This window comes from Sarcophilus harrisii, chromosome 2 (assembly GCF_902635505.1).
Source record: "Sarcophilus harrisii chromosome 2, mSarHar1.11, whole genome shotgun sequence".
In the NCBI taxonomy this organism is placed as follows: domain Eukaryota; kingdom Metazoa; phylum Chordata; class Mammalia; order Dasyuromorphia; family Dasyuridae; genus Sarcophilus; species Sarcophilus harrisii.
In genome coordinates, this window is record NC_045427.1 from 249735426 (window position 1) to 249861399 (window position 125974).

General features: G+C 34.8%; 4 protein-coding genes and 9 non-coding genes across 19 annotated transcripts; 3 read left to right on the forward strand and 10 right to left on the reverse strand.

The window, feature by feature from the left end:
* Positions 1-12359: 12359 nt before the first annotated feature.
* On the reverse strand, positions 12360-12866 carry LOC100931898 (ribonuclease 8). Its single transcript, XM_031949280.1, has one exon. The coding sequence runs from the start codon at positions 12864-12866 to the stop codon at positions 12360-12362; it is 507 nt and encodes a 168-aa protein (XP_031805140.1).
* An 18749-nt stretch (positions 12867-31615) lies between these two features.
* Positions 31616-32779, reverse strand: LOC100932160 (epididymal secretory protein E3-beta). The gene has a single exon (XM_031951999.1). The coding sequence runs from the start codon at positions 32759-32761 to the stop codon at positions 32321-32323; it is 441 nt and encodes a 146-aa protein (XP_031807859.1). The 5' UTR covers positions 32762-32779; the 3' UTR covers positions 31616-32320.
* A 24442-nt stretch (positions 32780-57221) lies between these two features.
* LOC100930933 (ribonuclease 4) lies at positions 57222-84757 on the reverse strand. Of its 5 annotated transcripts, none has more exons than XM_031952003.1 (3): positions 84676-84757; positions 58631-58685; positions 57222-57908 (listed from the first exon to the last, which is right to left on the reverse strand). In XM_031952003.1, exon 3 carries the CDS (start codon positions 57894-57896, stop codon positions 57468-57470), a length of 429 nt encoding a protein of 142 aa, XP_031807863.1. In that variant the 5' UTR covers positions 57897-57908; positions 58631-58685; positions 84676-84757; the 3' UTR covers positions 57222-57467. The 5 variants fall into 5 exon arrangements, with proteins under 5 accessions (XP_031807863.1, XP_023351120.1, XP_023351121.1 ...); XM_023495352.2 differs by lacking the exon at positions 84676-84757 and adding an exon at positions 68385-68470; XM_023495353.2 differs by lacking the exon at positions 84676-84757 and adding an exon at positions 68366-68425.
* ANG (angiogenin) lies at positions 63680-84756 on the reverse strand. 3 transcript variants are annotated; one of them, XM_031952001.1, is made up of 2 exons: positions 84676-84756; positions 63680-64933 (listed from the first exon to the last, which is right to left on the reverse strand). In XM_031952001.1, exon 2 carries the CDS (start codon positions 64902-64904, stop codon positions 64452-64454), a length of 453 nt encoding a protein of 150 aa, XP_031807861.1. In that variant the 5' UTR covers positions 64905-64933; positions 84676-84756; the 3' UTR covers positions 63680-64451. The 3 variants fall into 3 exon arrangements, with proteins under 3 accessions (XP_031807861.1, XP_023351118.1, XP_023351119.1); XM_023495350.2 differs by lacking the exon at positions 84676-84756 and adding an exon at positions 68385-68469; XM_023495351.2 differs by lacking the exon at positions 84676-84756 and adding an exon at positions 68366-68426.
* A 935-nt stretch (positions 84758-85692) lies between the features above and the next one.
* TRNAP-UGG lies at positions 85693-85764 on the reverse strand. The gene has a single exon. It is a non-coding gene; the product is annotated as a tRNA-Pro (tRNA).
* A 1531-nt stretch (positions 85765-87295) lies between these two features.
* On the forward strand, positions 87296-87385 carry TRNAY-GUA. Its single transcript is given in 2 exon segments — positions 87296-87332; positions 87350-87385. It is a non-coding gene; the product is annotated as a tRNA-Tyr (tRNA).
* A 1113-nt stretch (positions 87386-88498) lies between these two features.
* TRNAY-GUA lies at positions 88499-88588 on the reverse strand. The gene is given in 2 exon segments: positions 88499-88534; positions 88552-88588. It is a non-coding gene; the product is annotated as a tRNA-Tyr (tRNA).
* A 13021-nt stretch (positions 88589-101609) lies between these two features.
* Positions 101610-101682, reverse strand: TRNAT-UGU. Its single transcript has one exon. It is a non-coding gene; the product is annotated as a tRNA-Thr (tRNA).
* Positions 101683-102558: 876 nt separating this feature from the next.
* On the reverse strand, positions 102559-102630 carry TRNAP-CGG. Its single transcript has one exon. It is a non-coding gene; the product is annotated as a tRNA-Pro (tRNA).
* Positions 102631-107806: 5176 nt separating this feature from the next.
* Positions 107807-107888, reverse strand: TRNAL-AAG. Its single transcript has one exon. It is a non-coding gene; the product is annotated as a tRNA-Leu (tRNA).
* Positions 107889-108976: 1088 nt separating this feature from the next.
* On the forward strand, positions 108977-109048 carry TRNAP-AGG. Its single transcript has one exon. It is a non-coding gene; the product is annotated as a tRNA-Pro (tRNA).
* Positions 109049-116879: 7831 nt separating this feature from the next.
* On the reverse strand, positions 116880-116951 carry TRNAP-UGG. The gene has a single exon. It is a non-coding gene; the product is annotated as a tRNA-Pro (tRNA).
* Positions 116952-121091: 4140 nt separating this feature from the next.
* On the forward strand, positions 121092-121173 carry TRNAL-AAG. The gene has a single exon. It is a non-coding gene; the product is annotated as a tRNA-Leu (tRNA).
* The last annotated feature ends 4801 nt before the right edge of the window (positions 121174-125974 follow it).

Here is a 125974-nt window from a genome sequence, read left to right on the forward strand (position 1 = left end):
CTCTTATTTTCCCCTATTGCTCACTTTCTGACTTCCTTTCCTTTGATGGCAGTTTCCTTGGGTGATGAATGTCAAAGTACAAGGGAATAGATAATTTATCACCACTGATTTCTGCTGCAAGTTATTTCAGGAGTATAGAACTGGCCCCAGATAGATTCTAGGCTCTTTCAGTCTTAGAGGAGCACCATATAGACAGATGCTCACTTGTTTCTTTTGCCCCTTTTCCTTTTGTTCCTCATTTTTCTAACCCAGATGCAGAGCTGCCTTTAGGGGTTTAGATGGCCATAGCACTGGGAGGTGTTCCCTCCCTTCCATGTGTATGGAAGAGGAAAGTTGGGTTGGAGTCTAGAACTGAGTTCTGATACAAGCATTAATATGTATCCTGTCTCAATTCCCTCTTTGCCTCTATTTGGGTCAGTGTACAGAACACTGTGACCAATTATTGCAACTGAATAAGTTTTTGTATTTTGGAATTTGGATCTCCAAGGCCCTTGGAGGAGGTCCTCCAAGCACACGGTATTGAGTTCTGTTACAATTTGTAATCATGTGTCCCAGTCTTTGTTTCCCCTCTTACTCTTTTGCAAAGTGTTTGTGGGGGGGAGGAGGGGACTACAAAATACTGTCATATGGCTATGAGAACAGGACCAAATTCCTGCAATATTTAGTTTGGATCTCCAAGACCTTGAGAGGAGAAAATAGGTCTGAAGTGTGGAAATGAGTTCTTTTGCAGTCCCATGGACCAGCTTATTTAGTTCCTGCTGATGATGAACAGTGGACAGTTTGGGAGAAGGTCACATCTTGAGATATATCTCCAGAGCTTGACTTAGGGGTTATGGATTATTACCCATCTCCACTGTTAAATCATCAGATTTTTGCCTTTTGGTGAGATGGATTCTTGGTGTCCTAGACTGTGGAAGAGACTAAAATTACTTTATCTCTGGTGCAAAATTCCTGTTTTGGAGAGATTTGAGAGGTTATAAGAATTGGAGAAAATGTCTAATCCTCCATTTTGTTGATCATGTGACCTGGAAGTCTAAGCATATATATTTTTATTTAAGATTTTTATAACTGAAGGTATTATCCTTTCTTTGTGAATGTAAATAAATTAATATTATTTACTATTTATTTGCACATATATATGTATATGTGAATATATATAAATTTGTAAACTCTTTTATGCCTTTAGAATTCTGCTTTTCTCCAACCTAGGATAATGTTTCAAAATGCTTTGAATAAGGATATTGGGGGAGGGAGGCATTTGGGATTAAATGACTTGCCCAGGGTCACATAGTTAGGGTGTCTGAAGTCATATCTGAACTCAGGTACTCCTGACCCTAGGATTGGTGATCTATCCACTTACTATCTAGCTATACTGAAAGGGATATGTATTTAGATGGTAAACAAGACTCAATAGAACCTATGCAAATTTGTCCCAATTCTCTAATTTTTGTTTATGTCCCAAACATTTGAGAAGATCTTTCCCTATTTCTAAAATTATGATATTTAGGATGATTTGGGCCCAAGTCAAGTGGGTGGTTTTTTTAAAGCACTCTCATTCTTACAAATAATAAGTTTCTGTATCATAAACAAAAAAGAAAAAAAAAAAAGATGCCTCCAGTCATTGCCCTAAAATCCCCAGGAACTAGAAAACTGAAATGCCCTGAGTATTTTTGTGTGTATGTATGCACGCATGCATGCACACACACATAAAAAGAGAAAACCGGGGCACCATTATTAAGATTGGGAACAGTGCCCACCTCTAGTTGCTGATATTTTCCTGCCCTACTTTCTTCATATTAAAGAATCTGAAATCATATTTCTTTACATTTAAATCAGAGATTTTTGATAGATTTCAGGTGGTCTGTAAACTTGAATAGGGAAAAAAAATCTTATTTTTCACCAACTTCTAAATGAAATTGAGCGTTTCTTCTAATAGTAAATGTAGACTATAAACAATATTTCATCAGGTGGTCAATAGGCTTCATCAAACTGCCAAAAAAAAAATCTCTCTCTTTCTGTCTCTGTCTCTTTCTCTCAACACACATACACACACACACACACACACACACACATGAACACAAACACACACACTTATAAAAATTAAGAATCCCTTCCTAAATAGATGGTAGAAAGGTATGTTTCGTACACTAATCCTCCTGAGATCTCTGGAATTTGCCAACGTATTCCTAGTTTACCTGATTTGAGACCAAACTGAACAATGTACCATCTTATCTACAGTCTTCTAGAGCCCTCTACTGGCCACAAGAAATATCTTTTAATAAGTCTTAGGATATATTTCCTGGCTTGTCTCTTTCTTTCTTTGATAAAGTGGTTAGTTTATCTCAAAATCATGCATTTTAAAGAGCATTTGTTGTAAATTTAAGATTGAACAGTAATACAAATAAGAGCATCTGATCAATTACTCTTTTCAATTATTTTATGTGAACCCCAAAAGTAATGGTGGCTCATTTAGTGGAAGATACTAATTTATAGCTTATCAAACATGTATTATCTTCCTCCACTTCCCAGCCCCCTGTAATACAATCCAAACTAACTTAACCTCATATTTATAGAAGTAAAGTGAACTTATTGGTTTGAATTGCATTGAATCTGAGTAGAGTTATTTTTGGGAATTGCTTTCATTTTCTGTTGCTATGATCTTGTGTGTGTTTTTGAGTCTCTCTAGGGAATGCTGGCTTAGCTAGCCCCAGTATCAGTAGTATCAGTTTGGGCAATCAGTGGAAGGACTTTCCTTTCTTTCTTTTTTTAATAAAGCTTTTTATTTTCAAAGCATATGCATAGATAATTTGACAATGTTGACCCTTGCATAGCCTTATGTTTCAGATTTTCTCCTCCTTCCCCCCACCTCCTCCCTTACATGGCAAGCAATCCAATATATGTAAAGAATGTTAAAATATATATTAAATCCAATGTGTATAAACATATTTATGCAATTCTCTTCCTGCACAAAAAAAATCAGATCCAAAAAAAAAAAAAAAAGAAAGAAAGAAAGCAAATAAGTAAGAAAACAAAATGCAAGTAAACAACAACAGAAAGAGTAAAAATGTTGTTATGATCCACATTCAGTCCTCTGGGTGTAGATGGCTCTGTTCATCACAAGATCATTGGAACTGACATCAATCATCTTATTGTTGAAAAGAGTCACATTCATCAGAATTGATTGTCGTATAATATTGATGTTGCTGTGTACAATGATTTCCTGACTCTGCTCATTTCACTTAGCATCAATTCATGTAAGTCTCTTCAGGCCTCCCTGAAATCATCCTGTTGGTCATTTCTTACAGAATAATAATATTCCATAACATTCATATAGTATAACTCATTCAGCCAGTCTCCAACTGATGGACATACACTCAGTTTCCAGTTTCTTGCCACTATGAAAAGAGTTGCCAACAAGCATTTTTGCACATGTGGGTTCCTTTGCAGTAGAAGGACTTTTCTGGAATCTTTATGAGTTTTCATCAAAACGAATTGCCATAGAAAAAAGCCAAAAAAAAAAAAAAAAGAAAGAAAAGAAAAGAAAAGAGAACCAAAAAAAAACAAGGAAGTATCCACATTGGAAAGGGATCCTAATCCCAGTGACAGAGTGAGGTTCTTATAGGTCATAAGCACTCAAATTTCATAAACTTTTGGTGGATCCATTTTCATCAGCATATCAATTTGGAGTCAAGGAGGCCAGGAACTTGCCATATCTTAATGGTGTTTTCCCTCTGGTTAACTGTGAGTTCTGTTAGGGAACTTGTCTTTCCCTTTGTTGCTAAAATCCCCCTTTGTTTAAAAGCCCTTATGAATTTAGTCCACTGTTAGCCCCTGCCCTCATCATTTGATGACAGATTCCACCACCACCACATCCCTATTATCTTTATATAAAATATAAAAATTCCATCTTAACATTTAGAGCTTTTAAAAATTTGACTCTAAACTACACTTCCAGACATTTCATGTCATTACCTTTATTATATACAATGGTAATAGTGGTGGGCTAATCTATGGAAATCTAAGGTGTAGAAATATATATATCTTTCTTAATTCCAGTATAGGAAGCTGTGGGACATTCTGGGTCTGGATATATATAACTAAAGAGTTGCAAATAAGTAATGACAAAGTTTTATAATTGGCTGAGGAGTCACAAGAACTAAGGACTCAATTTGTTTAGAAATATATTCAACTCAACAGTTATATGAATAGAACAGAATGAAGGAAAGAGGAATATAAGAGGGAAGGATTAGTCATAAGCAACATAAACCTTAAGCTTGGAGAGGGGGTGATGAGAAAAAGATTAAAAAGAATAAAAAATGAGTAGTAATTTAGAGTTAGAAAAGTTTAAGAGAACAGAATAGATAGAAATGAACAATTACCAGTACTGTGATTGTGAATGCAATGAACTTATCCACAAAAATAAATGATTAAGGTGGAAGAATTGATTGGAAAGCAAAATCCAATAATATGTTGTTTACAAGGTGCACATCTGAAACAAAGTCTCAAGAAGTTAAAATAGGGATCAGAGTAAAATCTATTATATCTCTGCTGATGTCTCTTTCTTTGTCAGTCTCTCTGTGGCTGTGGCTCTCTGTGGCTATGGCACTCTCTCTTTCTCTCTCTCTCTCTCTCATACACACACACACACACACACACATACACACACACACACACTCAGAGTCAACAATTATTATTTCAGACAAGACAAAACAAAAAATAGACTTAATTTAAAAAATAAGAGGGAAATTATATTTTGTTGAAAGTTAACTAAGACAATGAATTGATTTTTTCTCTTTTCTTGATCTCATTTATTTGCTTGTTCATTTATTTATTTTTTATTAAATAAATTTCATTTTCATTTCAAAACATACACATAGATAATTTTCAACATTCACCCTTGCAAAATTTGTGTTCCAATTTTTCAGACAACAAGTAATACAATACATGTTAAATAAGTGCAATTCTTCTATACATATTTCCACAATTATCATGCTGCACACACAAAAAAAAATCAAATCAAAAAGGGAAAAATGAGAAAGAAAACAAAATGCAAGCAAACAACAATAAAAACTGAGTGATCCACACTCAGTTCTCACAATCCTCTATCTGGATGCAGATCTTCATCAAAGGTCATTGGAACTGACCTCAATCATCCCATTGTTTAAAAGAACCATGTCCATCAGAATTCATCATCACATAATCTTGCTATTGCCATGTACTGGCACTTCACTTAGCATCAGTTCATGTAAGTCTCTCCAGACTCTCTGAAATCATCCTGGTGATCATTTCTTATAGAACAATCATATTCCACAACACTCATATACCATAACTTATTCAGCCATTCTCCAATTGATGGGCATCCACTCAGTTTCCAGTTTCTTGCCACTACAAAAAGGGCTGCCACAAACATTTTTGTATGTGTGAGTCCCTTTCCCTCCTGTATGATATCTTTGGAATACAAGCCCAATATAAACACTGCTAGATCAAAGAGTACACACACAGTTTGATAGCCCTTTGAGCATAGTTCCAAATTGCTCTCCAGAATGGTTGAATCAGTTCACAATTCCATCAACAATGTATTAGTGTCTCAGTTTTCCCCACATCCCCTCCAACATTCATCATTATCTTTTCCTGTCATCTTAGCCAATCTTGAGATGTGTGTAGTATTACCTTAAAGTTGTCTTAATTTACATTTCTCTGATCAATAGTGATTTAGAGCATATTTTCACATAACTAGAAATGGTTTCAATTTCTCCATCTGAAAATTGTCTGTTCATATCCTTTAACCATTTACCAATTGAAGAATGGCATGAATTCTTATAAATTTGAGTCAATTCTCTATAATTTTAGAAATGAGGCCTTTATCAGAACCCTTGAATGCAAAACTTTTTCCCAATTTATTGCCTACCTTCTAATCTTGTCTGCATTGGTTTGTTCTTATAAAAACTTTTTAACTTGATATAATCAAAATTTATCCATTTTGCATTCAATAATATATTCCAATTCTTCTTTGGCCACAAATTCTTTCCTTCTCCACAGATCTGAGAGGTAAACTATCTATTGTTCTTCTAATTTGCTTATAATATCACTCTTTATGCCTAAATCATGAACCCATTTTGACCTATCTTAGTATAGAGTATTAGATATGGGTCAAAACCTAGTTTCTGCCATATTAATTTTCACTTTGTGAGTTCTTATGCCAAAAGCTGGAGTCTTTGGATTTGTTAAAGACTAGATTACTATAGTCATTGACTATTTTATTCTGTGAATCTATTTCACTGATTGACTATTCTATTTCTTAGTCAGTACCAAATGGTTTTGATCACTGCTACTTTATAATACAGTTTTAGATCTGTACAGATAGGCCATCTTCATTTGCATTTTTTCATTAATTTCCTTGAAATTCTTAACCTTTTGTTTTTCCAGATGAACTTTATTGTTATTTTTTCTAGCTCTGTAAAATAGTTTCTTGGGAGTTTGATTGGTATGGCACTGAATAAGTACATTAATTTATGTAGTATTATCATTTATATTATATTTATTATATCTCTGCCTATCCATGAACACTTGATATTCTTCCAATTGATTGGATCTTTATTTGTGTGGATAGTGTTTTGTTGTTGTGTTCATATAGTTCCTGACTTTGCCTTGACAGATAGATTCCCAAATACTTTATATTATCTATATTAATTTAAATGGAATTTCTCTTCATATCTCTTGCTGCTGGATTTCATAGGTAATACATAAAAATGCTGATGATTTATGTGGATTTATTTTGCATATGCAAATTTGCTAAAGTTGTGAATTGTTTCTTGCAGTTTTTAGTTACCTTCATACCATCTGCAAAAAGTGATAATTTAGTTTCCTTTAATCTGTAATTCCTTTAATCTCTTTTTCTTCTCTTATTGTTAAAGCTAACATAATTTAATATTGAATAGTATGGTGATAGTGGGCAACCTTGTTTCACCCCTGATCTTTTTGGGAATGGTTCTATTTTATCCCCATTACAAATGATGGTTGCTGATGGTTTTAAATAGATGCTACTGATCATTATAGGGAAAATGACATTATTTCTATATTTCCTAGTGTTTTTAATAGAAATAGGTGTTGAATTTTGCCAAAAGTTTTTTCTGCATCTATTGAGGTGATCATATGATTTTTTCTAATTTAGTTATTGATATAGTCAATTATGCTAATAGTTTTCCTAATACTGATCCAGCCCTTCATTCTTAGTATAAATCTTACTTTGGTCATAGTATATTATCCTGGGGATAACTTGCTGTAATCTTCTTGCTAATATTTCATTTAAGATTTTTGCATCAATATTCATTAGGGAAATTGGTCTATAATTTCCTTTCTCTATTTTGACCCTACCTGGTTTAGATAATAGTAGCATAAATGTGTCATAAAAGGAAGTTGGTAGGACTCCTTCTTTCCCTATTTTTTTTTAACTAGTTTGCATAGATTGGAATTGATTGTTCTTTAAATGTTTGATAGAATTCACATGTAAATCCAACTGGCCCTGGTGATTTTTCCTTAGGAGTTGATTAATAGCTTGTTCAATTTCTTTTTTTCTAAAATGGGACTATTTAAGTAATTTATTTCCTCTTCTATTAATCTGGCCAATCTATATTTTTGTAAGTATTCCTCCATTTCACTTAGATTATCAAATTTATTGCCACATACTTGGGCAAAATAACTTCTAATTTTTGCTCTAATTTTCTCTTTCTTGCTGGAAAGTCCTCCCTTTTCATTTTTGATACTAACAATTTGATTTTCTTCTTTCCTTTCTCTAATCAAATTAAAGATTTGTTTATTTTGTTGTTTTTTTCATAAAATCAACTCTTAGTTTTGTTTATTAATTCAATAGTTATCTTGCTTTCAGTTTTATTGATCTCCCCTTTTACTTTCAGAATTTCAAATTTGTTATTTAATTGAAGGGTTTTAATTTGTTCTTTTTCTAGCTTTTTTTAGTTGCATGACCAATTCATTGATCTCTTTCTCTATTTTATGCAAGTTAGCATCTAGAGAACCACTAAGAACTGCTTTGGCTGCATCCCATAAATTTTGATTTGTTGTCTCATTTTTGTCATTCTCTTAGATGAAATTATTGATTGTATCTATGATTTGTTGTTCATCCGTTCATTCTTTAGGATTGGATTATTTAGTTTCCAATTAATTTTTGGTCTATTTTCCCCTGGCCTTTTATTGCATGTAATTTTTATTGCATCATGAGCTGAAAAAAAAATGCATTTACTATTTCTAACTTCCTGCATTTGATTTTGAGGTTTTTATGTCCTAATACATGGTCGATTTTTGTATAGGCTCCATGTACTGCTGAGAAAGAATTATATTTCTTTCTTTTTCCATTCAAATTTCTTTAAAAATGTCCCATATCCAACTTTTCTAGAATTTTATTTACCTACTTAACTTCTTTTTTATTTATTTTGTGGTTTGACTTATCTAATTCTGAGAGAGCAAGATTGAGATCCCCCACTAGCATAGTTTTGCTGTCTAATTCTTCTTGCAGCTTTCTTAACTTCTCCTCTAGGAATTTGGATACTAAACCACTTGGTGCATATATGTTTAGTATTGATATTACTTCATTATCTATGGCATCCTTTAGCAAGATGTAGTTTCTTTTTTCATCTTTTTAATTAGATCTATTTTTTTGCTTTTGTTTGATCTGAGATCAAAATCACTACCCTGCTTTTTTTTTTTTTTTTTTTTTTTTTGCTTCAGCTGAAACATAATAGCTTCTGCTCCAGCCTTTTACTTTACACTGAATGTATTGCTTTACTTTAAATGTGTTTCTTATAAATAACATATCGCAGGATTCTGGCTTTTAATCCAGTCTGCTATCTGCTTTTGTTTTATGAGAGAGTTCATCCCATTCATATTCACAGTTAAAATGACTAATTCTGTATTTCCCACCATCTTGTTTTTCCCAAGTTATACTTTTCTCTTTCCTTTCTTTTTTTCCCCTTCTCAGTATTTTGCTTCTGACTACCACCTCCCTCAAACAGCCGTCCCCTTTTACAGCCCTTCCCTCTTTCTATACTTTTCCCCTTCTATTTTTGTTCTCCCTTCTATTAGCCTCCCCCTTTCCTTTTCCCTTTCCCTCCTACTTCCCTATAGTGTGAGATAAGTTTCTCTATGAAGCTAAATATGTCTGATATTCTCTCTTTGAGCCAAATCTGATGAGAGTAAGATTCACTCAATATTCATCCCTTTCCCTCTTTTCCCTCAATTGTAATAGGTCTTTTTGCTTCTTCATGAGATGTAATTTACCCCATTTTAGCTCCATTTTCCTCTTCTTCCAGTATAATCCCCTTTCCTTCTCTAGTTTCTTTTTTATATCATCACAAAAAAATCAAATTATTTCAGCACCCTCTAAGTATGCCTATAACAGAGATACAGCCTCCAGAGTTAAATGTATCATCTTCCCATATAGGAATGTAAGCTTTTGAACTTTTAAAAGAAAGTTATTTTTTTTTCTTTTTTCTTTTTTTTTACCTTTTTATCCTTCTCTTGAGTTCTGTATTTGAAGATCAGATTTTCTGTTCAGTTCATGTCTTTTCATCAGAAATAAATATAATTCACCTATTTTATTGAATGTCCATCTTTTCCCCTGAAAGATAATTCTTAATTTTGTTGAATAGTTGATTCTTGGTTACAATCCAAGTTCCTTTCCCTTTCAGAATATCAGGTTCCAAATCCTTTGATCCTTTAAAATAGAAGTTGCTAGGTCCTGGGTAATCCTAATTGTGGCTCCTTGATATTTGAATTGTTTCTTTCTAACTGCTTGCAGTATTTTTCCTTGATTTGATAATTCTGAAATTTAATTATAATGTTCCTTGGAGTTTTTGTTTTGAAGTCTTTCTAACCACACAACAAAACATGGATGTTTCATATGGAGGTAGACTTTACTACACCATTTTTCTTTCAATATAGAATACCAGACATAAAAGGTTTTTTCTGTACTTTGTTACAAGTCTTCACAAGGAAAAGATCATTCATTGATACATAAAGGAAAGTATCTTTATGGGGCATATGGGCTTCTGAATGGAAGCCATCTCCCACAGTTACTTAGTATACAGAAAATAAAGTCATACTAGAGCAAGTATTGGTCTTGGAGGCAGTTAGCTACTTTCTATTCTCCTGGTATGCATTACACGCAAAGTCAGAGGCAGGATGAATTGCTTTTGTCTTTTGGTTGGAGTCAAGAAAGAGAAAATACAGTAATCCAGTGGTATCCTTTTCTGCAATCACACTCTAATATATCTGTAGATTAATTTGCTGCCTTCCCCAGATAGACTACAAGATTTTACTTTTGCAATTGTGTTTCCAAAATCCTAACATAATATCTGGTACATAGTAAGTAAGTACAAGTAAGTGCTTATTGACTGACTGATTGCTTGATGATTGCAAACTTTCTCATTCTTCTAATTAAGGTATGGTATTAGCATGTATATGGGTAATCTCTGCTTCTTAAACATTTTGTCTTCCAAATAGTGGAGTTATTTGGTCCTCTCAATTATCTCTCTATCTAAGAAATAGCCCTTCCATAATGTCATGTTATCTGGATTCTGAATCCATAATGGTTGTCACCAATTTCTTTCACCTTGGCTTCAGGGTCATGACACTCTTAAAACTTCCCTTTGAGAAAACTCCCAACTAATTGGAAAGAGACATTACCTATCTCCTATTCCTTATCTCTTACTCTTTCCTTACTCAGACCTTTTTCTTCCCTATTAAAACACCAATGTCCCAGATTCTTTTCTCTTTTCGTTGCTTTTGCTATAATGAGTAAGAAAAGATATAACCTGGCACAATGGATAGAACACTAGATAGAAAGATCTGGTATCAAATTCCCTCACTGACACACTGACTATGTGACCCTAGGTAAGTCACTTAACTTTATCATGAACTAGGCAATTTTCTAAGCCTAAAAATTGAAGAAAAGGTGAAGTAGAGGCAATTCCCTATTGATAAAGGGAGTTCCCTATACTGGGAATTAGTTCCCTATGCTAATGAAATCATAGTTCAAATTATCCCTTTGCTGGTATTAGAAAATTCACCACAGTTGTATGAAAAAAGGCATTTATTGAAACCAGCACAAGATACCTGACTTAGTCCAGCTCTTGCAGTATACCTTGCAGAAGATAAACCTCTTTCCTACTTTCATCTGTGGCATATTAAGTCAGGAAAGACATTAATTTCTTCCATTCTCAGAATTAGATAAGAATACAGCTGGATATATTCTACATAGATTGTAGACAGAAAAGCAATTTTAGAAATATTTTCTCCACACTACATATAAAAATAATTTTAACATTCAATTTTGAGTTCTAGGTTCTATCCCTTCCTTCCTCCCCCTTTTTCCTTCTTGAAACAGTAAGTAATCTGATAAATGCTATACATGTACAATCATTTAAACTTATTTCTGTGCTAGTCATTTTGTCAAAGAAAACTAGAGAAAGAGACAAAGAGAGAAGAAAAAATAGAGAGAGAAAGAGAAAAATAGTTTTCTTTAAGCCATATTCAGATGCCATCAGTTTTTTCTATGGAGATGGATGACATTTTTCATCATGAGTCCTTTGCAGTTGTTTGAATCATTGTCTTGCTGAGAATAGCTAAGTCATTCATAGTAGTTCATCATACAGTATTACTGTTACTGTGTACATTGTTGTCCTGGTTCTGCTCACTTCACTATACATCAGTTCATGCAAATTTTTCCAGGTTTATAAAAGCAATTATTGAGCAATTACTAGGTGCCATTCACTGAGCATAAAAGTATAAGCAAAAAAATGATCCTTGCCCCCAAGGAGCCTATATTTTAAAAAGTCAAAACTATAATACAGGAAATATAAGGGAATAGTACCCAGAGTCAGAATACCCAGAGGTGGAAAAAGACATTGTTGGAGGATGAGGAAAGGAGTGTAAGCAGTATAATGAAGAAATGATAAGAAGCTAGAATAAAAGGATACTTATCTATCTCCTCCCTTTCTTTCTACCTGGATCTAAGATATTAAGTAAGACAGATAAGATAAAGAAATAGTGGGGGGGGGGGGGAAAGACTATTTCATTCTACATCATTGCTAGGGTAGGCAATAAGGAAGGTCAATTTCACCAAAGAGTATCAGGTTAAAGAGTAATAAGGGAGTCCCATTCCTAGATAAAGCCATCCAGAAAGATAAGTTGAGTTTCATTAAAGAAAAAAAAAACCTTTTTCAGAAGAAATTCTTATAAGTTAATGAGAAAGACAGGATTCCAGAGATTTGGAGAGGAACAAAGACGAGAACAGATTTCCATAGAGCATCTTGAGGCAAAAGGGCAAAATAGTGGGAGGGTAGAAATCAAGAAGATAGAATCAATATGGGGCCTGAGTTTGAAGTGGTGCTGTCCAAATGCACTGGAAGCAACTCACTTCTACTATGATCTGCTGGCAAGGGAGGATTGCAGGCAATAATAAAGTATGCCATTTCAGAAGTGCCACGGTAACGACAGTCGGGATAATGACCACTGGTCAATTCACAGTTGGTGACAGGAATGGTTGATGTACTTTTATGACAGTTTTTGTATGTTGGATTCTTGCAGGTGATACTGGTTGTAAAACAAATCTTGATGATATTCTCAAGCATGTAATTCAGAAATGTGTTGAAGGACTTACACTGATGGGTGTGCTTGTTGATTTGTCTCATTTCATTGTTGCAATATATATTGTCACTGGAGGCTTTGGTCTTGGGATACTGCACATGTTGTTTATTGAACCACTGAGCAGGAGTGAAACCAGAGGGAAGTGCTGCAGTGACCAGAAACATAGTCATCCAAAATCCCAGCCGCAACACTTGAAGAGTCCCCATCAGTGTGATTATCTCTCCTATATAGGGTTAGTAAAGAGAAGAAAGAAAATGAGAAAGAGGTAACAAAATACCCACCTGCCCTCCCAGCCTATTTGCTATGTGACTCTCAAAGTATTATATCATTGTCTTCTATGATCCCTGTGTCCCCATCCAGTTACTTGATCATCAGTTTGACTACTCTATATGCAAAGTATCATATGAGGCAATGTGGAAAGAATTAATAGGAGAAAGACGACAAGATTATAGGGAAATTATTTCAAGGTAGAAATAGGGCATCACTTAAAATGAGATCATAGATCCCAATAATTTAAATTCCAGAGCTGTTTAAAAGTGAGGCCCTTCAGAAATTGGAAACTGAGTAGATGCCCATCAATTGGAGAATGGCTGAATAAATTGTGGTATATGAATATTATGGAATATTATTGTTTGGCAAGAAATGACCAACAGGATGATTTCAGAAAGGCCTGGAGAGACTTACATGAACTGATGCTGAGTGAAATGAGCAGGACCAGGAGATCATTATATACTTCAACACCAATACTATATGATGATCAGTTCTGATGGACCTAGCCGTCTTCAGCAATGAGATGAACCAAATCAGTTCCAAAGGAGCAGTAATGAATTGAACCAGCTACACCCAGTGAAAGAACTCTGGGAGATGACTAAGAACCATTACATAGAATTCCCAATCCCTATATTTTTGTCCATCTGCATTTTTTATTTCCTTCACAGGCTAATTGTACAATATTTCAGAGTCTGATCCTTTGTGTACAGCAAAATAACAGTTTGGACATGTATACTTATTTTGTATTTAATTTATACTTTAACATATTTAACATGTATTGGTTATCCTGCCATCTAGGGGAAGGGGTAGGGAGGAGGGGAAAAATTGCAACAAAAGGTTTGGCAATTGTCAATGCTGTAAAATTACCCATGCATATAATTTGTAAATAAAAAGCTATTAATTAAAAAAATAAAAAAATAAAAGTGAGGCCCTTTCTGTATACTGATGTCAAAGGTTTTGATTGACATTAGTTGGATTCCATCAACCACCTCAGGTTCTCCTAACATGGAGACAGAATAAACAATTCTAGGTAGATCATATCTGGAATATTATGTTCAATTCTGGATTCCTTAGCTTAAGAAGTACAATAACAAGAAGATCCAAAGTGGGGCAGCCATGATTGTGTAGAGTAATAAGTTCATGTCACATTGAATAAAGGAACTAGAGGTATATAGCTTAGAGGAGAGAAGTCTCCTAGGATCAAAAATATATAAAAAAAAGGGACCTCAGAAAGGGTCATCTGGCCATCTCCTAGGTCAAGGGACAGGACAACTGTGTTCAGTATTTCAAGATTTTTAATGTGGAAGAGATATTAAACTTTGGATACAAAGGGCAAAACAAATAAAAATGAATAGAAGTTGAAAATAAACAAATTTAGCCTCAATAACAGCAGCAATTAGAGTTATTTAAAAGTCATATGGACTGCCTCATAAAATAATTGTCTACTTCTAATTGAAGATTATCAAGCAAAGACTGGATGACACTTGTTTTATATATATATATATTAAATTAGGACCTTCTTTGTTGGTATAAATTGGAATAGTTGACTCAGAAGCTTTTTCCAACTCTAAAATTAATTATCTGATATCTCCAAACATAGAAATGGACACAAAAGTTTGTTTTCTACTGTCATAAAAATAAAATACCACCTGTATTTTTACCCATGAACTATCATTTTCTATGAACTTTTGTGCTTGATTTTTTGAATCCAACAGTTGGCTTCATATTTCTCTCCATATTCCCTCCATATTCTTCTTCATATTCCTTGCACTTATTTTCCAATGTGCCAAGATCTCCTTGGATGATAATTATTTTAATCAATATAATTCATGGTCTCTTCTAGGATTGGTAATCTAATATTTCAAATTTAATAAGCATATCACTGTTTTTCATCTTCACCTCCCTTGCTGCTTTCCCTGACCTTCTTCAAGGTTTGTTTCAAACCCTATCTTCTACAAGAGGCCTTTCCCAGGCATCTCCTTCTCATCCCCAATATGCCACTGCTAGTACTCTCACTCTGAGATTGCCTTCCATTCATGCTGGAATGTACATGCTTGTTTTCATATTGTCTCTCTCAACTCAAATTTTGGAACAGCAGAAATAACAAAAGATCAGGATGAGACATTTTTCTGGTGTAGGAAAATTAAGAGATTAGCAGTAGAAGTCTATATTGGAGTAGGGGTCTATCTAGAGGCCACACATTCTGTGCTGACCACAGAAGCATCAGCAGTTTGGGGAGCTCTCAGCTCAGAGATGGTAAGAGGTTTAGAAAATTATTATCAAGAAATTACAGAGAACTATTTGCTGGTATTGGGTGTAGCTGGTGCTGATTGGCAACTCTATTCACTAGAGTTGAACATACACTTCTGGGTAGCAGTTGCAGAGGGGAAAGGAACTCTGGTAGTCAATCACAAGTTAGTAAGAATCCTCCCAGTTTCAAAACAAAGAGAACTGCTAGTGCTTGCAGTAACAAGGCACCAAGGGCCCTTCTTTGGTAAAGACTAGAGTATGAAACAGGAGAGTAGTGATCATGCTTCCCTCAAAATCACATCCTGGAAGTACCAAAACCTTGCAGACCCACAGGACTAGTTTTGAAAGCAGTAGAACAAAAATGCTTCAAGGTTCCCCATCCTAGGTGAGTAGAACCCAATTTTAACATAAAGTTCAAAGTCAAGAAATATGTTAAGAAAATAATCAAATAACAAAAGAAAAATTTGAATATAAAAAACTACTACAGAAGCAGGGGTAAACATAACTCAGAAACATAAAACTCAGAAGAACATAAACATAACTCAAAACATAAACTCAGAAGAACACAACAATGGGAAAACAAAAATAGAAAACAAAAGAAAACAAAATCTCAAAGAAATATGCTAATTGAACCCAAACTCAATAAGACTTTTCGAAAAAACTAAAGAGGTGAGTAATAGAGGAAAAAATGAGAAAACAAAGGAGGAGGATGCAAGTAAATTATGAAAAGAGAATTAATAGCTTAAAGAACACATAAAGTGCAAATGGAAAAAAATGTAAAAGAATTTGTTGAAGAATAGTAGAATAGGGCAAGTGTAACTAATGACTCCATGAGACATCAAGAAACAATTTTTTTAAAAGTCAAAAGAAGGAAAAAATAAGAATGTGAAATATATCAACAGAAAAATAACTGACCTGGAAAACAGCTCAAGAAAAGATAATTAAAGAATTATTGGACTACCTGAATAATAAAAAAAAAGAGCCTGGACATCATATTTTAAGAAATGGTCAAAGAAAACTGTCCTGGTATTTTAGATCCAGAGGGCAAAGTAGAAATTGAAATAATCCATTGATCAGCTCCTGAAAGAGATCCCCAAATGAACACTCCCAGGAATATTATAGCCAAATTCCAGGGTTCCTGGGTCAAGGAGAAAATATTGCAAGCAGCCAGAAAGAAACAATACAAATGTGTGGAGCCACAGTCAGGATCAAATAGGATATAGTGTTTTCCATGTTAAAGAAGTGGAGGCCTTGTATTGTTATGCCACAGTTCTCTTTTATTGTCCTGACTCAGTTTCCCTAATTATCCTGACTCAGTTTTCCTAATTGTTCTGCTTAGTCCTGCAAAACTACCCTTCCCTCTTTATCAGAATATTTGATAAGGATAAAAGATCTTATGTTTTAGAATATCAGAATGCCTCTCCCCCTCCCAAGCTATCAGAACATCAGATAATGTCTTATCAAGATGTCTCTCTCCATCTCCGGGGTGTCTCTCCCCATTATGTCATCCCATCTCCGGTGGCTTACCCCACCCTGTCAGAGTCCCATTCCCACTGTCATCACCCTGACTCCACTCCTGCCTCAGTCTACCCCCTAAGTCTGAGCCATGTGTATATATATATATATATATGTGTGTGTGTGTGTGTGTGTGTGTGTGTGTGATTGAGAACTCACATTGTTTGCTGGATTCTTGGAGACGATAGTCTCATTCAGCCCTGGGACCAAACTATGGATCCATTTGGTCCAGTAAATCTCTCCCTTTTAAATAAATTATTAAATACTCTCTAATCTCTATCTTGCCTCAGTTTCTCCGGCATTACAGTACTATGATATTCTGGAAGATAAAGAAACTAGGATTATAGCCAAGAAAAACCCACCCAGAAAAAATGAGTATAATCCTTCAAAGGGAAAAAGATATTTAATGAAATAAAAGACTTTCAAGCATTTCTGATGAAATTACCAAAGCTGAATAGAAAATTTGATATTCAAACAGAAAATAAGAAAGTAACAAAAAGATAAACATTCACTAAAGTTAATTTACACTCCTATATGGGAAGATGATATATGTAACTCCTAAGAATTTTATAATTATTAAGGGAGTTAACAGGAGTTTACATGGACAGAGAACATAGGTATAAGTTGATTATATTAGAATGATCTCCAAAAAAAAAAGCATCAATGGATAAGAAAGAGGGGTACACCAGGAGAAGGGGAAAGGGAACAGGGGTAAAAATTTCTCTCATGTAGAAGAGGCACACAAGGAAGAGCTTTTACAACAGTAGGGGAAATGGGTATGTGTGTGTCAATTCTTGAACTTCATTCTTATCCAATAGGGAAATAGGAGAGGGAGGAGAATAAAGAAAAAGGAGTATAGGGATAATAAAAGGAAGGGTAGATTAAGGGAAGCAATAGTTGGAAGCAAAATAGATTTTTGAAGAGGGACAGGAGAGAAAGACAGAGATAGATACAAAAGGACACACAGAGAGAGACAGAGAGCCTGAGAGAAAGAGAAGAGAGAGGGGAAAGAGGGAGAAAGAAAAGTTCAGATACCCCTAATTAAAAGAAGAGGGAAGGGGGAAGTAGGATTTAAATGCACAAAAAAGGAAAAAAATGACACTGCACAAAGAAATTGCACACAAATAGGACAATTTTGAAAATAATAAATTTGTAAAATGTGTAAAATTTTGAAAGTATGAATTTTCTATATATTTTTTAAAAATGGTGTGGAATGCAGATGTATAGCTTCATATAGAATGAAATGTCCTGATGTATATGTGGTAATGTTTTCTCTCTGTCTCTCTGTCTTTGTCTCTCAATGTATAATATAATAAGTTCAGAATAAGCAAAAATAGAAATAAAAATAGTTCAAGGGATAATTGAGTGATTACAGACACAGAATCTCCAGAAAGATATTCATGGAAAGGCAATAATGGAAGGAGGAAGTAGCAGATCCTTCCATAAGAAGAATCTCTAGTAGCAGAAATGAGAGTCAGTTGTGGACTCAGAAAGCTAGCCAAGACAGCCAAGAGCCATGCTTCTAAACAGAGCTGTCCATGAGAGCCTGGCTGAGCAACTATATAATATTTCTAAAAGAAGGAATTTTGTGAGGAATCCATAAGGAAAGAAGAGAACAGGTCTAATTACAGCATCCTCAAAAAAGAAATCAACAGATGACATCTTGATTGTTGACTCATACAAAGAACATATAAAAAAAAAATAAATACAATAGTAGCCATTAAACACAAAAACTCATGAGATACAGTTAAGAGTTCCTTGAAGGAAAATGTCTATGAATATTTATGTTAGCAAAAAGTTTTAAATATCAAGGAATTGGTGATATAATTTAATTTATAATATATATATATATATATATATTATGTGATAATATATAATATAATTTAAAAGATTTGTATTTGAAAAGGAAATATTTTACATGATTGTACATATAATATCTGTATCAGCTTGCTTACCAGATCAGGAAGTGGAGAGTCAGAAGAGAAAAATAGAATTTGGAACTGAAAACTTAAAAAAAAGATCACCAACAAATTTTAAAATTTGTAATTACATGTAATTAAATAAAATATTATTTAAAAAAAATAAAAGACATGTTTTTTAAAAAGGACTGGATGATTTTTTTTTTTTTTTACTTGAATCCTTCTACTAATAATTATCATTAGCAAGGCTGCAGTCCCACTTAAATCCATTGGGGGAATGCTCTTTTCACCCAGAGATCTTTGTTGGCAATGCCCACTAGACTTCTTGGCAACTTCTTGAAATCTAAATGATACTAAATAAATATGCCAAATTTTGCTCAACAGAGTATTAAAAGATGGTGCCTGAGCACATCTGACAGAAACCATATCCCAAACCTCTCCAAAATGATAGACCCTACTGGAAATTATGATTTGCTAGTATATTCTTTTTTAAAATAATATTTTATTTTTCCAAGGATTTGCTAACATAGTTGCAATATTTATTTTTGTAAAACTTAGTGTTCCAAATTTTTCTTCCTCCTTTCCTCTTTCCATCTCCCCAATTTAGCAAGCAATATAGAACCTCTACTTATCATAATGATGCATCATCATGGAATTTGAAGGAAAATGGTATTAAGCAACAGCAAAGTAACAGGAGCAAAGTAACCTAGAACCACCTGTGTTTTAGTGTTTTGGTAATAAGTGTGCCCTATAATTCTCACAGCTAGCTCTGGAACAATAATAACAGCACAGTCCTGGAAATAGACCATATTTACTTTCCTTGGAACAGCTAGGTAATTACAAAGAAGCTGACTACCAGAAAGTTGGCAATGAGATAATTAGTTCTTTAGCACTGGCAAGTCAAGAAGGAAGGAAAAAAGACAAAATCCTCATCATTCCTGTGAAATCCACTTCTCCCTCTACAATCAAAGTGACAGAATGGTGAGAAAGAGAATGGTTATTAAGAATTACAGAGTTCAGATAATGTATAAAATTCAATTAAAATGTTAGTACTGTAAATATGAGATAATTGTCTAAGTAGGAAGTATTTTCTTCCTACCTTTTCCCTTCCGATAGAAAGACTACTTTACACAAGAGCCAAAAACGAAATTATTTCTCAGAAATATGAAAATGGGATAGAATTGAAGCCCTGGGAGTTAGGTTTCTCTATAAAGAGGACCAGCAACCCCAAATCTAGCATGTAGGTAACAGATCCTGTCTAGCAACCTGTCCAGCAACTTATTCATTGCTATCTATTGTGTGAAAAATGAAATCAAGACAAAAGAAAGTTGCTGCAAAAGAAAAGGTGATCAAGGTGGTGGAAGCAAAATCCCTGAATATCTTCCAGAATCTAACAGCTCAAATAATCAACAAATACATCAAAACTAGAGACAATAAAATATTAACACATAGAGAGAAGACAATGGGAAACAACTCCATGATAATGTTACTTTTCTAAACTGAAGTAATAATGTAGGAATGATTCAAAACTCACTACCACAACCCACCTCTTTCCTGCCTCAGATTCACATCCTGAAAAACCATGCCAAGCCTATTTTTGTAGGGTAAATACGATTCCTATCATTCCCCCCATGGCATTTAGCTAGTCTAACTATTCAACCCCTTCCCCCAGGAGCAACATACTCACTTAACCCTGTCAAGGAAGGTAAATAACAGCAGAAGACCCAGCAACAGATCCAATCCTTGAGTAGAAAAGGTTTCAATTTAAAATTCAGCTTTAGTTGGTTGAATGGAGTTTTTAATATGATCAAAAAAGAAACCAATCAAATGTTCTCCGTTGCTCAAACTAAAGTAAACTGTGAAATTCTCTGAGTTTGGTGGTTACAACAGGAAAAAAAATTAGAGAAGTTGTGGTTACAAGGGGAACAGAAAATGCAGTCACACGATTTGGTAATACTTTAGCAGAAAGTCAACAGGGAGACTTTGGCAATAAGTCCTTAACTACTGCTGGGGCAGGGCCAGGGAGTGAGGAAAATCATAAACAAAATCTGATATTAAGGCAAATAAGTCAAGCAAAAGAGTGCTAAAAGGCTAGCTCACAAAGTCAAAGGATAAGAAACATTCCTTAGAAGAAAAAAGGAGATTCCCAAATGAAGAAGAAAATGAGAAATGTGGAAGAGAGAGAGAGAGAGAGAGAGAGAGAGAGAGAGAGAGAGAGAGAGAGAGAGAGAGAGAGAGAGAGAGAGAGAGAGAGAGAGAGAAAGAAAGAGAGAGAGAGAAAGACAGAGAGAGAGAAAGACAGACACAGAGAAAAACAGAGAGAGAGAGAAAGACAGACAGAGAGAGAGAGAGGAGGAAGAAGAAGAAGAAGGAAGAGGAGGAGGAGGAGAAAGAGGAGGAGAACGAGGAGGAGGATGAAGAGGAAGAGGAGGAAGGGAGGGAGAGAAGGAAAAAGGGAAGAAAGGAGAGAGGGAGGAGGGAGGAATGAAGGAAGCCTATGTAATCTAAAATAAAATGGATAAGCAAAACTAAGGGCAGGGATCATATACAGATTTAACAGAGGAAGGAAAAAATAAATATAAAACACTTAAAACTTTCTAGGTTTTAAAGGGTTTTAAAAGCCAAACTGGATCTTTTATTATTATCATTATTCAGTCCTAGAGGTGATAGGGAGCCACTTGATAAGTGTGAGGTGGAGAGGAATGAGAAATTCAGATCTTTACTTAGGAAAATCATTCTTGTAGCTGAATGGAAGGTGGGCTGGAATGGGAAGAATCTTGAGAAAAGGAATTCAACCAGAAAACTATTTTCACCATATAGTTGTAAGGTAATGAAAGCCTCTAAGAAGGTGGCAGTTGTGTTAGAAAAGAGGTAATATAGATAAGAGATGCTATAAGGATATAATTGACAAAAATTAGCCATAAATTGGATATGGAAGAGAGATGGGGAGAGAAAAGGGAAATGAGAAAGAGAAAGGAAGAAAGAGACTGAAAGATAGAGGAAGTTGAGAGGGATACTTTGTTGTAAATCTGGGAAATGGGGAGGATAGTGATATCCTTGACAATATTAGGAAAGTTCATAAAAAGGGAGTGTTGGGGGGATTATAAGAGTTCTGTTTTAAATATGCTGTTAAGATATTTGTGAGACATCCAGTTTGAGGTGTTTAATAGGCAGTTATAAATGTGAGACTAGAAGTTAAGAGAGAGGTTAGAGCTAGATATATTGACCTGAAAATCACTTGCACTGAAATAACAATTGAATTCATGGGATTCACACAACTTCTCTGCTTTTTGCTATGCCAACCACAAGGCCCAGAGAATTTCAAAATTCATTTTAGTTTGGAAAATGGGAATGCTTGGTTGGCTTCTTTTTGGCCATATTAAACACTTCATTTGAACAACTGAAGCTGCACTTTAAATTCATCACTTTCCTACCCAAGAATTGGATCTGTTGCTGAGTCCCCCATTTAGTCATTTACCTTCCTCAATGGGTATAGGTGAGTGTTTTGCTCCTGATGAAGGGGATGAACAGTTAGAATAGCTAAATGCCATGGTGGAAAATGATAGAAACCATATAAATCCTCCAAAAGGAGATAACCCACCAAGATATTACATAAGAAGAAAAGAAAACGGCCCAAGACAGAACCCAGGGAGCCACCTACAGTAAGCAAATATGACCTGAATGGAGATCAACCAAATGGAATTGAAAAGAAAAAGTCAGACAAGTATAAGAGAGAAGTGTTATGAAAATTAAAAAAGAAAATTACTATCAAGAAGGTGGCAATCGGCTGTCTTAAAAACTTAAAAATGGTTGAGAAAGATAAGGATAGAGAATAAACTTAATTGTTTCATCACACCAAATCAATACTGAAGAGGAAGGCAAGGAGGGAGTTAAATAAGCATTTTTATAGTAATTACTACATGCCTCTCATTTTATTGTTGCAAAGACTTCTTCCAATTAGCTGTTTCTTTTCTAATTCTAATTGTATGGATTTTGTTTTCATAAAAACTTTTAATTTTATATAATCAAAGAAAGTATAAATATAAAATGGCTAGCAAACTTTGCAAATATTTTTATGTCTAAACAAACTTTTAATATTAGTTTCCCAATTTACTATACTGCTAGTGATGTTATTATGGAATTCTGTCCTAATCATTGTATTATTGCATCTATGATTATTGTAAGCTTAGCATTCCTTTTTTCATGAGAAAAAAATTGTCTTATATCCTATTTATACAAATACATTCAATATCTTTTAAATCCCCCTCCATTTAAGGAACACCGTATACTATCAAGCCACAACTATTACTATAATTTGCAACTTTCTTCCAGGAGCTGGGATTGAGGCAATATGATAATGAATAGGAAAATGAGAAATCTACTTTACATTCTAAGTCAAGTTTATCCAAACTGAACTTGAGTTAATGCAAAGGCTCGGTAAATAACAAGTAGTGATAACAAGTCAGTCACTAGATCTATGGGCCCTGGCTAATGGGTGCCTCTACCTTCTATGCCACATAGAAATGGGGAACTATGTTCCAGAAAAATGAAGTAACTCCTCCATAGTCTACTACTGGATCCAGGACTAGAAACTGTCTATTGGTAATGATTTCAGTGTCCTCTCCATGTACCATACACTCCACCATGCTGCCTCCTACTCATTTAAGGCACAAAGATTTTCCATAGAAATATTCATTGAAAGAGTGTTCCAAATCACTATTAATCAGAGAAATGCAAATTAAGACAACTCTGAGATACCACTACACACCTGTCAAATTGGCTAAGATGACAGGAAAAAATAATGATGATTGTTGGAGGGGATGCGGGAAAACTGGGACATTGATGCATTGTTGGTGGAGTTGTGAACGAATCCAACCATTTTGGAGAGTAGTTTGGAACTATGCTCAAAAAGTTATCAAACTGTGCATACCCTTTGATCCAGCAGTGTTACTACTGAGCTCATATCCCAAAGAGATCATAAAGAAGGGAAAGGGACCTGTATGTGCCAAAATGTTTGTGGCAGCCCTGTTTGTAGTGGCTAGAAACTGGAAACTGAATGGATGTCCATCAGTTGGAGAATGGCTGAATAAATTGTGGTATATGAATGTCATGGAATATTATTGTTCTGTAAGAAATGACCAGCAGGATGAATACAGAGAGGCTTGGAGAGACTTACATGAACTGATGCTAAGTGAAATGAGCAGAACCAAGAGATCATTATATACTTCAACAACAATACTGTATGAGGATGTATTCTGATGGAAGTAAATTTCTTTGACAAAGAGAAGATCTAACTCAGTTTTAATTGATCAATGATGGACAGAACCAGCTACACTCAAAGAAAGAACACTGGGAAATGAATGTAAACTGTTTGCATTTTTGTTTTTCTTCCCAGGTTATTTTTACCTTCTGAATCCAATTCTCCCTGTGCAACAAGAGAACTGTTCGGTTCTGCACACATATATTATATCTAGGATATACTGTGACATATTTAACATGTATAGGACTGTTTGCCATCTGGGGGAGGGGGTGGAGGGAGGGAGGGGAAAAATCGGAACAGAAGTGAGTACAAGGAATAATGTAAAAAAATTACCCTGGCATGGGTTCTGTCAATAAAAAGTTATAATTATTAAAAAAAAAAGAAATATTCATTGAATTGTATATTTGTATAACCACTTGTGAAGTTATTTTTAAGCTCCCAAATAGGTGGTTCTTTTATTTCAGCTAAATACATACTTTTATCTTACTTCCTCTTCTTATCTCATAACTATGTTTAACTTTTAACCAGGTGTATTAGTATATATGACTCATATAGAGTAGATTCACTCTTATGGTTCACTCAAAGCTATATCTGACTGCCAAGAAATGTTTATTATTAATTCATTTTTTCTAATTATAGTGACAAAGGCACATATCCCCTGTGAAAGGATCAGTAATTATTCTTTTAGCAAAAAAAAAAAAAGAAAGAAAGAAAGAAAGAAAGAAAACCTTAATCTTCCTATAGATTTCTGAAAGAATAAATAGTTGCATTATTATTCTCATTCTACATATGAAGAAACTAAAAAAATTAAACTAACACACTTTCTCAGTGCCCCACTACCACCTTTTTCTTTTAAATTTAGTTTTCTGAATGCAATCAAATATCTCAACTTAATTTCTTCAGAGTTTTTCTTTTGTGCATATGAAGCTGCTGGTCTATCCTGACCAAAGACATTGTCTCTCCCTTAATTACATGAAATATAGTTAGTACTTTTACCTCAATAGGCTTCCTCAAGCCAACAAATATATATATTTTTGTATGTTTTTATTTTATTTTAATTTATTATATATTACATTTATTTGTTTTCAATAGTATTTTATTTTCCAAATGCATATAGTTTTCAATAGTTTTTGTAATATTTTGTATTCCAAATCTTTCTCCTTTCTTCCCTCCTCCCCAAGATAGCAAATAATCTGACATAGGTTAAATATGTTCAGAAATATACGTATTTTAGAATCAAGTCCAGGATTGCTAAGTGGTACTATAGATAGAACAACTGACCCTGGAGTCAGAAGGACCTGATTTCAAATCTGATCTCAGACACTTACAAGCTGTATAATGCTGGGCATGTCATTTAACCTGATTTCCTAAAAATAAAAATAACAACAACAAAACAGAATCAAACCCCAATTTACCACATAAATACTTAAGGAGAGCACAAAGCCTAGGAGGAACACAACATGGACAAACTTCTCAAGTTCCATCCACCTAAACTTTGGTAAAGAGATTTGTATATAGAAGAATCTAGTCTACTGACTTCTTATGACCAGGCTAACCCTTGTAAAGTCAGGGCTAGCTCCATGAAGGCCTCAGGGTCAGCCAGAGTCAGGACAAGCAAAAGTCCTTGGTCTTTAGGGGAAGAAGTAAAGGAGATGGACGAAACTGCCACAAGCTCTCCACCAACCTCCCTTCTCCTGGTCCTCCTGCAAAGTCAGTCTGGCTTGTCTCACTCCATCCCCTAATCCCTTCTACGATTATCTGTATACACCAAAAGATCAAGCCAGCAGGGAATTGTGAGAAGGGCCATTTTTCCAAACATATGCTAATAGAGTTATTGTCCAATAGGTAATTAGCCTTAAGTGCTTGATTGTCTGATTCTAATGCACTTATTCAGAGTTTCAGCCCTTTTCAAGCCCTAATATTTCTTTATAGCTATGGTGGTATATTGTAGAAAAGTTGAATCCAGACATTTCTGATTCTCTCAAAGATGCAAAAATTGAAAACAATTATTGAAAAGTTTCTGCTGCAACATTGAAAAACAGTTAAAGCTAAAAAAAAAAAAAAAAAAAGTAACAACCTGATAAATGCTTTAATGTTACATTTTGAAGCAAAAAAAAGTTTGGTTCTCTGTTCCTGCTGATTCCCAGCAGATTGGAAATAGTCTTGCTTTCTTATTTTGCTGTCAAGGGAGAAATGTGTAAATTGGAATAGTGATGAATAGAATCCTGTTTAAACTGTTAAGAAAAAGAAAAGAAGAAATGAAAAAAAAAAAAAAAAACCAGAAGTCAAGCAAACAAGAGAAACTAGGATGCAAATAAAGGAAAGGAACACAAGAAAATGATCTCAGGTGGTACAGGAAATATCTCATCAGGACAGAGGAAATGACCCTCAGAAATGGTATTTAAAATTGCCATGCTTTGCTGACCTAAGGTAAACAGGGGAAATGTTATTAAATCTATTTCCATACTTTTTCTTATACCTTCCCATTTCTCCATCTTGAGGAAATTGAGACTCTTTGCTTATATTTAATAAATTCACATTTGACATCAAATTTTCCTTTAAATAATTGCTTTAATTTCTAATACTTAAAAATATAATAAAAAACATGAGCCTACATAACAACAGCTGTTGTTGTACTTTAGATGAAGTCCTTAAATATTTAGATGAAAGGAAGAGAGTAATGGGGAAGGCTATCCTTTCTGAAGACAAGGGGCATCTTACCTATTTGAATTAGGCTTAGGGTTCAGAGACATCAAGGTGAAATAGGGGCCTTATATAATTACAAAGTTGGCAAAGAATTTTAAACACACACACACACACACACACCAAGATACCCTCAATTTGAAATAGTGAGCTAATAATAACCATAAAAATTTTCCTTTCCATTTTTGTCATCACAGTTGACATTTGGAAGATCTGGTATAAAAGTAAAACATAACCATAAGAGGAGAATGGGAGTGAGTTTCTTGGGGGGAAAAAAGATATATCTTTAAAGAGGAATGACCAGCTAAGAAAATTATTCATAACAAGAGCAGATTATTCAGTCTTCTAGACATTTTCAAATATGTCATGTGACTTAGATCATTGTTGACAGTTTATTCTGTCTTGCTTACTATGTGTGTATATGTGCATATGTATATTTTTGTGTATATATACAAGAATACAAGATACTGATACTAAGCCACCATTACATGTGAAAACTTTTCTTTAGAAGTGGTGGTAATATGCCCTGAGTCACTGACATACCACATCATCCTTCTGACTGCATCTATAAAAAGTTTCGATATGATCTCCTTAATTGAATATTATATTCCCCTAGTCCTTAACAATTAAATACTTATCTTTCTTCCATTTAGCTGCAACTTCTTTGTCTTATGATTTCATTTATATAGTGATAAATATCTGCATGGCAATGTGGTTTAATTCTTCTAAAAATATCCATCATTGGACAAAAATCACCATCCCTTTTTGCATATGAAGAAACTGAGACAAAAGTGATTAAGCAACTTTCCCATGAACACACTAATAGAGAAACTTGGGACCTGGATTCAATTTCAAATATTCAAATTCCAAATTCCATGCTCTTACCATTATATCATGGTTAAAGTTTCAAAAAAGGTAGCACCTCAAAATCCTTAAACTCAAGTTGATTATACTTTGATGGTATTCCTGACTTCAGGATGTTATATTTCAATTCTAGGCTGATTACAGAAAAATTCTATTTCAAATAGCAAGAATATTGTTTAGACATGAGTATCAACTATGTTCTTTCTACAAACAGGTTTCTGGTATTTAATATTTAAGGTATGTGTAATTATCGTAAACTGAATTATTCTGGTAAAGATAGTAGATTCAATCTTACATAGAATAATTTGTTTTACTCTATTCTGCAGTCACAAAGGATACCTTTATATAAACAGTGACAAAGCAAAAAGTGAGAAAACATCTCAGGAAATTTATCTATGCTAGTGAAAAAAAACTTTAAACTTCATGTGTAACTTCCTACATAGACCTATGGAAAGGAAATGATGGAGAATTTGTCTTTAACCTTGGATGTTACTACTTTGTCCAATGCCTAGCACTTAATAAATATGAATTAATTGATTGATTGATTGAATGGTGTATAATCTCTCTATCTGTGATGCAAGTAAACAGAAATGTAAGTTTTGGCTCCAAAATCTTTCCTTTACCAAGCTGTTGACTATTGTCTTTCTTGTATCACTCTTCTTTCCCCCAATTTTTCCTCTAATTCTCTTCTTTGATTTTTTAAATCTTTTTTGAGCTCTTCCAAGAATTCTTTCTTTGGGTCTGAGACAAATTTACATTTTTTTTTGTTTGAGGTTTTGGATGTAACTGTCTTGATTTTGTTATCTTCTGAGTTTGTATTTTGATCTTTTCTGTCACCATAGAAACTTTCTATGGTCAAATCCTTTTTTATCATTTGTTCGTTTTTCCAGTCTATTTTTTTTTTACTTTTAAGTTTATATTAAAATTAGGTTCTACTTCCAGGGTGGAGGGGGATATTATAAACCAAAAAGCTACTGTTAAAGAAAACATATCTGATATATAAGTAAAACAGGTAGAGTGAAGGTGAGAGGATAGCCCTGCTAAGTTCCAGTTGATGACACTAAAAAATCTGGAATTGTGGTGAAGATTCCCCCCCAAAAAATAAATTAAAATTAGAAGGCACTAAGAGAGGTAAAAAAAAAATTATGTGGTGTTCAGCAATTAAAATGTTTATTCAAATTTAAGATATGCTTTATGGCAAAGAAACTAAACTTGCAAAAGAAAAGTGAATAGAAATGGAAAGACTTAGCTAGAAAAGTACTAAGGATGGGAGATTTTAATATCCCATTAATGAATATTTAAAGAAGCAAAAATATGAATGATAAAAAAGATATAGTATTGAACAGAGTATTGACAAAACTTTATTTTATAGAAAGATAAAGAAAACTAAATGGGAAAAGAAGAATTTTTTTTCAAATATAGCAGAACATGCTAAAAATGTATTTTACTATACTACAGAAAGAAATTCCACATAAATTCCAGAGAGCAAAAACAAACATTACATGGGCAAATCATAACACAATAGAATATTGCTGAGCTGGGGAAAAATATGAGCAAAACTTTTGGAATCAGAGAATGTAAGTTCAAATCTTAACTACTTTCTTCCTATGTGACTGACTTTTATTTTTCTTGGCCTCAATTTCTACATCTCTAAATTAATGCAATTGAACTCTCTAAGGTCCCAACCAGAACTAAATTCTACATTCAAAAGTACAATCCACTTCCTTATCAGGTAGTAAGTACCCATCACTAGAGATCATCAAATAAAGATTATATGAAAACTTATCCTAGGTAGTATAGAGGGGATTTTTATCCTAGGTAGAGGTTCAAATTGCTGATTGATCCCTAATATACCTGTCAGTTTTGGTATTCTGTAAGTCTACATTTCTGTGTTTTGTTCTTATACCCTTCAAATATGATATCATCTTGCCTTTTGCAAAAATCTGATAATTCTGTTATTTAGTGTGAACAAATAGAAACAAACAACATTTTCTTAAGCAAAATAATGAAATAGTTAAAATTTCTCTTTGTCATCTTCCCTTTGAGTTCCCTACCATCAGCACACAGGACATTTATGATGCTCCCTATTTTAACAATAATGGCTTTCATTTCTATAATGCTTAAAGATTTTCATAGTACTTTCTATCCAACAATCCTAAGAAGAATGTTGAATCAAGGATCTCATGAATCCAACATTTCTTTCTTTCTTTCTTCTTCTTTCTCTGTCCATCAAAACTTGGCTGTACATGGGGCTAAGATTTTTAAACATCCTGATTACAATGTCCATATGAGATAGTGATTTGTTCTAACATGCATCTAGAATGCTATTATTAATGTGTCAACCATCTAATGACCATTATTTCTTTAACTTCAATATTTCAAAAAGGTTCATGATTTGACTGGTGTGAACATTCCATATACTGATGCAGATCCCAATTCTTCCAGCTTAGTAGACAGTACAGCGAGGTCTCAATTATTTGCTATAATGAATGTTGTAAAGTAGTTGTATGTATTTGAATTTATGCTATTCAAATTTCAATTATAAAAAAAATTGTAATTGGTTCTACTACAAAAACAGTGCTAATTCAAATAATGCAACCCCTTCACAGAATATTTGCCCTAATTGTGATTTAGTTCTTTATCATGGGATCACAGATTTAGATTTGGAAATTAACTTAAAGACTATCAAATCCAATTCCTTCATTTTACAGATTAGGAAACTGAAATGGAGATCCTCCCATCTGGTGAGTATTTCAGGCAAGATTTACACCCAGATATTTCTGACTCCACGTCCATCAATCTTGCCATCTCACCATAGTCAGAATTTATCACTTGGTAGCCATCTGACTTATAATTAGCCCCTTCAAAGCTATCTAAGCTGATCCTTTTTTATCAACAACTTGTTCTTCATCAGGTATATTCTTGATTGTTTCCAATTTAGTAAAATAACTCAGAGTTTGCCTTGTGATAGTAGCGTTCTACACTGCTCGGGTCAGCTCGATGCCTCAATAAGACATCAGAATTAGGTTAGCCTTTTAATGGAAATTCACAATGAACTAGTGCATTGAAAAGGCAAATATCCCCTTGAGGACCTATGAAAATAACAGGTGGGTGGAAAGATATTTCGGGCTTTGGAGACTTTGGACAGTCCTTGAAAACAATCACCTAGTCTCCTTGCCTTGAGTCTTTAGCAAGCTATTTTACTTTTACTATGCTGGGTTTTATTGTGTACATGTATAAATGAAAAAATTGGTCCAAATGAATTTTAAAACCTTTTCTATGACTATGACTATAAAGGAAGTTACTAAATCTCAAATTTTTGTTATATTTTATTGATGGTTGAGCTGAGGTACCAAATTGGTGCTGTGCACCACAAGTAGAATCCCAGCATGTACATTCAAGACTCGGAATGGCACTTGTATAGTACTTCTGTCCAGTTTAAATAGTCTTGAAAGTTTGACAGGAAAACTTAGTCCAAATCTTTTATCCTTTCATAAACAAAGACATCAAAAAAAAAAAAAAAAAAAAAAAAAAAGATTTGCAACAGCATAGAACAAGTCAGTGTTGCTAGTTAATTCCATCAATACTTGTTGATGGACTTTCATTGTCTCTTGAAAACAAAAGTCCTTAGCCTTCCTTCTGGCTTTTATTGACCTTTCTTGCTTTGTCTCATACTGCTTCACTTCTCCCTTATATAGGTTGCAATAAAAAGTGTGTTACTTTTGATATTTCCAAATATATCCTACAATGTCCTGCTTCTGTAACTTTGCTCATACTATTTACTAAAGATGGAATGACATCAACCTCCTTGGTTCTGCTCTACCCTCTCCAACCATCACCTCTCCTCATTTCCATTCATAGGCATCTAACACATCCTTCAAAACATGTTTCAAATGTCTTCTCCTCCATGAAAATTCCTCTTATTCCTACAGCTAGTTATATCTCTTAAATGATAGCAGTTTATATGCCTCTTATAAAGGAATATTATAATTATATTTTTTTCTATATACATGTCCCATCTCCTATTCTCATGAGATTATAGGATGATAGATTAAAAAGCTGAAAGGGTCCTTAGAAATAATCTGGTCCCATCCAGGAAATAAAGTCCCAAATAGAGTACTGACTTGACACAGCTTGAAAAATTCTAGAGGTGGAGTTGGTGGAGAAATCAGAAGATATTTAGTCCAACTCCTCATTTTACAGAGAAAGAAACCGAAGTTAAGAGAGACTAAGTGAATTGCTAGTACATGATCTGGGATTCAAATCCAGACTATAAAATAGCTCTTTACACTATCCTACATAGCTTTGATTGTAAGCATACAACCCAAATTCATATAAACACATGCACATCCTCAAGCCTTGAAGAACATTTTATTCAGTGAAAGAAGACACTGGGAAAGTCAATTTGGAGAAAAATTATCTTCTTTTCCTAATCATTTTGCCTTCTCCTCCAACCATCCTAAGACCTCTCCATCCTTTGTATCTCACAGGGAGAAAGATTTGATTAGAATTTGCTGCATCCTTTTCCTTTATGAAGCTCTCTACCCTATACCACCTTTATCAGGCCAAAGACCCAAGAAATGAATATCTTCCTTTCTCATATCTGCTATCCTTGTTCTTATTGCTTAGCTTTTCAATCCTCACAGACTTCAGCAACTGTGGGGAAGGGAGAAATGGGGGGATGGGACAGGAATAGGTTCTAGGATGGGATGGTATAGTGATTCAGATTCTTTCCATTGTTGGGAAATAAACTACTAACTTCAGCAAATTTATTCAGTATTCAATCCTTCAGGGCTGGGCAGGAAGACATAGGCTCAGGTGGCCAATAACCCTTATTAGCCAAAAATCTTCTGCTTGTGGTATAATTAGAGATAGTCCCCTAATTGGAAATTTTTTTCTTCACTTTGGTGTCCTCCAGGCTCACAGGGAATCCATTCAAGCCACAATGGAGCTCTATATAGCTATAGCTTCTGATGTCCCTGTAGCCCTGACCAGACTTCAACAGTTCACAGGTAAGGATTTTAAAGGGTTTCTTGCTCCATACCCTCACATTTTCATAACGATCTAACCCATCCCTGTAGCATATATCTTCTATCTGGCTCCAAATAGCATAGATGAAGATATGGGAGGCTTTGCCCTTTAGAAATTCCATGGTACCCATAAGACCATCACAGCTCAGCTGGCTGAAATCCAGGCCCAGACTGAGATGGTGTTGCTTCATGAATTCCTGCCAGGCTAGATCTTCAGAGGATCCAGGAAACACCCACAAAGGAAGCAGAATCAACAAGACAGGGCCTGTGCCCTTCAGAACAGACGCCATCTTATCCACCAAGTACACCTGCAATATTTCAAAAGTAAGAGAATCAGACAGCAGACCAAGATTATCTCTTGGGAAATCATTCCACTGAACTCTTCCTAACCTTCTGTCAGTGCCTTTCTCATATTCCTAACCAGTGTCTATAATTACTCTCCCCTTCAATGATAATGTCTTAATGTATTGAGGGTATTATTATGCTTACTCCTACCACCCTTAGCTGAATAGGTATCCCATGTCACCACACATGCATGTATATGCACACACACGCACACGCACACATACCTTCCAAAATTGTGTTTGCCCATAAAGCACAGAATAGGAAAGGACTGACAGTTTTGTATGGTGTAGAGAAAGAGAAGAGAAGGAGGAGCATACAAGTTTTTTAGAAGGAAAAAACAAGAAATGATAAAATGTAGGTGCTGAGGATTCTCTCTCAGTGCCTGCTCTTCTACTTTACAAGTAATAAATGAGAAGTGGAATGGTTGGACTCCCATATAGCCTAAACCCAATTAATAAGCTAAACACACCAGTGAATAGTCAGAAGGAAGAATCAAATATCCCTTTGACCAATGAAGTAATAGGAGAGGAAAAGCTGTGAGTGATGAGATGTTCAAGTCCCGAGTCACTGCCCAACACAATACTGATCCATTGAAAGATTTGGTCATAAAGTAAACCATCTGGAAGATGCCTACTAACACTCTAGAAGAGCATAGGAGAAGTAGGTCTGAATCTAGTACTCAAGCTGTATTCCTGGAACTCCTTAATTTGACATTTGCCTATAGCTTGTTTAGAACTATCTTGATGCCAACCCCATCAAGCTATGGAAGCTATGAATGAACCATCTGTGCAGAAGATATTTTAATGAAGCTAATTATATTCTTTTGCTTCTATGGTTGTGGGTAAATAACTTCATATGATTTAATCATGTTGAAGTGCTTCTACTGAAAAACAGAATAAAGAACCAAAGTCTCAAAAAAATAAAGAACCAAAGTTTGTTGGTAGATTGGGGCATGAACCACAAGAGTTTAATTACATCAGTAGATACGCCTCTAAACTACAAAGAGGAATTTTACCACTTGCAAAATGAGCAGCACAAGAAGACTGAGATAACCATCTCTCTAATAGCACAATAACTTAATGATTACTTAACAGTATTTTATGGTTTGGGGTGAAGGACATAGCCTGTATAAACAGGAGACTACCAGAACCTGCTCCTTATTATTAAACAAAATCCGACAATAAGAAACAATACCCTTACAGTTGCTCAAAAAATATGATTTCATGGAAGTATAAACTTTAAAATACTCTGTATAATGTTATCTAATGCTCAATGAAATTAGTATAAGTCTGAAAGCGCAGTAATATTATCTTCATTTAATAGATGAGAAAAAAACTGAACTTCTTCAAAGGGCATAGCAGTTAAGTGACAGAAACACAGAATATAAGATCTGGAAAAACCTTAAATTAAATTACCTAATCCAACCCATCTCTTAAAGAGGAGAAATTGAGGTTCAAAGACATTAAGGGTTTTGTTCAAAGTGACATAACTGTATGGCTAATGATAAGACTTGAATTTGAACCCACATTCAGGAAACTGGAACTGGAACTCAAGGTATCAAAATTCTGGCCTTTAGCCTACTGCACTACATTTTCTCTTTTGAAAGATTATTTTAGAAAATGAAAAGTTTATTTGGTCAGAGAGAAGGCTTAGATGGACTGAAAATAATGTAAATCTTATCAAAGTCGTAAAAGTGATGGAAGTCAATCTTTGGAACCACACACTCATCTTTTTATTTCTTCCCTCTCTTTATTGTATCATGCACACACATCAGTCACCCAACACTCTGCTCCCTTGCTTTTTCTTCTCTCATAATAATCAAAAACTTCTAAGTTGAAGTCAAGATGGCAGAGAGGTAGGAAACAGAGCATCAAGCTTCCACCACAAAAAAAAAAAAAAAAACACCAAGTCAAATCCTGATAGGAAAATTCAAGAAAAAGATCACAGAAAATCATTTTTCCATCCCAAGTCAGCATTGGGAAACAGACAATTGTGCAAACACTGAAAATAAGATCAGTCCAAGAGCATATTATACTCAGAATACTTCAGCACTCAGAAAGAGGCTGTGAAGTGGGTCAAGGGAAAATTCCAGATTCATAATGGAACACCACTAGACACAGTTTAGAAGCCAGCAGCATCAGAAATGGCTCAAACACACAAAAAGAGCAAAATCTGAGTTCCAGCATGTAGCCTAGAATACAGAGGAATAACCAGGTCAAAAATCCCAGACCAAAGGCAAGTCTACAATTCTATCACTCTTAGAAAAAAAAAAGAAAGAAAGAAAGAAAAGAAAGAACTTTCCAGCTAATTGATGTAGGGCTAAATGAGGAGCATTCTACTGTGGCTCAGACTCAAGATCCAGTTTGAAGAGCTCAGATAATGTGAGGATAAGAGGGGATGGGAAGTCAAAAATCAGATTTTATCCTGGATCAGACTACTTTGAGAGCATTTAAAGCTTGAATGTCTCCAGACAGTCCCTGAGATCATGGAATAATCAAAAGAAAGTTCATAAGAAAGTACACACCAGCAGATCTTTCTTTCAGAAGTAAATAAAGCCCAGGTCTAACATTAGGTTTGAAATTAGAAAGTAGTTGGAAAAATAAACAAATGTAAAAGAAATCCACTATAAAGAGATACTGTGGTGGCAAAAAAAAAATTCAAAACAGTAATGCAAAAGAAGATAATGACTTCAAAATAGCTACAAGCAAATCTTCAACAACAACAACAAAAGCAGAGTTTAGGTACAAAGGAATTCCTGGAAGAAGAGAGAATTTGGGAAGATAATTGAATAGTTAGAAGATTCTGAGGTCCTTGGATTTCTCCCACAAACAAGACAAAATAGCATCTCAGAGCAAATATAGAAAAATAAATAAGAATTGGGGCAAAACAGTGGTTCTCCTGGTGTCCTTTATCAGCAGATATCAATCTTCCCTGTCTTAGATGATGTCTTCTGGATTCCCCATATCTGAAAGATGAAAATTTCTGTGTCTGTGGCCAAGGCTGATAAGGGACACCAGGCCCAGCCATTCTGCAGTGACAAGACCTTGGGAGAAAAAGAACCAGCATACATTTAGTGAGTACAGAAGCAGTGAAGGAGGGATGCTTCTAGATGTTGGCATTTATAGAGGGCAGAGTGCTGGTTTCAAGATCCAGGCCAGAGGAGAAAATTAAAGGAGAACCTGAGGCCAGAGGTACTATTCCCCCAAATCTCAGGACTAGAGGTAATTACACCAACAATATGCTATAAATTTTTTAATGAGTTGGCAAAGGAGAAAAAAAATCCAATCATAAAAGTTAACTATGAAAATAGGGAAATCAGGGTTCATCTTCAAAGGAGGATACTGATGTTATGGGCCACAACTCTGTACTTGAAACAAGGTGTTAAGTCAGTGGAATTGATAATACAATGGCTATCTAGTTTAGCAAAATGATTATTAGTTCTCTAGTTCAATATGGTTGATTTAATCTCACAACAAATAATGGTTCCCTCGCGATATAATGATTGGTTTATACTCAGTATACTACATATAAGCTGGGGCAAACTCAGCCAGACAGATTCACTCCATCTCATACCACCATGGTGGCTGGCCTGTCCTCCTGCATTTCCTCCACTGAGATCAAGCTAACCAAGGCCCAGGCAAGGAAATAATAAAGAATTTGGACTTTAATACCTTGCTATTCTCATGGTGATTGCTCTACTGAAACAAAGGCTGGTCCCAAGAACTCCAGAAAACTAATCAGAACATTATATACTGAAACAAATAAACAAAAAAACCAACTCTCCTTCTTCAAAGAATAATGTTAAATAGTCACCTGATCAACAAGAATACATATAAAAATTCAAAAAATATTTTAAAAATCAAATAAGATAAATTTAAGAAAAAAATTTAAAAATAACTAATCCAAGAAAAGCAAGAAGATTATGAAAAGAAATTCAATCAACTAGAAAAAAAGATCCAAAATCTTAAAGAAGAAAATGATTTCTTGCCAGCAAAATTATAAGAGACCAAGAAATAGCAAAACAAAAATACCAAAAAAATGAAAAAATAGAAGAGAATGCAAGACATAAAAAAAAAAAAAAACTGATCTGGAAAACAAAACAAGAAAAGAAAATATGAGAATAATCAGACTCCCTGAAAACTATGATAAAAAAACTTGATCCAATAAAAAAATAATTAAAGAAAATTGTTCTGAAGTGTTAAAACAAAAGGGGAAAATAGAAATGGAAAATATCTACCAATCACCACTTGAAAAATATCATTTGAGGAAAACTTACAAGAACATCACAGCCAAATTCCCAAACCCCCAAATCAAGGAGAAAATATTATGAGCCACCAGAAGAAAAAAATTCAAATGCTGCAGAGCCCCACTTAGATTTATGCAAGATCTAGCAGTGGCTACATTAAAATACCACAGTTCTTGGAAAGTTATATATCAACGAGCAAAAGAATCGGGGTAGCACCAGAAAATAAATATTCAAGTACCAAGGACTCACAGTCAGAATCACAAATGATTTAGCAACTATAAAAGAATGGAGAGTTTAAAATATGATATTCTATTAAACAACAGATACAGATTTATAGCCAAAAATAACTTAGCCAGAAATTTAGAGTATAATGTTACAAAGGGGGAAAAAAAGGAAATGAAACAGAGAACTTCAAACATTCTTGATGAAAAGACCAGAGCTGCTTAGAAATTTTCAAGTTCAAAGGAATTAAAAATATATATATATATAAAGGTGAAGTTGAATAAACAATGACAAGAAAAATACAGGTAGGTGATACATGTATCCACTCTGAACCCTATTATCATCAGGTTCATTTAAAAAAACTAATTAAACAAGGTCTGAGAGTGGTTCTGTTATGTCTTCATTGTAAGAAAAGTTGAAATTGGGAAAGAGGAATAGAAAGAGGAAAGAGGAACTCAGGAGAGGAAGGAAGAGAATTGCTGGAAGGAATTAGAGAAGTTAGAGAGAATTAACTCATTATCATTGTGTGCATACACACACACACACACACACACACACACACACACACTACACAGGGTTGTAGGGAAGGAGAAAAATTTTCACTCAATAAAGAAATGAGAGATAAAAAGAAGAAATATGGAGGAGGAGCGTTTACTCCTAAACAAAACCATTTCTAACTAAGGAAACGAAAATATTTATGGTTATTTCTGAAGTGGCAAAGAATGGGAATCTGTGAGAGTATTCATAAATTGGAGAATGACTGAACAAGTTATAGTATATAAATGTGATGAATCTATTGTGCTCTAAAAATGGTGAAGATAATGAAGATTTTTATGAATTGATACACAATGAAGTTAACAGAAAAATTTATGTGGTGACAACAATATGGTAAAGGCAAATAATTTTGAAAGAATCAGGAGTAAACCAATATAATGATGAAGTATAAATTCTGAGGACTAATGATGAAATGTTCTCTATTGGTAGAGAGGTGAAAGACTCAGAGGGCAAAAAAAAAAACCCAAAAAAACCCTTTTTTAAAAATTTTGGACATGGCCAATGCAGAAATTTGTTTTTCTTGACTATACATGTTTTTAATGAATTCAATTTTTGTGTCCTCATTGGAAGATGGAATTGAGAGAGCCACAGAGTAAGAAGGCAGATTTTTGCTGATTAATATATATATATATATATATAATTTTTAAAAGGTAACATAAAAACAATGAATTCTACTTTTTTGAAAGATTCTTAGCTTCATCATTAATTTAAGTTAATAATTGCTTCTAATGCAAGCATCAATAAATTATTTAACTTCTCTGGACCTCAGTTTCTTTATCTGTAAAATAATGGGCTGAATTCAAGGACCTCTCAAATCCCTTCCAGTTCTTAGTCTGATGATTCTATTACTGTAATCTGTCATTGGTGCTCAAATCTCTAATTTTGGCACCATACCATCAATACTTCTCACACTCACCTACTGTTGGATTCAGGGATCAACTATCCTTTTCAGATAGGAGCAGAAGGTATATTTGAGAAGCAGAACGTCTTTGATTTCTGTTCCTTCCAAAGGTCTCTTCTTAGAGTCCAGCAAAGAGAGAGAAAAAAGGTGGAGATACAGGGAAGTGCATTAATCCAAATGAATGGAATTCCCAATGTAAAATAGAAGACTTCCCTCCCTTGGGAGTTCAGGGAAACAGGATGAGGGAGAAAGAGTGGGAAACAAGTCACAGAACATGCCATCAGGAGTAATTTGAGATCACTTCAAAATTGGCTCAGTATTAAGTAGAAATGGTAAACAATGAAGGCTTTGAGTCTAGGTACCAGGATGGAGGTGTGTCCCATGTAGAGCTTTTATCTAACCCTGAAAAAGACAGAACTTGAGACCTGGCTCCCTCTACCACTTCCTGGAAAGCTCACCTTTGGAAAGTCCCTGAAAAGTGAAATCCTTTGCAATGAGGAATTCTGGGCAGAGTCCCATGAGCACTTAAGAAAGAAGATTTCCCAGAGAAATGTGAAAGATAAGAATTCCACTTATAGGAGGATGCATGAGTGTAGTTCATCTTATATCTATCTATATCTTCAACTATGGGCATATCAGGACTACTTCCTTTCCTCACATGACATAGTTGGTATAGTACTGGATTTAGAATTCCTTGGTTTGGATCCTAGCTTTAACATTTATTAATTATATAACCAAACTGAAATGAAAATAATAATACTCAAACTCCCTCCAAGACTTGGGGGGGGGGGGGGGGGGAATCTCTTAAAATGTTGTAAAGATGTGGTGGTGGTGATGATGGTATTAACTTCAACCCTTACCAAAATCAGTGGTCAACTTTGCCTATCAACTTGTGATATTTCTCTTATTTACATTTTTTAAACTTTCTCTATCATGATTATGATAGTAAAGCTGGAAAGCACAATGGATAGAGTGATAGGCCTGAATTCAGGAAGATCTGAGTTTAAATCCAGCCTCAGATGTTTAACTAGCTGTGTAACTCTAAGCAAGTCACTTAACCCTGTTTGCCTCAATTATGTCATCTGTCAAATGAGCTGGAGAAAGAAAAAGAAAACCACTCCAATAGCTTTGCCAAGAAAATCCCAGACAGAATCACAAAGAATCTGACACAACCAAATAACAACAACAATCATGATTATAGGGAAAGAATTACTGCTTAACTTGTTCAGTGTACTTTGGAGGTGGAATTAAGCCTTCATTCAGTTGCCAAGCAATCAATATCATAGCAATTTGTTTACATCTAAAACTTATCTCCAAAGCAATGCCACTGTGTATTATGGTCTATTGACCTTCCGTTTGAAAGGCAGATAAGTCAGTGAGGTTAGACAAGGCCATGTTTGGCCTTTTTGGCATTTTGAAAATGAGTGAAAAAGAGTGAAACACCTTTAGTAAGCTCAGATAAACTTAGCTCATTGTTGGAGTACATTACCATCAGATAACCAGTTAGAATGAGGCTGTTTTGGGTCAGTGTTTCTTCACACAATTAAATCAGTATAATCTCCACTCTCCTAGGTGAAGAGTTGCCTAACAGAGAACAACATGACAACAAACCCAGAAGATATCAGTGACTCTGCCATTTAGTAGACATGAATTGATCTGGTCACATATTGTCAAAGCATATTTTTCCCTCCACACGTTATCTGACTGTGAACCATCTGTGTGTTTTTGTGGTATCCCCCAGATGTCAGGAGAAATGAAAAGTCTTCAAATAGCCTGTGGAGAAATTACATAATACAGACAAAATATACAGAATATGTATTCATGGATAGATTATAGTCAGAATCACTATAGGTAATTTCTAAATTAATGAGATTACTAATCCATTTTAGTATTTGGAATATTTTCTTGCATCTTCTCTCCATAGTATTCAGGATTGTGGGGTGTCTAAAAGAAGCTATCTACAAATTCAGTCACCATCACTGAGATCAAGGGATAGGATCCCGAACTACTGGCTTTAAAAACCACATTAGTTATGGAAATATATTTTACATGATTGCACATGTATAACCTTTAACAGATTACTTATCATCTTAGGAAGGTGGAAGGGAAAGGTGGAAAGGATTGAATTTGGAACTCAAAACTTAAAAAAAAAGTCAAGCACTGTTTTTACATGTTGTTAGGGGAAAATAAAATATTATTTTAAAAAATAAAGTGAAAAGATCTCATAAATACACATACATATTTATATCTATATTCATATATCTCTATCTACATATCTATATACCTACATATCTCTGTATATTTATGTAGATATATTTATATACATACCAGTATAGATATTATAGATACATAAAAGGTTTAGCAGTCAACAAAGTTTTCACAAATTTCTTGATTTTTAAAAATATTTTATCCCGTATTTTATCCTCAACTTAAGACACCAAAAATGACATTTCCATACACACAGGAGAATACAAGAGGAAGATTCATCCTGAAATGGAAAATCTCCATTTCATATCACTTGCTTTTATTTTTAATACCAAATACTTCATGTTAATATTTAAAACTAGCCTGTGCTTCTTTCTGAACTTCCTTCTGCTTTCTTCTATGCATTTGTAAAGATGTTCTAATAACCCATCCTCCCTTTTTTGCATCATTATTACTAAGCCCAGTTTTTCTCACAATTAATCAAGGAAAAAAAATGACATTGTAACAAATGATCATAATCAAACAAAAAAAAAAATCACACAGGAGCCTTGTCTCAAAATGTATATTTCTTTGTGTACCTTGAATCCATCACTTCTCTATTTTTTAACTCACTTGATATTCTTTGAAAATATTAGGGATTCTGAAAGAATACATTTCTTTCTTCCCCCCCCCCCTTATAATGTCAGCACCACATTATCATATAGTACCTTCCATTTGATCAAATAAATTTATCTTTCTAGGTTTCTCTGGAATGGTTTGTTTGTATTTCAAAGTTCCTATTCACTCCTAGTTTTTTTCCTAAGAAGTGCTTGAAAGTGCTGTTCCATTAAAGACCTATTTTCTCCACCTCTAGGATATTACTCAGTTTTACAAGATAAATTGTTATTCCTGTTCTAAGCCTCCTTTTTTTGTTCTTTTAGAACATTGTCCTATAGCAACTCTTCTCATTTAAAGCAAAAACTGCCAAGACTCATTTGATCTTAAATTGTGGGTCTTTGATACTTATACTACACCCTTCTGTATGTTTGCATTTTTGGCTTAGGTGAGACCTCTGGACTTGATCTGTTACATTCTTGAGATATTTCCTTTTGAGGTTTCTTGTAGGAGATGATAGTTGGAATCTTTCTCTCTATATTTCCCCTCTCTAATTCCAATAGATCTGGGGAATTTCAAATATTTCTTGAAATATGATATTCAAGATTTTTAAAAAATCATGATTTTCTGGGAATTCAGTGATTCTTAAATTCTCTTTCTTTGATCTGTTTTTACTCTTTATATATATACCTTATATTTCCTTCTATTGTTTTTCAGACTTGATTTTATTCTATATTTTCCCCCTTACTCATGGAATCATTCAGTTTGGATTGTGTATTCTAATCTTCACAAATCCTATTTCTTGGATGAGGTCTATCATTTTCTCTTTTAAGGTATTTCTCCTTAGTTTGTTATCCACATACACACAGTAGTCAAGACCACAATGTTTACTTTCTATTGCTGATCCCTCAGGACTTCTAAGATTCCTGTCATAAGCCTTTTAGACTATACCACAGCTTTCTTAGGGGATTCTTCTGCTACTTCTGCCTCCAAATATACCCTTGCTTAACTGATACTCAATATGGATGATGAGCCCCTTCCTATTACCCATTGCCTTTTAGTTGGCTTTTTGTGTGACTCTGTGATGGAAGATGTCACTGTAGTTAGTTTCTCATTGGATTTCTTGGTAATTTTTCTAGCTGGTGTGGACTTCAGGGTTTTTTTAAACATAGAATTGTGGGAACTGGGAAGCCTACCTCCCATTTCTTTCCAGAAGTCAATCAATATATTTTTATCTTCACTACCTAAAATCTACTGTTTTGAGACTTAAAGCTTAAAATTTGTATTCTACTACTCTCACTCAGAGCTCTTGGTCTATACCTCATTGAATTACTAAGACATACCTCATTGCAAAAGGATGGATAGTTACTAGAGATAGTCTTTCCCTGCTGAGAAGCAATGGAGATGTCTAGTAAAAAGCATGTAAGATGCAATGTTCAGCAGAAAACAACAAAGAGGAGCAAGCACAATGACATTTATAGAAAATGTTCACAATTTTGCAGCATCAGAGGCATAAACTATCTTTCCATGTATGTATTCCTTCATGAAAATGACATGATCATATATTATTGCCCATGTGTAATCTCAGGGAAACTGCCAGGGAGATGAGACCAATTTTTCCCCTTAATAGTTTATTTTTTCTTAAAAGTTTAATTGGTTGGTCCAGAGAGCTGAAAATCAAGCTACTGATGTAATTTCACAATGATCTAAGGGAAAAAAAGTCACTATCCCCTCAGGTATGGTGGATTTGCCATTAACAGGAATGTCATCACAACTTGCTGATTCTTGGGGATAGAGGAGGGAACACATATACCTGAATATCTTCTCACTGAATATCCTTTCCATGCCATAGCCAAGTGTAACCCAGGTTTGTTTGGATATGCCCAGATTGGGTAATATGACCATGACCTTGAAGGACCTTTGGAGCACATCTAGATTATCTGCTGTGAAAATTTCTGCATCTTCTACTACGTGAGTGAGGTAGCCTCCTTTGATTGTCTGTCACCACCACACTCAGCCTAGTATGGAGGTCTCTACACTCTACCATATAGGTGGGAAAGCCTTCTTGGATTGGCTGCCTGATCTTTAAAACTAGTGAGATAGAGCTTTCACACTTACTTCTTTGATGCATTCTTTTTGGCTACTCTTATTTACTATGTCCAAAGAGTAAGGATAAGAATTCATGTTCAACGTGGGTATCATGAACTAAACCAGTGAGAAGGGGAAAGAAAGTCCTTTCTCTCAACTCTGAAAAATGGGCCTGGGGATGTTTATTTTTGTTCTGTGTTATTTGTTCTCACTTTCTGGAACCCAGAGTAATCCCAACAGGAACAAGAATTCAAACTATAGTGACCCTGGGGAAGAGATTGTAGGCAGAATAATATAGCCAGCCAACCTTGTTTGGATGCCCTGAAGTTAAGGTATCTAGGATTTTAGCACAAGGAGAGTTTGGATTTAAAACTGGAATTATGCTCTATGAGACCTGAGCTAAGCTATGCATCCCCTCCCCAGAGAACTCTATGAAAAGAGTAAAATATAACATTCCCAGTCTTTAGGTAGTAGGAGACAGATTAATTACACATTTAAACTTTCTTTTGCTAATTGTTAAATGTTCCCCAAATGTCTCATTTTATTGAAAAATTAAACCTACTATTAAGCCAGTCTAAATCAAACCCAGCCTACAATATCAAATGTGGATGTTCTATATGTTATTTCAGTAAAGACCCACTTTTCCCACTAAGTGTGTATGTAGTTGTAGAAGAATAAATTCAAGTTTTATGGCAGACAATATTCAATTATTACTTAATTTAAATTGCTAATTCATTGAATAGCCCTTTTTGAAATAAGCATGTCCTATAGCTGACTAGTAAAAGTCAAATAAAAGTCAAATATATTCAGTTGTGGGAAGGTAGTTCATGAGCTGTGTTTGGAAAGGATTTTTCTTAACCATGCACTACTTAAAACTGAGAGGAGCTAACTTATGGAGACTTCCAAGAGATACATGTAAAATAAGGACATTGTACTAGATTTCCTTTAAGGTTCCTTCCAAATCAGAATTTATCATCCCTTCTAGTTCTAGAACATATGACTATCTCTTCAGGATTATAATTATGAATTAATATTTATTAATATTTGAAGAAAAATATAAAAATACCATTGTTTTTAAGATACAATAGAGACAAATGTCTATTTATAAATTATTTGTTCAACTCTTCCTTCAAGAGAAGGAAGAGTTTGAAGAAGATAAGGTGAAAATTAGAACTCCCACCTCTAACTCACAAAGTAGGCATATATGAAAGCACAGAAAACTATCTCTTTTTTTCATAAAATCAGATCTAGGACATATCAGAATCCTAAGTAGGAACAACTGGCAATACAATTCCCATTTATATAGCACTTTAAGGTTTAAAAAACTATATGGACCCCAAACTCTGACATAATTGAGGTTTTGGGAGTCATGTGTCTTTTGTCTAGAATCAGTTTAGTAAGGAGACAAAAAAGCCACTAATAATAGCATAAGTTTATTAAAGAACTTGCTTAGAGATGTCCCAAAATCTAATGGTTTGCAATGAAAATTCTGTCATTGGAAGTACATAAATGATCTGGAGAAACAGCTATCAGGAAGGCTACAGAAAAAATAAATTGGATAACATGAATCACATATAGACTCTATCATAGACAATTACATTTGGAAGAGACCTTATAAGTTATCTAGTCTATGGATTAGGAAACTGAGCCACCAAGATTAAGGGAGAGGGACTAAGTATGTATACAGCTCCTGCTATGTTCTAGATACTATGGTAAGTGCTTATTCTTTTGATCCTTATATTTTACAGTTGAGAAAACTGAAGCAAACAAAAATTAAATGACTTGATTAGAATCACATAGCTTTAAGTGTCTGGGATCACATCTGAACCCAGGTCTTCTAGGCCCAGTACTCTTTCCATTGCACCACTGCCTTCTGATTTATCCAAGAATGAAGAGGCACAATTGTGATTCTTATCCAAGTCTTCTGATTTCAAGTCAATAAGTGCTCTTTTGACTACACCATGCTGTTTATAACCAATGCCTTCTAGCTTCAAGATATTTTGTGATACTGAAGTTTCCTGACATAACCCTAAAAGAAATGTAGCCTACACACCTTCTTGGTGTTGTGGCAAACAGGATCTGCTTCTCTCTGGGGAAATTAGCAGAAATAAAAGCATCACTCAAAGATTAGATAACCAGAGCACCATTGTTCCTTGGAGCTAATTACCAAGCCAACTTCCTGAAGCCCTAACCACAGATTCCAGTAACAGGATGCCAGAGCTTGTGGTTTTTGCTATTAACTAGAGTTTTTTGGCTAGAGATTGTCAATTGAACATGGACAGCCATTTCCAAAATATCTCAGATTCTTGATATTACCCTCCTCAGAAGAGGGACCCAGAGCAAGATATGTTTAAGGTACATTGTTTCAGTAGTTTCAGGCAGATAATGCACCCTAATTCCCTCTTCAAGTTAAAAGATAGCAACAAAAGGAGTCCAGTACTAGATTTCTACCTCTATGTCTTTGTAACTGGTGAAAATCTGCTACATTTAAAACACCCCTTTTGTATAAATGCCCTTGACCTCTGTTAAAGAGCTACTAGAATTGTCTCATCTGCAAATGATCCAACTAATCTGCATATAAGATAGAGTTACTTGTTCATTTCAGAGAAGAGTTTAATTCATATATATATGTATTGGGTTTTTGAGACAAAGACTGCATGTACAGATTCCTGGCAAATATAGTTTGAAGGAAACAAAGTAGTCTTCATCCAAACCAGTTAGAAACATGGAAATGGTGCTCAAAGACAGGGTAGATATTTTGAGTGGAGGGCTATGGGACTAAGATAGGGTTTTGATAGAGACTATGGCTGTAGCAACAAGAGCAATAGAAACATACTGTGGAGAGATTGATGCTGCAGAAGAGTGCCTGGGCAGCTTTTCATCCATCTGGGTAAATTGCTAACTATGACTAGAGCATGGGAGTATCCTATCATTTGGTGCACTTTCCCCTGGCTTAGATTTCAAACAATTCCTTTCTTTGCAAGAGGATGGATGTATAATTGTACAGTATACATGCAGTTTTTAATTTTTTAAAAATGTTTACTTTCTGTTTTAAGTAGAACCTTAAAAAGCAATTCACTACAGCTAAAATCTGATCTGTTTTAACTGTTTTTGATTGATATATGTTCTTTTGGTTGCATGTCCAATTCACTGATTGCCCCTTTCTCTATTTTATTCATGTAACTTTTTAGAAATATAAAAATTTCTCTAAGAACTGCTTTGGCTGCATCCCAAAGGTCTTGGCATGTTGTCTCATTATTGTCATTCTTTTGGATGAAATTATGACTTGTTTCTGTGATTTGTTATTTAACCCACTCATTATTTAGAATTAGATTTTTAAATTTCCAGTTGGTTTTTAGTCTACCTTTCTTTGGCCTTTATTGAATATAATTTTTATTGCATCATGATCTGAAAAGGAAACATTTACTGTTTCTGCCTTTCTGCATATATGTTATTAATTGTAAAGAGAAATAGTAGGAGAAAAGAATAATGATTGGTTTTATATACAAAATACTAAATCTCAGTATTTGTTCATGATTCAGTAATCATGTCCAACTCTTCATGACCCCGTTTGGGGTTTTCTTGGCAGAGATATTAGAGAGGTTTGCCATTTCCTTCTCCAGATCATTTTATAGATGGGGAAACTGAAGCAAACAGGGTTAAGTGACTTGCCCAGGATCACACAGCTAATAAGTATCTGAGTCTGGATTTAAACTCCGAAGATGAATCTTTCTGCGTCTAAGTCTAGTTTTCTATCTGCTGAACCACATAAATTTCAAGTGGTCCAAAAGTGCCAACTGTCTCTTAGCTGATAGCAGAACAAAATTGATTTTTAAAAAATCTTGTAATTTGGTTTTATAACTTTTTTGATAAACTTCCCCAAAGGAAGAAATAAAGAAAATGCAGAGTTTTTCCTCTGCCCTTTGAGCTAAAAATAATTCAAAGCATCATTTTTGTTGTCTGGGATGTCTGGGAAGATGCTATTGGGACAAATAATCTCACTAACTCATTCTTCTCCCTCACCCACACATTTTTCAGAGAAAGTTCTCTGCTGGAATGAAATTGAAGTCCAAGACAAGGGAGTAGAACTTCCCTGATGGAAGAAAATGATACAGTTGGTCCTGATTAGCAAACATCATATTCAAATGGTAGAATCCAGGGCAAGAAGTGCTTGTTCCTTCTCAGCTTCATACTCTACCTGCTACCCCAACAATAACAAATGTTAAGCATGCCTTTTAAAATGTAAAGGGTACTTGACTTGTGAGGGTCCTATTAAATTTTTTTCACATTCCTCACTTCTTACTGTCAGACATCATCAGAGCTCTTTAAATATAGGCAGGATGGAATAGTAGAATAAATCAATGACCTTGGAATTAAGAATCCCTGAGTTCAAATCTTCTCAACCCACTTATTAGTTAAATAACATCAAACAACTCATCTTCTTCATGCCTCAGTATCCTGTTTTTAAAATTAGAGGGTCAGCTATTAGTTTTAAAATTATAGGGTCAGACTCAAAGGTCTCACAGGTTCATTCCAATTGATGCTATAATCCTCTGATCCCAGGCAAACCTTAGCTCCTCAGAAGCAACCAATTGTGAATATGATGACTGTAATTGAAAGATAGCTCATATCTTTATGGTAGATAACTCTTGGCCCATATCTACTTAGGGCACCTCATGTAGTATGTAGTAACTTCTCAGACTTCCAACTAACAAGTTTAAAAACCTGTAACTGACAAATTATAATACTGAACAACTGAATTTCTGACAGCATGCTCCAGTGAACAAAAGATTTCAATAGCAACTTGATGTAATCCCTGAACTTTAATGATATTCACACTGTTTGGATCTAGGATCAGTTCTCAGACAAAGGTCTCCCTGCATGCGCTGGGAGTATAGCTACCATTGTTTAAACTTAAGTGAGAGATTTCTTTGAGAATAATCACCACTGCTAGAAAGGTCTATGAGGAGGTAATAAGTGGTAGGAGAAAGACTGAAGGAATATGTCCCTCTCAGACTAGTTTAGATTAGAAAGAATTAATAAATGAAGGTCAAATATCTGCCTCATAGTATAAAAATTTTGCTAGGAAATTCAGTGCACAGAGTGCTGCCCCTGGAGCCAGGAAGACCTGAATTCAAATCCAGCCTCAGATTATATATATACAATACATAACATAATATATAATTTCCTTTTTAACTCAGGACAGGATCTTAAGAAATTTTCAAAGCTATTTTAAATAAGTCCTCTGGTTATATTAGACTTATTCCTCTTGTCCTGTATCAAATGCAAGGTCCATATGCTAATCTAAAGACTATATATGGGCTTTAATTAGATAATATTAATCACTATTAGTGATGCATATACTTTTAGTTGGTTTCTCTCATAGGGAAGAAAAAGGAAATAAGCACACACACACACACACACACACACACACACACACACACACATATATGTACCTTCTCTGTACCAGGCACTGTATAAGCTAAATGGGGCACAACCTTATGAAGCAGGTACTATTATCCTCAAGCATAGTTGAAGAAACTGAAATAAGTTGAATTTAAGTGACTTACAGAGTCATTTAAATTATTAACTCACATAACTATTAAGTTTCTGAGCCAGATTTGAACTGAGGTCTTTGTGATTCCAGACCTCAATGTTCTAACCATTGTACTATCTGGTGCTAATAGGCATGATGCATTTGCTCTAAATGATCCACACTAGCAATCTACATATATCACATACTCTGTGTCAGTGGAAAGGGAATATTCTTAAGTTTTTGAACAGACCAAAATTAAACGGACTACACTAGAACCAAATTTAGCACCCTGGCCTTCTCCTAAGTAACTGAGCTAACTGGGCATAAACAATTCTGTCATTTCCTGTTACGTAGAGTTTGTCTTAGAGACTTCTTAGAATTCTTAAATTTCTCTTAATTAGAGACTTCTCTAATACTGACTATAGTGAAGATAATTAAATGGGAGTATAAGATCATAGGTCTAGAACTGGAAAAGATATCAACCCTCTTCATTTTACTAATGAGGAAAAAGGGGCACAGGAGTGTGAAGTGATTTATCCAAAGTCAAATGTAATAAATGTCAGAGGTAAGACCCAACAAATAGTAACCTTTCCTTAGATCATCCTGCTTCCCTAAACATGTAAGACTGGAAATCATATTGAACTGTGAATCCTGTATTCTGACTCTGATTTTCAGTATCACTGTGATGTTGGCCAAATCACTTGACCATCCCATCCCATCCTTCACCATCTTTAACATCCTCAAGAACCCTATGATCCCATCTATCTGTTAAAGTCCAAAAACTGAAGTGGTAGAATCTGATTCAACAGAGAGTTAGGTGTTAGTGGGATTAAGTATTAGCAGAGAGAAGGCAGATGAAAACTAGGTGATAAAAATTCAATATTGCTCATTTTGGCGCAAAGGAAGAGCTTCTTAATACATAAACGGACTAGGAAATTAGGGGGATATCACTGGGATGTAATGATGTATTTGTTAAGTGAGATCAGTCAGATCCATGAGGGTCAGAACATATTTTAAATAAATAATTGGGGGAGACTAGATAAAACCAGAACTATTTCAAAACTGCTTTTTCTCCTGTAGTACAGTGTGTAGTTGATTATGTGCACACGGGTTAGGAGTAGGAGCATATGTATGAAAAGAGGCAAATGAAGTTGCAAGATTTATAGCTATCTGCCCTGATCGCTGGGGTACCTCAAGGAAATGTAGAAGTGGTAGTATGATTGGAATGCACCAAGGATATTAGAAAAATGGTAGAATTGGGTTTGGGAGGAGAGATATCAAAGGAATGATTCTCTTATAAGGACTCTCAAAAGAAAAGGAGTCTCATACTTAATCCAAGAAAGTTTTAATTGGTCAGATGTTCATGAGTAGGATAGAACCAGGAATAAGTTTGGATATGTTATCTTTTTGTAAAAGAAAATATATAGATAGAAGATTGAAAGATCAATATAAGCTTGTAGAGGTCTGAAATTATTGAATCAATGCACCGAGGTCAGGACTTCCAGGCACTTGAGATTTACTACTGATTGGACAATACTCTATGGGCATATGCTTGGAAAATAGTCCTTTCCACTATCCATACTGGCTCAATGATTGGTGTAGAGAGGATTGTAGGAGGGACTAGGGGATGGAGTAAAGCTAACCAGGGACACACTCTTGGCAGTAGACGAGGGGGAAGGCAGTTGTGGAGATTCTACTTCCATCCTGTTCAATCCTGCATCCAAGACCAAGAATAAAGATTAAGGACTTTTGCTTATCCTGACTCCGGATGATTCTGGGGTGTCCTGGGTGATAGCACAGTGACTACATAAGCTCTTCCTGCAGACATTTTTATGCCTACTTAACTGATATCCAGTTCATGTAAGTCAGGGTATTTTAACCTGAGGTCCAAAGATCCCAGCACCAAGGATAAATTTCGGAGAATTCATGAATTTGGATGTTAAAAAAAAATCTGTATTTCAATATAACTCCTTTCCTTTGTTATTCTATTTATTTTATTTTAGGAATTTAAAAACAAAAAAATAGGTTGAGATCACCTGGTCTAAATGAACCAGCTCTATAGGACTTGAAATAAGGACCTTACTTCACCATGGGATAAAATTGTTCTATTTCCTCTTTTGGGAACACTAATGTTGAGGGTGGGGAGAATGATAGGCATATCTCCTTTGTAAACAGATTCTAGATACACCTGTTCTTTTGGAAAGCAGAAGTGGTTATTTTAGGCCTTTACCAGAAGCAGGGTCATTTTATTTCTCAATCCAATTAATAAGTGAAATCTGTAATCTGAGTGTGTGTTCCTTAGTTAAAAAGTTAAATTTAAAAAGGAGATTAAAATCTTTTTAAAATTAATTTTATGTTTCTCATATCATTATCATTATCCCAAGTAATTTCACTTCTTCCCTTTCTAAAAAGCCTTCCAATTTAACAAATACTATTTTTAATACAAGGGGAAAAAATCAGTACAATTGAACAATTCATTGAAAAAGTCCAAAAGCCTGGATTGTACTTGTGGATCTCCCAGCTCTATGAAGGTTGAAAGGTGTCATACATATATATATTCATTTGAATTCTGCTTGATCTTTTAAATTTTGTTACATTAACTTCTGATTTTTTCAGTTTATAGTTGCTCTTTCCATTTATATTGTTTTAGTGTGTGTGTGTGTGTGTGTGTGTGTGTATAACATTTTCTTGGCTCTGATTAGTTCACTGTGTATAAGTTAATACAAATCTTTTCATACTTCTCTGTATTTATTGTACATATCACACAGTAATATTCCATTATATTCATGTGCTACAATGTATCTAGTCATTCCCTAGTTAATGGGCATGGACTTGGTTTCTTTGTAAAATACACTGCTATAAATATCATGGGACTTTCTTCTTACCACTATCTTCTGGGGTATAAGCCCAGTAATGGAATTTTTGGTTCAAAGGATATGTACATTTTTATTTGTGTAACTCCAAATTGCCAAAATAAAAATTTCAATGGGAATAGGAGTACAAGCTATTTTGATAGAATCTATGAAATGAGTTATGATCATCTTAATATTTTAAATGTTTTAAAGAGGTAGATTGGAATACTTTCATGGTATTGGTTTGCATGGATTTGCATGGAGACCAGATGGTAAATACTCTAACCAATCACCTTCCATCCTCATCTTACATACATATAAACCCTAAACTAAATAAGACAAAACTCAAGCTAGGAAGAGGAACCATGTAAGGAATCCAGATTGGCTTTGGTTTGCTGCCCCTCTTCATTATCTAAGGCATATTTTGAAATTGTACTCCTGCAGCTGCTCCAACCTCACCTCTTGAAAGCAACTGGCTATACTTAGTTTGCCCAACTATCTTTCCAGTACCCAGATGTGATATTTGACTTTACTGTTATCTAAATGCTCTCAAGAGAATGTAAATCTTTGCCCTTATTCCAAATCCTCTCCACTTTTTGACTCTTCACTAAGCTGTGGATGCCTTCAAACTAAGGGAGTATTATATCACCATCCACTACTATTACTTATGGAGTAAGAGTTAAATGAGGCCATCTGGACAATACCCCAAATATATTGGTCAGAAGTACCATTAACAATGAACATAAAATTGAAAGTGACCATGATGTATAGGGACAGAGTCTCAATGGACAGAGCTCTAAGACCATATGGATACTATTAGCTCCTGAAAATGAACTTCTTATATAATCATTTATTTAGTCTGTGACTTGAAAATGTATGTTATTTTTGTTAGTTGGCCAAAATGTATGACTTCTTGATGTAGAAGATTGACTAGCACATGCAGTCTCTCATCTAATACAGAGAGCTAGTGCTCTGTAATTTATAATCTTAGGTATTTCTGTTAGGCAATGCAAGTTTCTGCAGCTTGCTTATGGTTATATAGACAGTATATGTCAGAAGCAGAATCTGAATCTTCTTCTTGACTACAAGATCAGTCCCCAACTCAGACACTTAAACCATGGGGACCTTGGAATCAGGCCAGAAGAGTATGTCTGAGACACCATGCCTGACACACAAGATGATTTAGGGAGTGGGGAAGAGTGCCCAAAAGAGTGGAAAGTGCCCAAAAGTTTAGGAGGAATTATGGGTAGGAAAATATTTGTATATCTGTTCTTGCTACACATTTGAAATAAATATTCTTTTTAAAAGCTAATTTCAGAGTTTAAAGAACTGGGTTGCTTAGACTTCCTCCTCCCCAGGAGAACATAATCAATGGAAGCTTCAACTAGTGGCAAAAATGAGGAACACCTGCCCAACTTCTAAGTATACAGGTCAACTCTGAAGGAGGGAGCAATGGGAGCCAGAGCCGTCATTGACATGTGTGGGACCTTTTGTGGTATAAAATTATGGGACTCTTTGGAGACATTTCCTACCTAGGATTTTAAATTTTGGATATCTTAGTTTATAAGATCTTAGAGAAACTGTCAAATATATTTAAGGATATAAATTTTGCAGTTGATATTTTTCCAGTGTGTGTTTTCTTACAAGTCAGTTCCATTGATGTATTTTGATAAACTTTATACTTTATATTTGTTGAATCTTTGAGTGTTTAGATATTTTAGGTACTATTGCTGAATTTTGCATGATTGATATTAAGTTTAATATGAAAAGTGTGGAATTTATATCATCTGAATGCCCTGAACCATTAACGATTGTTTTTGTTTTTGTTCTTTTCCTCTTCCTCTTCCTTCTCCTCTTTTCCCCCCTTCTTCTCATCTAAACAGAACTACACTCTTTTCCTTAATGTAAAAGTATTTTCCCTACAACATCTTAAGGTAAAAACATCTTAGAATAGATGAATAGTTTTGTTTTTTTGCTATGTTTCTCTGGCTAGGGTTACTTTTTTGTCTTATTGGTTGAATTTTTAACTCTACATGAATTACCATGTGGTAGTGGCAGGGACCTATTGACAGAATCTGGCATGCTCTTTGCAATTAAGACTCAGAGGAAATTTACCTGGAACTCTTAGAGAATTTTTTGATGTACCCTTGTGGAGAAAGAGACACTTAAATTTTTTTCCTGAATCAGAGTTGAATGACTTGTACTGAGGGAAACATACATCCAAGACAATTTCTTATCTGAGAGAGGAATGACACTTAATTGAACCCAGGTCATAAATCCCTGGATGTAGAACTCCATAAAATATTCCTTATTTGTTGAATTTGCAAAGCCTTTCCCTAAACCCTACTCAGTTCTTTTAAATGAACTGTTGAAGCCTGAGTTAGGATCTTTTGCCTGATTAGTGATTGATAATACCATAAAGATGACTGAGAGGAGGAGTTTATGATAACTGTGGTTTACAATAACTATGGTTCTTGTCTTTTTGAAAAATCATTTATCCCAAAAAGGAGTGGGATGGAAATAAATGTAGTGGATAAATTTTGATTAGCATACCTTTTGTTGTTGAATTATATCCTCACCCTTGTCTTACATATGGTAGCCTTTGGAATGTTTGAAAGATGGGGAAAAAATAAAAAATAAGAACATGCATCTATTTCCTAAACTCTTAAGGACCCATCCCTAAAACAGTTTTCCCCCTAATAAACAAGTACCATAACCATAAATATAGACCTAGATGGGTCTAACCTAAAGGTTCAGTGGATAAGAGTGCCAAACCTGGAATCAGGAAAACTTATCTTCCTGAGTTTAAATCTGGCTACAGATATTTATTAGCTATATGGCCCTGGGCAAATCACTTAACCCTATTTGCCTCAGTTTCCTCATCTACAAAATGAGCTGGAGAAGGACATGGCAAATCACTCTAATATCTTTGCCAAGGAAACCCAAAAAAGGGCATGACTGAAAATGACTGAACAACAACAAAATACAATTCATTTTAAAGATGAGGAAATTGAGGTTTAAGAAGATAAATTATTTGCATGAGGTACTAAGAAGAAAGGAACTTGCTTAGAGGAAAGGTAACTGTAGCTATAATAAATGTTTTCTATTCCTCTTGAAGAATTGCTGTGAGGAAAGTGTGTTTCTAACCTTAAGACACTTTGTTATTCATTATAATTGTCATTGTTATTGCTGTTGTGATTATGTACCTCCCTGAACTTCATCTTTAAAATGAGAGGTTTGATAGATCATCTCTAAAATGTCTTTTTACTCAAATATTATATGAGTCAAAATGATGGAGTGGAAATTACTATGGGCTGAGTCCATAAAATCTCTTTTGGAATCACCAAAGTTCTGTGTATGACCTTGAATAAGCATTTTCCCATCCCGAGTCTTCATTTCCTTCATCTGTAAATGGAACCAATTTACAGACCAATTAATCTCTAAAGTGCTTGTCAACTATCAACCTTTGCAATCTTATAAATCTAGGTCTTCATATATGGTGTCAGCAGATCGTAGAGTGCAGTGGAGGAAAGAGCCTAATGAAGAGGGATCCAGACACAGTATCTTGTTAGAACAGAATGACACTAAATAGCGATCTTTCTGTACACTACAAGTGTAGATTTAGTGAGAGTTTCAGAGAGACCTGGATAAATCAAATAATCCCCTGAAATTATACTAAAAGCACTGATATTAGACTGACCCTAGGCTTAGTCCTAGTAGGATATCAACTGGGATATTTCTTTCATTCACTGCAAGAGGATCTGTCAATGAGTATAAGGATCAGAGAACATTCATACATACATACACAGGTTTTTATATGTATATGTATATGTATTGTTTATAAGAACCCACACATACCTTCATACATATATATATGTATATATATTATACATATATATATATATATGTATGGTTGTCAAACTTCTCTTAGTGATTTCTACACTCAAATTAAGAGGTATCAGGTTTCTAGTAATAAATGTATGCTTTTATAATATACACTGCTTCTGGAGCCTCCAGAGCAGATTGTCGAGAGGATGCAGAAAACTGCATTATGATAAAGTTTATCCTTAGTAAACATAGACCTTAGACCCAAGTGTTAGCTGCTTGTTTGGAGTGGGAAGGTAACCAGCTAAGGATCTTTAAGATGTGTGAGTATTGAAGAAAGGGAAAAGAAAAATAAATAACCCTCCTTGTCTCAAATATAACTGGTACCTCACAGTTATAAGTTAAAGTCTTTTATTACAAGACTTTATTACAGAAATGATAGAGAAATTCAATCGTATCAAGATCTCTGACAGAGTATTAAGGTAATAATTTTTTTTAAACATATGATTCTGAATCATTAAAGCAATTCCCAGGCTTGGGAGAAGGAAAAAAGGAAATTCCGTCTGATAATTTGATCCTAATTCTAATATAGATAGAAACTGATGGGGCTGAAATCTTTCTACCATCCCAGCTCCAGAACTAATAAAGGCCTCTCACCACAATTGGTATTATTTGGCTACTAAAAAGATTCTGATGCTCATCTCAGATAGTGAAGAAGGAATCAGATTAGCAGATGTTTGGCTAAACCACCACTAACTAGCCTTTTGACTGATCAAGTCACTTAACCTCTCTAAACCTTATGGTCTCCATCTTTGAAGTGAGAATAGTAACATTTCTTGGGTTCATGGAATAACAGAAAAAGGTCTATACCTAAAGTCAAAAGTGACCAAGTTCTGCCTCCAACAATTATTTGTGTGAACATGGACTAGGTACCTTCTCTTAGCTTTAGTTTTCCTGGTCTTATGACAGGGATTGGGAATGATGCTTATTGGGTTGTTATGAAACTCAAAAAGTGCTTAGTAAAACTTTAGATGCAATATAGTCTGTTAGCAGTGGTATCAAGAACCATTTTATCATAAAAAAGGATACTGCAAACCTCATATTGACTCAGTTTTAAAATGTACCATTATCTATATTTTATTGCATTTTTATTTATTTTCTTAAATGTATTCCAATTACATTTTAATCTATTTTGGTCTACACTCAGGAGTGTTACAAGCTATATATGGCCGATGGGCCTAGTATTTAACACCTCTGGCATATTAGTGTTATTGGGAGTATTATGACAATCACATGATAAAATAATATATCAAAAATGTTTAGGAAAGGAAAAAGTGATGTATACGTAAAACCATTATTATTTGTCCTTTCTGCTGTTAGGAGGACAGAAAAAGAAGATTTAACCCTTCCACAACTATACAAGGAGATTTGTTAGGGGATATAACTCAGGTCTTTTGCAGATTTAGTTTCTCTTCTATTAGAATTAAAGTATACAAAATCATGGAGTAGTTATAAAGGAATAAACAAAGGGTATTAGGGAATAAGGCCCTGGATAGCTCCCATCTTTCATTAGCAGACAATTATAAAGTGGGAACCAAGGCTGAGGATGAAGCCAGCAGGATGGGTCTTAGTCATCAAAGTGCACAGGTGATGAATTATCACAGGCAATGACTACATGCCTGGTTCTGGCCAGAGCCCGGTACCTACAGTTTGGGGAAGTGGAACCACCTGTCAATCGGCAGTCTGTGACCTTCATAATGCCTTCATGGCAGTTCATTTGGCCATTCTTGCATTTGATGTCAGTGGTATGGCAAATACTGTTGATGTTCCATATACTCTCATGGATGAAGGTGTTAACAGGCTTGCATCTTGGTACAGTCATTCGCCTTCTGTGCATCATCTGGTTGCAGTATGTAGCATCACCACCATCACTCTCAGGGTCCACGTGCTGTCGCAGGAATTTTTGGTACCTCCGATCCCCAGAAGAGGGATGCACCAGACATAGGCCAAGCAAGGCCAAAAGTAGCAGCAATGATCGAATCCCTTGCATGGCCATTATCTTCTATCCCTAAAAAGAGAGGAAAGCAAGAGGGGGGAGAGCAGATCATAACACTGGAGCATGAACTGTTCATCCCTTGCCAAAAGACAAAACATTCCTATTCTATACTTCCATCTCCAACTTGTCCCCTCTCATACAAATTCTACTCTAGGCTTTTATTTCCCAGTTGTTCTAGATCAGTGGTTCTTAGCCAGGGGTACTGACCATAGATTTCAAGTTATTCATGAACTTGAATGGAAAAACAGGTACATCTTTATTTTAATATCGTCGTTTTCCTTTATAATTCTATGTATTTTACTTAATGCATTTTAAAACATTCTGAGAAGGGGTTCATTGATTTACCTAGAGTGCAAAAGGAACACATAAAAGTTAAGAACAACTATTCTAGATCTTCTCCAAGGTAATTTTCCTCTCTAATCAATCAACATTTATTAAGGGCTTACTATGTGCCAGGTATTGTGCTAAGAGCTAAGAATATGAAAAAGTAAAAAACAGTCACTTCCCTCAACAAGCTCACATTCTTCTATCTCTGACACACTGATATCCTGTGAATCTCCACCAACCATCTCCCCCATTTACAGACAGTCTTGCTTCTTGTTCTTGCTTCTCTTGTTCATAGCATTGTTCCCAAGTGATTGTTTCTAAACTATCCATCAAAAGGCAAAGTTTCATCTCAGAAAAGTTAAGTACTGGGGATCCTACAGTGATCTAGGAGCAAAGATCCAGTTTACCTTTATTTGTTGAAAAAAACTGTAGATGGCCTTGATAAAACTGTCTGGTCAGGTCCTGAAAAGAAATCATCATGTGTGACTAAAAGACAACCATGCATGATACCTACATGAAACCGGGGTGAAGAGGAAGTAGAGGAACACCTCTTGCCTGATTCCTATTTATGTAACTACTCCCTGGACACTGTGGTCTTTAGGGAATACTTAATTCCTTGGAATATTCCAATTCCAAGAATTGGGGTAGATTTAAATCTCAGAAAATATAGGCATATTGAACTTTCACAGTTACACAAATGTTCTTTTTGTTTTGTTTTGTTTTGCTGAGGCAATTGGGATTAAGTGACTTTCCCAGGAAGTATTAAGTGTACAAATTTTCTTTATCTTATTATGAGTAACAGACTCAATTGAGGTTCAAATCAGAGATAGAATAGAAAAAGATAATGAATTAAAACTTTGATTTCAGTTTTCTTTTTTCCTTTGATATTTTCCCAATGGCAATAGAAGCCAGGACCTTTGTCAAGCTTATTAATCAGCATGGTCTGTATATGTGTACACACACACACACACACACACACACACCTGGAATAGTACCTTGCATATGGGAAGGGTTGAGCAACCCTTGTTACCTTGTTGAATAAAGAAATCAGAGAATGAATAATGTGAGCAATAATATTGAAAGTCTCTCTTATGCCATCAATGACACTAAATAAAAGAGAATTTATTTTTTCCAATTTATAGTAGGATTTTATTTTTAATAGTTTTTTTTAATACATGTATAAATGTTTTCAACATTCATTTTTGTAAAACTTTGTGTTCTAATTTTTTTTCTCTCCTCTTGCCTCCCTTCCCTCCATCTGATATAGGTTAAATATGTGCAATTCTTTTAAATATATTTCCATATTTGTCTATTGTGCAAGAAAAATCAAATCAAAAATGAGAAAGAAAAAAAATAGAAAATAACAACAAAAAGGTTGAAAAGACTGTGTTTTAATTTATATTTAATCTCCATAGTTCTCTCTCTGGATGTGACTGGCATTTTGCATCCCAAGTCTAGTGGAATTGCCCTGAATTGTAAAGCCAAGTCCATTACATTTGATCATCATATAATTTTGTCACTACAATATTCTTTTGGTTCTGCTAACCGTACTCAGCATCAGTTCATGTAAGTTTTCCCAGGCTTTTTTGAAATCAGTCTGCTCATCATAACTTATAAAACAATAATATTCCATTATATCCATATGCCATAAATTATTCAGCTATTCCCCAACTGATAGGTACCCATTTAATTTCCTTGCCACTATAAAAAAGAGTTGCTACATTTTTGCACATGTGAGTCTTTTTCATAAGAGAAGAATTTCAAGATGAATTGTGAGTAGTACAATCTGCTAAATAATAACTAACATTTATATAGCATTTTGAGGTTTTCAAAGTATTTTATATACATTAACTAATTTGATCCTCATAACAGAACTATGATGTAAGTGCTATCATTACCCCCAATTTGCAGAAGAGAAAATTGAGATTAGGAAAGATATAATTTTTCCAGGGACATATGTTTACTAAATGTCTGAGGCAAGATTAGAATTTAGGTTTACCTCATTAAAGTACTGTACTCTTATCTACTGTGCCACTTAGCTTTCTATCAATATTATCAGCCTAAGAAGCAGTTTTTCTTATATATTTCTTAAGTAGTATTAAATGCTATCAGACTTTGTGGTGAGAATAAAAGGTCATACTTCACAATCTCTATCTGCTCTTTTATGTCCTCAATAATTCTATATTTTTTCACTTTCTTTCTTTTCTCATTCCTTTCCACACCTATACCTGGACCCACTCTCTCCTACTATTCATATTTGCTTTTGTACCTTAATCTGTACACACTGAGGAAAATAGTGGCATTCATTCTGGAGCTAGAAGTAATCCTCATTTGGTTTCCAAAACAAATCCATGAGCTAGGCTAAGCAGACTGTCACCAATTTTTTTATATAAATGTGGATATGGAAGTTCAGAACAGATTAGTGACTTAGATCCAAAGTCACATAAATAGTAATATCTAAAGAGGCTTTCAACTCCAATTCAAGAATTATAATAATAGCACTTCTATTCTATTTCAAGGTTTATAAAGTACTTTACAAATATCTCATTTTATCCTCACAACCAATTTGGGAAGTAGGTATTAGTATTATCCCCATTTTATCAATGAGGAAATTGAGGTACACAATAGTTAAGTGATTTGAACAGAATCCCAACTGTTAATTGTCTTGAATAGAATTTGAACTCAAGTTTTCTGACTCCAGTCCAATACTCCATTACCACCTAGAAGCTCCTTCAAAGCATTGCTTTGTCCTTCCTATTAGCAGTGACATATCTATATTTTTCTGTCCACTGTCTCTTATCCTAGACCTTTTTAAACAAATACTAACAATAGTCAACATATCATTTATATAATTAGGACACCTCAGACACTAATAGTGTGACTGGGCAAATCACTTAACCCTGCTTGTCTCAGTTTCCTTATCTATAAAATAATCTAGACGAGGAACCATTCTAGTATCTTTGCCAAGAAAACTCAAATGGGGTCATGAGGAGTCATGAAATGACTTCACAAGAATAATAACAACATGTAAATAGCACTTATTTTGTCCCAGGTACTATGCTAAGCTCTTTGCAATTACTACCCTTTTTTGATCTTCACAATTACTTTACAAGATAGATGCTATAATTATCCTGACTTTACTAATGTGGAAACTGAGTCCAAGCAAAATAAAGTAATAGTATTTGAGACTGTATTTGAACTTATGTCTTTGTCACTCCAGACTCTAGATCTGCTTAGCTACCTTTTGTGTTTTTGTGACTGTTGGCCACAAAGAACACCTAGATGGTCCAAATGAAGATCTAATCTGTAATCTTGGACCTATTGTTAACTCACAACAAAAACCAACCATATAAAAAATGGTATTTACGTTAGGGAAAAATCTCATATTTGGGGGGAAATGGAATTAATCTCCATTTCTAGCCTGGAATTTGAAAGGAAAGTAACTGGACATCAAAAGTAGATTAAGAAAAAGTGATGCATCCCAGTCTAAAGGAAGTATCCCAAATGCTCAGTAGTCATGATTTATAATGAATCTCCTTAAAGAACTTGTGTCAAAATGCTTCCTCTATTCAAAGCCTCATAATATGTTAGAGCTGAAAAGAATCTTGGTTTGTTGACTATTGTCCTGCATTCTTAAAGAGGATCCAAATGTTATCATTATGTTGGGACCTTGGTTCAATGTGGCCAACCCTGGTTGATCAGACCAACATGACCTCAGAAGGCTCTACCACAAGTCAGATACAAATAATCCATATGAACATTTAGAGTGATGTCTTTTAATTTTTGAATCTTATTTTTTTTTTTTTTAGCTATTGCAATCCTACTTTGTCCATAAAGAATAGTGTCCTCTTTGAGGCAGGCTCACCACACAAGGTGGTCTTGTCAGTGTCTCTCATGTCTCACAAATGATTCCAGAGTTCTTTAGAGAGTGTCCTTGTATCACCTTTTTTGGCATCCATGTGAACACTTGCCTTGTGTGAATTCTCCACAAAATAGTCCTTTAGCCAAATATATGTTTGGAATTTGAATAACATGGCCAACACATCAGCGTTTAAGCTCTCTAGAGTAGTTGCATAGTTGGTCAGCTCCAGAAAGGACTTCAGTTTCTAGAACATTATCTTGCCAGGTAATCTTTAGAATCTTCTTAGACAATTCAAATGGACTTGATTCTATTTCCTGGCACAACACTAGCATACTGTTCAGGTTTCACAGGCATGAAATAATAGGGTCAGAACAATGGCTGTGTAGACCTTCATTTGGTAAGCAGAATGTAATACCTCTCTCCCACACTTTCCTTTAGAGCCTTCCAAACACTGAGTTACTTTGTCAATGCATGCATCAAATTCATTATCTGTGTGTATATCCCAAGAAAGTATACTGCCAAGACAAGTAAATTTGTCCGCAGAATTCAAACATTTCTCCATTTGATATAACCAGTGTTTCCTAACGGATATCTCTTGTCCATCTTCTATACGATCTCCTTCCTTGAGTTCATTCTTTCTCAAGTAATTTAATATCTAGGAATTCTTTATTCTCATTGAAGAGCCAGAAAAACATAGTCAAATTGAGATAAGAAGGACTTTGAAATCTTCCAAAGCTCTGGTCTAATACACAATTACTTGAGCTGGTAAATTGGTATGTCACTGTACATAGAATATTTGGTTATTGAATATGGTAAACTTGAATGTTTCAACTGAATGTGTCTGTAGCTGAGTGTACTCAGGATAGCTACCCTCCATTTAGACCCTTAAGTAGACAAAGAAGTATTTCCAGCCTATGACAGAAACTACTTATAAATCTCCAATGTATCACCAACATCAGACAAAGGGTCTAAGCCAGTGGTTCTCAAACTTTTGTTCTCAGTATATTTATGTTGTTAAAAAACCATCGAGGATCCGTTCAAAGAGTTTTTATTCACATGGGTTATATTTATAGCTATTTACTATGTTAAAAATAAAAAATAATTTTGAATTTGTAGACCCTCTGAAAGGGTTTCAGAGATCCCAACAATTCTTTGGACTACATTTTGAGGACCACTGGCCTAAGCTATTAATGCCATAAGTGAGCTAATTGAGGTGGTTGAGAGATATTATAATTAGAGGGATTTTAATGAAAGAATAAAGCATATATCTGTTATTCTCTTTTTAATGACCCACATCACTCTTTATCTTTGACAAAGGAAATGGCCTATATAATAGCAACTGAACCCAAGTCAGGGAGATAGCAATGAATAAAGATATTCTAGAATTTTACCATTAATATTATTCTCCTTTGAGTAAAGGTTTGGATGGATAATAGCAATTTCTTAACATCTAATATTTAGGAAATTCTTCTTTCTCCTATCTCAGGTGGCCAGTGGGTTTCAATAGAAAACAAGTTTCTTTCTTAAGAAACTAGAGATAAGAAGATTCCTATAATGAGTTCAACAAACATTAATCCATTTTTCTATCTTCTACAATCAATTTGAGGTCTGCCAATAGGGCAGGATTATCATTGAGATTTCGGGCAATTTCTCATGGGGAAAAGTAACCTATTATTCTTGCATTTTCCAAGGTTATGGGATGAGTAATGTCCCAACTCACCTAAATTCTTTACTTAGTGGTCTAGAACTAAGAGAATTTTTCAAACTGCTTTGAGAAGGATATGCAATCAACACTAACTTTAGAGACAATTACAAGGTTCACACATCAACAATTTCTAGCAAATACTCGTAAGAGAATACAGAGGAAAGAAAGGGATTTCCATACCATTAGTTTCCCTCTAAGGAAACTGGTGTGTGAGAAAAATGAAAAACAAGTTTAATATTCAATGAGCCAGTAAGAAGACTAATTTTTACTGATTTCAGAGTTATTTTATTTGTTCAAAATGCCCAAAGGCTGAAAATCGAAGGAACTGAACAATTCAGCTTTTAAGAGACTCACAATGAATATTATAAACATTCCTGAATGTAAGGACATAACATTAAGGAACAAATATGTAGTTCCAATTGCTTGCAGTAATAAAAATCAACAAAGGTTGGCAATTCTGCCAAAGAAACTTACCAACATCCCAAATTTAGGATGCTGGAGGTACGCAAAAAATATAAAAGTATATAAAAAATACAACTGTCAACTAGAAAAGAGTTGGGAAGCTGGCAACAGGTATGTGAACATAATACAGCACTGGTATTAATCTAAATCTAAGACTTGGTGTACCCATGTCTTAGGTTGCCAAACTCCCTTATGTAAATTAATTTGCAATAATAGTGTGGTCAAGGTGTACAGGTAAACCATGTTCACATGCAATGACAATATATTTAAAGCCAGGAGTGGCCCTATATTTGCAGGGAGATCTTGCAGACCCTCCTTGATGTTTACAGCTGGTGATCTGAAATGGTGAGTTGCTTATCCTAAACCTCCCCTCTTTGTAGGGTTTCCCAGCTTCATCTCCACAGACAGCCTTGATTCTGCGGTAATCACCATGAATGAAAGTATTCAATTCCTTGCAAGGCTGGGTCAAACCTCTCCTTCTCATGATCTTTTCACAGTACTTGTCATCCCGACCCTTTGGTTTGGAGTCATAGTGCTGAGTCAAGAAGTGTCTCTCCCTGTCATTTCCTTGTGTCAAAGAAGGTGAAACCAGCCAGAGCCCGAGGATGAAGAGCAGCAAAAGAGGGCCCATGCCCTTCAGAAATATCACCATCTCTCCCAACCAGACGTTCTTGTCAAGGGCTAGAGGATGAAGGTTAGGACAAACATTATAGGAAATCCTTCTCAATATAACCCAAATAGATAGGGAAATTTTTGTTCATTTTTTATTTTGTTTTTTATCAGGAAAACAGAATTCTCTAACTTCAAAGTTCCCACTATGGGAATCCCACTATGAATTAAGATTCTTCTTCATTCCTAATCCCTTAGCCACAGACCATTAACCATTAGAGTGACATGTTCACCAAGACACCAGTGCCTAGCCACCTGGAGCATTTGGCCATCGGCTTTTCTATCCTCTTCTCTTTATCATGAATACTTATACTCCTATCCAGATGTGCAGAGATGCTGCCTCCATATCCACTACAGGCAGGTTAATCCATTCGGTTTGGGAAATGCCTAACTGTCCAGGTAAGTTGATTCTGATCTTAGTCTTCTTTACTTAGCAATCTTCAAATTATGCACCTTCCTATTCAATCACCCACTGATATATCAGATCTAGTTAATAGGACTATCTTGTCATCTACTCTGTTGTGGTTCACATACTCATGTCAACTTTCAACCTTTTTACTGTTTCCCCAACAAATATTGAATTCTCCTAGTAGAATATAAATTCCTTGAGGGCAGGATCTATTTCATTTTATACTTGTATTCCCATTATGTAGTATGGATCACACACACACACACACACACACACACACACACACACACACACAATGCTTTTTGATTGATTCATTCATTCATTGGACATTCATTAGATTACCTACATATGGAGCAGCTTTCTAGGTATATGACCATAGTAAAGTTATTAGAACCCTTCTGGGTCTCAATTACCTTATATTTAAAAGAAGGAGTTGGATTCAATAACTTTTAAGGTCATTTCTAGCTCTACAACTATGATCTGTCCATTGGTTTCACAATACAATTTTATTGATTTTAAACAGTTGATATTTAATTCTACTATCAACCACTAGATGGCAGTGGTTGATATGAACTGTGAAATACATCCTAACAGCCCTGACACTAAACTTAAATAATCTCAAAGTGATTAAGGGAAAAAAACAAAACAAAAAACCCCCAAGAAGATGGTTTAAGATTATGATTTTTTGCTTGTTTGTTTATCGAGTATTTTGTATGAAATTTCTCATTTATCTATGACAATATCTCTCTTATTATTACTCTTATTTTAAAAGTGAGAAAAAGCTTTAGAAATTTGTGATATGACCAAGGTCATCCAGCTAATATATGCTCCAAAATGAAATAAAAATCAACGTTTTCTGGTGGTTAGTTTGGTTTCATTAGGTTACTTATTCTTCTTATATTCAGATACCAATCAGACAGATTCAATTTGAACTAGTTCACTATTTTAAAACAAAATGGCAGCTGATAAAAGATTAGAACTCAATGGAATTTTTGTTTTATTGGAAAAGAGTAACAGGAAGGGTAAAATGAGCATCTTATAGATACACAATATTGACTCATAATTCCCACTGAAATTATTTTGCTTATATATTATTTTGTGAATAAAGCATTTCCCAAAGTTTGCCAAGTCTTTCCATATTGTTATTCATTATCTGATATACATTATCCCAAAAATGTTTCCTCTTTGAATTATATGAGAAAAAAAATCAGAGTTTTATTCACTATGATCGCAGGACAACTTGTCCTGCAATGGAGAAAGGTTTGCTTTTTAAAGTTGAAGATAACTGAAGACAATGGGGAGAACATTACCAATATATTAGAGTCATTAGTTGTGGATCAAGATGGTCATTTAGCTGTCTCAAGGCTTTCTTTTCTATTCCAGGGAGTCTTTCTTAACATAGAGAAGGGATATGAAAAAAAAAAAAAATCTAGGGAAAAAAACTGGGAGAATCATCTTTTTAAACTGGATTCTCTCAATACTGGTGAAAGGTTGCATGTACAAGCCACAAGGACATTACTAGTTAGAGAAATCCCGGAGGCATCCAACTTTATCTAGAAGTCTCTGTCACTCCTACAATAGACTCTAAGATTTAAATTCATGTTGCCATACTAGAGACGATTGGTGTTAGGTGAATGATGAAGTGGAATATTCTAATCACATGAATATTACAGAAAAATTGAATTGTTTGGAATTCATCCTTGTCATGGAAAAATTAACCTTTTATGTAGTAGAAATTAAGTGATCAAAACATTGATATTCCAGTGTACTCTATAGTCATATATAACATAGTTTGCCAAAGTTTAAAAAGAGTTTAAAGATAAGTTCAGTTCCTCTGTCATTAACACTTACCTTCACTTTGCCCCACTGAAAAGCATAATTCAGCCCCAACAGTTCAGTCCACATATATCATCTGAAATTAAGGCATTGGACTGTCTGACTATATAAGGGCACTTTGTCTACTGAGAATGGTGCTACAAAATAGTTATTATAAAGCATTAGAAACTGAAGTATCCCAGGTACCAGCTTAGGATAGACATTATTACCACAGTTTCTAACTCATTGTCTACAAATTCATTGCAGTTGATAACTCCAATACAGCTTACCTCTGATTAATTGTGACTTTAACCTGGTTATAAGCAAGTTCCCTCTAGGTGCAATAGAAACTCAACTGTCCTCCTCTACCATATAATTTGTTCTTTGAAAAAATAAAAGATTGACCAAAAATGTAGAGTCCCAATGTATCTGTCTATTTCCTTTTCTTCTCCCCACCCCCATACCTCCATCCCCTCATCTCTTTCTTTCTGTTTCTATCTTTCTCTGTGAGCATGAGTGTGTTTCTGTCTCCATTTCCTCTATGTCTTTATTTCTTTCTCTGTTCCTGCCTCTGTCTTTCTGACACTGGTATCACAAGCAACACAATATGTTTAAACTTTTAAATTATTATTAGTACTGGGAGTAAAATTTTCCTGAATGTGGCTTTGGATTCATATTTATTCCCAAGTGATCTTCCATAGAATGAAGGGATTGTACAAGTCATATCTTTCTGCCTTCATAAATATCTTTAGTTCTGTTTCTAAGTGGAGCAATTGGCAAGGAGACACCCAAGGAAACAGATAGAGTCACAAGGACAAACTACTTCATCTTCCTAAGCACTGCCAAATTGAAATATTATAATATTTCCTAATTTACCTATATTTGATTCTAGCCTGAGAAACCTTTAATTTAACCTAATTATATCTGAAATCAATTGGGGGGAGGGTATTGAAAGATTAGGTTCACAAGTTTCCTTCTGTCAATCTGCCATCTCACTGATAACGACCATTAAACCTTGGTTGAAGAAGTGGCTTTAACAGTCTAACTTATTTATATTCAGCTCTTTAGAATTAAAAACTTTAAGTAGGAGAGAAAGGACCATCCCACAAAAGTTTCATTAATATCTGTTAATTACAAGATTAATAAATTCAATGACAAATAGATAGATGATAAATAGGCAAATTGATAGATTAAATTATTCCAAAGAAAAGAAGTCTTACAAAAATCAATTTCCCTTACTAGAGAGAAGTTCCAGTTGTTTCTTCCCTGGTAGAGAGCTCCTAGCACTTCCTCCCTCCTTTGATTCTGATTATATAGTTTTCAAATAGATTAGGGGTGGAGATAATTGATTTGATAATGCCCAAGCTCTTTTAGAGACAAGAAAACCAAGGTCATTAGATTTGTACAAACAAGAGAAAAGTCATTCACCTCCTCCTTGGGGGTGGTTAAGTGAAATATTAACTGCCCAAAGGGATAGAGATTAGCTCTGAAAGTCAAAGTCTGTTGAATATGGCCAACAGAGACCTAGAATCTACACTATATGCAGAAGGTACCTTTAATCTATTGTTTTTATAAACAGCATTTCTAATAGGTCTGCACACTTGGGAAATAAGAAATATAGGGTAGATTCTAGGTCTCTGTTGGCCATATTCAACAGATTTTGACTATGTTTCTAGTTGCTCTGAGCATATCAAAAAGCAAGGGACCAAAAAGGGGGCTTTTCACAACATGATTAGGTGGCATACTTAGGAATAGAATCCAGATTCTCAGACTCTTGATCCAATTCTCTCATTACTCCAGTACCTTTTATGACATTTATTAGTTCTCTAATCATAAGTAGGTAATTTACTCTTCTGAGTCTCATTTTTCTTATCTGTAAAATAGGAATAATGCTACCATTACCTGCCTTTTACAACTATGAGGAAAGCAACTTTGTAACTCTTACAGAATTGTAGAAATTTGTTATTGATATTAACTACCCTATGGATCCATTTCTCCTTTTATGGACTTTACTGGTCTTCACCCCCAATTTCTATCAATTGTAAAAACTAGAGGGGAAGAATAATAAAGAATTATAAATATAGAAGAGGACTCTCAAATATGTTTAGCACAAAGCTTCCACTTACTGCAACATGTTACAAAAATGGCTCCCACCATCATTTTATAGCAAAAAAAAAAAAAAAAAAAAAAATCCTATCATATTAAACATTGTAAAAGAAAGGGCTTCAAACAATATTGTGTGATACAAAGGTGAAAGAATTTCTCTGGTTCTATGCTCATCATTGTTGATGAAGTAACAGTCTCTGAGAAAGTGTTACTTGTATGGAATCATTAGCTTACAAAATACAGACAATCAAGGCGATCTCTATTGTCTACCAACACATATCATAGTCACGGTAATAATTTGTTGTATAGGGACCTAGCACTTTGTCTCTATCTTATTTTATTCTCTTCCCCAATCTCTGCTGAAGTCACTAACTCTACAATCCACAATCCAAATTTTCTATCTACTATTTATGAAAAAAGATCAACTGCAAAGAAGCTGTTATTTAAAAAACAAAAACAAAAACCTAAAAGGTTTGACACCTGAATTGATCCATTTTCAAGAAGTGTTAAGTTTCAACTCTTGCTGGTGCATACAAACTACCTGGAAGTCCTATATCTAGAGGCTCCAAGAATGGAACCTTTAACCAAGAAAGTCCCAGAGATAGTTGAAAACTCACATGAGGGGCCTTGAAAGTGTCCAAGAGCAGCAATGACCTAAAGATCCAGCATTCTAAATCTTAAAGATTCAAGGAGGGAAGTTAATCTCAGGAAGTAGAAGTCAGTGTGGAAACTCAGGGGACCAAGCAGAGCAGACCATCTCACCCAAAAAAATAACAATTGCTAAAGCCTAAGCCTGATACAAAGTCCCAATCCAAGCATTAAAACTGTAAAGATTTATAAGTACAAGAAGATACAGATCATTATAAACAACTATAATAGATCCAGAGATGGACAAAAATCCAATCTAGAAGGAGAAAGTTCATAACAACTTCCAGATTAAAAGAGAAGGAAAAATGGATTTTATTAAGAACTTCATGAATACTCAGAAGTAACAAAGCAAGAAATAAAAATTTAAATAAAAATGCTGGATGAAGGAATTGGAAGAAGAATAACTTAGAAATGTGCAGAAGTAATTAATTAGGAAAAATGGAAGATCTGGGGATAGATGATTGGTCAGATTCTGAGGGCTGTGAGAGGAAAAAGAAAAAGTAGAATAAAAGGAATAAGAAGCTGGAACTTGCTATTTCTCAGAATAAGGTACATAAGAAAAAAAAGTGTACAAATATGAAGAATAGAGAGGTCAGACAAGCCTCATTTTTATTTGAATTTGACAGAGAAGGCTTACACACACACACACACACACACACACACACACACACACGAGTTTGCTGTTGCACATCAGACTCAGCAAATAAGTAGACAGGGACATGGAGAAAGGAATTAAGACAAGGAAATGAATAGTTCAAAGTCAAATAAAGTTCCTAATCCTTAAGAGAAATTTAAAAGAAAAAATAAAATAAAAATAAAATAATTGGAAACTAAGAGATTTCCCCAATCAGGGAATGTCTGAAGAAATTGTGGTGTATGGATGTAATGGAATAGTTTGTGTTGACAGAAGTTATGGAAAGAGGTAATTTCCAAGAATATTGGCATACAGGAACTGATGCAGAATGAAATGACTAGAACTAAAAAGACAATGCTTACCAAAATAAATGTGAAAAAAAAAAACAATTGAACAATTTAAAAACTGATCAAAACAACAAATCAAAACCTACTAAAGGATCCATTATGAAAGGGTCCTGACCAAGAAGTGATATAATCAAGATTTGGAAGGAGATATACATTTTTGGATGTTGTCACAGTATGGATTTGATTTTCTTGAGTAATCTTTTTTTTCCTGCTGTCAGTGAAGGGAAAGGAAGTGCAAATACAACAAAAAAGAAAAGGGGGAGGGGGCGAGGCAGGTAAATATTGTTTTAAGTGTAGAAGGAAGCACAAAGCCCGTTGAAAGCAACGGGCTGAGATTATTACATATTTCTTTTAAAAGCATATAGTGGAGCTGACCAGGCTGCAACTATGGTCCAGAAGGAATGAATACACACACACACAGTGAGTGCAATATCTGCAGAAGCAAGAACATTGTTGAAACAATGTGATTAGGGACCCTGACACTGGCTTAGCACAGAAAAGGAGAGACTGTGGTTGAGCACCCTCAACAAAATTCAGAAAATAACTATAAGAAGGACGTGAGGTCTTGGGCACCATTACCCACAATTTGGGATTAAAACCTGATTCCAATAATAAGCTGCTAAAATAAAATAATATAAAATAAAAATAATAATGAGTAAGCAAAGGGAAAAGAATGTGACCATAGATAGCTACAATGGTATAGAAGAATATCTGGGTTTGTATTCAAAGAAATTTTTAAAAAGATTTTTAAAAAGGCACTCCTGTCCCAAAGATTTACCATATCAAATAATCACAAGTTGCTGCAACAACTTAAAAAGGAATTTAAAAATCAAGTAAGAGAGATCAAGGAAAGATTTTGGAAAAAAAATTAAAGCAATCCAAGAAAATTATTTGAAAGGAAAGTTAACCAATTGGAAAAAGGGGTCCAATTCTTTTTTTTTTTTTTTTTTTTTTAATTTAATAGCCTTTTATTTACAGGATATATACATGGGTAACTTTACAGCATTAACAATTGCCAAACCTCTTGTTCCAATTTTTCACCTCTTACCCCCCCACCCCCTCCCCTAAATGTCAGGATGACCAGTAGATGTTAAATATATTAAAATATAACTTAGATACACAATAAGTATACATGACCAAAACATTATTTTGCTGTACAAAAAGAATCAGACTCTGAATTATTGTACAATTAGCTTGTGAAGGAAATCAAAAATGCAGGTGTGCATAAATATAGGGATTGGGAATTCAATGTAATGGTTTTTAGTCATCTCCCAGATCTTTTTCTGGGCATAGCTAGTTCAGTTCATTACTGCTCCATTAGAAATGATTTGGTTGATCTCGTTGCTGAGGATGGCCTGGTCCATCAGAACTGGTCATCATATAGTATTGTTGTTGAAGTATATAATGATCTCCTGGTCCTGCTCATTTCACTCAGCATCAGTTCGTGTAAGTCTCTCCAGGCCTTTCTGAAATCATCCTGTTGGTCATTTCTTACAGAACAGTAATATTCCATAATATTCATATACCACAATTTATTCAGCCATTCTCCAACTGATGGACATCCATTCAGTTTCCAGTTTTTAGCCACTACAAAAAGGGCTGCCACAAACATTCGTGCACATACAGGTCCCTTTCCCTTCTTTATAATCTCTTTGGGATATAATCCCAGTAGTAACACTGCTGGATCAAAGGGTATGCACAGTTTGATAACTTTTTGAGCATAGTTCCAAACTACTCTCCAAAATGGTTGGATTCGTTCACAACTCCACCAACAATGAATCAATGTCCCAGTTTTCCCACATCCCCTCCAACAATCATCATTATTTTTTCCTGTCATCTTAGCCAATCTGACAGGTGTGTAGTGGTATCTTAGAGTTGTCTTAATTTGCATTTCTCTGATTAATAATGACTTGGAGCATCTTTTCATATGACTAGAAATAGTTTCAATTTCTTCATCTGAGAATTGTCTGTTCATATCCTTTGACCATTTTTCAATTGGAGAATGGCTTGATTTTTTATAAATTAGAGTTAATTCTCTATATATTTTGGAAATGAGGCCTTTATCAGAACCTTTGACTGTAAAAATATTTTCCCAGTTTATTGCTTCCCTTCTAATCTTGTCTGCATTAGTTTTGTTTGTACAAAAACTTTTCAGTTTGGTATAATCGAAATTTTCTATTTTGTGATCAGTAATGATCTCTAGTTCTGCTTTGGTCATAAAGACCTTCCCCTTCCACAGGTCTGAGAGGTAAACTATCCTATGTTCCTCTAATTTATTAATAATTTCATTCTTTATGCCTAGGTCATGAACCCATTTTGACCTTATCTTGGTGTACGGCGTTAAGTATGGATCAATGCCTAGTTTCTGCCATATTAGTTTCCAATTTTCCCAGCAATTTTTATCAAACAGTAAGTTCTTATCCCAAAAGCTGGGATCTTTGGGTTTGTCAAAGACTAGGTTGCTATATTTGTTGACTGTTTTATCCCTTGAACCTAATCTATTCCACTGATCAACTAATCTATTCCTTAGCCAATACCAAATAGTTTTGGTAACTGCTGCTCTATAATATAATTTTAGATCTGGTACAGCTAAGCCACCATCATTTGATTTTTTTTTCATTAATTCCCTTGAAATTCTTGACCTTTTGTTTTTCCATATGAACTTTGTTGTTATTTTTTCTAGGTCATTAAAATAGTTTTTTGGGAGTCTGATTGGTATAGCGCTAAATAAATAGATTAGTTTAGGTAATATTGTCATCTTTATTATATTTGCTCGCCCTATCCAAGAGCATTTAATATTTTTCCAATTGGTTAGATCAGACTTAATTTGTGTGAAAAGTGGTCTGTAATTTTGCTCATAAAGTTTCTGATTTTCCCTTGGCAGATAGATTCCTAAATATTTTATATTATCAGTAGTTACTTTAAATGGAATTTCTCTTTGTAACTCTGACTGTTGGATTTTGTTAGTGATATATAAGAATGCTGATGACTTATGTGGGTTTATTTTATAACCAGCAACTTTGCTAAAGTTGTGGATTATTTCTAATAACTTTTTAGCAGAATCTCTGGGGTTCTCTAAGTATACCATCATGTCATCGGCAAAGAGTGATAATTTGGCTTCCTCATTGCCTATTCTTATTCCTTTAATCTCTTTCTCAGCTCTTATTGCTATAGCTAGCGTTTCTAATACAATATTAAATAGTAACGGTGATAGTGGGCAACCTTGTTTCACTCCAGATCTTATTGGGAATGGTTGCAGTTTGTCTCCATTACATATGATGCTTACTGATGGTTTTAAATAGATGCTGCTGATTATTTTAAGGAAAAGTCCATTTATTCCTATACTCTCAAGTGTTTTTAATAGGAATGGATGTTGGATTTTATCAAATGCTTTTTCTGCATCTATTGAGATGATCATATGGTTTTTGTTAATTTGGTTATTAACATGGCCAATTATATTGATAGTTTTCCTAATATTGAACCAGCCCTGCATTCCTGGTATAAATCCTACTTGATCATAGTGTATTATCTTGGAGATGATTTTCTGTAGTCTTTTTGCTAATATCTTATTTAAGATTTTAGCATCAATATTCATTAGGGAGATTGGTCTATAATTTTCTTTCTCTGTTTTCAACCTACCTGGTTTAGGTATCAGTACCATGTCTGTGTCATAGAAGGAATTTGGTAGGACTCCTTCATTCCCTATTTTATCAAATAATTTATATAGCATTGGGGCCAATTGTTCTTTAAATGTTTGGTAAAATTCACATGTAAATCCATCTGGTCCTGGGGATTTTTTCTTAGGGAGTTGTTTAATTGCCTGTTCTATTTCTTTTTCTGAAATGGGACTATTCAAGCAATTTACTTCCTCCTCTGTTAGTCTGGGAAGTCTGTATTTTTGGAGGTAGTCATCCATTTCACTTAGGTTATCAAATTTATTGGCATAAAGTTGAGCAAAATAACTCCTTATTATTTCTCTAATTTCCTCTTCATTGGTGGAAAGTTCTCCCTTTTCATTTTTAAGACTACTAATTTCATTTTCCTCCCTCCTTTTTCTAATCAGATTTACCAAAGGCTTATCTATTTTATTGGCTTTTTCATAGAACCAACTCTTAGTTTTATTAATTAGTTCAATAGTTTTTTTACTTTCAATATTTTTAATTTCTCCTTTTAATTTTAGAATTTCCAATTTAGTATTTGATTGGGGGTTTTTAATTTGGTCTTTTTTTAGTTTTTTTAGTTGCAAGCCCAATTCATTAATCTTTTCTTTCTCTGTTTTATTCAAGTAAGCCTCTAAGGATATAAAATTCCCTCTTATTACCGCTTTGGCTGCATCCCACAAATTTTGGTATGATGTCTCATCATTGTCATTATCTTGAGTGAAATTATTAATTGTATCTATAATTTGCTGCTTCACCCAATCATTCTTTAAGATGAGATTGTTTAGTTTCCAATTACTTTTTGGTCTATTTCCCCCTAACTTTTTGTTGAATGTAGTTTTTATTGCATCATGATCTGAAAAGAAAGCATTTACTATTTCTGCTTTCTTGCATTTAATTTTGAGGTCTTTATGTCCTAATATATGGTCAATTTTTGAATAGGTTCCATGAACTGCTGAGAAGAAAGTATATTCCCTTCTATCTCCATTCAATTTTCTCCAAAGATCCAACATACCTAATTTTTCTAATATTCTATTTACTTCTTTAATTTCTTTCTTATTTGTTTTGTGGTTTGATTTGTCTAATTCTGAGAGTGCAAGGTTGAGATCTCCTACTATTACAGTTTTGTTGTCTATTTCTTCTTGCAACTCTCTTAACTTCTCCTTTAGGAAGTTGAGTGCCATACCACTTGGTGCATATATGTTTAATATTGATATTGCTTCGTTGTTTATGCTACCCTTTAGCAGGATGTAGTTACCTTCCTTATCTCTTTTAATTAGATCAATTTTTACTTTTGCTTGATCTGAGATAAGGATGGCTACAAGGGGTCCAATTCTTAAGGAAGAAAATAACTCCTTGAAAATTAAAACTGAACAATGGAAATAGAATGACATTATAAGATACCAAGAAATAATAAAACTTCAGAAAAGTAGAAGAGGATAATCATATTATACAAATATGATTTGGAGAACAGATCAAGAAAAGACAATATGAGAATGTTGGAATGCCTGAAAATAATGATTAAAAAAGAATCTTGATTTGATATTACCAGAAATTATTAAGGAAAAATGCCTTAAAGTTTAGAACAAGAAGATAACGTTGAAGTAGGAAAAAAAAATCTACTGTTCATCACCTCATAGAGATCCCAGAATCTCCTTCTTACAGGAATGTCACAGCCAAGTTTCAAAACTCCCAGGTTAAGGAAACAATATTGTAAGCAACAACAACAACAAAAAAAAATTCAAATACTGGGGAAATATAAACACAAGACCTTAAGGCTTCTATGCTAAAAGACCATAGGTCTTAGAATGTTGCATTTGAAAGAGCAAAAGAGCTAGAGATACAACTAAGAATAATTTATCCAACAAAGAAAAGAATCCTGAATGGGTGAAAAATGAACATTTAATGATCTAAAGGAAAGGTATCTGCGATTTTTTTTAAAAGACGAGAACTAAATGGAAAATTCAATATATAATATCCAGAAAAAATATAATAAAAATATTAAAGACTAATGATAAAGAACTCATTAAAGTCAAACTGTTTACTTCTTATATATGCAAATGTTATCTTAAGACTCATTATTATTAGGATACTTTGAAAGAAAAATTGGGGTTAAGTTGAGTACAATGGAGTGAGTCTAAAAAACAAAATTTGGAGGGGAAAAGATGAAAAGGAGTAATTATCTTCTATAAATGCAGACTAAAAAGAAGTAAGTGGGAGTGGAGATCCAGTAATGCTGGAAACTTATTTTTATAAGATGTAGATTAAAGAGGAAATAATATATATATATATGTAAAAAAATATAAAAATCTTCTAAATGTATGAACCAGTAAAAGGAGTAGGAGACTAAGAAGAACTTCTAAAAAGGTATGTAGATTAAGATTTAGGAGGGAAGAGGATAAGGGAGGGAGTCTTAGAGGAAAGAGTAAAATAAGGAATAGGAAGGTAAGGGGAAAAGATGAGGTAGCAGGGATAGGGTAAGATGATATGCTAAAAAGGACAATAGTGAGCAAAAATAAGATGAAGGAAAATTCACAAGTAGTAATTATAACTTTGTATGTGAATGGGATGAATTCACCAATAAAATGGAAATGGATAGTAGAATGGATTGAAAATCAGAATTCAATAATGTTAATTACAAGAAACACATTTAGAAAAAAAGAAATATACACAGAATTAAAATGGAGGATCGGAATAGAATTTATTATTCTTCAGCTGATAAAAAAAAAAAAGGCAGGGGTGGCAATCATGATCTCAGACAAAGTTATGGATAAAATAGACTTAGTTAAAAGAGATAAACAGGGTAACTATATTTTGATAAAAAAAGAAAAAAGGTACCATAGTGTAAGGAATCCTAGTGAGGAATCTAGTAAGTCTTGGGCATGCCTTTGTGTAAATTTGTTTGCTGAGAACTTTGAAATACACTCTTAGTTATCTAATAAAGTCTCAAGATGCATTAGGAGAATATGCTATCCTCCTGGCACTTTAATTAATGAAAATCCTTTATGACAAACCTGTGTTTACCCCAGGAATGTATTCAGTTTCTGGAGTAAATATAATCCTCTTAAAGGAATAAACAAATATTCTCTTTGATGGGCCTCTTGTGATGGAAAAATTCTATACCTGAAGGGATTACTCTATCTCAGGGGTCATGTGTTAAGTGAAAATATTTAGTGTAATGCCTTCTTTGTTCTCAGCCTATAAAAACCCCTTAGTGGAAGGGGACTTTGAGAATTCAGTTAATAAGCTTGGTACTATACTAACACAGCCTTTCACTGGAGACTGAATACCTGTGACAGATTCTCACAGACAAGGAATTCAAAAAATTGGTGCTTCCTCATAGTAGTGATGATATATATTGTCTGTTTATTTCTTATATTGTCTAGCTGATTACTGTGTTTGTTAATTGTTATTACTTTTATATTATAAGTTTCTTCTTTTCTTAAATCTTGTTCAAATCAAGGTTCTGAGCAGCAATAAACTTCTGTATTTCCCCTTTTTAAGTCTGTGCCTATTGAATGCAAAACCTTTTGAACCTAAGTTAATCCTACATATAGACAATAAAGCAATATCCATTCTGAACTTATATGTATCAAATAAATAGCATCTAAATTTTTAAAAGAATAGTTAATGGAATTATAGGTGTAGATAGATAATCGTACAATAATAATGGGGGAGTTTATCCTCCCCCCTAAGAATTAGATAAATATAACAAATAAACAAAAAAGAAAAAAGTCAAGGAAATGAATAGAATTTTAGATAAACTAGATAACATAAACATCTGGAGAGGATTGAGTGGAAAGAGAAAGTATATACTTTTTTCTCAATGATTCATGGTACCTTTATAAAGATTGACTTTCTATTAGGATATAAAAAGTTTATCGTTAAAAGCAAAAATATTAAAAGTATCCTTTTCAGATCACAATACAATAAAAATGTATTTAAAAGGGGATTACAGATGCATAGATTAAAAATTAATTGAAGATTAAACAACCTAATCTTAAAGAATTAGTGGATTCATGGACAAATAACAAAAAAAATCAATAATTTTATAAAAGAGAATGATAATAATGAGACAACATACAAAACCTATGGCATGGTAGCAGTAATCAGAGGAAATTGTATATCTTTAAATGTTTATTTCAAGAAAATAGAAAAAGCCAGACCAATTTAATTAGGTATGCAATTATAATAAGCAAAGAAGAGATTCTACCAAATTCCTTTTATGAAACAAATATAATACTGATACCTCAATCAGGAAGAGTGAAAGCAGAGAAAGAATATTATATATTTCATAAATGAATACAGATATAAAAATCCTAAATAAAATACCAACTAAAAGATTATAAAAATACACTTTAAAAATTACACATTATGATCAAATGGGATTTATACCAGGAATGTGGGGACAGTTTAACGAAAGGCAAACTATTAACATAATTGATCATATCCATAATAAAAATTTTTTAATCATATGATCATATCAATAAATGTAGAAAAAGCTTTTGATAAAGTATAACACTCATTTGTGTTAAAAAAAAAATACTTGAAAGTATAAATATAAATGAATTTTTTCCCTTAAATTTATTTTTAAAATACATTTATCTAAAACCATTAACAAGCATCATTTGTAATGGGCAAAAGCTAGAAATTTTTCTAGTAAGACAAGATGTGACTCAAGAATTCCCACTGTAATCAATATTATTCAATATTGTATTGGAAATCCTAACAGTAGCAATAAGAGAAGAATAAAGGAATAGAAGGAATTAAAAGAGGGAATTATGTAATAAAACTATCTCTTATTGCAGGTGATAAGATGATATATTTGTAAAATCGTAAAAATTCAACTAAGAAGTTAGTTAAAAAAGTAATTTACATGAAAACTTTATTATATCTTTAAAAGGAATAATAAGTTATACAGATAATATATTTGCAGCTTCATGTGTAATCATCTTTTATTTTCTACTATGTTAGAGAAATGCTTATTTATTTCATAAACAATAAAATAAATTTTAAAAATTTTAATGTATACAAAGTATGGAATAGAAATTAACAGTTTCATATAGAATCCTATTTTTCTATTCTAACTTTGCATACAAAATGCTTATGTTGAGTGACAAGAATGGTGTTTGTCAAGTTCAAAATAAAAAATTATTTTTTTAAAAGAAAAAACAGCTTAAATAAATTAGAAGAAATTTGTTGAAGGTCTCTGCTACAGGTTTTAGATGAGCATGGAGAAGAAATTATATTTTTACTCTCCTTGAATTGATCCCAAGCAGTGATACTAGCCAGTAGTCTCAGTTTGTATAGTACACAGTCTTTCTCCAGACTTTTAATAGGTTCATCAATGAACAAAAGAACTCTGGCCAAATCAACAACTCCTAGAGTTAGTCTCCCTGTTTCTCCAGTGTAAACATTGCCTTTCTCCCTTTCCTCAACTATTGTAAGCCTTCCTCATTCCAGTAACAGAACATATATTGTACTCTTTTTGATAAAGTTCCCAAAGATTCCTATAACTATGATCAGGAACTCTGGTTGTGAGCATAGGAAGGAGTCAGGAATGCAATTTAGCCAGTGGCAGAGAAAATGACTTTGGACCTCTAGACTTGCCTTTGTCTTATGTGTTTTTTTCAACCCACTAATCTACAAAGGCTCACAGAGATTTAGGGTTTGGAAACTGGTGAATCCTGAAAACTAGAGCTATTTGGTTGTTATTAGGCAAATGATTGTTGTTTTGTTAATAGTCTCACCTTCAGATATTAAAATTTGGGAAATGTATAGAATACTTACCATTAACTAAAGTTAATGGTAAGTTTTCTGACTGAAGGACTTAAATTCCTCACAGAGGAAGAGAAATACAAAGAAAAGACTAAGGTTTCAAATTTTAGTCAACTGGGAGGAACATGTTCTTTGTTTCTAAAGAAATTGGCACTCGAACCTAGTTATCTCCTGCTAGGGAAATGAAAGGGATGGAGGCTTTGTCCTAGGACAAAGGTTTTCTGCTTTTTCTAAAAGAGCTGGAAAAGCCTGTTAGCTGAAAGAGCATGGCAGCACCCACTTTTCCCTGAAGACTATAATTAAGCAGAATCTGGCACAAACTTCATAGCTAGCTTATAATCAGTATTTGGTAGAAACGATAAACTCAACAATTCTAACCTAAGCAGTATGAACTCAAGCCTTCCTATAATGTTAAAGAATGAGTTTCTTCTCCATGTATTTACCCTGGATACAAACCTCTATTTGTGTGCTTTGTCTATATATATTCCCAAACATATATACCTCTCCATCTGTATTCCCTGCTGATATTGTGGATATTTATTGGAAAATGTGCCCCAGGTTTATGAGGGAATGTTTTTTAAGTACTTTTCTTGCCATTATATTTTATTTATTTAGTTAGTTTTTGTTGAGGCAATTGAAGTTAAGTGACTTGCCCAGAGTCACACAGCTAGGAAGTGTTAAGTGTCTGAGGCCAGATTTCAGGGCTGCTGCTCTACCCACTATGCCACCTAGCTGCCCCACCATTATATTTTTTTAAATTATCTTTGCTTTAAACTCATCAAGTTTTTTGTTTTGGTTTTTTGTTTTGTTTTGTTTTGTTTTGGGTTAACTATTAAAATTAAACAAACCATAATGGACAGCTTCTACTGTGGGTCTGCCCTACATGATGAGAAGTGACCCCAGGTGATACACATAGATACTCCAGGTTTTTAAAGTCTTCATTAGATATCATCTAGATGTGATGTCATCTAACTGACTTTCCCCTATCCAATCCATCAAAAAGCTGACAGTTTAATCTTCTTCATGAGCACATAAATTCATACCACTCTATTACCAGAAATCTTCAATGGCTCCTCCTTTGCCTCCAGGGAAAAAAATAGCCCATTCTTTACCCGCCATTCAAAGTCCTCCAACTTGCCTTTCTAGTCATATATCAAATTACTTTTTATTTATCTTTGTGTTTATGTTCCAGCTATATTGGACTCCTTAAATTCCTCTTATGTTGTTCTGCATTAGTATTACTATTATTATTATTCCTTTTTTTTTTCATTCCAAGTGTTTAGCACAATGGCTTGAACATAATAGGTGCTTCATAAAGGTTTTTTGAGCGAATGAATGAATGCTATTAGATTGAACACAAAAGTTAAAAAATAAGCTGACAGTTAAACAACATTCTGCCATCCTTCCTAGGTAGTATAAAGGGAAATAAATGTAACTAGCAACTATTGAAAAAACTTTCTTCAGGTAGGGAAAAGTACCATGAGTTCTCAGAAACGTCTTTTTTAATAACTTCCATACAGTCATATCTCAGAGATACTGTGAATTTGACTGTAGATCTCTGCAATAAAGTATTACAATAAAATAAAATACATGAATTTTTTGTTTTCCCAAAAGTTATGTTGATGCTATACTCCAGTGGTCCTCAAAATGCAGTCCAAAGTATTGTTGGGGTCTCTGAAAATCTTTCAGAGGGTCTACAAATTCAAAATTATTTTTTATTTCTAATATAGTAAATAAATATAATCCATTTGAACAAAAACTCTTTGAATGGATCCTTGATGTTTTTTTTTAACAACATAAAAATACTGAGAACAAAAGTTTGAGAACCACTGCTATACTCTATTAAGTATGTAATAGTATTATATCTAAAAAATGTACATAGTTTTTTAAATACTTTATTGTTTAAAAAAAAAAAAGACTAACAACCATCATCTGAGTTTTCAATGTATTATCATCTTTTTGCTGGTAGAAGGTCTTGCCTTCCATGTTGATGGCTGCTGACTGATCAGGGAAAAGTTAAGGTGCCTGTGGCAATTTCTTAAAATAAGACAATAAAATTTGCTTATCCATTGACTCTTCCTTTTATTTAAACACTTAGAAGACATTGTTGGGTTAATGATTGGTCTGATTTCAATATTGCTCTGTCTCAGGGAATAAAGAGGTCAAAGGAGAGAGAGAAAAACAGAACAGCCAGTCAGAGAAGCAGTCAAAACACATACAATATGTATCAATTAATTTTACCATCTCATATGGGCATGGTTTGTAGCATCCCACAGCTGACAAGAGATACTATGTGAGTACATGCTGTTAGACAAATGTCATTAATAGACTTGTTTGTCATGGAATTGTCACAAATGTTTAGTTTGTAAAAATCACAATATAAGTAAAATGTAGTATCTTCAAAGTATATAATAAAGTAAAATGCAATAAAATGAAGTATGCCTGTACTTGATAAAAGGAACTGAACTCTAAAAAAGACTTCTTAGGATGGCCAGGTAGCAAATAATAACCACTTTTCTCTTAGTAGTGATGACTGAAACAATCCAAATATCTACTACTTGCATCTGGAAATACTTAACCAATAAATTCCTTCCCTAATGTGGATGCCTAACGACAGAAGACACTATAGGAATTCAAGCTCAAGACTGAGCATTCAAGTACAGTGCGCAGGCACACATGCACACACACACACACACACACAAAACTCAATCAAATAGTATAACAATATCCAGAGCCTCCAATCTCATGATGTATACCTATTCCACTGTCAATCCTTGTACAACCTGTTCCTTCTTCTTTCCCTGTCTCTCTGCTACCATATACTCAGGAAACCAGCCTGAGCAATTTGTTTTGCATAGGGATTAGAACTTGTGCACACTATTGCCAATGGAAAAATCTCACTTGGGTAATTTCTTGGAGAGGGAACAAAAATGTGCTCTGCGTGTTTCCTGTGGTGATAGTCAGGAATCTTGTTGACTAAAGAAGAAAAGGGACAAAGTCTTGCTTACATACTTATTTTTCCAAATAGAGACAGGGATTAAATATTCACTTTTCAGCAAACTCTGAGACAACCCCAAAACAGAGAGACTTTGTATATGTAATTATTTACACAGCTTATATTTTTCATATGCACATATCAAATTAAATATTCAACAATGAGTTTCAATCTTCCATCAATAAACCCCTCTAAGTATGCCTGTACTTATAGACATATTTACAAATTATTCTCCTATATAAAAATGGCAATGCTTAATCCCTGAGTTAAAATCATTCTTTTTCACATACTCCAATCTCAATTGCTACTTATGGACAGATTTGTCTTCTTCTTCCCTTCTTCAGTGATTTAGGACTGGTCTCCCTTCATGTCTGAATCTACTTTGCTTTTAAGGCTCATCTCAGGTGCCTTCTCCTTCATATTCTTGGTTCCTCTCCCAATTATTTTGCATTCTAAGGATATTTAATAAATGTTTCCTTATAGAATATAGGAAGAAGGCTGAAATAAGAGGTTATAATAAGAATCACTTATCCAGCCTTCCTTTTCATCCACAACTAGAACTAACATCTGCTAATAATCATTATACAACCAGTCCCAAGCCAGGGTTGAAAATTTTCCTAAAATTCTAATAAGAAGCCTAAGAGAAATACATATCAGAAGCTCCTGTCTTAGGGTTCTGGTATATGCCGCTGCAGAAAACACAAGTTTGTTCTACTTAGGATAAGGGGCGTGGCATGACCTTTAAACCTCAAAAAGTTGGCCCACAAACCAATAGAAAAACAAAACATTCAATTTCAACTTTAAAGGACACTGATGTTTCCAATATACTGACTTCTTATACATATTTGATTTAACTGATTAAGAGTCTGGGTACCCTTATGGAGAAGTAACTAAACAGACACATATGAATGTAATGTAGGAGTGTTACAGCCTGAGAAATAGCTAATACAAGATATTAGACAAACTCGGGAAGAGTAGAATAAACTGAGGCGGAGCCCAAGTTAACAAAATAACGTACATGATGATACAATAACAAAAGCAAAAAATCCTGAATGATTTCATTAAAAAGACCAATATAGTGGACCAATCGTTCCTTCAAAGGATTGAGAGTGAAACATGCCTCTGGCCTCTCAGAAGAGAGGAAGTGGATTATAGATGGTCAGACTTATACAAAATGAATTGTTTTGTTTAACTGAAATCCTTGGAGGGTGGGGGCATCATCTGACTCTGAACTCTTTTTTTCTTTTCTTTTCTTTTCTTCTTCTTTAAAGACAGAGTGAGTCCAAGACTGAAAATTAAGGAATTTCCTATCCCTCCCTGCTCTTTCCCTAAATAACAATTAAAAAAAAAAAAAGTAACTCACTGTGTGATGGTGGAGCAACAGACTTGTTTGTTTCTTCCTTCAGTAATTTGGTTCCTTTTAGGACTGAAAGAGGGTTCCTTTTAGAACGGGAATCTATGAAATGAAAACGGGAGAAGAATTAGCAAAAGGTAAAAGATTTATTAAATCACCAGACACTCGTTTCTGATAAGAAATCAATACAACAACAGTTCATAGGACTCCTCCTTCATAGTAGACTTTCTAGTAGATATTCTAGACTCAGAATGGGGCAAGATAACCAAGATAATACAAAAAAAGTGCAAGCCGAGGAACATACACTATATGTTGTCTTTTGGGCGACTTATTGGCAGCAGAAGAGTCAGTAAAGTGAAATGAAACCGAGAAGTGAGGGAGGATGTTAGCAGAGGAAAGGAAACAGATGTTGTGGGCGTGTTTGTGTGTAACTATTGTGTATGCGTATTCGTGTGTGGTGTGTATGTACATGTTGTACGTGTTGGTACAGTGTGCCGATACTTTAGAGGGCAATATAACACAGGAGTCCTCTGACAAACTTGTTGGGAACTAAGATCAATACTATAATTTCAGCCTGGGGATGCGCCCTTTTCCCCAACCGAACACTAGGAAACTTGTTCCTGCATTCTTGTTCGCCCCAGGATGGGAGCGGCTGGTATGGCTCTGAGGGTTGCTTTTTGGGCCTCAGAGCCAGAAATCAGCGAAATGGGAACCGCAGTCGGAGTCCTAGAGCTTGTTCCTGAAATACCTCCAGGGGGCAACAGAGGGATGGAAAATATTGTATTCAGGGTTGGGGAAGAGTTATAACTCCAAACGGCAAGACACAGCTGGCTTGCAAGCTTGAGACTGGCGGACGGGAATTGAAACGTTGAAATAGAGTAAGCTTACTCTAGTAACGAGGTTCCCAATGCTTTCCCTTTGCTCTTTTAAACAGGGAAGAGTGGAGCCTAAGAAAAGTTTTGATAGACTTTGTTTATACGTTTCAAAAGAGAAACCCCATCAAAACTAGGAAGAAAAAAAAAAGCTGGGCTCGTCCGGGATTTGAACCCGGGACCTCTCGCACCCAAAGCGAGAATCATACCCCTAGACCAACGAGCCACACATGTTCCCAGTTAATTGAACTCTTTCTGTGTTTTGTGAGAATGGATTGTGTTTTTCAGGTTTGAACTATATAATTGGATTTTTTTTCTTATTTACCATCTATTATTTATTCTACAACGACATCATTTACTCCTTTCCTTCCTATTTCCCCTCCCGACCCATTTCCAAACCCACACTTTTTGATTGATTTTACTTCTAACTTTGTTCTCTGCAAAAGCTGTCAGGAGACCATGACTACTACTTAGATAAGAGATGGAAGAGAAGCGGAGGAATAGTGTCATTTACATTTTGCAGCAGAAAGAAGTCTGTTGAGTTCAGAGACCAATTAACTAGAGACTTCTGTGTGCTTTCTGTCATGAATGGGAATGAAAACCAGAAATCCTATTACTGGGCAGGGAACAGCGGCAAGCAATAGGGACTGAGCCTTTCCTCCACGGTATAGGGGACAGTCGTTTTTGTGCGTTCTTTGAGAAAGGATAAAGTTAGACAAAAGAAAAGCTCCCAGGGGTATTTATCAATCTTTAGGATTGAGCAGAATTGTCGCCCTTAGATTGAACAATTCTAGGGAAGAAGGAAACTTCCTTGAAAATAATAGTAGTTCAATAAACTTTTAATTGAATTTGGGGAGAGAAGGAGAGGGAAACTCTACCAAAATGAACTATTTCGTGACTCCCTTACCATATACTATATTTTGCAATCAGAAGTGATTTGATTCTACCCATTTCTATTCCTCAAAATCCTGCACATCTCTCCAAGACAAACTCAAATGTCTCTTTTTCCCAGAAGCCCTCTTTGATCCTCAGTAGAATGTGATCTTATTCTACTAGGAACTTTTAAAATAGTGTTTTATATTTCTTTTGTGTGTGTGTGTGTGTGTGTTTTTTTTTTTTTTTTTTTTTTTTTAAGATTCACTGAATCTTGGAGTGTGAAGGGATTTAAGATCATTTTGTCCAATACCCTTGCTTGATACAAAGATCCATTCTACAATATACCTGACAAATGGTCGCCCAGCTTCTGCTTGAATAGCTCCAGGGATGTGGAACTCAACTTTCTCAAGTAGTAAGCTGGTCTTAGAACAGCTCTCAATGTTAGGGAAGTTATTTCTTATACTGAGCTGAAATCTGCTTTACTCCTAATACGAATCTCCATTGTCCCTTTTTCATCTTTGGGAAGCAAGCAGAGTAAGTTTAATTGTCTTCTATGCCGTCACATATTTACAGGAGGAGATAAATCTCTCCACTCTTTTTTTCTCTAGGCTAAATCAGACTGACCACATAAGCAGTTGTCTTACTGCAATTCGCATAACTGACCTCTTCTACTATATTGTATCCTCCTTGAGAGACGATCATCTTATTTACTACTGTATTGCCCCACAGTTCCTTACTCTATGTGTAATCGTTCAGTTTTTTGTTAAATGAATGCATCTTTAAAAGGTATGTAAATATGAATCTGATTCAAAAAGTTATGAATGCCAAGACTATGTAATCTCATCCTGAAAAGTCAACCACAAAATTAACACATAGCAACCCCTTCGATAGCTCAGCTGGTAGAGCGGAGGACTGTAGGAAGTAAACTTGAGGCAATCCTTAGGTCGCTGGTTCGATTCCGGCTCGAAGGAAGTTCACTTTTCTTGTTGAAAGCACATAGTATATAATTTCCTGGGAGATAGTTCGTGTTTGTATTCTAACACGCTTTATTCACCCCATAAACCAGAAGTGATTGTGTCATTCGCGTGCCACAAAAAAACCTACGTTTCTTAGCCTTCTTGACCTCATCTTCTGAATATGAACAATATTTAACATTTTCATTATACTAGTCACAGAATTACTATGAAGAAAAAGACATTTAGACTTGGAAAGAGAATCTCGGAGACAGAGGCCAATCCAAGCTCACCATTTTACAAAGGAAAACAGACCCGGAGAGGTGACGTGACTTGCCTAAAGTCATAATAGTAAGGGCAGAAACCAAGTATCCTAAATCCAAAGCAAGGTCCTTCCTGCTTTGCGCTTTTGGTAAACTTGAAATCTATGTAACTAAGAACTATTATACTGAGTTGATAATAGAGATAGACATCATCCGTAGGACAGGAGGGCAAGAAAGAATGAAAGGGAAATGAAAAGGTTTGACTTGATGTGCTGGGCCTTAGAGGTCAGAGTCAAGAATGAAAGAGTGGAGCTATCCAAATGAGAAATTGCCCGTCTTCCAGTGAAGGTTGTATGGCTATCAGAATTATTTGAGGAGATTCCTGATGAGATACCAAGTTGAACTAGAAAGCTTTTGCAGTCACTTTCAAGATTTCTTAGTTCAGAATAAAGTATTAGTAGGGAAAATATTGGGGGGAGGCGGGCTGAGGGAGAAGAGGAGCAGGGTGGTTACAGCTCCCCTTGGGAGAGGGACCATGTAGAGAAAAGAAATGTTTGAGGTTTTAGTACTTTATTCTCTGCTTGAGTATTGTAGTGTTACCGAAGGTTCAAAACAATTTTTTTTTTAAATTAAAAAGAAAAAAGTATCAAGCAGGAAATGTTTGTTTCCTGCCATCATTCCGAAGGTTCAAAGTGAAACCACTTCCCTAGGGAATTATTGACCTACCAGAGCAGTGGGAAATCTCACACAACAAACTTTCGAGTTTGGGGAAAGTTGCCTAGGAAGCCAGGACACAAACACTTTTATCAAATTCCATTTGTAAACAAACAGGGATCCTTGGGAGATTGTCTTCTAAAATGTTAGTACCTCCTTCGAGCCGGATTCGAACCAGCGACCTAAGGATTACTACAGATATACAACCTACAGTCCTCCGCTCTACCAACTGAGCTATCGAAGGGTACATGATACCTACCTCTTCTATAATCTTCTTTATAAAATAAGTAGGTCTGGAAAGGCTAGTTGTAGATATCAATTTTTTTTTAAAGAATACTTTAATGGCTACTTCAATAGCTCATCATATTCACCATGAATAATTACACTAGCATTTTGATCTTCAAAATATATTGATTTACCACCAATTAGTAAATACCTACCCAAGTGCAAAGAAATCTCACTAGAAGTTTTCAATGATTTGCCCTCTGCTAGCTCCCTAAGCGTTGCTTCCTACTACTGCTAAAGGCTTTATGTAAGAGCTACAAATGATCTTCTTTTTGATCAGATTCCTATAAAATATGCAGATCTAAAATTGATGAGACCATGACCTTTAACAACAATTGTCATTAAAAGAAGGAGAAAATATAAACGCCTAGCGTCTTGCCATAAGGGAAGAATAGTTCAAAAACAAAGATAGAATCTCATAATTGGAAGAAACACAAAAGCCAACTTGTCCAACCTAAACCTGCACACAATTATACAACAAACTCACCAAGTGCTCAATCAATCTCTGCTAATCTGGTCCTCAATGAAAACTCTGTTCCCCAAAATGCATCTCTATTGCCATATATGTAATTTTTAAAAATCATTTCTGCCATCAAAGTTTTGTTCAGTGGTCCCATTTGATCCTGTTTGGGTCCCGAATCACTTAGATTGAATGTAAATAGCAATCATTTCTGCTTTAGCCAGAAACCCAGAGGATCTTCCCCTTCTTGTTTGTTTGTTTGTTTGCTTGTTTGGATTTTTTTTTTTTTTTTTTGGACGAGGTGAAAGGAGATTTTTTGCTTCAATTGCTTCTCAGCCGTAATCATTCAATGGGTGTGGCCTCGGTCAAACTGACATCTGTTGAACACTTTACCTGAAAAAGGCCAAGATCTCCCATTACACTCAGGGCAATGTCCACTCGTCCTGATCTATATGTGGCCACTGGACCCAGACAGCTTTGGAGGGGAAAGTGAGGCAGATGACCTTGCACAGCCCTCCCTCACTTAAATTCAATTCACTTACATCTCAAGGCATCACCTCCCTGATGTCATGGTCCTCTTTGAAAACAAAGCACAACATCCCCTAATATAAAGCCTGTCTACTTGTTTCTTTGCTTTGATGATTACATAGGGTACTGTACCCTTCCAATACAAAAGAATATATAAACTCTTATCGTTAGCATTGAAGGCCCTCTGGAATCAAATTCAATTTTACCTTTTCAATCTACTCCCCTTTGTGCACTTTATATACTCTGTAAAATGGAATACTATCCATATCCATTTTCTTCTTGCTTTTTCCCATTGTTATTCCTTTTTTCCTTTAGTACTGTCCTTCACTCAAAGCCCAACTGGAGTCCTACATTCAACACTGAAGAATCTATTTTTTACAGATTATTAAAGAGGGAAGGATGCAAAAAACAAAGTGTGTGGAGAGGACAGGGGTATCTCAAACTTTATTATAATACCTATCCTACTCCCTACCCTGTGGCCAAAATGGCATTAAAAACTGCCCTTCAATATACCTCCTTTCCTATCTTTACAAATATTTATGATAATAATTTGTGTTTTAAAGTCCTTCAGAACCTCTTCCTTTCGCATTATCCCTTTGGCTTGTAAGCAACTTGAGGGAAGGGACTGTTCTTTACCTCTTTTTGCATTCCAAGTTTTTAGTACAGTACCTGGAACATAAGGTGTTCAAACTATTTATTGAATTGAATTTTCCAGTTTTCTTAAAATTTACTACTATCCTTGTAGTCTACCATACAGGAACACTGATTTCCTTGTAGTTCCTCCCATAAGAAACTTCAGTTCTTCATCCATCCAGTCAGTCAGTCAATAGCCATTCAATCTCCATGTATTAGATGCCAAGAATTGTGCTAAGCATTGTAGAGACAAAGAAAGCCAGCTTCTGCTCTCAAGGTGCTTTCAGTCTAATACAAACATACAAAGTATACACAGGATTAATTGGACATAATCAACAGAGGAAAGAAAGTATAATTCAGAAATCTTGGGAAAGGTGTCTTAAAAAAGATGAAATTTTTGCTGGGACTTGAAGGAAGTCAAGGAAGCCAGGGCGTAGAAATAAGATAGAGCATTGCAGGCATTCAATGCATTTTCACTGGTTATGGCCTAGGTTTCAAATGCTTTTTCTTCCTGGCTCTGCCCCCTGGCTTTCTCTGTCTTTCTTCAAATCCCAGCTAAAATCCTAATTTTTTTTTTCTATAAGTCTTTTTGCCTCTCACTTAATGCTAGTGTCTTCCCTCTGAAATTACCCCCAAAATATCAGGTGTGTGTGTGTGTGTGTGTGTGTGTGTGTGTGTGTGGTACATAGTTATTTACTCCCTTATTAGATTGCAAGTTCCTTGAGTGAAGGAGATGATTTTGCTTTTCTTTGCATCCTTACCACTTAGCATGGTGCCTGACACAAAGTAAATAATGAATAAATACTTATTGACTTGAATACTTATTGACTTGAAAAGGAGCATCTTTGTTGAAAGTATGAGAATTCATGAATTATTTTCTAGCAGATCTTTGCAATCTTTGCAACTAACTGAAAATATAGAGAATACATGAGCTTATTTCATTTCTTGTTTGTTGACTATTATTTACCTGGATACTAAGGTTCTGGGTAATGCACAGTGCCAAATAAAGGAGTCACTCTTTCTTAGAGGTAATCCATGAGAATGCAGAACTTGGGAAGTCAAATTAAAAATGTCTCAAAGAAGGAATGGTCTACATTGTCAAGTGCTATGAAGAAGTCAAGAACAGAAAAGTGTCATTGGTTTTGATGACTTAGAGTGAACAGAGCCCGTAAAAGTAGAGTTAGTGAATGGAGCCTTATTTCTAGAAGTTTGGCAGTGAGGAAAGGAGAGAGATACAATGACAGATTAAAACCAAAGTAGGATGGAGAATTTTTTTTGAAAATTTGCTTTGGGTTGTGATTTATTTTGCTTTTTTTTTTTTAAGTGATAGGACCAAAAAAAGTGATATAAAAGAGCATATGACAAAGCAAAAAAAAAATCTAATTCTCACTTCTCATATTTATTAAGATGACAGGAAAAGATAATGACAAATGTCTGAGGGGATGTGGGACACTAATACATTGTTGGTAGAGTTGTGAACTGATCCAACCATTCTGGAGAGTAATTTGGAACTGTGCCCAAAGGGCTATCAAAATGTGCATATGCTTTAATCCAGCAGTGTTTCTACTGGGCTTATATCCCAAAGAGATTTTAAAGGAGGGAAAGGGACCCACATGTGCAAAAACATTTGTGGCAGCCCTTTTCATAGTGGCAAGAAACTGGAAACCGAGTGAATGTCCATCAACTGGAGAATGGCTGAATAAGTTATGATATATGAATGTTATGGAATATTATTGTTCTGTAAGAAATGATCAGCAGGATGATTTCAGAGAGACCTGGAAAGACTTATATGAACTGATGCTAAGTGGAATGAGCAGAACCAGGAAATCATTGTACAATGCAACAACGAAGATCAATTCTGATGGGCATGGCTCTTTTCAATAATGAGATGATTGAGGCCAATCCCAATGATCTTGTGATGAAGAGAGCCATGTACACCCAGATAGAGGACTTTAGGAACTGAGTGTGGATCACAACATAGTATTTTCACTCTTTTTTGTTTCTTTGCATTTTGTTTTCTTTCTCATTTTTTTCCTTTTTAATCTGATTTTTCTTGTGGAGCACAATAATTGCATAAATATGTATACATTATTGGATTTAACATATATTTTAAACATGTTCAACATATATTGGATTACTTGCCATGGGGGAGAGGGGGAGAGAAAATTTTGGAGCACAAGGTTTTGCAAGGATTAATGTCGAAAGATTATCTGTGTGTGTGTATATGTAGGCAATTGGTGTTAAGTGACTTGCCCAGGATCCCATAGCTAGGAAGCATTAAGTATCTGAAATCAGTTTGAGGTCAAATTTGAATTCAGGTCCTCCTGACTTCAGGGGTGGTGTTCTATCCACTGAGCCACCTAGCTGCCCCTCATCTCTTGGTATTTTTCTATCTCTCCAGGCTAAAAGTTCAATATCCACATACAAGATCTTTTTTATATAGACTATCACAGAAACATTAGCATGTCCTATTTTCTATTCACCCCTCCTTGGGCACTATGATGGTCCTCTGCTTCTGAGAGCTCATTCTATTTTTATCAGATTTACTGTAAAAATCTGAAAGAATTCAGCCTCATTGTAGGTCAAAAATGAAAAAATTAAGCAGCCTCAGTCTTTCCAGGAGTAGAGAATATTGGCAAGTGCAACTATATCTGTCCCCTCCTATATCTTGTCAAGATAAAGTATTCCATTATTGTTCTGTAAAAAATAACCAGCAGGATGATTTCAGAAAGGCCTGGAGTGACTTACATGAAGTGATGCTGAGTGAAATGAGCAGGACTAGGATATCATTATATACTTCAACATAATACTATATGATGATCAATTCTGATGGACAATGAGATGAACCAAATTAGTTCCAATAGGGCAGTAATGAATTGAACCAGCTACTCCCAGTGAAAGAACTTTGGGAGATGACTATGAACCACTACATAGAATTCCCAATCCTTCTATTTTTGTCCACCTGCATTTTTGATTTCCTTCACAGGGTAATTGTACACTATTTCAAAGTCCAATTCTTTTTGTACAGCACGATAACTGTATGGACATGTATACATATATTGTATTTAACTTATACTTTAACATATTTAACATGTATTGGTCAACCTGCCATCTTGGGGGGAGGTGGGGGAAAGGAGGGGAAAAATTGGAACAAAAAAAAGGTTTTGAAACTGTCAATGCTGAAAAATTACCCATGCATATATCTTGTAAATTAAAAGTTATAATAAAAAAAGATGAAAAAAAGATAAAGTATTCCACATTTATTTAAAAATTCATTTAATTCCCTAACAATTATGGTCTCCCTCCTTCACGTCCAAATTTTCAGGGGAGGACTTTTAATCAAAAGTACCACATAATAATGCCTTACAGTTCACAGTGCTTTAAAGATCATGATATCATCTTATGACAATTCCCTTCATTTATTATTATAAGAAATAAGTTAGTTAAAAGTATATGGTACTTCCACTGTAGCATACCCTTTTACAGACTGTTGTTGTCATGGAGCAAGGAGGTCATGCTATTTTTTTTTTAAGTTTTATTGAAAAACCTAGAAAGACTTGTGTGAATTGATGCTGAGTGAAGTAAGCAGAACCAGGAGAACATTATACATCATATGAGCAACATTATGCAGATAAACAACTTTGATAAGCTTTTGCTCTTCTCAGCCATATACTAATTCCAAAAGATTTATATATGATGGAAAATGCTGCATATATCCAGAGAATGAACTCTAGAGTTTGAATGAAGATTGAACCATGCTATTTTACATTTTGTTGTTGTTGTTTTCCCCTTTTGTTTGGATTCTTCTTTCACAAGATGACTACTTAGAGATATGTTTAATATGATTGTACACATATAACCCATATCAACTAGATTGCTATCTTGGGAAGGAAGGAAGGGAGAAAAAAAATGGAAATGAAAATCTTATTAAAGTAAATTTTGCAAACTAATAAATTAATGAAAAATTTTTAAAAGTTTATTGATATCTTGTGTAGTCTACACATTCTCTGGGATCACTTATCCTAATTGTCACTCTTTCTGTCAAGTTGCATAATCAGAATAAGAGTAAATCTTTCCTTCAGTGTTGTACATGTACCTAGAAGGGATATAGATATCTTTTTAATGCTATTGATAGAAGCCACCATTACAATGTGTTCCCCCAGTATCAATGACTAAATTATCTCTTCAATATCATCTAAGCAATGCCAGTTAATATCTTTTCAGTATCATCTATGACATTGATTATTGGCCAAGTATTATTTTATTAATTACCATTAACTAGCTTTTACAAAAGGGGTTTTTACTGAAAAGATATAGCAAGGACAGTAGCATTAAATACCCTTTTCATAAACTATAGAAATACTGTCTCCTATACCCTTGCCCCAACATAGTCTTTAAAAAAGTGAATTGTCCTCAAATTTATAATGCTTATTAGAAACTATTTGCCTCATAAAGTTCACTTCCAAATTCATGGACCACTTAATGATAGCTCTCTTATTTAAATAAAATAACATTCTAGTTTGTAGTCAAATTCACTGTATGGCTGATTCTTGTAGGTCACCCCTCATTTATTTTAGCTACCAATAAACTCTGTTATGGACTCCAGTTCCTGAACCACTGTGGACTCATTCCTTTTCCATTTTAAAGCTCACAAAGTCAAAGCCAGCACCAATACTCCTTTACCTAGGGGCAAGAAACAACAAGCAGGACAGAGTCAGAGGCAAAACCAGGGCTAAATGTCCATAGGGCTCAGCCTGAATGAAAGAGAATCAAGAGCTTCTGTGCTTTGGAGGCCCACATCAGATTAGTTTCCTCATTCTAATGAAGCCAGACCCAAAAAAGTCCCTCTGTATAAGGACCTAACAACCAATTAAAAAAAAACAAACAAACAGTTAAAATGGCCTGGAAACAGTGGAAATGTTATACTATGGGTACATACTCTGAAGTAAAAAGACTTAAATAATGAAAAAATTACTAAGGGAAAATTATCTAAATAAGTAAAAGCAGTATCCTCAATTATACTTGTTGGAAAAAGGTTCACCAGCCAGCCACTTGAGTCCCCTGTCCATGCTCCTGAGACTAGGATATCATTGGCCAGACCACATGGTTATTGGAGTTCAGGTCCAGTGAATACCAACAATGTGAATCTAAATTGAATATTTCATGACCCAGATGGAAAAATATGTTTTGCTATTTTTCGGTTATTAATCGGAGAGCCAGAGTTTATATACTTTTTAAGTTAGTGTTGCATTAAAACCAGTTACCTCCAGGTGGCACTATGTACATTCCAGGTATAAAACATTCTTCGACATTTCATTTCCAACTTTACTAGCAATAACAAGGCATCTATCAAAACGAGGTCGTAAATAACATTTATTATTAATAATATTGTTATTAATTGAAATTAATGTTATTAATAACAAGGTATTTGTCCAAATAGTTGTAAATAGCATAGTTATGATGATTTGTTCCTGTCAAATGCATTCTCCATCAAGATTATCCTAAATTTATCTGAAGTATGTCTTTCACTCATTAAGGGAAGTGGTGAGCAAATGTTTCGAATTGTTCGCCCTTACAGAGAGAGCAGATTTCAAGTAATACCTGAACCGGACCCTTCCTGTACATGGATTTATTCAGTACTGGCCCTTCACACATGATACCTGTTTTTATATCATCTTTCATTTCCAAATATGTCCCTTTCCTCTCTATTATCCAGGAGTCTTCCACGGCAACAAAAATAAGAACAAACAAGGGGGTGGGGATGGGGATAGGGGGAAGGGGAGAAGCAGTCCAATAATAATAATAGTCTGTGTTAGGTCATCTGGGGAGATTAAAATGTTCATAGATTTAAAATGCTCTAGTCCATGCCATATGCTTAAAGAAAACACCATGTACTATATGATGCACTGATTCTATAGGCTAATATTCTGGGTATGTGCTATGGCTCTTTTGTCTTCATGGTATTAGGAGCAGAACCACAAATTCACTTCCCTTCACAGAGAGGAAACTGAGTTTTTGAAGAAAATGGTTAAAGTAGTAGACTTGGGAGTTGGATGCAGGAATATGGACTCCAAATCCAGTACTTTTTCCTCATTACAACATTAAATGGAATAAAGTATCAATTGGGTACAGTGAGACTGTAGAAACAGAAAATTATAAAGGATGGTATTGTGGTGATTGGGAGAGTTGACAGCATTTGATTTCATTACAGAAAAATATTGACATTAATATAACATCATTTCTTGACATGCATAGGAATTTTTGAGATGATACAGAGAGTTGTTGAGGTTTTGTTTTGTATTTTTTTTTTTTTTTAATGAGCACTTTGACAGGATTTCCACAAACTCAGTTGCTCTAGCATAAAAGGCAATCCTGTTTCATTCTATAAGGGAAGGAGAGAGAGAAATGTTGAGAAATCCATCACACTATAGTGTCCCCAAAAGACAATACATTTTTAACTTATTAGTCAATCAATAAGCATTTATTAAGTAATATATCAGTCATTGTGCTAAACACTGGGGATACAGAGAAAGGCAAAAGATCATCTCTGCTCTAAAGGATTTCAGTCTGAAGGGAGACAACATGTAAACAACTATATTCAAACAAAAAATATACATATGAGATATGTGTGTATATTTATACATATGTACATGCATATATGTATATATACATACATATGTGTATGAAAAGTGATTTGACTGGTGTGACATTTTCCCCCACTTCCATCTCTCAGGGTGTGTATATGCTAAAGCTAATAAATCCTTATTTGGAGTATTACACACATACACACACACACACCAACCTGTTTTTAAGATTGCACAGAATTCTCTGTAACCCTATCTTCCACCAAAACCAAACTTATTATTTATTATTATTTTTATTTTATTTTTTGTTTTTGTTATTCATCTTCCATTATTAAAGAGGACCAATGACTTCAGGAGGGTGATATCTTGACTTGCAAGTGAATTGTATTTAAGTGAAAGTGGATTGTGCAAAGTCATCAATCTCACCTCTCTTCCAGAGCCATCTGAGTGAATCCTGTGGCAAATGACAATACATGACTTGGATGCAGTGGGGTAACTTGACCTTTATAAGCTAGGATCTTTCCCAGATCTTAGTTTGTCTGAGACAATGCCCCTTCAGTAATTAAAGGCTAATAAGAATGGAGGCAAAAGTTGGCTTAGTTTGCTTTCATAAAAAATTTAATTCAAGAGAGGAAGACCCTGAGAATTTACTTTTATTTCACTGGTCTTAATTATACTGTTCTCCTTCTTTATGTAGGTAAAATCTCTTTTTGGTGCCAGCTTTGTCTACAACTTTATAAAAGTTTGATGTTAAAGGCCTTTGATTGGAATGGATTTCACATCTAGAAGCTACTCCATAGAGTGTTTCCCTCAACCAAAGGCAGTAAGGGCCCAAATACAAAAGCTTTTATTTTTAAAATTATTTTAAATGATAATAGATAATAGAATGTTTTCAACATTCACCCTTGTAGAACCTTGCCAAATGCAAAATCATATATTAAAGTCTGTCAGAAATAAATGTGCCTTTCTTTGTCTCTGCACTGATAGTCATCAAATGACACCAATAGGAGACTAGCAGTTATCATCCTACTTTTCACATTTAATGGGGAGAGGAAATTCTAACCCTGTTTTTGTGAAAAACTATGTTGGAATAAAGATTAGTTATGAAAGTCATAGGTAGATTTCAAGATGCTTTAATAAGAAATTAGAAAGAGAGGTCATCAGACCATAGAAATAGAGACGAAAGATTCTGCAGATTAGAGATCATTGAGGATGTCCTTATTCATTTTATATATGAAGAAATTGAGTCGCTGTTGAGGAGATGAAGTTGTGACTTCATGCTCAGGTCCTATAAATCCAAATCTAGCCTCATTCTATGGTTGAATTAGAAAGATGGGGAAATATATATGAAGAGAATGTAAAATTAATTGCAAAGGAAAATGTGTTATTTACTTATACATTCAAACATTTATTAAGCAATACTATGTGCAAGAAAAGTACATTATGTTTTCTCCCTATATAAGATGGAGATGTGCAGGGTAGAGAGGAGCTTCTTAAACTGTGGTTCCAGACTTTATATTGGCCTCATAACTGAATATGGAGGTTGCAAACTTATTTATGATTTATTATCGGTAAATGTTTGACTTATATACCCAGGTTACATAAACATTTCTCCAGAGAAAAAGGGTCTAAAATGGGAACAGTTTTTGATGCCTTAGGCTAGAGATAGTACAAGTAGGTGGAATCAAGATGTACTGAATGAAGCTTCCTGAAACTGGTCATTAATAAGTAGATTCAACTCAAAGGAAGTTTTGTCCTAGGTCCTATGCTGTTTTCCCTTCCCTTTAACAAAAATTTGGAAGAAGGTAGATTGATACATGTAGAGGAACAGAACTCTGGAGAATATAATTGAAACAAGGATACTTACAACAAATTATTAACTCAGTGGAATTGATAAGATAATGGTTCTCTAGTTTACATATACTTAGTACTTAGTATGGTGATGTAATGGTTCTCTAGTTAACACATATTTAGTATGTTGTAATGATGTAATTGTAATAGGGTATTTAAGGGCTGAGAAGGACTGGAAATGGGACATTCCATTTTTGACCATCCTCCTGGTGGCTCTCCTGCCTCCTGCACTCCTCCACTAAGATCAAGACTGGGTCAGATTGGGATAAACACAGACTGTAAAGACAAAGACTGACTGTGAAGGAGACAATAAAGACTCTAGACTCTATTCCTGACTATTTTCCTGGTGAGACCCAGGCCCAACCAAAAGACCTCGAGAAAGCTAACCTGAACATTACAGATACATAGGTAGATAGTAGACAAATAATAGATGGATGGATGGATGGATGGATAGATTAATTAATTGATTTGGGACAGCTAGATGTTTTAATGAATAGACTGTTGACTTTAGAGGAAAACAAAACCTGTGAATCTATCCTTATATCATAACTATGACTCAGGAGAAATCATTTAACATCTTTCAGGCTCAGTTTTCTATTCTGTAAAATGGGGTAATAATATCACTTACCGTCAAGGGTGATTGTGAAGAAAAAATAGAATAACATATCTTTAGATACAATATGGTGTATTGTTATGGGCCAGAACTATGAACTTGTAACAAAGGATTCTTACAAGGTACTAAGTCAGTGGAATTGATAGAGACAATAGTTATCTAATTACATGTTCAGTATGATTGATTTAATCCTACAAAGAGATGTTATGGTACTAAGGTACTAAGTGGAATTGAGGAGACAATGGTTAAATCTAGTTTAGCATTGATTTAATCTTATAACAAATAATGGTTTCCTAGTGATATAATGATTGGTTTGTACTCAGTGTAGAGCATATAAGCTAGAAGCTTTCAGGGCCAGAAAAGACAAGCACACTAGAAGCTATCAGAGGCTGAGACAGATTCATTCCATTGTCCACCTTTGTGGTGTCTGGAGGCTGAAGCACAAACCTTTGGGTTCGGAGAGATTCAGAAGGCAAAGAAGGAGGCAGGAGCTCAAGCTCTAGGAACCAAGGAGAGAGATAGGACTCTAAGAAAGCTAATGGAGCCTCAAGAAAGAGACAATAAAGGATTTGGACTTTAACACCTGACTGTACTTATGGTGATCACGGAACTAAAACGAAGGCTGCCTCCAGAGGCCCCAAGAAACCAAACCAACAGAGAACATTATATTTTGGAGAGAACATTACAGTGTACTTTGCTGACAAATTGCAATATAAAGGGTAGGTATTGTTATAAATTATTATAGAGCTCTATTAAGAGTTTACAAGCTTTGTGTTAAATAGACAGTGAAAGAAGGATACAAATACAAATAAGGAAAATAGTCCCAGCCCAGAAGAGTTTAAAAAAAAAAAAATAGAGTGGGAAAAAAAAAGGAAAGGCAAGCACTCGGTGGCAGGCTGTGAGAATAGCCTGGAAAGCAGTCTGGTACCCAAGATGGTTCCAAAGTAGGAATCCAAGGTTTACAAAGAATGATGGTTTGAATGGAGGCGCTCTGGACAGAAATATATATGCAATTTTCGTGGAGGAGGAATAGATAACTTAAATCTCAGAGCCAGGATTCTAAAAGATTTCTCTGTTGGCCAGACAGGTTCTTCACTAACCTCTGCCAGCCTAAATTCGTGTTCCCAGAGAATCGGTATTCTCTCCTCCAGCCTGTACCCAATTATGCCCTTAATTTCCCTCCCCTCCCTCTTTCTTGATTTCTGGATGTGTTGCGATGGAGCAATGTTCTCTTTGAGAAACCTCCCCACTTCATTTCCATTTATTACTGGAGCAAATGTGATTGGTTGGGAGTTTATGTGAAAGCTAAAGGGGACAGATAAAAATAAATACGTGAATGTTGCAGATTACGTTCCTTCTTTGAAACAATTAGCAACAGTCACACTTTAAATACTTTGTGGATCTCTAGGTAAATAAGAATCTATCTTCCAATAAAAGCGTTCTCTCCCGTCTCCCTCGCTACAACATATGTCAGAAAGTGGGAGAGTTTTACGAAGGTTTTATTTAGAGATAAGACCAAGCTCCCTCAGCACTACGTAGCATCTTTTTGGGGGTCCTTGGCGTAGGAAGAGTAAGATTTTTGGAGAGCTGTTCGGAACGTAGGGAAAGACGGGTTCTTTGAGGAGAGTAATAGGAGCAGGAAGGAAAAAAGAAAAGAAAAAGGAGCCTCTGCCTTTTGCTCGCTATCCCTATGATCTCTACCCCTAATTTACGACTTGTGAAATAATTATCGGAAAGACTAAATGCAGACACGGAAGTGGCTTGATCATGGAGCTTCTTCCGGGGCTTGGAGAGGGGCGGAGTTTGAAGACTGCATCCTTTCCCATCTTGCTCCAGATCCGGAGGCGACCCCTCCTCAAACCAAAACGGGTTTCATCTCTGTATTCTAAGGGCGAATACATACAACTTGTTCTTTCGCGCCCGCTCCTGAGGGACATCATTCCAGAAGCGGTGTCTCCAGCTGAGATAACCCTTCTAGAGCCCTTCTGTATCTCAGAGTATGCAATCCACAGCCGCATCCCTCCCGGGATTAACTAGGTCGATTAAAAACTATCGATTTCTTTTGCAAAAGACGCTTTCGTCCTGTCATGGGCGCTTTTGTAGTGGTGTACCGGATTTAAGGAATTCTGCTGAGTACGCTTTGTAAAGGCAAGGGCAGTTTCTGTATTTGGTTACTTCGCTCTTGTCGAGTCAGACAACGAACCTTAAATTAAATGTGGTAGGGAAGGATATAATGTATAACCAGGATACTCTAGTTGAAAAGAAAGATACAAGTTGGTTTCAAACTGAAGTTGAAAAATGTTCTCAACCTAGGCCCCAGCGAGATTTGAACTCGCGACCCCTGGTTTACAAGACCAGTGCTCTAACCCCTGAGCTATGGAGCCAGGTGCGGTAGCGTCTTTAATTTGTGCCTAGAAGACATCTCTCTTTCCTTTCGTCTTCCAGCTAAATGAATTATTTGGGTTTTTTTTTCTTCTAATTACTAATTTGTTAAATGTTTAAGTCTCAAATGGAGAGAAAAAGGAAAACCTGACTGAGTCTTTGGCTTGGAGATAAAGAAGAAATTTATTTTCAATTGTGGCATTTTACAGGCATCAATTCCCAAAGAATTCTTTTCTTCAAGTAACTAGATAGTGCAGAGCATAACATGATGGGCCAGGAATTGGGAAAAACAAATTCAAATCCGATTTCAGACCTTACTTGGTGTAGAAAAACCTCCGTTTTCTCAGATACTAAATAGTGCCTCACATGGTTGTTATGGAGATTAAATAAGCTATTTTTTAAAGCGCTTAGTACAACGCTTGGCTTATAGCAAATGCGTAACAAATTCCCCTTTTTCCAAGTTTCTTAGTACTTAAACGCATCCTATCCTGGTGTGATGTCAAAGTACTTGCGTATACGAAATTGTCTTCCCTCTGGCCTCTCTCCAATTCATCAATGTCCTCACAGAAGTGAACCTAATTGTCGTGGGTCTAGCGCTTACCACTTGCTTCTGGGGCAACACACATTATTTTCTCATTGTTAAGTGCCAGGTATTGTCTTGATGTTTAAAAAAAAAAAACAAAAAACTTCCAAGTATTAGGTCTCGCCCAATGTCCAAATTTCACGGTTAGGGAAAGTATTTTTGAAGCTGGCAATTTGAGTTAGGTGAAACTGTTTGCTACTAACAATCGTTCTACAGGAAATTAATTGTAGTCATCTGTCTTTTCTGATATAGAAGTTGAAAGAATAAATGATGTTACAAATAATAAAGGAATCCTGGGCTCGTCCGGGATTTGAACCCGGGACCTCTCGCACCCGAAGCGAGAATCATACCCCTAGACCAACGAGCCAGCTACATAGTAGTCTCCCTTTTCGAATTTCATTTAAGGTACTTCTCTTAGGAGTTAGTTCTAAATGTATATTTAGCATAGATTTGAATTATATTTTTTTCCCCAGATTTCTCAGTGCTCTTCTCTCTGATTTAATCTTCCAGTCCCTTCACTTTCAATTATCTACACTTCATTTACATCATTTTATTCTATACATTTTGATCCTTTATTTTCTTACCAACTCCTGCATTATAACAGAAAGAATAATACAGTCATCTGTGTGACATGAAGTACAATTGTGGGGAGAGGAGAAGGCAAAGATGGCCTCCATTAAATCCAGGTAAGAGCACCCTTTTGCCAGATTAATTCATCTTTCCGAACCTGACAGATTTGTCCAACACAAAGACAAATGTGATTCAGGATCTCAATACTTTTCTCGAGTGTGTGATATTCGTATAACTACCAAAATTCAGCCAAAGCTATGATTGTGCTTCTCAGGGCCTACCTAGACTTTTGCATTTATTGAGTGCATTCAGCACCCTTCTCTTGTCTCTTCCAGGATTTGTCTTATATGAACTCTAAAACTCCACCAATTATTACATATTGGACTCTAACTAAAGTATAGAGCAGATTCTACCCATTCTCTTTAGGAAAATAGCTAAACGTCATCTATTTCCCTAAAGGAAGTCCGTCTGTGAGAAATTATCTCGACCTAGGAACTTTCAAATAAGGGAGAGAGGGATAAAACACATCTCGTGGTAAAACATGGGTTTTGTTTTTTTTGTTTTTATTAGAGTTCAGTAAACTTGATGGATGTTCAATGTGCTCAATGTAAAGTCTTTAATTAGTCCACGGTTATTAGAATTGGATTTGGTTATGTTGTTTCTAGTTAAAATTACATACCCCACCCACTTTTTTCTATCATATATTGCTTGAATCTTTACATACACAATGCCCTTTTTATTGGAGGAATCCAATGATTATAGCACAAGTCAGGAGATGACTTTCTGGACATACTTTCAAGAGATTGATCAGGAATTGAAAATGACTGGTGTTTCCTCTCAGATTGACTAAGATGACAGGAAAAGATAGTGACGAATGTTGAAGGGGATGTGGGAAAACTGGAACACTGATATATTGTTGGTGGAATTGTGAAAGGATCCAACCATTCTGGAGAGCAATTTGGAACTATGATCAAAAAGTTATCAAACTGTGCATACCCTTTGATCCTGCAGTATTACTACTGGGCTTATACCCCAAAGAGAGCTTTAAAAAGGGAAAAAGACCCGTATGTGCAAAAATGTTTGTGGCAGCCCTTTTTGTAGTGGCTAGAAACTGGAAATTGAATGGATGTCCATCAATTGGAGAATGGCTGAATAAATTGTGGCATATGAATGTTATGTAATATTATTGTTTTATAAGAAATGATCAGCAGGATGATTTCAGAAAGGCCTGGAGAGACTTACATGAACTGATGCTGAGTGAAATGAGCAGAACCAGGAGATCATTGTACACAGCAACAACAATACTATATGATGATCAATTCTGATGGGCGTGGCTCTCTTCAACAATGAGATGATTCAAACCAGTTCCAATTGTTCAGTAATGAAGAGAACCAATTACATCCAGCAAAAGAACTTTGGGATATGAGTGTGGACCACAACATAGCATTTCCACTTCTTCAGTTTTTGTCCGTTTGCATTTTTGTTTTCCTTCTTAGGTTATTTTTACCTTATTTCCAAGTCCGATTTTTCTTATGCAGCAAAATAACAGTATGGATATGTTTACATATATTGTGTTTAACATATACTTTAATATATTTAACATGTATTGGTCTACCTGCCATCTAGGGGAGGAGGTGGGGGGAAGAGGGGAAAAGTTGGAACAGGTTTTGCAAGGGTCAATGATGAAATGCATTTGTGTTGTATTGTAAATAAAAAGCTATATAAAAATGAATAATAAAACATATGTGTGCATATACATATGTCTATGCATATATGTGTATATAACATGTGTTTACATATATGTATGTATTTATATTCTTATTAATAAAGTTAAAGCTATTAATATTTTTTTTAAAAGAAAATGTCTAGTGTTTGATATGATAGTGAGGCTTTTAGAAAAAGTCATTAAGTTCAGGCTTCCCAAAATTAGAGGATAAAGACTGATAAAGGTGGGAAATAATCAAGAGAGAGGACCATAGCAGTGGTCTCAGTGTGTTCCAATAGGTTGTGACTGTAAGAGGAACTTTCCATTGCTCTGGATTCAGGGATCACTTTTAAAGTACAGACACCAACTCAGCAAATTTTTTAACAACTCAAAGTTCATTGAGCAAAATGCCTGGCACAGAATAGGCCTTGCATAAATGCCAAGTTAACTTGATCTATAGTTTTTCTTCCTACCTGTCTTTTTGAGTCAGTAACGCTGGGGAATGAAAATTAGAGAATGGGGAAGAGAGCAAATTCTCAAAATTCTCATCTATTTGTCTAAATCTGTTTGTTAATGGTTGCTTTGCCTCATATTATGATAAAGAAATTTTGACTAATGAGTCAAATTAAAAATGTTAAATTCTCATGTCATATTCAAAATAAGTTGTTTTTATGGTCTATATAAAAATTCTACTTTCCTATGAAGTTAATTTCCCCATTTCCTATAAAATCAATCTTTTCCCTAAAGAAAGGGAAAAAAGAGTTGAAACTTGGGAGGAATGGCTATTATAATAATAGCATTTTATATCTATTTTTAATATATCTTTTCCCCAGGATTAGGGTTGGGTTTTTATACTTTGTGTTAATTGATCAATAAATCAACAATTATGTAAATAACTACAATGTTTCAGGTTCTGTGATGGGCAGTAGTTAATTCTTTATGCAAATAATAAATAAAAACAGCCCAGCCTCAAGTTCACATTCTGCAGAGGAAAACGATATATGCACTTAAACACATTTGCAACATATACAAAGCTTTTATTATGAAATTCCATGAGGAGAAATAAGAATGTTAAGAAGAAAACTGGGTTTCCAAGGAGGACAATGGGTTCTGTGTGGATGAAATTGGGCTTGAGATGCTGGCATGACATTCAGTTAGAAATGTTCCATTAGCAACTATCTGGTAATGCAGAATTGGAGCTCAGGAGAAAAAGTACTGTTAGATCTGGGAACCATCTGTATAGGAATGATTACTGAATTCATAGAAGCTAATTAAATTACCAAAACAGAGAGAAGAATTAGGTCAGACATTGGAATTGAACTCATAGTTGAGAAAATAGAAAGGAAGGAAGGAAGGAAGGAAGGAAGGAAGGAAGGAAGGAAGGAAGGAAGGAAGGAAGGAAGGAAGGAAGGAAGGAAGGAAGGAAGAAAGGAAGGAAGGAAAGAAGGAAAGAAGCAAGGAAGGAAGGAAGGAAGGAAGGAAGGAAGGAAGGAAGGAAGGAAGGAAGGAAGGAAGGAAGGAAGGAAGAAAAATTATGGGAGAGATTTTTTTTAAAAAGGGAAAAAAAACAGAAAAAAGGAAGTGAACATAACATGTGTTGATTTACATTCAATCTCCTCAATTCTTTTTCTGGTTGCAGATGACATTTTCTGTCCAAAGTCTATTGGGATCAGTTTGGAGAGAAATGAATATCGAACTTGACGGTTAAGAGACAGTTTTAGATTGTGTAATAAGGTTATGATACCTACTATAGGGGCTTGTAAATTAAGTGCCAGCAAGTGGAAGCAATCAGTTTGGAGTATAAATGGATTTTTCTAGACTTTGGCAAGAAAGATAAAAGAGATAGTGAATGATAGTATAAGGGGAAGGTATGAAAGGATATTCAAAGGAAGAGAGGGAGAGGAAGAGGGAGAGGTAGAGGGACTGAAAGAATATTCTGTGGAAGTAATCTGATTCTATAGTTTGATAGACCATGATATAAAAATGGAGTCTGCTATTCTCACATTCTTTCTTCTCCCCTTCCCTTCCCTTCCCTCTACCCCTCAAAAAAGGGAGAAAAGAAAATTCTGATTTGACAAAGTATCTTAATTATAATTAATTTAACTATTTTTCTTTCTTCTTTAAAATGTGAGTTTCTTGGTGACTGAACTGTTTTCTAATTATCTTCATACAATCAGCATTTAGAAGTTCTTGGCACATAGTAAGCTCTTAATAATTAGTGTTTGTGGATTGGTTTGGTGTTTTAGGTATTTATTAAATCTTCTACCTTGCTTTAAAAGATTTCAACTTTTTACCTTAAGTGGGAAATTAGAGGAAATTAGCAAGGTAATGGCAGACAGAAAATGAATCATTGTTAAAAAAAAAAAAACAAAAAAAAAAAAACAAGGGGAAGGAAGAGTCATATCAAAACAGCTATCAGTCCCTGAATACTGAGTTTGAAGAGTTCTTGATGCTTTCCCCAAAATACTTCTGATAATTTCTTTATTTAGACATTCATTATGTTACTTTAACCAAAATCACCTGTAAAATTATAATGGACATGTCAGGGTTCTAGCAATAAATTTGTCATTTCCCCCCACTCCCATTGTTGTGAATTCTTTTCCTGAGACATTTTCCTTTCAGCGGTTCACTGAGATCAGGAAATTAACAAGAATGGTTTTGATGGAATAGCAAGTATTAAAGATTCTGTAAATTCTCTAATATAAACTTTAAAAAAATAAAAACAGTATTCCGTCAGTTTCCAAGGCTAGCTTTAAGAAGCAGATAGTTTTCATGAGTTGCTCTGATCAGTGTTTGTCAAACTTCCAGTGATGAGATTTTTTTTATCCAATTCTAGTTTTTCCCATTTAAAACTTGGTAAAGATACTGTTTGAATGGTTAAACTCCATGATGTTCAAGATACACAGAAGATATAAATATTTTATCTTTTAACAGCTTTTTAATTTTTCCAAATGCAAAAGATAATTTTCATCATTCACCTTCACAAAATCTAGTTACACTTTTTTCTCCCTTCTTACTCCTTCAATCCCTTCCATTGACAGCAAGCAATCCAATATAGGTTAAACATGAGCATCAGTTCATGTAAGTCTCTCAGAGTTTTTCTGAAATTACCTTGCTCGTCATTTCTTATAGAACCATAACATTCCATTATTTTTATATACCATAACTTATTCACCCATTCCCTCAACTGATGGGCATTCACTCATTTTCTAATTTCTCGCTAAAAGATATTAATTGAAAATTGCAGATTGAGTAGCTCAAAAAGCTGTGGCAGCGGTGGGATTCGAACCCACGCCCCCGAAGAGACTGGAGCCTTAATCCAGCGCCTTAGACCGCTCGGCCACGCTACCAACCGTAAGAGCTTAAAAAAAAGCCCGAAAAAGTTGATCATTCTGTCTTTGGCTGTATGGTTAGATATGTTAATTATTTGTAAATGTATTGTCATTTCTTTTTCCAGAATAAAGGGAACTTGAAAGAGCTGAATTGGGCTTGTTTAGAAATTCCAGTTAGATGGAGAGAACTGAAAGGACTGTTCTAACGAAGACACATTTAGCTTCTTTGTCTTAGAAGTGGGAAATGAGGGATAAGAAATAAACGGGATTGAAGAGATGGGAAAGAAAGAAGATGAAAATGAGGTAAAATGAAGGATGGAAAGAGGAAAAATATATTGAGAGCAGAGAGGGGAGGTACGATTATGAAGAGGGTGGGTAGGATAACAAAGATGGCGGGAAGGAAGACTGGGGAGAGAAAACTGGGAAAGGAAAGAAGACTGGTGAGAGAAGGAGGAGAACAATGGGGTAAAAGGGAAGAGGAAAAATCGAAGGAGAAGAGAGAAGGACACATGGGGGAAGGAGAAGGACAGAGTGGGGAGAGAGGAAGAAGTAAGCAATATCTCCTCACGTCGTCCTCTCGTGGGACACAGTCGGAATGAGAGGAGAAGCACAGACCCAAATTAAAATGAGGCACACAAAGGGTGGCATCTCCTATATCCATAAAATCCTACGATTCCGGGAATGAAAAGGACTTAGCAAGGTCATTTCATATATCCCTAGGCCTTCAGATAAAGTAATAACTTAACCGCTGCAGACACAATAAAGTATTTCTTGCTTTAAAACACTTCTACACGTTGCACAGATACAGGCTCTCCTCTTTCCTCATTGGACATTCCCAAAGATCCCTCTCTTTTCCTCATATCTCTAATTTTCGATCATAATTTCAAGGCTGTAATTTTGCCCCAGTCCAAAGGTACAGAAGGGGGAAATCTTCATTAGTAATTCAAGTTTGAGAATGTAAATTTATTTATTTATAGTGTCCAGCAGGTGGCTCCGGATTCCCAACTGTTGCTTAAAAAAAAAATCTAAAAAAAAGTACGAAAAAGTTTGACGTGGCTGAAATTTTCTTTCCAGAAGTAAAAGAATCCTGGGGAATTTTCGCAGATGGCTCGTTGGTCTAGGGGTATGATTCTCGCTTAGGGTGCGAGAGGTCCCGGGTTCAAATCCCGGACGAGCCCTTTTTCCAGAATTTCTGCCCACATGGACTTTTGGTTTTCTGTTATCATTTACAAAAAAGAGAAACATTTCAGTCCAACAAAATCGTACATTATTTCATTTGATAGACGCCACAAACCTGAAAAGTAGGTATTATCAACCCATTCTTACAATGTGGAAATTAAGATTCAGAATTTCACTACATAGACCTACTGATAATCTAAAGTCAACATCTTCTCTGAAAGGAACCTATCTTTTTTTATCCTGCATACGTTATATGAAATATTTTATCTCCCTAATAGGATACAAGAGAGAATAGGAAAGATCCTTGATTTCCAATAACTCTGCAGGGATAGGGGAGGCCTCCTTTCCTCCTAAGAATCACAGGATTCCTAGACTTAAAATTAATCAATCATTCGACAAGCATTTATTGAGATATGCCAGCACTGTACTAGGAGTTGAAGATATAGACAGGGAGACAGACAGACAGACACACACACACACACACACACACACACACACACAGAGAGAGAGAGAGAGAGACAGAAAGAGACAGAGAGAGGCAGAAGGGGAGAGGGAGGGAGGGAGAAAAAGAAAGAGGAAAGAAAGAAGGAAGGGAAAAAGAAAGAATTGCTACACTTTGAGATAGAGGTGAGAAGAAAAGTGTGTATCAGATATATTTGTGCAAAGACTGGGGAGATAGGTGGAATGTCAGAAATGAGAGGGAGAAAATGCATTGTTTAGTTGAAGCATAGAATGCATAGGAGGCAAGTGTAAAGTAAAACAAATATGGTGCAATAGGTTGAAGTAAGATTGTGAAAGGTTTTACATGCTAAACAGAGGATTCTGTATTTGATCCTAGAGGTAACAGGGAACTTTTGGAGTTCATTAAACAGCAAAGTGTGATAACCAGACCTTCCCTTAAAAATCTATTTAAAAGCTGAGTAGATGATGTACTGGAGTGGGAAACGACTTGAAGCAGAACAAGGAATCAGAAGGGTTGCTGAAATAATCAAATTGGGAGTAATGACCTCTTGCAGTGGGGGGAGGCGGCTCTTTGAGAATAGATGGAAACATATATGAGTGATTTAACTACTGTGGAATGCACAGAACTTGGCAACAGATGTTATATCTGGAATGATTGTGATGACAACTAGGATGAACGCCTGAGTGACTGGGAAAGGAAAGGGAATGATTTATTAAGCATCTACTATGTGGCAGACACATGCCAAGTCCTTCACAAATATTCTAATATCAATGACTATAGTAATCTAGTGTTTAATAAACATCATTTTCTAGGATAAGAACTCAATATTTGACAAAAATTGCTGAGAAAACTGGAAAATAATGTCAGAAAATCAGCATAAACCTACATCTCACACCTCATACTAAAACAAGGTTAAAATGGAGACATGATTTAAGGATAAAGGGTGATACTATAAGTAAATTAGGAGAGCAAGAAATATTTTACCTGTCAGATCTTTGGAGATGGGAGGAAATTATGGCCAAAAAAGAATTAGAGAACATTATGAAATGCAAAATGGACAACTTTGATTACATTAAATTAAAAAGGTTTTGCATAAACAAAATCAGTGCAGCCAAGATAATAAGGGGAAAAAATCTTACAGTCAGTGTTTCTGATAAAGGCTTCATTTCCAAAATATATAAAGACCTGAGTCAAGTTTATAAGAATAAAAGAATACCAATTGATAAATGGTCAAAGGATATGAACAGATAATTTTCACATGAAGAAATTAAAGTCATCTATAGTTATATTTTAAAAGGCTCTAAATCACTATTGATTAGCAAAATACAAATTTAAACAACTCCGAGATACCCTCTTACATCTCTCAGATTGGCTAAAATGGCAAGGAAAAAAGGATAATAAATGTTGGAGGGATGTGGGAAAATTGGGACACTAATGCAACTGATAGAAACTTTCTAGAAAGAAATTTGGATCTATGCCCAAAGGGCTATAAAACTGTGCACACCCTTTGATCTAGCAGTGCCCCTATTGAGTCTGTCTCCTAAAGAGATCATTTAAAAAAAAAAAAAGGAAAAGGATTTACATGTGTAAAAATGTTTGCAGCAATCTTTTCATGATGGCAAAGAATTGGAAAATGAGTAGATACCCATCAATTGGAGAATGGCTAAATAAGTTGTGATATATGGAAGTAATGGTATATTATTGTTCTATAAAAAATGATGAACAGGCTGGTTTTAGAAAGGCCTGAAAAGATTTACATAAACTGATGCTGAATGAAAACATTGTACAATCTCACCAACGAGATTATTTGATAATCAACTATGATAGGCTTGGTTCCTTCCTCTCATCAGGTCAGTGATCCAAAGCAATTCCAATAAACTTTGAATAGAAAACACCATGAAGACTGAATGTAAATCAACACATGTTACTATGTTCACTGTTTTCCTTTTTTTTTTTCTGTTTTTTTTTCTCTTTCATGGTTTTTCCCTTTTATTCTTATTTTTCTCTCCCAACATGATTCATAAGGAAATATGTTTAAATTTTTAAAAAATGTACATGTATAACCAAAAAAAAAAAAAAAAAAAAAAGTTTTTATGTGTATCTGAGAAAAACAAACATTTCTTTAAAAATCAAAAAAAAAAAAAAAAAAACCAAACCCCAAAATAATTACCTTATTTGATTCTCATAAAAACTGTGCAGTAGGTGGAATTATTACTTTTATTTTACTGTTGAGAAAACTAAGACAAACAGAGGTTAAATAACTTGCCAGGATCTCCCAGGCACTAAATGTTTGAAGCCTGATGTGAATTCAGGTCTTTCTAACTTTAGATCCATGGTTCTGTACAATGTACCACATAGCTGCCTGGAAGAATGATACCCCCAGCAAAATCGAAGTGCAAAAAAAAAAAGGGGGGGGGGGGTTTGGGGAGGAAGGTGAGTTCCATTTTGTACATGTTGAGTTGAAAATGTCTATAAGAAATATTGTTCAATCTGTTTAATAGACACCAATAGTGATATGAGGTCAGGAGAGAGTCTAAGCAGGGATAAATGTGTCAGAGAATCATCTACATGGAAATGATCATTAAATCTATGGGACATAAGATCATTGAACAAAATAGTATAAAGTTCTCTACTCGGAGAAGAGAACTCGGTAGATAATTGGAGAACACTCCAGGTTGATAGATGTTACTTGGATGAAGATTGATCTAAGACTGAGAAAGAGTAGTTAAAGAGGTAGGAAAAAGATCAGAAAAAGCAGTGCCCCCCAAAACAAACAAACAAAAAAACCTGGAGAAAAGAAAGTTCTCAACTTAAAGGTTTGAGAGAGATAAAGAATGACCAGGACTGAAAAAAAAGCCATTAGACTTCAGTTAAGAGATCACTTTGAGAGAATAGTTTCAATTGAATTACAAGGTTGGAAGTCAGAATTCAGAGTGTGAAAAAGACTAATAAGAGAGGATGTTCAAGCACTGGACTATAGATTACTCTCTCAAGGAGTTTAGTCATGAAAGATAGCTAAGGGGAATAGATGGGTCAAAGAAGAGTTGTTTTTTGTTTGTTTTTTAGGATGGGGAGACATGGTCTTGTTTGTAAGTAGTAGGAAAACTGTCAGTAGCAGGGAGAGGAAGATTTATGAAAGTAGGGATGATAGAGGGGACAATCTGCTAGAGAAGGTGAGACAGAATTGGATCAAATATGCATGTAAAGGAGCATATTTTGAAAAGGAAAAGGTCTGCCTCTTAAGATAAGGTAGGGATGAAGGAAAAGATAAAAGTAAAAAAATAATCTAAGTTATGTGAGATGAAAGGGAGAGGAGAAGATGGACATAAATGATCTCATTTGTTTATCATTGTTGTTTCAGTAAAGTATATGAGACAAGAATCTCAAATGAGAGGGTTGGGGAGGTAAAGAGATTCAAGAAAGGTTTGAGAAGAACTGAACATGTTTGGAAAAGATGATGTAGTGGTTGCAATAGTAAATCATGTAGAGGAATGTAAAATAATTACCTTTTATCATATGTATCATTATGTCTCATAATTTGATGGTAATGCCTTCCCTCTGAGATCACATCCTATTTATACTGTATCCTGTTTTATAGATTGGCTGTTTGCAGGTCTCTCCCTTTAGACTTTGAGCTGTTTGAGAGCAGACTTCCCCCTCCCACATGTATTTTATGTATACCCAGCACTTAACACTATACCTGGACCTTGTAGGCATTTAATATTTATTTATTTGACTTGACTTGCAATGGATCCAGTCAGCACAGTTTTGTGAATTCCTCCAGCTTTTTTCAGCATCACATAAATAAAAGTGAAGGCAGAAGATGATGGGAGTGATCTATAAAGATGGAGCCTGGCAAGACAAGATTGACAACAGGTTAAGCATCCAAAATCTGGAGAACAGAGGAAAGTGTAGCATTGAATTGTTTCATCAAGAGATTGATGTAGGGAAAGGAGAAGAGTGCAGGTTTGATGGTCTAGTAAACTGAGCAGAAGGATTGGAAGTGAGAATGAAGTACAGGATAAAGGGAAGTTAAAGTAGAGGGAAAGACAGAAGTGATAAAGATTATGATCAGATTAAAGGAATTCTAGAACGCATGATGATCTAAATAGAACATTTGAGAGAGGCAACATCAAGAATATGACCATCTCTATATAATTGAGATGGGATGGAGATGGTCATCGAAAATAAGTTAGTTGAAGAACTGAGATGTTCAAGTGTTTAAGAGAATGCCAATATGTATATTGAGTCTCTCAGTATGAGGGCAGGTGAAGTCAGTGAGGAAGGAAGGATTATGTTCTGGGGGTTGTAGACAACAGCCACTAGAATTGGCTAATAAATACAAATTGAAAGATCAACAGAGGAGAAGATGTTCCTGAGTGATGGTGGGAGAAGAGTATGAAACTGACATTGAGGAGCAAGGACTATTCTTCCTATCATGACCAGTGATTTGGGAGATATCAAGATAAAAATGCAAGTGTTACTTAAAAGAATGGCCAGGGAAGCTATATCATCAGGAGAGAGCCAGATTTAATAAAAAGCAAAAAATGAAAGAGAGTGAGAAAGGAAAATTTTAAAGATAAAATCAGATTTCTTAAATATGGAGCAGTATTCCAAAGGTGTGGATGGGAGTAAAACAGCAGAGTTAAAAGAGGAGGTTTGTGCACTTACAAGTATTGGTTCAAAATCATTGGGGTGGGCAGAATATGATGAGTATGTTAACCAGTGGAGAATGATTTCAGGAATATTATCAAAGTTATTTCCCGGAAAAGAAATAATTAGATATTTTAGAGTGCAGTGTTCCCCCCTCACTCCCATGTCCCATTGCAGCATTGGGTAGTATTGAGTTCTACGACGCTGAGAACAGCCCTTAGAGCACTGGGGAAAGCCTTCTGGCAAACAGAAGTCAGTCATGAGGCCTGTATTTGAGGCTAACCAAGGCTCCCTGGGAAGATTCAGGAGGAAGTAATGCACAGGTATGCTTGATGGATTAGGGCTGATGGGGGGAGGGGAGAGGAAAGCGGAGAACAAAGGTTGTCTGAGGTTTGAGGAAATCAAAATGTACAGAGAGAAAACGTGTTGGGCAGAGATTTGAAGATTCATCCATAGTTAAAAGTTAGGACACAAACCATGACCCACCAAAGGATTTAGAGAATGATGTATCAGAAATGATGAGGGAATCAGAGGTATTACTCCACCAAATTGGTTCTCTTAATGTATAAAAGCATAAGATGTGTACCCTGTGTTCTGTTTTTGCCTGTGTTTGACTCTGATTCATATAAAGGTGAGAAAACACAGGCCGAAAAAAGTATTTTCCATGGAGTAAATCAAAAACCACATATGGACCAAAGGTTCTCAAACCTTATTTTAACAAAGCACTGGTCTTCCTTGATCCCAATTTTACTTATCTTGATTTTTTGAGATTACGCTATGAAATGGCTCAGGAAAAGGGGCAAAAAAAAAAAAAAAAAAAAAAAAAAAAAAAAAAAAAAAAAAGGGTAAGGGGGAAGTAAATAAGGAGAAGTAATTTGGTGGAATGTCTCAGGTGCCGGATTTAAGCTCTAATCTTTTCGGGTCTTGGGTTCAAATCTCATTGCTGCCATCATGTGGTTTTTCGATGTAGAAATTTTATATCTTTAAAACTTTAGGTGGAATTTTCAAGGAAAATGAAAAGCAATATAGAAAAAAAAAAAACCTTGAAACTGAACAAATTCCAAGTGCAATGGAAAGATGAGGTGAAGTTTAGCTATTACTGCTAAAAGCAGTCACGGGGTTCCTTGCCATCTTCGTTAAAACAAAAACAAAATAAACAAGCAAACAAACAAAAACCACAAATGATTGCCTCTTTGAACTTTTCTTTTATTCCGATTCGTAGAGCTGGAAAAGTCCTCACAAAGTCCTCTATTTTTACTCTGAATCCAAGTCCAAAGACTGTGAAGTAAGTGACTTTCCTTAAAGTCAAGGAAGTTTTCTATCTAAAAATTTTAGTATCTTTAAAAATTGAAGATTGAGCCTAGAACTATCTTTCCAGATTCCCAATCTATTACATTTTCCTCAATGGTAAACCGCCTTTCTCACAATCTGCATTTTCCTTCTCCCTTTTCCCGATTACAAATAAAGTTTTTCACAAGGATCTTATGGATGATTTGGATGTAATTGCAGTCATGCTGCCTCACTGTGTACCTACGGATTTGCAAAATGGATAAAGAAAGGCTCTGAGACAATGGTTCAATCTCTAGAAGACAATACTTAAGGCAGGAAAGGAGAAGTGAAGATTAAAGATGCCTCCTTAATTGTTTGGGCAGAGAAAGTTAAAAATTAACCAGACTTCCACATTTGAGCCTGGGAGCTCTCACAATCATGAGGACTCGTATGTTTTCTTTCTCTAGTCTTTTTAAAAGTCAATCAAGAGTTGTTTTTCCTTTTCTTCTGCAATTATTTTCTTCATATATTGTTACACACACAATATTCTCTCCCTCCAAACTAATCTATGACCTAAGTTTTCTTCTTTTACATCGTCCTCCTTTAAGTCTCTTATGATTGTTGTATATCTCTTCTTAATTTTCCACATACATTTCAACTTTCTCCAGAAACTTTATTTCTATTAAAGGAAAACTATAGTCATCTGCAAAAAATATGATCCTAACTTGGCTTTAAACAGTCAGATTCTCCTATTTTCAAGCTGCTCCTTTACATTTCTCGTCCAAGAGAGACTAAACATTATTAGGAAACAAAACTTCCTCAGTTGAGAGGGGTAAAAATCATATTAGCATTTTCACAACAGAAGTTAGGCACAGTCATTAAATCAAGAATTGGGGGATAAATAAAAGCCGTGTATGGCTCTTCCTTCTTCTTAATCTAATTGTATTTTTTGGTTCCATCTTTATTACTTTTCATCTTCTCATTCTGCTTTTAAACCTACTATATAATGATTGCTGCTCCTATTCTTGTATCTTTTATCTGTCTTTTGCTCTTCCATTCTTGAAATGGACTCTTCCCTCTCCCTCTATTTCCATTACACTTTCTTGACATTCTTTCTCTTCCTTCAAGGCTGAATTCGGGTACTACTCTGAAGCCTTTTTTGGTCCTTTCCCAGGTAATTACTTTAAAATTACTTTTAATTTCTCCTACTTTTTCATGTAAAAGTTTCCCTATCTCAATATTAATGAGGAAACTTTGTCTTAAAAAGATTGAAGTAGCTCTCCTCTGATCACCCCTGTAGCTGTAACACACGAAAACTTTCAGAATCCTTATCCAATTTTTTTTCCACTCTAGGGAATAATAAGGTGCTTCTCTTTTACCTTTTGGGTTTCTAATACAATCTAAATTGCATCCTCTGTTTGGGAAGCTGAAAGGCAAAACATAATGGGCTCGTCCGGGATTTGAACCCGGGACCTCTCGCACCCAAAGCGAGAATCATACCCCTAGACCAACGAGCCACGGAGCTGTCCCCCCGTACTGTTAACTTTTCAGGATAGTATTCACCATATTCATTTTCTTTAGTGCAAATTCTTTCAGTAAAAGAATTTCTTTAAGCGCCTCCCTTTCCACGTCTTCACCTCACCTTCCACTTTGCTCTTATTTGCTTATATCTCCATCTACACAACATTTTTAAATCCATTCCCCTCAATAAGTCTACTGCAATTAACGAAATAGTATTGTTACGGTCCAGAAAAAAAAAAAAAATGGAAAGATGCCTTTCATTCCTTTTGCACATTCATTTAGCTCCCCACTACTCGCTAAATCACCATCCAACACCAAGACAGAGTCTGAAAAATCCTGACTCTTCTCAAAGAGGTTTGTATTAGTAACAGTTGCACTGAGAGCAAGAGCCACTGCAAGATCTGGCTGCAGTGACCGTAATTCAGAATTTCTGTAATGCTCTCTCTACCTCTATTTCCGTCTCTGTCACTGTTTCTGTTTCTCTCTCCTTCCCTCCTCTTCTTTTCCCTCTCCCCCTCTGTCTTTGTGTCTATTTGTCTCTTTGCGTCTGTCTCTCTCTATCTCTCTTTCTTTCTCAATTTGTCTCCTCCCCACTTTGTTTCTCTGCTTCTATTTATTTGTGTTTATATATCTATCTTCATCTCTGTCTCTCATCTTCTCTGTGGCTTTTTCTGTTTGTCTCTATCTCTATCCTTCACCGCCTCTCTCTATTTCTTTCTGTGTCTCTATACATCTAAAATCATCACATACATATAGATTTTTATGATTTTTCATGTTTATTTTACAAGAAATAGGGTATGAAAGATCAAAGATGCACTGTGAGCTTATTCTGTACTGTGGTGGAGCCAAGATCCAAATCAGAGAGCTGCAACCAGAGAAAGAATGGATAAATAGATGTATAAAATGATTTTACACACACACACACACACACACACACACACACACACACATCCTCTATATACCCATATTTGTATTTAATGGTAGCCATCTCTAGGGAGGAAGGAAGAAGAAAAGAGAAAATTTCATGATATCTATTATATATTTAAAAGGAATAGCAAATTTTACATAATAGATTTGCAGTTTTATATGTAATCATCTTTTTAAAAACTTCTATGTTATAGAAATATTTATTTTAACTATAAATTAAAAATAAAATAGAAAGAAATTTTAAAGGGATTTGGGGCATCTGTGTATATGTATGTATATATACCTTACCAAAGGTATATACCGTACCAAAATGTACCTTATACTTATCTCCCATTACAACAATACAGAGGTGCTGAAGTGTGTATACACACACACATACCCACACATGTGTGCATATATATATATATATATGTTAATGCATGAATATGTATATATAATATACATGTATGTATTATATATATTTACAGTCTTACCTGTCATGGTTAGAAAGATTTGCTATGGAGGGAAGATGATGGGACAAATATGATTGTAATAACATGGCAACCATTCCTCCAAGCCTAAGCCTAAGGGCATAGAATGACTTAACACAGTTATAACAGGATAAAGCATCCTTAATTCTGGTTGACTTCAGGTAAGAATCATAGTTAATTTTTTTGGGGGGGTGAGGACAATAAATCATATAGAAAAGTTCCATATTATTCACAGAGTATCATAGCCATGTTCAGGATTAAGGAGGTGGAAAACATTCCTATTCAGAAAAAGAGCACAATGGGGAAACTAAATCAAGAGGATCCTTCTTTCACCTATGAAAGGTTATTCCCTCAACTTTCTACAGGCACAATCACAATTCTTGAATCACCCTCCCTTCGAGTTCTTGGCATCTGGCTAGAATGGTGAATTACTGACTATCTATGCATGTATTTTGAGAATAAAAAGCTAAAAATAAATATATGCAAAAAATAGTTTTCAACATTCACCCTTGCAAAACTTTATGTTCCAAATTTTTTCTCCCTCCCTTCCCCCACCCCCTCCCCTAGACAGCAATATATGTTAAACATGTTTTTGCATATGTTTTTAAAATAAAAAGGCATTATCTTAAAAACTTTATCAGACTTTTCCAAAAATTCACTCAATAATTCTTTATTTTTTTTCTTCTTGAGTTTAAACTTATCCTAATGTAAAAAATCATTCATCAGAAATTAATAATATGATTACATTCTGGAATATAGTGAATATATATTAGTTCAATCAAAAGTCAGAAAAACAGTGACTACTTAGTCTTGAGACTAAAAGATATCCATCTCTTAATATATTTATATTTACAAATCATCATATTAATCATTTTTATATTATAAGCAAAGTTGTAATTCCTTTCTACTCCCTATTTTAGGGATATTTCTGATAGAAGTGGGGGGTCTCATTTCTTCAGTAAATTAATTCAGTATTTTGGAATTTCACAACATTTAGCAAATTCTTTAACAAATATAAGATTTTAGATCCTTGCCCAAGAGGATGTTTCCAAGTAACCTGGTATGTTCACAAATAAGGAGATTTTATGAGGTCCTTAAAATTTTTTTTCATACAATTAGTTATTATTCCTTTAAAAATATAACCAATTAAATACTTAATAAGTTTGATCATTGGGGTGAAGGTCTCTAATAACTTAATTTCACAGTATCCAGATACAAAAGAAGCTAATATCCTAATGATGCAATTGCATCATCTTTTTAACAGCATTTCTTATACAAATGATTTCCTAAAATTCATAATACAAGAAAACATATAAGCATAATAATAGCATATACAGCATTGTGGATTTAAAACATGAAGCCCAACTTATTGTCAGTCAAATGACATCGATTCAGGTGAATGCACTTCCATATTATCTTATATAAAAAATCATTCCATTCATCTAGTTTGACTTTCTATACTCATTGCGTTTAAGACCAGTATAGAGTAACTTGGATCCATCTTTTGTTTGTTTGTTTGTTTCTAAGCATATTAAACATAATGACTTTAATATCAAATATTAAGTGTATTTTTTCATTAAGATCTCATTTATTTATTAAAAAAAAATTAAAGATCACAGTTATCCTAAGAGAAGAATGCATTTCACTTAAGAATGAAACTAGTAAATTCTGCAGTGTAGTAAATCTGGATCAATATTTACAAATGCTTTATAGAGTCTCAGTTTTCACAAGGAGATTCTTTAGGTAATGTTGCTAAAGCCTGCTAGATAAGACTTAGTGTTTACTTTGGGACTTCATAAGAGTTTACAGATGCATGACCATTCCAGTTACTTTTAAGTGACTTTATTTTTAGTTTACCTAAACAAGATATTCCAGCATTTATTCAAACTACAATTTGGAAATTCATAGTAGAGAACTTACATTTTGGTTAGAAATTTAGTCTCTGATGTATAATACCATAAATTTCTGCAGACTGGGAAAAACATTTCTTCCCTTTTATCTCTTGTCTGACTTCTCAACTTAATAAGAGTCATAAATTCAGAGAGACTAGGGAGACAGAGACAGAGACTGAGACAGAGATTATCGTTTTGATGGCTTTGAAAGTCCTGAAGAATTTATCAAGATTTAAGACATTAACAATGCTTACAGCGTACTTGACAGCAGGCAATCCTGTCTTCTTATGCTTCTCATTATAGTTGAGGATACTGCCATCCTCCCAGTAATCCAGGGTCACAATCTACATATAGTCCTGTACTTCTCTCTCTCTGACCCCCATCCTTCCATCCTTCAGATACTATTGTTTCTAGTAGCCATTTCTCCTCCAAGACTGAAATCACTCTGGTGAGTTTCTCACCTCCAGATCTCACTATTGACAATAGCCTAGTAATTGGTCTCCCAGGGTCAAGTCTCCTGCCACCGAAATCAATCCTCATTTGTCAAACTGATGTTCCTAAAATAAAAGTCTGAACATATGGCCTCGCTGTTCGATAAACTCCAGAGGCGGCTCCCTTTTACCTCCAAGAGTAAATGCAAAATCCTGATTTTTGATATTTTGATATTGTCCAGTCTATATCTTGCTTATATATAGATGTTTTTACTTCGACTTTCCTTTTTGACTATAAATTACTTGAGAGCAGGGACTGTTTTGTTCTTTCCATTCCCCGAATTTAGCACAGTACCTGGCACACAACAGGCGCCTGATATATATTTGTAGAATGACAGAAAAGTGAAGAAAGACCTGGTAGCGTGGCCGAGCGGTCTAAGGCGCTGGATTAAGGCTCCAGTCTCTTCGGGGGCGTGGGTTCGAATCCCACCGCTGCCATTCGGAACTTTTCTAAGAATTTTATTTTCCTGTACACATGTAAACGGTTTTCAACATTCATTTTTGGAAGTCTTTGTATTCCAAATTTTTCTCCCTCCCTCTCCTACTTTTCCCCTCACCAAGACAGTAAGCAATCTGATCAGATCTTTTTTTTTTTTACAAAAGCACCAAAGAATTTAGAAGGCTTGTTTGGAAGGTGCACTTAGAAGGTTTAGATTGATCATTCTTTTTCTCCTTAGCTCAAGAATTCCTTACCTTTTGGAGGGAGGGAGGGAGTAATAGATACGACACTCTCAAAAATGAAGTTCAAGAACATCTTTTCTAAAAGAAGCAAAATAATCTTCTCTAAAAATGTGGGTACAAAAATACGTCATGAAAGAGACGAGGAAAAGAGAAAGGGAAGGGATTATTATAGTAGAAATACAAATTAATAGGATCCGAGTCCATAGGGGTTAGATTAAAAAGACTGCAGAGCTAGATGGCACCAAATGAGATTTGGATATATAGTAAGTAAAATCAAACAGAATTTCGTTGTTTTTTCAAGTGAAATCAAGCGTTTCTGCAGAAGCAGAGAAATCAAATGTTAGGCTTTAATCGAAAGTCAAGAATCTTCAAATCATGGAGGAAAGACTTGGGGGAGTAGAGTTGAAATGAAGTCTAATGATTGTAAAATATGGACTTTCTTAAAGATGACTTTATCAATCTAAACCCTTAGAAAGGAAAGCGTTGACTGTCCAGTTTGTGTCTCCGCTTAAGATGCCATAGGAGCGTTTTGTCTGTCTGAAATACACGATTTAACTTAATACGTTTAAAAAGGTGCATTCAAAATGGGAATAGTTCTCTGTCCTAGGCAACTGATGGAAATTGGTAGGAGTTGGAGGTCAGGATCGAGAACAAAGACCCAAGCCCAGACCACAGGGCAAGAAAATTAATAACGATTTCCCCTCCAGAAAAAGCGGGAATCATACATTGTCTTGTTAGGGCAAAGCGCGACAGCTAATTTTGTGAGTTACGTTTTAAAGCTAGTAGCTAGCAACTCCAGGAAGGAAGATTGCCCTCCTCCACTCCATCTGCTTTAGCATGAATTACATCTTTCTGAACTTCACAGTTAAAACTGAAAGCATTCTAGTAGACCTTTCAAATTGGAGGACCTAGAAAAGGAATGAATGTTGTCCAGTATTAAGTTCCTCTCTCCTACTGGTCTGAAAGTGACCAAAGCTTGTACATTATTGCTCTATATGTAAAAATACTATTAAAATCGTCTGTTTAAGCATCTTAAGATTTCATTAATTTCTTACCAGCTACTTCACTGTTGGTTTGCATTACGAGATTTGCAATTAACTCAAACCTGGAAATTTGATTAAAATGCATTGATTTTTTTTTTAATTTAATAGCCTTTTATTTACAGGTTATATGCATGGGTAACTTTACAGCATTAACAATTGCCAAACCTCTTGTTCCAATTTTTCACCTCTTACCCCCCACCCCCTCCCCCAGATGGCAGGATGACCAGTAGATGTTAAATATATTAAAATATAAATTAGATACACAATAAGTACACATGACCAAACTGTTATTTTGCTGTACAAAAAGAATCAGACTCTGAAATATTGTACAATTAGCTTGTGAAGGAAATCAAAAATACAGATGGGCATTATTATAGGGATTGGGAATTCAATGTAATGGTTTTTAGTCATTTCCCAGAGTTCTTTCTCTGGGCGTAGCTGGTTCAGTTCATTACTGCTCCATTGGAAATGATTTGGTTGATCTCATTGCTGAGGATGGCCAAGTCCATCAGAACTGGTCATCATATGGTATTGTTGTTGAAGTATATAATGATCTCCTGGTCCTGCTCAAAATGCATTGATTTTTAAGTGCATTTGTAAAACAAAGTTCTAATCCTAAACGCAGCATGGTCCAGTAAAATTCATACACTAGTCACTTCCGAAAATATGTTTCGCTGCGGTTCAACTCTTCTCTGTCAGGAGGTATATGTCCTGTTTCGTGTCCATTCTTTTGGACACGTTTATCATTGCATTGGTCAGTTCTAAGTCTTTTAAAGGTGTGTTTCTCTACAGTAGTGTTATCGTTGCATAAATTGTTTTATTTCTGCTCACTTGAGTCTGCATCACATCACCGTGGTCTTTCTAGTTTCCTATGAAACTATTCAGCATTTCGTGTGATCCAATAATATTCCAACGCATTCACATAATATATTTTCCATTAAAGATAGCCCCTGATTTCCAATTTTTAGGCTAATGTGAAAAGAAATTCTATAAATATGGAGTTATTTATTTTCCTCTTTGTTTAGCTTTGGTGGAAGAGGAGAAAATATTATAGTAGTCAAGAAATATGAATTATTAAGTTTTAGGGCATAGTTGTAAGTTGCTTCTCAAAATGGCTGGAACAATTCACAGTTTCAACCACAAAGCACTATAATAATAAATAAACAGAGAGAGAGAGAGAGAGAGAGAAAGAGAGAGAGAGAGAGAAGAGGGGGAGAGTCTAAGGATAATGAGGGAGAGAGAGAGAAGAGTTTGATTCAGCATTGAAGAATTAGATAGAATTGACATTTTTATTATAATAGCTTGACCTATGAAAAGGAATGTTTTTTAATTATTTCAATCTGTCTATTTTTGAAAAAAGCATTTTACAGTTGGAATCATATGTTTCCTGGGTTCTTCTTGATAGATACACTCCCAAACATTGTATAACTTACATGGTTATTTTGAATGCAATTTTTCTTTCTAGCTCTACCTGTTGGGTATTGTTGTTAATATGCAGAAATAATGATGATTATAAAGATTCATTTTACATACTGCAACTTTGTTGAATTTATTGTTTTAATTAATTTTTTGTGTTTAACTTGGGGTATTCAAACTAGGTCATCATATGATCTATAAAAGGAAATAATTTTGTTTTCTCTTTCCTCATGATTATTTCCTTGATTTCTATTTCTTCTCTTACTATTTCAGCTAGCATTTCTAATTAATTCTGATTAAAAATAGAAATGATAGCAGGCATCTTGCTTTACCACTAATCTTATTGGGGAAAGCTTGTATTGTTCTTCATTACACAAAATGTTTACTCTTGGATTTACATAGTTACAACTTAGTACATTAGTACCAATGATCTTGTGATGAAGATAGGCATCTGCACCCAGAGAGAGGATTGTGGGGATTGAGTATACATCAAAACATAGTATTTTCACTTTTTTTGTTATTGTTTGCTTGCATTTTGTTTTCTTTCTCATTTCCCCCTTTTTTTAAATTTGATTTTTCTTGTGCAGCACAATAATTATGGAAATACATATAGAAGAATTGCACATGTTTAACATATATTACATTACCTGATGTCTAGGGGAGGGGGTAAAGGGGAGGGAGGAAAAAAATTGGGGGGAACACAAAATTTTGCAAGAGTGAATATTGAAAATAATCTATGCATATGTTTTGAAAATAAAAATAATCAAAATCAAAAAATTTCTGCTTTCTACATTTCTGCAGAAATCTCTTTTTGAAATGGTTCTGCATACAACAGAATGATATATATGAACTATTTTCTGTTTCCATTCAGAATTCAACAGAGCATTAGCATATTTAATTTTTCTAAAATACTATTCAGATCCTTAACATCTTTCTTGTTTATCTTTTGGTTACATTTGAAGGAGTATGTTGTTTCCTCACTATTATACTTTTATAGTAAATTTAGCCTTCCAATTAACTTTTTCTTTAAGTATTTTAATGCTATGTTATTAGCTGCATGTATTTTTATTGATAAATTATCTATTGTTTCTTAAAGCATAATAATTTCCCCTGCCTATCTCTTTGTATCTTACCTACATTTAATGTAGCCTTGTCTGTAATCACGATTGATAAGGATATCAATCGTGATTACAGACAAGGCTGAGTCCAGCTGAAGCAATATTGCTTTGAAACCACATTTTAATTTTCTGTGAATGTTTGCAGTACTTCTATGCTACATGTGAATTCAACTCATTCATATTCACAGTTATGACTGATAAATGTGTATTCTCCATCTTATTCTCTTATACTCTTCTTTTTGCTTACATTTCATCTTTACAAATAGAAAGAAGGTGGTAGAAGAGAAAAAGTTTGCATGATGCTTCTCTGTTGAAATTCTTTCCATATTATCCCATTCCTGATACCTCTCCCCTCCTATTTCCCTTTTAAGTTTAATGTATTTCTCTAACAAAATATCTCTGTAGGTGTGTATAATTGTGGTCTTTTTAACCAATTCAAATGAAAGTGGATTCATATGATACTTATGATTATATATAGTCTTCATTTTATGCACCTCTATTATGTGAGAGTACTTTCCCTCTCATTTTCCTTTAATTTTTCTCCCTAGTGTGATCCACTGCCCCTCCCAATTTTTTTCTTTCTAGATGGCCAAATAAAACTACCCACAGACCCTCTATCATTTTAAATTATTGCTATGATTCTCAAAGTCATAAAGATTTTGAAAAGATATATGTTGCTTATACTACTAATAACATGAAAATAATCTCTACATATTACAAATAGACAAATATTTTCACATTTATCTTGAAATCTGCATTTTCATTTCAAAATGTTTATTCAATTCTGGACTTCATCAAGGATTTCTGGAAATCCTCTATTGTGATAAAAGTGATTATTTCCTTGTGGAATTATATTTTTTTGGTGGGGGGGGAGGGAATATAACTTTGATTACAAGCTTTTTTTTTTTTTTTTTTTTTTTTGCCTTTTGGAATATTGTACTACAGAAGCTCTTCTCTTTAGTAGTATTGGTCATGGTTATT

Coding starts and splice junctions, on each gene's coding strand:
- LOC100931898 (XM_031949280.1), bottom strand. CDS start 12,866: ATGGGGACTCTTCAAGTGTTGCGGCTGGGATTTTGGATGACTATGTTT.
- LOC100932160 (XM_031951999.1), bottom strand. CDS start 32,761: ATGGCGTCTGTTCTGAAGGGCACAGGCCCTGTCTTGTTGATTCTGCTT.
- LOC100930933 (XM_031952004.1), bottom strand. CDS start 57,896: ATGGCCATGCAAGGGATTCGATCATTGCTGCTACTTTTGGCCTTGCTT.
- ANG (XM_031952001.1), bottom strand. CDS start 64,904: ATGGTGATATTTCTGAAGGGCATGGGCCCTCTTTTGCTGCTCTTCATC.